General features: G+C 40.7%; 6 protein-coding genes, 1 long non-coding RNA gene, 3 other non-coding genes and 1 pseudogene across 11 annotated transcripts; 4 read left to right on the forward strand and 7 right to left on the reverse strand.

Moving 5' to 3' along the window:
- Positions 1-11626: 11626 nt before the first annotated feature.
- LOC130251304 (trace amine-associated receptor 2-like) lies at positions 11627-13063 on the reverse strand. Its single transcript, XM_056487843.1, has one exon. The coding sequence runs from the start codon at positions 12986-12988 to the stop codon at positions 11951-11953; it is 1038 nt and encodes a 345-aa protein (XP_056343818.1). The 5' UTR covers positions 12989-13063; the 3' UTR covers positions 11627-11950.
- Positions 13064-18500: 5437 nt separating this feature from the next.
- Positions 18501-28190, reverse strand: TAAR1 (trace amine associated receptor 1). 2 transcript variants are annotated; one of them, XM_056488599.1, is made up of 3 exons: positions 26998-28190; positions 23135-23274; positions 18501-20956 (listed from the first exon to the last, which is right to left on the reverse strand). In XM_056488599.1, the coding sequence occupies exon 3, from the start codon at positions 20850-20852 to the stop codon at positions 19851-19853; it is 1002 nt and encodes a 333-aa protein (XP_056344574.1). In that variant the 5' UTR covers positions 20853-20956; positions 23135-23274; positions 26998-28190; the 3' UTR covers positions 18501-19850. The 2 variants fall into 2 exon arrangements, with proteins under 2 accessions (XP_056344574.1, XP_056344575.1); XM_056488600.1 differs by having other exon boundaries at positions 26867-28190.
- Positions 28191-33762: 5572 nt separating this feature from the next.
- On the reverse strand, positions 33763-41503 carry LOC130251849 (pantetheinase-like). Its single transcript, XM_056488828.1, has 8 exons — positions 41400-41503; positions 39326-39557; positions 39092-39222; positions 37851-38043; positions 37094-37385; positions 35825-36198; positions 35497-35667; positions 33763-34176 (listed from the first exon to the last, which is right to left on the reverse strand). Exons 2-8 carry the CDS (start codon positions 39536-39538, stop codon positions 34045-34047), a joined length of 1506 nt encoding a protein of 501 aa, XP_056344803.1. The 5' UTR covers positions 39539-39557; positions 41400-41503; the 3' UTR covers positions 33763-34044.
- Positions 41504-43986: 2483 nt separating this feature from the next.
- LOC130251852 (uncharacterized) lies at positions 43987-46656 on the reverse strand. Its single transcript, XR_008840249.1, has 2 exons — positions 46405-46656; positions 43987-44437 (listed from the first exon to the last, which is right to left on the reverse strand). It is a non-coding gene; the product is annotated as an uncharacterized LOC130251852 (long non-coding RNA).
- Positions 46657-47495: 839 nt separating this feature from the next.
- LOC130251850 (pantetheinase-like) lies at positions 47496-58858 on the reverse strand. Its single transcript, XM_056488830.1, has 8 exons — positions 58013-58858; positions 56109-56350; positions 55875-56005; positions 53960-54152; positions 52238-52529; positions 50731-51104; positions 48309-48479; positions 47496-47937 (listed from the first exon to the last, which is right to left on the reverse strand). Exons 2-8 carry the CDS (start codon positions 56319-56321, stop codon positions 47818-47820), a joined length of 1494 nt encoding a protein of 497 aa, XP_056344805.1. The 5' UTR covers positions 56322-56350; positions 58013-58858; the 3' UTR covers positions 47496-47817.
- A 226-nt stretch (positions 58859-59084) lies between these two features.
- LOC130250849 (pantetheinase-like) lies at positions 59085-63410 on the reverse strand (annotated as a pseudogene).
- Positions 63411-66350: 2940 nt separating this feature from the next.
- SLC18B1 (solute carrier family 18 member B1) lies at positions 66351-83350 on the reverse strand. Its single transcript, XM_056488831.1, has 14 exons — positions 83224-83350; positions 82696-82835; positions 81563-81658; positions 79855-79928; positions 78314-78461; positions 75344-75500; positions 73741-73877; positions 72187-72288; positions 71203-71294; positions 69960-70055; positions 69328-69402; positions 67815-67908; positions 67671-67717; positions 66351-66867 (listed from the first exon to the last, which is right to left on the reverse strand). The coding sequence occupies exons 1-14, from the start codon at positions 83258-83260 to the stop codon at positions 66795-66797; spliced, it is 1368 nt and encodes a 455-aa protein (XP_056344806.1). The 5' UTR covers positions 83261-83350; the 3' UTR covers positions 66351-66794.
- A 6625-nt stretch (positions 83351-89975) lies between these two features.
- On the forward strand, positions 89976-93867 carry RPS12 (ribosomal protein S12). The gene is made up of 6 exons (XM_056488832.1): positions 89976-90037; positions 90177-90228; positions 90651-90767; positions 92464-92566; positions 93029-93130; positions 93773-93867. The coding sequence occupies exons 2-6, from the start codon at positions 90215-90217 to the stop codon at positions 93833-93835; spliced, it is 399 nt and encodes a 132-aa protein (XP_056344807.1). The 5' UTR covers positions 89976-90037; positions 90177-90214; the 3' UTR covers positions 93836-93867.
- On the forward strand, positions 91496-91570 carry LOC130251945 (small nucleolar RNA SNORD101). Its single transcript, XR_008840266.1, has one exon. It is a non-coding gene; the product is annotated as a small nucleolar RNA SNORD101 (small nucleolar RNA).
- Positions 92875-92961, forward strand: LOC130251954 (small nucleolar RNA SNORD100). The gene has a single exon (XR_008840275.1). It is a non-coding gene; the product is annotated as a small nucleolar RNA SNORD100 (small nucleolar RNA).
- LOC130251953 (small nucleolar RNA SNORA33) lies at positions 93317-93451 on the forward strand. Its single transcript, XR_008840274.1, has one exon. It is a non-coding gene; the product is annotated as a small nucleolar RNA SNORA33 (small nucleolar RNA).
- Positions 93868-143035: the final 49168 nt, after the last annotated feature.

Below are 143035 nucleotides of genomic sequence, written 5' to 3' on the forward strand. Positions count from 1 at the left end.
CCATCAGCTTAGGTCTTTTTGTCTCTTAAGGGGATTGGACAATTCAAAGAGAACGAGTGGGAAAGTGTACATCTCTTTAAAGGCGCCTTTGAACGCAGAGATACACAATATACAGCTGGGAGAGGGGCCAAGCGGTGCCACTAGCACGAAAAATTAAGGATACATTCAGATTGTTAGATTAAAGTGTTAGATTAAAGGTTTGAAATAGGCAAGACTACTCTTTACCTTACCTGGGTGGTTCTTGCTGGGTCTCAAAGCATGCTGAAAGGAGAGACAACATAGGCTCTGAGACTTGTATGCCTACATAGAGTTCTTATGTTAATTGATGGTTGGAAGTGACAATTTTCTCACTTTCCTGACTTGAAGTTACTAAGGAAAAAGCCATTCTGATATGCCTTTTTGCTGCAGGAGTGCTGTATACATAGTCAATCTATTTCTACCTGGCTATTTTTATTAGGGATGATTTTAGCATAGCTACATGTGCGAGTGTTTCCCCCATTATCCCACTAGCTGGTGCACTAATGAGAGTATAATGCACATCCCTTCCAAATTAAGGGCCTGCCTTGATCATCTCTGTCATATAAACTCCATTGATTGACCCGATCACTCCTGCTTAATAAAACTAAACTATTTTCCTCCAGAAAATAGTACATCTTTTACCATATGATTTCAAAAATTTATTTCTCCTTAAAAAATGACTGACCAACAGTGAAAATATTTTTCCTGAAGATCAGCACTCAGGTACTTTTTTTTAGGCTTAGAGGCAAGACCCCAGTCATGGTAAATCGATGCTCATTCTCATCCTATGGAAAACAAGGTATCCAAATGTTTTCCTAGGGAAGCTGTATGCTTTATGAAGAAAATCCTGCTTCTCACTTGCTGTTAGCTCACTTTCCATAAGTACCCACCTTTTACTGATAAATATCTCAAAGTCATATGATTACTTTAAGAAACCAGTTGAAGAATAATATAAGCCTGAGAGGGAAAAATGGATTATAAAACAAGCTTTTCAATGAAATGTCTGTACTATAAAAATACCTTAATAGCCTTGTAATAGAATCATAAAATAATTATGGATGTACAGTTACTAGACCATTGATCATATTTATTGATCAGAACTGCTAAGAGCACGGTATGTCCTGAGAATATTTTTAACTCCTATGGAAAAGTTATTGACTGGGAGAACATGCCCTGTTTCCCCCTTTTGAATAAAATAGGAAGATTCCTTCAGTTTCCTATTCTAGCAATGGTGCATGGACATTGTAAAGAAGCCATGTCTAAGTGTTAACAGTGATGCTGATGTATTTGTGCCTCTAAATGCATTTCATTGGCTCCTCCGTAGAGCTCTCACATCAGCATTACCTGAGGATTGAGTTAAGAATCATCATTCACCTATCTTTTCTGTTTCTTGTAGAACATAATCAGATTTCAAATGACTGAATTAAATGTGGAAAGCTCTGGGCAAAGAAAAGGGGGAATGTTCAGCCCCTGCTATGCACAGTCACTGTGTACCATGGAGGATGCTCTGGATTATTTACTGACTGAAGGTCAGAGTGTTTGCCATTTATATTCTTGTCAAGTGTGTAACACTGAAATGAAAGGATTCCCGTTTGTGAATCCATGCCCAGTATGGTGTGTAACATCTAAATGAGATGGAAGTTAAGCCACACCAGCACAGTGTGATTTTGAACAAGCACACGTTCCTCCTAGCCCGGTATCCAAATCAGGACCCACCTTCCTGACTATTTTTGCCTCCCACTTCCTGCTCCTGGTCCTAAAGAGCAGACACACACCCAGCAGCGTGGGTGGCACCAGCTCCAGGGCCCCCAGTGACGCAGAAAGGAGGCACTCACAGACGTGCAGCTCCCTGGGCCAGCTCAGTGCATGATGAAATGAAGGGAGCAGCCCAGCCCTGGCCTCATGCTCCTGATGAGTGTCCTTTTCCAGGGCACGAGCAGCGTGTCAGCGGTAATTTACCTTATGGGCCAATTTCAGTCTCTGCTATCACATCTCACTTGAGCACCTCTAGCTTTACAGAGGAAGAGGAATGTTTTCAGGATTTGGCAGAGTCTGGCAGAGCTTCCCAGGCAGTCATTACTGATGCATTCCACCATCAGCAAGAATTCCTGTTATTATCATTGTCATCTCCGTTTGCTAATTTAATAAAAATATCCACTCCAGAACCTGAAATGAGATTAAGTTCCTATTATACCCAGTCCTGTACATAATTATGATGGATGATGGCTTCCAGCTTGAACAAATTTAGGGGTTAATTATACTGCAGAATGACCTGTAAAACCTCTTTATTAAAAAAAAAAAAAAAAAAAAAAAAAAAAAAAAAAAAAAAAAAGCATTGACCATTTGCATGTTATTTAGGCTGGCACTTACTCTCCAGCAACAGTAATTAACATAGTAGCATATGTTTTAAATAAACAGAAAATTCTATTCCCGATATTGATAATGTTTCCTAAAAAAAGAGAAAAAATTTTACTAGCAACTTATTTTCAAATCTTTCTTTGCCTAACAGTTTATTTTTCAGATGTGTTATACTTTCATCTGCAGTAGTGAAATGAGCTGACATTATTATTTCAGAGCCCAATGTTTAATTAAATAGTATCTGAAGATACATAATTTCTCTAACTTCAGACAGACCACTTTGAAATAATAAACATTTATAAAAGGCATTAAATGAAACAGCATTACTTTGTTCAGCTATAGAAATACAAGCCTACAGAAGAAAAAAATACTAAAAATAAAAGAATCTATGGACTGCAAGTTCAGCAGCTAGCTCTGATAGAATCCAATAGGCCTTCATTTGGAAAATTATGTCATTGCTAAGCAATCAGTGTTCATTATTTGTCAGCTCGTCATCATCTTTATTCTCCTCTTTATTTTCGATTCATAATTACCTTAATTTCTTTCTGAAACCATGCAAAATAAAAGAAGAAACTTACACAAAGCAATCCTGACAGAATTTGTCTAGGTAAACCAAACAGGTATCAAAGGTAAGGGAACACAGGGCAGAGCTATAAAAGTGAGGAAAATGTTGTTTAATGGTATTTCCAAAATGCAGTGTCAGAAAATCAGGAAATCTTGGCTACTCCCAGAATTTTTGCAGTATTTCCTCCTTGCTTACATGCTCTGCCATTGCAACTGTATGCATCAGCACTCTGGGTTCTGCTTTTCCCTTTCTCCACCATTCCAGCCTGCAGTTTAGTCAAAAAGGAGATTCTAGCAACAATCACAAGATATTATGGCACAATTCTCACATAGCAGCATAGATGGTGGTCACCCATGGAGGGACTAAAACTCATTCACTTCCACAGAAGAAACCTATAAAAGCAGATTATGCAAATGGACTCAAAAGCAAGCCACAAAAAAAGACTAATTGACTGCATTCATGGCATATACCCTCTGTAATCTGTTGATGACTGGTATAAAATATCTCAAAAACCAGTTAGCAACTTTTTGGACGTTCCTTTTCTCAATAGCCTTGGCTGCAGTGAGTTCAGAGCAAAAGCTGTCCATGTGAGTTAAAAAATGTGTCAAAGTTGTTAAGCTGCCCCTAGGACATGACTCAGTTTGAGGCTTACAGATTTCTGCACAGCTAAATGTCAAAACTTCTGTTATGTGCCTTTCTTAAGCCTGATGCCCTACAAAGAAACGTTTAGTATCATTTTAGATGCCCAGATGTGTCTCACCTGGCTGGCAGCTACTGTGTAGGCATCTCAGGTTCCCTATTACACCTTAGGTGGCACTTGGCAAATGATTCAAATTTTCTGAATAGCCACTGATCACTGCAGCTGGAACTTTAACAGCATTCCAGCTGTAGCTATAATCAAGACTTAGACACCTGCCAGAATTACAAATGCCTACTTATAAATTTAAGAGTCTTAAGCTCAAAACTCATCCCACAGTCTACGTCTTCCAGTGTGTACCACAATTTTCCTGTGTATTTCTGTGGTAATTTGGCACCAGAACTTTTATAAGAATTCTATTCTGTCCTTTACTCTTCAGCCTGATCCTGTGGGTTTGGTAACCTTATTACAGAAAATCTGCAACTAGATGCAGTATGGGACAGGTTTTTACCTTCTGCTACAGCACAATTAGACAGAGGAATAGTAGAAGCAGCTTTGACTTCTGTTCCAAGAAACAGTGAATATTATTCTAGCAAACTGGGAGGACAGTTCTGGAGAATGAAGAAAGATTGAATTAAACTCCAACTCCAAGAACAAGACTTCCTAAAAGTTGCAGATTAAAACCGCAAAAATTTTATGATCACTCTCTATTCAGGAAATCCCAAAAATATCACATAAGCCCTCTTTCTTGTCTCCTTCCTCCAGATATTTGCTCTAATTTCCAATGTTTTGAATATTATTATTTTTTCTCTGACCAGAGTATTAACCTGATGGACAAAACCAAAAAGGATTTAAAATAAACAGATGTCAGAACAAATTACATCATCTCAAAGTTGTGACTAATTTGTGCTAGGAAAGGAAACCGTTCTTGACATTCAAAAAAATAGTGATAAGATAAAACAATGGGGAAAGAATTTTACCATTTATCTTATTGCATGTATTAAAATGTAGCAGCTACAATTACTGTATTGCATTGATGCCCTACAGTGTCATTCCTTTTTCTGGTTCTTGCACATGTAGGTCCTGATTCAATTTCCTGTTGCATGTGAACAACTTACCATTTTTCAACAGGCTGTCAAGCATCTGCTGGTCTCTTGCTGCTCTTAGCTGCATGCTTCCTACAGCTTTTTTTTCTTCTAGTGTTTGTATTTTTTCCCCTCTCTTCTCATCTGATCATGGAAAAGGAGACCAGTTCACAATTTAAAAAAGGGTCAAATAATGACAATTTACATCTTTCAACTTTGGAGCAAGAAGACATTTTTATAGTTACAATGTTAAGAATGCTATCACAAAATTTTAAAATGCCCATCATACTGTTCCTTCTCTTTACCCCTCCTTCTTCAGATGAAATTGCTGGGTACACTCTCAAACTGAACTTTTGTTGAATGTGCTATGCAGCCTAACAATCCCAAAAATAGGATGTGTGCTATCTGATATGGTTCAATCTGCAGTGAAGTCATGCATAGCCAAAGTCTTTTTTTATTGAAACTACAGCACATAACCTCTAAGATCTAAATACCTCTAAGTAACCTCTGAATCTGAGTTCCTTAAAATAAAACAAGACAATTTCAGAGGATTATTGATTTTTCTAAAAGGGCCATCATCTGTGCCCCTTTGCTGTGAATTTTTTTCCTCACAGCTATTGAAAAAGCCAATCTGGGATCTTTAAATAGGATATAACAGCTTGAGAAGGCTATGGGCTTACTAAAATGACCTACACAGAGCTAGAACACTCCTATCTCAAATCTTCCATCATATGTATTACAGCCCACTGTGCTGGCTTTTGCACTCCCTTAATAGTGAGCAGTGACAACCTCTGAAGAAGTTGGTTGAGTGCTTTGTCATTAATGCAGAGTTTTGGGAATGTTAGTAGAGTAAATACTCTCTCAGCTCTTTTTAAGATCCTGCTAGGTGTAGCACACCCCACCTCACAGACAGGGGGTCTCCATAGGATGTGCTGTGTAATTTTTCTTCATATTTCTTGCACAAATGTAAAGATTTGACCTTATGCTTTGTAGCTGGAAAATTCTAGTCTAAAGCACTTGCAATAAATTCCTCCACCTGCTGCATCTCATTTCTCTGTATCTTTTGCTTTTATGTTTTCCTGCTTTTAGTTACATTGATCTGTTCAGCCACTCATGTAGGACACACATCTATGATCAGCTTTAGAAGTGGTACCTCTGTAGGTTAACTGTTGCAACTTAAACCATGTTAAAAGTGAATATGGAGAGAAAAGAAATCATTGCCTTCTCCAACTGTAGCATCTTTGTCCAAATTAGTCAGCTGAAGAATTAGAGGAGGATTAAAAAAAGGAAAATTTAGTTCAGTCGATAAAAAGAAGAAATTCAGATATTTTGTCTTTTATCTTTGAAATTAACACCTTGTATATTTACTTCACTCTAGGATTGTCTTAATGCAAAAGAAAATGTTCTTTCCTTCAATTGATTTATCTTGTTATCCTTTGTCTCTTTTTTCATTTATGAAAAATTTGAAGATATTAATCTCATAATAAAGTGAAAAATACCAATAGCTCTTCATATTCAAAACATTCTATTTCATGCATTTTTCTGTCCAAACTTTTTTCTGATTGTGATCCCAAAGTACAGGTTTTTAGTGATTATTGATGAAGTAGAGGAATTGCAAAATATTGACAGAAAACATTGAAATGCTCATAGAAAAGAATTGAATATTTGAATGTAACAGTCTTTGGGTCAATAGTTCCCTGCAGAAGAATTAATCAATAAGATGTGTTAAAAATAATCTCTAAACTGCACAAGAGTTCTGCAGGTGCAACCAATACAGCCCATCTCTAGAGTTCCCAATTCCCTTTGCTGTTGTTTGCACTGAGCAAAACACAAGTCAGCCAGGAATAATCTAACCAAAACAAGCAAGGTGTTAACAGGACTTGTTAATTCACATTTCAGAAGAAAAATTAGAAAATTAGGCTATTTTAAGCTGACAGAAAACGAAGGGGAGGGGAAGGTAGAGTGGTGTGCCTCACAGCACTGGCAGAACAAAATAAATGAAGAATTAATATACTGAAATACAAGCCACAAAGTAGTCAAGCCTGTGGAAAGCACCAAATAGCCTTCAGCCACCTGGATATGGCCCATGCAAAGCTGCCTTTTTAACACTGAGCAATGCTATAGTGGTAAAAAAGGGCAGATGTGTGTGAACTGGCATGGACAAGAGGTAGGAGACAGCAAGGCAGGCTGAAGCAGACCTCCCATCTTGTAAATACTGATGGTTCCAGGCACCTGTGCAGCCCTGACCTGCAGCCAGACCACTGGTCCCAGGCTGTGCAGATACCACTCCCTGCTATTTCCAGCAAAGGAAGCTGAAATGGTCAATATAATTGCCTGCAGTTCCCTCCTTGCCTGTCCAGTGGTGAATCTGGGGATTAGAGGTGATGTTCTGGTCCAGGGCAGCTCCAGTGAATTTAAATTTTCAAACTCTGTAGAAACACATTTTCTTCCTCCCAACAGTGAACCATGAACAGTGAACTGCTGGTGCTTGAACGAGATATTGATTTCTGCTAAATTGTCACAGCAAGAAATAAAAATCACTATCACTATTATTATGTGCTGATAAAAAAATTGATCAGCCCATAATATTAGAAAAGCCAGATGCATCAGAAAGTCTTGCATCACCAAATAGGATCATCTTCCTTTTGTACTCACACGCTAAAATATCTGCACAGCAGCACCCAGCCATCATTTTGGTGTCCTGTCTGTGGGAAAGGGGTGCAGTGCAGTAGCCACTGGGGAGACAGAGCTGAACTTTGCCCATGCAACCCTTGACAAATATGATAGAGTTTTTATTTCTATTTCATTTGTTCTCTTTTTGAAAATCTAGCTTCTAATTTCTCTGAGGGAATGTACCCACCTTCCTAAATGATAACTTATTTTCATAAGGAATGCAGTATAGCACATGGAAAGGCAGGCATTTTTTCCAACAGTAGACCATCATACTGTAAATCAACCCACATTTAAAATATTTTTCAGCTACAGAATGAAAAATTACATTTATAAAAGCAGACTGAGTTTGGTTTACCATGTCTGCAGTCCTGTGAGTAGGTAAAGATGATGGGAGTTTTTTCAGTTAGAAAAAGTTTTGGCTCCATTCTCGTCTCCCAGCTCATTTGGAGAGATTGATGTAACTAGGGTCTCTCATACACGTATTTCCCACCATTTTGGATAGGATGGTTCCACATTTGTACGTGCACATAGCACAGAGCCAAAGCCCATGCTTTGCATTTCTAGGCCCTGAAATCTTAACAAAGTCACACCAATACTACACCAGCTGTGAGCTCCAGAGCCTGGATGAAGTCATGATTTGCTAACTTGAGGTATTCAACAAAGTATCACAACACAGTCAGTCCTGAGGAAGAAAACCAGATAAAAAAATTACTTACACGTTGAAGAAGAGGAAGATCGGCTGGGGAAAGGTTTCTAGGGAAAAAGATGTCCTTTAGTACATAATCCCTTGTTTGGGTCTTTTTTCTCCATCCTGCATTTTGGTGAAAGTGGGTGATTAAAAATAAAGTGAAAACATTCCTCCAGGAGACACTAGAATATTCTTGGTTTATATGCAGCTAAAAAAATTCATGGTTATCTTTTGAAAAACTGCACATCCTTTTTAATGTCAGTGTTTGCTGTAATGCTTCATCAATGGTCTGTTGGTGCTGCAGCCAGGAAGGCTGACACACAACTGATCTGGAAGGAAGATAATTTGATTAGGTTCTGTAAACAGAAGAATAAATAAATTACTGTAATATAGTACTGTTATAGCTGTATATGCCCTTTTGTCAGGAATTTCTTGGAACAGTTACTTTCTTTTACTTAATTTTCACTAAAGGTGATTAAAATGTTGTAGGTTTTTTTGTTAAAACACATTGTAGCTGAGAAATGGATGCTATTAAGCACTAATTTACCTGAACTTATCTGACTTCTTTAGCATATTTTAGTTTTGAGTAGAAAACTTAATGCATGTAAACCAAAATTTGTAATTTGAATCTTGAAGAATTAATTTTGAAACTTCATGAAAAATATTTATTAAGTGCTCTGAAGTATTAAGGTGTAAAATAAAAATCAACATAGATCTTGCAGAAGTAAACCAATCTATGTCTCCAAGTTTTCAGATGATGGTTTTGCAACTCAAGGATTTAGGGTTTTTTTTTGGTTTTTTTTACCCCTGTCCTAATATAAGGTGTTGCTGACCCTTTTTGTTAAAGCTGCTTTTGCCTGTGGATTCCACAAGAGGGTAGGAAATCCTTCCACAATGCTTAGACTGTGACAGAAAAGACTCAAAGAATAAAATGGAGTTTAACTATTCCGACCACAAGCAGGCACTGCAGAAATACCTGCGAGTTCCTGAGCTGCAAATCATTTGAGGGTAAAAATATAGCACTTTTTTGAATAAAAATTGCTGTCTTTGAAGAGAACTCTGAATGTTGCTGTTTGAGGCATTGCAAGAGGGAGGCTGAGTGCAGATGTCCTGGGTGGGATACTTTTAACCACATCTAGCTGTCCTGCATGTTCAGACTGGGATGTACCAAAAAGGAAAAGGACCATGGAAGTGCTCTCATTGCCCTTGCCTGAATGTGAAAGCTTGAACTTCCTCCTGAAACCAGAATTGTCCTTCCTCTTTGGGCAACGTCAAGTCTTGCTGGAATCAAGACATCCTAACCCTTCTGGCTGATTCCCTGGGGAATGAGATTTGATATAGACCATGCTAAAACAGTCCACTGTGGAGTGTGGAAAAATAGATTCTTGTACAATAATGTTTTTCAGGAAAAATACCCAACCCCCTCAAAAAATCCACCAAAACAAAACACACAAACAAACAAAAAAATCCCAACACACTCATTTTCTCCTGTGTGCCAGCAGGTGTGGTCTACAGAAAAAAAAATAAAATCTCTTTTATTCTGATGCACTAGGTTTTGTGCCAAGCAGTGGGGTATTTTTTAGCAGCAGGTTTAGCACCAGCATCAAGCTTAACAGCAGGGAGAACAGCATGGCATGTCACAAAGTCACTCAGAAGCCAAATTACACAAGGTGACAGATCTGCAAGAGCCCTTGGCCTGAAGAACTACTAAAGACCTACTGACAGGTTTAGCAAAACTAGCTAAGTAGATACTCATATGACATCCAAGGGCACGCACTGAACACACAGAAGGATGTGACACACTGAGACAAAAGTTGTCACTGTAGGAGATGCAATGTACAGGGTTCACTCTAAATTATTTATGCTGTATGTTAATGAAGTAATTTTATCATTACTTAAATGTCTCCAATTGCATTGTGTGTCACCAGCTAGACATTTAATACTTAGAAGAGCTTTCAGAAATACCTAATGTGTATTTAGAGACTTAGACACCTAATTTTAATGTAGCACATTAGTTTCTTGTGAAACTAACAGAAAGGATTTAAACTCTACAAAATAGTTGAGTACTGTGGAAAATACTGCTGGCAGCAAAGATTGTGAAGACAAAAAGGATCTGCAGTTGTCTCTGTGACTAGTGTTATATATAACTTTTTATGATCCATCATTTGACTCATGGTCTCACTGCTGGGAGAACATCAGGGACTGTGTATAATTTGTTAACTTTCAATAAAAACCCATCACGGACTAGCTTCAACACAAAGACAAATCTGGCATGCAAATTTCTCTGAAGAAGCCAGGTTGAGCTGCATGCAGACAATACCTGGCACAGCTGGCTGCAGCACCATCTCTGCTGCAGAGTTTGCCTTTCCCTGCCGTTGCTGACACACTACAGGCTCTATGTATCACCCCCAAAAATTGTGTGTTTCACATGGCTCAGCTCCAAAAGGAGAAGCAGAAAGTTCCTGGTGGCATCTCAGATGGCACCTTGGCCACTAAGGTGTTGTGTGAAAGGTGTTGTATGCAAAGGTTGCCCTCTGCTTCCACAGAGAGCTGGCGCCCAGGAACACACTGCAGGAACGAAACCAGATTAAGATGAGTTTAGAAAAACTTGAGGCAACAGCACAGGCTCTGAAAGTCAGGGTTAGGCTGTGTTGGAGACCCAGCTTTCCAGAGCTGAGTCACTGCAATCAACCTGCTGCTTAGTCTCCTTGCTCTCCCCAAGTACTGCTCTGGCTGCCCTTCTGTTTAATCCAGGGGTCTCCCTAGGCATGCATGGATAAATGGTATGGGACAACATATTATCTACCTTGCAGGTGCCTAAAGACTTGATTGCATCCAGCTCTGCTCTGTTCCGTGGTCTGGCTGTTCAGCTAGTGACAATTGTTCACAAAGAAAGAATTTGTGTCAAATTAAAGACCTTGGGGTTTATGTTTCTACTGGGAAAAGTGAGAGCCTTGCATAATACTTCAGACAAGTCTGTGACCTTGCAGATCCTTGCTGTCCTAAGTGTTTTAGGGTTGATGTGAAACTGGAATTCTCCAGATCCAAAATAGCATGTGTTCATGTTACCACAGATCCATTAAAAACTTTTCAGCAAACAAAACAAGCAGCCATCACTGGCATGGCATGCTAGTGCAGATGTGATAAACCAAGAAGTAGATAAACACAGATGGCTTTTTGGTAGTCACTCTTTATTAAGGGTAGAGTATACACTGTAGGCATAGTGGAAAAGCTAACTCAGAGGTACAATTCACAGTAAAAACACTGCAGTGCCTGCATTTAGTAAAGACAACTCAATTAAGCTTATTTTAAACATGTAACTGATGTGAATGCTGACAGTGCCTCTTTCTGATTTCAGAGGGAGATCAGCATTAAATTAGAGGTTCCAGTTCAGTGTGCAGGTGCAGTGAGCTGTCAGCAAGCATATTTTATAACATCTGGAGCCTGACATCCAAACAAAGACCAGCCAAGCACAGAGCTGAGTGCAAGCCGTGCTCTGGTTCCTGAGCACTCCTTCCCAAGTACAAAGTACACAGAGGAGAAGAGGAGAAATCCTGATTCTATTGCTTTCAGGGGGAGAGATCAAGCCAAAATTACACTCTTGTTCTATTTACTTGAGAATAGCAAGAGACTATACATCTGCTAATGCCCCCTTCATAAAAGGGTGACAAATTTCTCACTATATGAACCTGGGATATGTTCAGTATAGGGTTATTAAGAGTGAACCCTAAGAAAGACTAGCTGCATAAATACAAGATTAGGTGAAATAATGAGTTTATACGCTGTATGTAAATAGTTTCTGAAATTAAAAAGAATTCTACAGGACTGACTCATACATTTCATATCGCACTCATACTGAAACATAAATATTCAGTAATCCACTGTTTCTTCTTCATTTCTAGAGCTACTCTCACAAGTAGAATCTATTACTGTGACTGATCTTCAGATAAAATTTTTATTGTACGAAAATGTGGATTTAATATTTTGCCTTCTAAGATATATTTAAATGTTTTCCGAAACCATGGATAGAAAAATCCATATATTAATGGATTGCAGAAAGAATTTAGATATCCAAGCCAGTTTAGAGAATCAAACAGAGGCAAAGGACTGGAAAAATTTAAAAACGGATCAATTAAGATTGCAAAAAAACAAGGAAACCAACATATTAAGAAACCCAGCATAACAATACTCAAAGTCTTAGCAGCTTTCCTTTCTTTATTCTTAGAAAGCTCATGTTTCTGATTATTTTTCGAGAGCCTGGGTGCCTGACTCAACTGCAGTGTGTGCCTTTGGGAGACAGTAAAAATTTTAACATAAATCCCTATCATAATGCAAGCAGGACCAAATAAACCAACTGTAAATAAAAAAGCCCCCCACAGTTTGTTGAACACAATCGGGCACAACCCCAAGCATTTAATCAGCATTGCATATCCCTCAATTCCAGAAGCATAAGCTTCTGAGAAAACCACCCCAAAAGCAAAAGCAGCAGGCACTGACCAGCACACAGCCACGATTTGTTTTATGGCTGCTGCAGTCATGGTGCTGGGGTAATGCAGAGGGTGGCAGACTGCATAAAACCGATCCACAGCAATGGAGCAAAGGTGGAAAATGGAAACTAAACTGAGCATCAAGTCAAAACTGTAATGAATCTTGCAGAATATAATCCCAAAAACCCAGCAGTTCTCTACAGACCTCACCATACTGTAGGGCATAACGGCAAAGCCCATCAGAAAATCTGTTACAGACATGGATAAAATGAGGAAATTGGTTGGAGAATGGAGCTGCTTGAAATATGAGATGGAAATGATTATGGCCAGATTTCCAAAGATGGTGAGAATGAAGACTGCTGTTATGGATAAATACATTACTCCTCGTATTCCTGCTGACCTAAAGTTCTCAGGACAGGATCTGTTTCCAAACTCAGAGCAATCAGTCAAATCCTTTGAGATATTTGGAAAAAGCATAATCAATCCTTTATGAGACTTTTCTTTCAGAAGTGCAGTTCCACCAGCAGGTTTAATTTTCACAAGTTTCCAAAATATTCCAAATCCTAACATGAGAATACAAGGTAAAGTAAGACAAGAGCTTGAACTCCATAACTAAATGAAATGCAGCTATTCAGAGGCAAATTTTCTCTTGGTTTAAATAGAGACCAACTACAGCCAATTATTCTTCTGAAATGATACATGAAATTTAGTAACTGAAAGCTATTTTAAAATTAATTGCAAATAATATTTAAAACAAAGCAGTTGAAAGTTGAAAGAGTTAAGTTGAAAACTTATTTACCTCTTAAATTAACTAAATTATATGATAATATACACTTTATTTTGAATCTGGAGCATTTTGTAAAGTATGATTCTTGTATCTTATATATATCATAATAACAGTAAATTTAAAATGTAGAAGAAAAACATGCATAGATAAAGAAACCCCTCAAGTCACTTCAGTCCATATATATTTTAAAGGATTTATGTCTCTCAGAATATTGATATTTTTTCTGTGTGAGAAATGTTATGGGAGCTGGTATACCTCAGCTTTCTTGAAAGCTTCAGTTAATGAGCTACTCACTCAGATGCTCATCTTAAGAGTCACAAATCAGTTGCCAAACACCCACTTCCCAAATTATTTATGCTGCTAAACTCACCTGCTGTGCATCACAAAGTACCAGCAATGAACACATCTGATGGAATTGGGTCATAAAATTGGTTTGATAAGCAATATTCTTTCCTTTCCCTACAAATGCCCCTGTTTTCTGTCATTACAACCCCACAGACTAAAAAGGTGTGGAGACAGGTTGAGGTTTATCTCCTGTAGTAGACTGTGGTCCAGCTGCAGAAGTTATAAATTAATATACTAGTGAATAGTTTCAATGGGCAAAAAATTCCTCTGAATTTTCTGAGGAAAACCAGACCCACTTCTTCTACCTCTTTTCCTGATAACTTATTTTGGACAAGAAGCAAATTTAGAAACAGAAGTAGAAAGAGATACTCTTCTCCACAGCAGTTTAACCCACTTAAAATGAACATGGAAAGCAGCTCAGACCACTGATCTTTTTTTCCAATAAGTATCACCCTGGAATGAAGAAAATACAGAAATTTTGTATCAAAAGATTAAAAACAGACATGGGCAGCCAATTTTATAGGCTAATCTTCCCTGCATCTCTTAATAATACCATAAATAAATTCTCTAAGTAGACATTTTTCTGTTTTGCTATTGTCCTGCAAAACTGCAATGTGGGTAACAGGCAGATCCCCTCTGTAACCTGGCTCAGATTAATGAAAGAGGGTGATTTATTTTTCTTTTATGGCATTACATTTAATTCCCAGTAGATTTTGAGCTAAACATATCTATGCTATTTAGAGATTTACACCAACAGGAGATAAAGTGTCTGTATTCCCAACACCATTATTTTTGTTTGCTGTATTAATTCCTTTACCCTCATGAGCAGGGAGAGCTCTTTTAGTGACTTAAGGTAGACACAAGTAACATTGTGCCTCATTATTTCCATGTTGGACTAAAATGCTGATTGAAGAGAGTTATTTGATTATTTATTACTAAATGTTTTTATTCCTCTGGGCTACCTTCACTAAAGCAACAACAGCAAAAGACAAGCTCAAATTTTGTTGAAGAATTGTTTTCTCCTGTTGGCAACTGAGGAAGTCCAAAGGATATGGGATACACTCTCTTTTCAGTGATTCCTCTCTAACTGACAGATACTTTTTAGATTGTATGCTATGAGCAACCAGTGTTTAAAGAGACTGACTTTTCCTATACCTATGGGAAATAAAAAGTCAAGACCTCTAGGAGCAGGCTGTGGAGTTCCCATTGTCTAAGTTACTTGTGGATCCAGTCTCTTAAGAAATTGATTTGTTTTACAAAGACTGTTGCATAATCATTTCATAGAAACATTTTCAATTACCTATGCAATTACCTATGTAATTTCAATTACCTAGCTGGATTTAAAGTGGCAGCATGAAGGTGAAAAGATTTTATTAAAAAACCTACAAAGTAGGAAATTAAATGTACCTGGTTATGCAAGACCATGTAACATTATGCAAGACTCAGTAAACAGTATGAGAATTGAATTTCATAGAATCACAGTATTGTAGAGGTTGAAAGGGTACATTCTGCCCCATCATCCATATCATCAATGGGGATGTTGAACAGGATTGGACCTAGCATTAACCCTTAGGGTAGGTCACTAGCTGCTGACTTTCAAATAAACTTCATGCCAATGATCAGCCCCCTCTGGGCCTGGCCAGTTTCCAATCCACTTCACTGTCTTCTCATCCAGCCCACACTTTTTTACCTTCTTTGTGAAAATCTTACAAGAGGCAGTGTTGAAAGCCTTCCTGAAGACTAGGTAGATTATAACAACTGCTCTTCCTTTGTCTACCAGGCCAGTAATTTCATCATAGAAATTAATAAACTTTATGTCTAATGAAAACAGATGAGTCAAAAAGTGCTTACAGGTAGACATAGTCTTTGTCTGAATTAAGTCTTCAAGTGCGGTGTGTGGAAGTAGCATCATAGACAATGAGGATGATCAGGAAACCTGCAGAAATAGAAGAATTTCATAGAACTCTGTGTCTAATGTTTGACTGTATCCAGCATTTTCTCCCTTGTTGAATGGATTAGCACATTGCAGAGGACAGAGAGTGCACAGTGTGCACGGCCTAGATGAGTTAATGATTTAAGAAAAGCCATACACTCTGCAATATTTACACATTTTGACTGTTCATTTCTTCTGTTTGAAGACTGCACCAATGTATTTTTTTAATCTAGGAGTTTAAAAACTCCATTTTGGAGTGACTCCTTTCTGAGGTTTCCAGAAGGGTCCTGCTTGGACAGTTGGTGCTCATCCTCTTTTCCCATCCTCCAGCCTCTGGTATCTGAGGGACCATGAGATTTGGACACTGGTGGCAGCACCATGCATGAGGTGCCATGTCAAAACACAAAGCACTTAGGCAGGACACAGGCAGCAGGTCAGGACTTGAAAGTTGCTGTCAGTTTTGTACAAATCATGGGAAGTAGGTGACATTGCAAATGGCCCTCCCTGATAAAAAAGGAACAGACATAAATTTGCTGGTGAAACAGAGCCCTCCATCATGCTAGATTAATTGCTTTGCACAAGTTTTTGGGGAAGTTAAAACATTTGAAATCACCCACAGGGGAATAATTTGTTTTGCAAAAGGTAGCCATCTGTGAAGTGTTTAACAAGGTCACTAATTAAATGTGTTTATAAGGAATTTGACAATACCCTTTGCACTTCATTTGCATTGTGATTCTTTGAGATTGCAGTAAAGTATATTCAGCTCCACCAGACCGAACTCATAATCTGATCGGACAACAGCATGAGACATTTTTCTTATGCTTTCCTAATTTATTCATGTCTTGAGTTCAAATAGGGTCCCTGTGGCCTCATTAACATCTCTCATGTGCACATCACCCTCATGGTGGGAAATAGCCTTATGCTGTCTGTGATTAGAGCTAATGGGAGAAAGGAACCTGGGACTTCATTACAGTCACTGTGCTAGAGAAGGCTCTCTGTAAATAGAAGGCAAGGAGGCTCTTTGGGAAAGTGTCACTTTTAGGTAATAGGACTCCAGAGGAAAAAGTTTTTCTGAAACTTTCTGAGTTGGGCCACACCCAAAGCAGGCTTATATTTTAGTTTATCAAGAACGAGGAGGACAGCCTTCCAGGTGTAGGTGAAGGTCACCAGCAACCTGTGTGTGGAAACTGGAAACAAAATAGACTGTGGTGGTCTTATGCAGGTACAATGTTTGGATCCCCTCTCTACTAGTTTTGGCTGGGAAAGGGTTAATTTTCTCTATAGAATTTTGTGTGGTGTTGTGTTTTGGATTTGTGATGAAAACATTGTTGATAACACACACATTAAGGTCTTCTCTTTGAGTAGCCAGGGGTCCTCAACAGTTTGGAAGAGGACATCTGATCCCAGCTGACCAGAGAGATACTCCACACCATATGATGTTGTGCTCAGCAAAACCTTGAGGGGGAGAAGGAGGAACTGAGGTGATGAGAGTTACAGTGCTTGTTTTCCCAAGAAATCATTGCACGTGGTAGAGCCTGCTTTCCTAGAAATGGCTGAAGATCTGATTTGCAGCTGGGAAGTAGTGATAAATTCCTTAGTCTGCTTTACTTGCATGCATTGCTTAGACTGTCTTTATCAGCAATTTTTTCTCACTTCAGGAGTGTGCCTCTGGTTTCTATGGGTTTATAAGAATTAGCTTTGCAGGAGGGTCTAGGCACTGTATGCAGGGACATGCTCTATTTGAACTCCAGTCTGTCCTGCAAGCAAGTTGGGATCCTACTTGTTCACAAACTCCTCCTGCAACCAGAAAATAATGCCTGAGAGATGCCACAACAAGTTATGGAAAAAAAAATTCCAACTGTAAACTCTGGTAGAGCTGGAATTGTCTAGAAACACAGTAATGTTTCCAGATTTTCAGGGAGATAGGGCTGTAAAAAGTAACACTGAATGTGAGAATACTGGTGGTGAATGGTGCTGCATCCAGCTGAGGATCAGTCATCAGTGGTGTCACTCGGGGGTCTGTACTGGGGCCAGTCTTGTTCAATATTTTTATTGATGACATGGATGAGGGCACTGAGTCTTTCATCAGTAAATTTGCAGATGACACTAAGCTGGGAGTGTGTTTCCATCTATTGGAAGGCAGGATGGCTCTGCAGAGACACCTGGAATGGTTGGATGGATGGGCAGAGTCCATTGGGATGAAGTTTAATAAATCCAAGTGCAGATTCCTGCACTTTGGCCACAATAACCCCCTGCAGTGCTACAGGCTGGGGCTGGTGTGGCTGGACAGTGCCCAGGCAGAAAGGGACCTGGGGGTGCTGGTGCAGCTGACTGAACATGAGCCAGCTGTGCCCTGGTGGCCAAGAAGGACAATGGCCCCTGGCCTGGGTCAGGAATGGTGTGGCCAGCAGGAGCAGGGAGGTCATTCCTCCCCTGGACTCAGCACTGGTGAGGTCACACCTGAGTGCTGTGTCCAGTTCTGTGCCCTCAGTTTGGGAAGGACTTTGAGACACTTGGGCACATCCAGAGGAGACAACGAGGCTGGTGAGGGGCTGGAACACAAACCCTGTGAGGAAGGGCTGGGGGAGCTGGGGGTGTTCAGCCTGGAGAAAAGGAGACCCAGGGGTGACCTCATCACTCTGTACAGCTCCCTGAAAGGTGGTTGTGGTCAGGTGGGGCTTGGTCTCTTTCCCCAGGCAGCAGCTGACAGAACCAGAGGACACAGTCTCAAGCTGTGCCAAAGGAAATACAGGTTGGATCTTCGGAAAAAGTTTTTTACAGAAAGAGTGATCAAGTACTGGGATGGTCTGCCTGGGGAGGTGCTGGAGTCACCATCCCTGGATGTGTTTTAAAAAAGATTGGATGAGGCATTCAATGCCATGGTTTAGTTGAGGTGTTAGGGCATAGGTTGGACTTGATGATCTTGAAGGTCTCGTCCAACCTTGTGATTCTGTGATTCTGTGAATATTAACTACAGCAGGGCCAGACTCACTGGAGATGAAGGAAGAAAATAATTACCCATCATTTATCAGAAAGACTTTTGTAAATCTTGCTTTATTTTTGTGAGATTAAGTATTAAAGTAGTCATATTGTCATTAGCACGGATCCAGGGTAGAAGTGGTGATGTGGAATACTTTCATTGTTCCTTTTTATGTCATTTTTAGGAGGGCAAACTTTACAAGACAGCAATGAAACAGTAAAATACACAATTTCAGATTCTGATATTTTGCCCTGCTGAAATGTATTATCATTCAACTTTTAAGCTTTTCAGCATAGCTTGCTTCAGTGCTCTACAAAGTACAGAAGACAAAGACAACATATAGATACAAAGCACTCTTACAGGGAACACTAGTGGAGGACATACTGCTGAATATAGCTCTTACTTTAGTACAGAGTCATCAATTTCTCTCCATGTTCTCTTCTCAGATACTGATCATTTCCTGCCCACTCCCAGTACTGTTCCTTCATAATCCAGCTGAGTTCAACCAAAGGATTTCTTCACAGTTCTCTGTATGCTTTCCTAGAAAGTTCTTACAGGATTGGCATGAGATGAAATAACATATTCAAGCTGAAAAAAAGTCCTCTAAGATGCAAAGTAGCAAATAATGTTTTACATCTAAACAGATAGACATAATATTTTGGCATTCTCAGGTGCAATGCAGCTTTTTTGCAATTGCTTTTCACTTCATACTTCATATTTTTTTCTTGTCTTTGATCTTGTTAAACATGCTTTTGATCTCATTAAGCAGCAAAGCCTTTAAGTGACAAACTCAGACGTGACAAGTGACTAGTTGAAATGGAAACAGAAAGAGCAGCACAACTTTTCTCTGCCTCACCTTCTCTCCATGGAATGTGCTGGTATGGCTGGTTATTGGCCTATTTTGAGCTCTGCACACATATGGAAGGGGATTGGGTTATTAGCCAAGGATGCCAAGAAATTCAAAGGAAAAGGCTTTTCTGCTCTTTCTAGAGGAGAACACAAATATTGTATCAATAGTTTTTTTATTAAGAATATCAGGGATATAAACTGCTATAAGTTTGAAAATGGAGATCTCGCTCTTTTGTGCATTGCAAATAAATAGATACAATCAAAACACTGCATACAAAACCTAATCTGGAATGAAAGAATATGTAAAGCACAATTGCTTATCTGTTTGAACTAAATTTGGTAAATAGGCAAACAAATAGGTGTTTCTTCCTTCCCAGCTCTTACATCTGGGAGTTCAGCCTCCAGGCAAAAGTTCAAAGCCATGAAACCAACCATTTAAAACATATTAGTCTGAAAACAAATGAGTCCTGGAAGAATCTGGTTGAAAAATTTTTCCAAACAGAATAATCTTCAATGCCCTGCGAAACCACATGTAAAAAAATGCATAAACAATTGGGTTAAGTGTGGAATTTAAATAGCCGAACCAAACCAAAGCATCAATGACAACAGGAGGTATCACATAATTCATAAATGGATTGGTAGCTGTAAAGAAGAAGAATGGAGTCCAGCAGATGAGAAACACTCCCATTATGATGCCTAAAGTCTTAGCAGCTTTTCTTTCTCTGCAGAATGAAATGTGGTGCTTCATTTCAAATTGCATTTTTTTTCTGCTAATTGCATCGATGGATCTTGCCTGCTTCTTGGCTACAGAGTATATTTTCCTATAGATGTACAGCATAACACATCCAGGAATGTAAAAAGACACTGTGGAGGCCACAATACCTGAAGTTTCACTAAAAATGAGAAAGCATCCTCCGGCACAGTGGACATGATTATAAACCTTTTCTGCCCCTCTCATGTTTAGGTCTAGAAAGATCATCCCGAAAGCAAAAGCAGCAGGGACCATCCAGCTTATACACATCATGACCACGATGACAAAAGTGTTTATCTTTGACTTGTATCTTAAAGGGTCACACACAGCGTAGTAACGGTCGACGGAGATGAAGGAAAGATGGAAGATAGAAGCTGTGCTCAGCATAATGTCAGTGCTCGTGTGGATCTTGCAGAAGAGCTCCCCAAAATACCAGCAGTGCTCAACAGAGCGCACCATGCTGCAAGGCATGACGAAGAGCCCCAGCAGGAAGTCTACGGTAGCCATTGAAAGTATCAGGAAATTTGTAGGCGTGTGGAGCTGCTTGAAATGTGATATTGAGATGATAACTGTCAGATTTCCAACCACTGTGGCCAGAATAATGCAAACCATGAAGATGTACATGGAAATGCGGATGTTGTCTGACCAGATGCTCCTTATGCAAGAGCCATTTACGGATTCACACAACAATTGCATCCTTACTAGAGTCTCAAATACACGTAGGTATGCAGCACAGGTACTGTTTTTCCTAATTCTGAGGTATGTTTATGACTGATTTTCCATTTTCTAGATGGGAAGAGCTGCAGAGAGGAAAATAAAAGGGCATTGCAAACACCTCAGTTTGGTTGGATGTGTAGGAAATTCGCATTCCATTATTTATGAAGGATGAAAGTATTTTGTAATTACATTTAGCAGAATAACACTTTTATCATCTGACTTCCCTGGAAATGGGAATCTCCTTTGATGAAATAAACTGCATAATGGGGTGTCCTTGCACCAGGACAGCAGTGACTCTGGGAGGCCTGCACTGGGCAGTGCCTTGTCCAGTGGGAAGATGAGAAACCCTTTTCAGTATTTCCTGTTTCTGTTTTCCATCCTAGTCTTCTTCATCAATATTGGCTGGAGTCCTGTATCTCCACTTTGCTTTTGAAAATCAGTAACTTTAAATTCTGCATCTCCCTCAGCTTCTTTTTGGACACATAAGTCTAAAACTTAAAAGTCTAAAACTGAAGGCTAAAGCTGAGGCATCCATGTGTGACCTCTCCTCCAGCCCCATCCTGATAGTGATGACTGGACAGATCAAGTTTTACAGGAAAATCCTTGCAAGCTCTAGCTGTAAGTAGAGATGCAAGGAAAATATCTAAGAGAAGTAAAAAAACTGTTCTGCCATTTGCTGACAAAATAAAATGGAAGAATCTGACTAATCTGAAATATAATCTGCTGTATAAGCAAATGTGTTTTTTTCTGTCGAGCTCTAGTTTCTGTCAGTGCTAGTAGCTTAGCATTACTATGAGTATTGATTATATTAATCTGTTTTTTAGCTAAGGTACAAACATGGACAGAAACATTTTCAGAATATAGGTTTAGTTTGCATCTAAGGACACAAATATCCCTCTCCTCTTGTGTAGGCAGTTGCATGCCCCTTTTGCAAGTTGCTCTTTTTATGAAAACTTTTAGTGAAAGTACTTAAGCACTTGGCCAGCAATATTTATTTTTGAAAAATCAGTTTTTCTTTTAAATAACAGAAGGATGGTGCTATTGTGAAAAATAGAGATCATTAGTACATGCTGTTCAGTAGCACTATCATTATGGTATAAAACAATTGTCAGAAAAATACTGACATGGCAATTTGGCTAGTACTGATTTAACCCACTTGCTTTGGGATTTAGTTACCTCTGGTTATCCTGGATAGAACACAGTAAAAAAAACCAATTTCTTTCCCATACAAACCCAAATGTTTTAACAAGCACACCACTCCACTGGAAACTGAATGAATATTGACAAAAAAGTATAGCTAGCAAAACCTTGACAGCTACAACTAGCAAACAGCCTGTGTTATACAGAGGGATTTTGCAAGTAGGGCCAGGCAGTGGCACCCAAGTGCCAGGAACAAAGTTCACACAAAGACACTCTCAGGAGTAGGGGACATATGGAGTCTGACTATATTTATGTACTGTTTCGGATGCTTTTCACTTCCCCTTTTTTCTGCCTGCTAATATTTAACACCATCTCTGCTCTTTTTCACCTCATTTTAATTATCACTTCGTGTACCTTTTCCTTCTATTTTTGTCAGTCTTCTCATATTTCTTTTCCTACCTGTCATTCCTTTTTTCAGCATGTTTACACCCAAGGCAGAGAAAGCACAGCCAGATGAATATTTATTAACTCAAATTTTCTATTTTCAAAGTAGAAAGAATTTAACACCAATTTAACTGTATCTACTGGGCATCATTATAAAGATTTTAAGCCCATTAAGATTGTAAATGGATCACATAGATTTTGAACTTCATTTTTTCTGTATAAAAGTATAAATAAATTACACAACTGTGGTAAAGCATTAAGTCTATTAAGTCTATCAAAAAAGAATTAACATGCTATCTCTAGTTTTCCTTAAGATTTAAAAGATTAATAATTTCTCTGTTATTTTCTGATAAACTGTTTAGCCTAAGGAAAGATGATTTGTCCTGAAAACAGGTTTTCTTTAAAAAATAAAAATCAGGAAAGTTTTTTTTTTATTTTATTTTTTTAATAAAAGAAGGTAGAAAACTACAGCCAAAGGATGGAGCAAACTGAGATCAAGTGCATGGCTTTGTGCTACATGGAAACTAAATAAATCAAAACACATGTGGCAAAGTGTTCAAGTGAGCTGAACTCTGAAGAAGATTTCAAGAAGAAAGCAGAATACTTTCCTTCCATATGTAGTTACAAAGGTTAAAATGTAATAAAATGGAATTATGAAGAATCATACTCTTACAAACCTCTTCTCTTAACTTTGTCACTTCATGCTGGGTAGAAGTCTGCTCTTGACACTCATTTGTTTTCTGCTGGTTGAGTGGCACTTCTTCCTTTTAAAGACCATCTCAAAAGGCAGCTGATCCTCTTCACCACCATTACAGTTCTGGGTAACAGAAATTTTGAGAGAACAGGCTTTTAACAAATGGCTAGAGGAGCTTCCAGAAACGCCCATGTATTCCTGGGGGATGCTGGTGTGATGAACAGCATTCCAGGCAGTTGGACTCAGTGGCAGCTGTTGATGTGAATAGCAGCTCAAACTGTTTATTTTGTCACCCACAGGGAGAACAAAATCGTGGCTTTAGCACTCTTTCTTGTTTAATGGGCCTTATGATTTGAAGTACGTTTACTTATTTGGTTAAATGTTACGTTCATACTGTGAGCAGCCCAGTATTATCTAAGCAAGGAACAAAAGACACCATGCAGCCTGCCTCCTGTAAGCTTTTTAAATATAGCAAAATACATAAGCATAGGTTGGTTACAGCGGCATGCAAGATTTCCTTGGAAAGGTATAATGTAGACAGAGTGACACGTTGAGTATTTACCAGCCTAGTTATGATTACTGAACAAACAGGTTTAATCTAGCAGCTCATCAGTTAACAGCTATTTGCAAGATACAGCTATTGAAAATGTGTTTTAAGTAAACACCTATTATTGGCTGTACCAGAGTCACAGATGAGGAGCATCAATTTTTTGTTCCACAAAGGACCATGCAGCCTTTTGAAACAGTGATACTGCTGAATGTAAAGAGCATTATTGTGATAACCATCAGCTGAAGCCCAGCTAAGCTGGGTGCCTCAAGGGCATATGCAATAAAGTGGATTAAGATATTACTTACAAATTCTTCTGATGACAGGGGTTAGCTACTTTATTATGTTATGTGCACAAATATCAAAATGGGTGCATACAACTCAGTTATTTTATTTTTTTGAGTCTGCTCTCATAAACAGACTGGGGTTTTGCACTACAAGCTTCTCTTTGCTATAACAAGAGAGTTTGATAACTAAAAAAACTGCAGAAATAATGATCAGGCTGAGAGAGAAACCACTGGAGAGTGTTGAGAGGATATGTTGAGGAGAGGAGTCAGCTCCAATTTTGGAAAGTGAAGAAGGACATATTAGGTCCTAGATATTGGTCTGTGAAAGTGCCTTCACCCTTCTGACATGCTGTGTGCTTCCTCAGAGCCAGGCATTTCTCTTTGAGGAGTGAAGGTTTAGGGCTTGGTAATTACTGCCTTGAATACACATATACATTTTATAGGAAGGCAAAATCAGGGGGAACAACCCCATGTTACATCACTCTGTACAATTCAATGTTATAAAGAATTCTGGCAGCCAGCTCATTATGGGCACTCAGCCCAGGACCATCCAGTGCTCCCCCACCACTCTCTGTGCTCTCTCCCTTAGTAACACAGGGCCAAAACTCGAGGGCATTTTCAGGAATGGCAGCTCTGCTTCAAGTGTTTGCTCCAGAGGCAGCTCCCTGCACGCCTCTGGGGGAACCCCTGGGGCTGGGGAGCCCTCCCCTGCCCTGAGCAGGTCTGCCCTGCTGCATGGGGCAGCAGCAGCCAGCCATGGAGTGTGGGCTGTGCTTTGCCTCCCCTTGTGCCCAGCTGAGCATCTGGTCAGGGAGCGCTCCCCTGCATCTCATGGCTTGCACTAAAATTGTACAGCAAGACCCACACACATTGGAAAGGAGTGAACCACAGATCTAGGGGGGCTGTGAGCATGGGAACCATGGTATTTAATGGTGTGTTGGCTGAGATGAAATAATGCAGGAGGTTTTGATATACCAAGATAATTAAGCAATTAAGCAGGCCAAATAAACTGATTTAGAGTGAGAAGGAACACTGTAATAGAAAGCGTTCACTCTGTTGGTGCAGATGCTTCAAACAGGCATTTTCTTGTGCCTTAATGCTGATGTGCATCATGAAAATATTCTCAGATTTGCCACTTAAAATATAAAGGAGAAGCATGTCAAACTCTGTTTCTGTGAGAACTCAAGGCACTTACAAACTGTCAGTGTTCAGCAGTCTTTAGAATCCGTACTATAGTAAAGCAGTTATACATCAAAATTCAAAGTAAAAATTTTCTACTTTTCTACTTGTTGTTATGGCTTTTTTTTCCCCAGAAAATTTTATGTTTCTGCAATAAGTAGTTTTCAGAGTTTTGGAAAATCACGAAGGAGAGATGTCACAATGTCTAGACTACTGTGGGTCATCTACCCTCCTTGTTTGTTTGTCTTTAAAACATAAAGTAATTCAAATGGAGAACAGCACAGAAGGGAATGGAAATAGCACTTTTTTCAGACATCAAATCTATTTGAAAAATGTGTTGAAAAGTTATAATGTCATTCTTACACAAAACTGTGGAAGTAACTCTGGAAATGGGGAAGAACAGAAAAGGACTTGAGAATGGGAACTGTTACTGTGAAAAAAATGCCAGGAAATCACTGGTTTCTGTGGTGATTCATTTAGCTTGAATTTCTGTGGGTACTGTTTGGTCAATCAGTAGAAAGTTTCTCATATTCACACAGTTCATTTTATAAACCGTTTCCCTGTTAAGGGAACCATTTATTTATAAATACTGGAGGCTGTAAGGTGACCCAATGGCTGAAGAGGAGTTTTGAAAGTGTATAACTCCACTCACTTTTATGAAGTTCTCAGGGGGGGGGAAAAAACAGAGCAGGATATTAAAAAAATAAAATCCTCCTACGTTTCCACTCATTTGCTTGAAATCAAGGGAGAACTGGCCAAATTCCCAATAAGCTATTAGTACAAAATAATTATTTCTTTATAGGGATTAAACAAGAAGATTTGGCAACTACTGGTCTGAATGCCACTTCTGAAAATCTGGTGCAATTCCATTGAAGACTGTCTGAAATTAGCCCAGATTTGTACCAGAGGAATTTGGAGAATAAGTGAGATGATAGAACTGTAGACCTTTTCTCATGGTTTCTATTCCTAGTTTTCAGTGGAAAACATCCCTTTTCCTTGCCAAGTAAATCCAGCTGTTTATACAGAGTAATGCAATGTTTGTGCTCTTTCTGCAAGTATAGTGCTTAGGATAAGGACTATAAATCTAAACTCCAATGTAAATACAAATCACTGAAATGCACAGCAGAGTAAGAGATTCCAGGAAAACAGTGTCTTAGTAACAAGGCAAAACACATCCATCCAAAGCCAAGAAGCTATACCTGCACAGGGTGAGGGATTCTACATATCTGCTAGTCTTGTAAGTAATGCCATAACATGGTCCATTGCCTTCACTCTGCAGCAAATCTCCTCTCAGGGCTCCCGAGGGCAGGAGCAGCCCCTTGCCTCACTCCAGCAGGGCAAGTGAATCCTTGCAGCTGCTGCACAGAGCAGAGGCACAGTGGGGCAGGTGCCTTGAGCCTTTCCTGCACCCATCAACCCAACAGGAATGAACTGCAGTTACTGACTGTGACTGCTTTGCTATATCTGCTGGCCTCTGAACACCCCCTCCAAAAAGAAGGTAAACACAGGAGGGAGGCACTGAACAGTGGAAAAGTTCAATGCCAGTCTGCATCCTTATGGCCCTCTATTAACTTCACAGAAAGGAAAGAGCCTTACTCTGTATTCATAGCTCTGTGTGAAAAGAGCTTTGCCCCCAGCTATGTTTCTCTTTCAACCATTGGGAATGAATGGCTGCTTAAATCATACTTTAAATCATACTTACTGCTGTTGGTGCTATTGCTGTTCACTCCAGAAAGAACTGTGCAGAATAACAACTATTATCTTCAGTGCTAACCATAGGAGATTCATCTTTGAAAGAAAATTATATCCCAGACCAGCATGTTAGCAGCTCACCGTGTTCTGGACTGCATGACTCGGAGGTGATACAGCACAGGAGCCACTTCCTCATCACCAACAGGAGCAGGCTGCAGACACAGCGTGGTACTGACTCATCCCACACCAATTCTCCCAACTAAGTGGCTGCATGCTTGGTCTGACTGGTTCACAGCCTGCTGGGAAAATCTCTTCAACAGGATGACGTAAATCTTAAATATCCAGAAAACAGAAGCATGTCATAAATCTATTCTGGCACAAGCCACTAGCATATGCAAAGATGAAGCAATTTGAAGTAAGCTAAAGCCAGGCTTCTTGCATAAAAAGAAGGACGCAAAGTGAAGGAAATGTTTATTATGGTCAAGGAACAAATGGAGCTAATAGCACTGAGCTGTTTTTAAGATTACCCACTATTTCACTTCCTCCTTTCAGTTTTGTATAATGTTGTGTAATGTTGTCAACATTACAACACTTTCAGTTATCTTTAAAAATTTGATTTGCCTGTCTCAGACTGTATATTTTCTAAAAACTCTAAGCACGATACTTTGACAGTGTCTGACAACAAGACTGATTAAAAGATACTGTTTCCTTCTAATGAAAAATTATGCTAGTTCTTTATTTATGATGCTCAGGTGTTTATATGACATGCTTTGTAGCAGGGACTTAAGAGCTGTTGTTTTCCTATTTACATACTTTTGCCATACCAGAGAACTATCCATGCAGCTCATTGAGAGCATCCCCTATTTTCAAACAATAATTTTAATATTGTTGTGGAACCCAAGAAGGAGCATCCTTTCAGGCAAAAAGAAACAAAGAACTGACCCACTTTGGATCAGTTTGTGTGTCAGTTGGTGGGTTGCATTGGTGGAGAGCCTTTCAGCTCCTGCTCCCCAGAGGTTTCTCTGAGCCTGTAGCAGGACCTGTGGGGCTCAGGCTGCAACTTCTCCCCTGGATTTTTGGGGCTGGGATAAGCTTTGGATTTAGGAAAGTATGGCATTGGCAAGGTGGCACAAAGGACACGAGGCTGAACAGGAAGGACAACTCATGGTGAAATGAAAGTCTTGAAATGTCACATTCTGGTCTGGAAGTGTGGCTATTCTACTGGAAGGCACTGAGAGCTAAAATTGCTAATAAAGACTTATATGTCAATACATTATGTCCTCTAGCTTGCCTTCTGTTCTCTGTTCCTTTCACAAATGCTGGATTTGATTACAGTAGACACATGCTATTTCCCCAGAAATATTGAATATGACTGTTTCTAGCAGACCATTGCAAGCCCAGCAGGCTGCAGATGCCAGTGCTAATGCACTGTGGGCCATTTTTAAGGGGGAACCTGCCAGGGCCATCTCTGGCTTTTGCAGTCATTTCTTGCTGCAGGAAGCAGCAATACTATGCATGGACATCAGTGGTCTCATGACCCTGCAGATCCAGCAACACAACTAGCACAGAAATTATGAGCCAGAGGCTGTATCTTTCTTGCTGACTCTCTGCTCAGGCAGACATGCCTGGGCAGCCCATTTATTTCCCCTGAAAATCTTTATTTATCTTGTCAGTATGTGCTGTGCATCAATTGAATATTGGGTCACTGAAGAAGTGGTAAGGGTGAAGTCCATTTGAACTTGATTTATGACTTGTTATCAAGTTCTCACTGACTAGCTAGCTCCTGCCAATACCCATGACACTGGGAGGGAACAGATGGCAACAGGAGGTTCAGCTGTTTAAATGTTCCTCTACCATCTTACATAACTTTTTGTTCATGCAGGTGAGGAAGGGTGAAGGGAAAGCATCTCTCCTCCTCCCTCCCTCTTTTACCCTCTGTAGTCCATTTTGTTCTTATCTGCAGCTGTTACCAATTCTCCCTTCCACTTGCAAATGTTTGTGAGTCATCAAGATCTAATGATGAGCTTTGGCAAATCAGGGAGGAATACAGGTCACTTCCTTAGTGACAGAAGGGACAACGATGTATAAGAAAAGGCTCAGCAGAAAACAAGTGGCATTGTAAGACTCTCTTACAATGGCAAAACACAGGTGTGGTTACATTAAGTGTTACACAACCCTTAAGTACAAGAAATTTCTGTTTTTGATAAATCTAATGCTGAATTTGGAAGAATTTCTGCAAACAGAGGTTGATGTCAACATGAATAAACAATTAAAAGGCCTAGCATAACATTAGTCTAATAAACTCTTCAACAGAATTAATGTTTAAGCCTGTTGCTAGGTAATGATGATTGATTAAACTTAGGCTTAAATATATACACAATCCTCATATATACAGCCATCTGATACTCTTAAGGTACAGCTAATTGACACTAGTTATGAAAAGACCACACATAATTTTTTACTCACACCTGCCAAAAGCTGTCTTTCAGCCTAGCTACCAGGAAATACCTCATTATCTATTTATGGCCATGTTTTCACAGTTCACTCTTCCCTCCTGTATCTCAGTGTATTTAATTTCTTCTTAGGCAAGAATAATTCTTCTTTTTTAAAAAATGTTGGCATGAATGAATTAAAATGTGTTTTCACCATTTGTTTATAATAGCTACTGCAGCCAATTTGGCACAAAAACATGTCTGAGAAAATTGGAGGCAACCACTTAACAAGAAGGGAATGGGAAGAAAATAAAGGTTTGTACATATTTTGGATCAATTTTTGTACACTTTGTCAGCTGGGTGACCAACTAAGGTGCTGGGAATTTCACAGGATCAGTGCACCTAACTTTTGTCAGGATGGGAGCTGTATCAGTCACTATCTCTGAGCTCTTTGGGGCAGAGTTGATGGCTTTCAACCACAACTAAACCCAGTCAAGTTGAAACCCTTCATGCAGAGGGAACTGACAAAAATCCACAGATTATGACTGAGCTCAAAGCTAAATGTAGAACAGCTCTGTTTCTGCAGGCACACAATCAGTAGATGCAAACTGATGTAACCACCACTGATTCAGTGGTGGTACAGCAAACTCACTGCCCCCATCTGATTTTATGGGACCTCAATGAAAAGAGCATTAAGTCAAGATTTCTGGCTCCTAATGGAGACAAAATGAAAGAAAGAGAGAGATACAGGTATTATATAGCAGCACTTAGCCAGTATGGGAATAAATACTATATAGAAAACTTAGAAAGGTCTCTAAAAATTATGGGAGAGTGTATCCTAGAGAGTCTGTAAGCAACATGGCAATGGCACAGTCCTAGATTCACTGTACTTTCTTTGCTCAACTTAATGGAAACTGTCAGCATTATATTTTGTCTAAGAATTTCATAAATGTTGCAGAATAAAGTTTTGATTTTCCAAGCTCATCCATAAGTTTGACAAGAAAGTTTTGCCTGAACTACCACTCACCCCCTCAAATTAATTTTTCTTAGAAAGCCCTAAAACTAGAACTGAATAGACCTTCTAAGTGTACAACACTCAATCTCAGCTGGAAAATACATCAAGGTGAATTGCAGAATAGAAAATAAACATCTTATAAAAAACTGACCTTACTGTTTCTATATATTTGACTTGTTAAGTTCAAGTGTGTCTCATACTCCTAATGCTCATTTAGAAGTAAATGCCCAAAATTGCTGTTACAAAAGTCATCACTTGCTCTTGAAGACTATCTCAAAGGTATTCAAATTATTTTTTTAGTTTTATGTTATTATGCTTTTCATTACATAAGCTGGGTGACCAACTGTATGCAAATATTCATTCTGCCTTTTTCTGAAAGGGGATTTCCTAACATTGCCTGTATGTTTGACATTAAAATCTATCCCTACTTTGTATACCCCCTGCTAATCTTGCATCCTGACACTACCATAGCTCCCAGACTATAAGTTCATCAGTTAACTTTAACATTAGAAGCAGCAAATAAAGAAGGACAGACAAAGTTAAAATCATGCAGTTACAATGCATTTCCTATATTATACATATTTGTAGTAGAAACTCCCTGCTGCCATGAGAATATCTGAACAGAAAATTGATTATTTCCCTTGAAACTTTATAGTATTGAGTGGCTACAGGAAGTATTTTAATACTTTCACAGCTGCTAATTTATTTCTTTTTTCCAGGCTGAAAGAGGAAATAACACAGTGTTGTCAGTATGCAAAGTTTCTGATTCACCAATCAACTGTGTCTGATTTTCAGATAGACAACTCTTGGTAATGTTGTCATGCTCATCTGTGGCTTCAGCAGGAGGTGGTGTCCACAGTGCTAAAAGGTCAATTTTTAAGTGTACTACAATTACTTCTCTGTTGGAGCTCCATGACATCTCATGGTCCATCACAAGCCACAGAGAAGCATTCCTGTATTAGCTGTGTTAATTCTTAAAATAACTGCTGCTCTCTTTATTGACCTACACAAGTGATTTCTCTTTTACAGCTTTGTTGCCCTGATGGTGGCCAGTGGCATTGCAAACACTATCTGGAAGAAGTAGGATACTAATTCAATTGTTGGTTAATTAGAAATTTTGCAGCTCAAATTCAGGTCATTGTCATTCTGTCTGTCACTCACTATACCTGCACTGAAGCAGTGTACCCAGGAATGGTGGCCCATAGTGTCAGTAATTCACCCATGATAACATGAGTTGTTCATAAACATTTAGCTTTGAATTACTTGATCTAAAAGTCACACAACCTCTGATTTTACCTCATTATTTAATGCATGACTTGAATATATGTCATAAATATATGTGCAAGGACATGGCTGAAGAGTCCTTCTCTCTTCAGAATTCCAGATTATTAAGATGTTGTTTTTCTGTTTTTTCCCAAGACCTCCTTACTTTGATTCAGTATGTAAAATAAGGTACATTAGATTTTACTCAAAGTTTCCCCAAAATTGTTACTGGTTTTATTTAAGTTAGCTGCAAGGTTTGGATCATATTTGTTTAAACTTATTTTCCTACCTTCATCTGAAGTCTTGCATCAATAAAATCTATTATGAACTTGTTTTTCTTTCTGTGAGGTTAGAAACACTGTGGACAGGTGGGTCTTGTTTGCTTTGGCCAGCATCAAGGTGTAAGAAAGAAATATTGATGTATGAAGAGCACACTTTTCCAGCTCAGAGAGGGATGGTCTCATTATGATACCATCTGTAGTAGCTTTTGGGGTGGGGTCATTGACACGAATTACTTATAAATTAATTTGACTTTTCTACTCTGGCACATCTGTCCCAGAGTCACTAAACGCTGCTGTTAAATGTCATTTGTTGCATCAGGCATTCATGACCTCTCTGCTTCTCTATTCTGAATGTTTCTGTAATTTACATCATTCAAAATTTTCTTTCATTACAAAACCTCGCATTTCTTAAATGAACTTTGTCTAATCACATGTGTCACCAGCCACTGAGGTGAAGATCTGCTTGGTTTTTGCAACCCCCCCAGGGATTCCTCTCCCAAAAGCAGGGTTTGTGGTTCTTGTGTATGGAAATGATAGAGCTATTCTGAGGCTGCTGCAACAGGCCACACAACTTCATCCTCTGCTTGTCCAAATTCTTGCTTTGCCAACAGAAATGGGAAAGGGCTTAATAAACTCCTCAGTGGTTTATTGCATGGCACCCTTGGAACCCTCTCAGGGAGAGGAAAGTTGTGTAGCACATCTCAAAAAGTGCAGGTCAGCCGTTCTTCAAATTTGCCTTTAGTGTAATTTTCAAAGAATCCTGGATTTCTGCACTGGTAATGGATGAGATACAAGAGTCTTTTCTGATATCCTGTATTTAACTAGCAATATTTATTGCACCCTACCTGTGTCCAGCTCTGACAACTCAAGACAGTCAGCTCTGCATGTGCCTGGGAAATACCCACAACTTCAGAAATTCCAGCAAGCAGTATGTGAGAGATTTTTGTGTTCAGTTGGGAGGTGCTGAACAAGGAACCAGCAAGCACGACTTAGAATCCCTGTCTGTTTTGAGTAACTGCTCCCAAGTGTACAGTTTCCTCTTGGAAATAGTTCAGCCATTTTAGTTCCTGGATTAAAAAACTCCCAGAAAGAGTCCCTAAAGAGCTACAGCATGGAGAAAAACAGAAATAATGCAATTTCAACAACTTTTGGATAACATACATAGGTGTGCATGGGGTGGGAAGCCACTGAATGTTTCTTCCATGCCAGATTTAGCACAGCTCAGTGCTAACTTTGGTGCAGGCTGTAAGAAGGGCAATAGATGCAAAATGCAATGGGTTAAGGGTGGAGGCAGGGACAAAGACATATTTGATGCAAACAAAGCTCATTTGCTCCATAACATGATAGACAGAAATGAGGCCCAGGGCTGCCAAGTTTGATATATCATTGCTAGAAATCCAAAATAATGCCCATTTCTCATGCTACAGGGTAAAATGTGTTTCAGGTGCTAAAAGATTGCCTATTTCATATGTCTTAACCATTTTGAAGAAAACATCCACATACCCAGGAGACAGTGTTGGGTACTGTGTTGATATGGTAAGCTGGCTATGAAGTGCACTGGACCAAACACCCATCTGCCATCTACAAAGAGGTGCAAGGTCAGAGGGACTGCAAAACTGGATGTGCTTTATGACCTTAGCCAGACCCAACACCTGGGTGGGCTGTGGAGGGACCACTTTCTCTCTCTAAGATTGCTCCTAAGATAATTTCAAATCTGGTTTTCTCTTTATTTTTCTGTACCTTGGTCAGAATGAGGCCAAAGCTCACTGAGTGTTAAGTAGGCCCAGTTGATTGGGCTATAAGGCTGAAAAATGCAAAAACTTAATGATTATACAGTCTGAAAAACAGGAAGGGGCAAAAGGAACACAAACGCTTTCTTGGAGAGATTAATTCCCCAATAAAATGACAAAACACATTTCATAGATTTTGCTAGCAATCTATATGATATCTTGGGGGAAACAAAATTTCTGAATAAAAGATTCATGTGACAGATCATGCACATTAAAAAACAATTGCAGTGGCTGAAAGTTAAAAAGAAAAGGCATGCACAGCAGAGTGAAGACATCACTTTCTCCCAAACAAGCCCAACTGCCACAGCTGCTAAGCAGAATTGCAATACTGCAGAACAGGAATCATACAGGGTAACTGTGACAGCTCAGGAAGAAATTCCCCTCCTGTCTCTGTGAGTCTGTAACTCCTAAGGAGAGACTTCAGGGGAAATCCTCAGAGGATGTGGCGGGTCCTTCTCATAAAGCCTTCCAAAAAGTGTCGCTGTTACCAGCGGTCTCGAGGTGCCATTCTTGCTTTTCAAACGCCCATCACGTAGCACCTGGTGGAAAAGGGAAAGAGGGGCACTAATAGTCAACTAACAGAGTAGCAATATTGCACAGTACAGAAAGAATAGACCTTAGATGGTGAATATTTTGATGCAACATTTAAAAATAGTCATGATAGCAAAAGAATACAGAATTCTCTCTGGCTTTGCCATAGCTTCCCCAGTATAGCCTTCCCACATTTCCTTGGACCAAGAAGTCCTTAAACCTTCCTCTGTATTTGGAAAAAAAGATAATTTTCTGCACCTCATAAGAGGGTGAGAGTGAAAATAACTATTTTGTTAGGCTCTTTTTAGTTACTCATACGAGGCAATCAAGGTTATGTACACATCTAGGACACAATTGAAACATTTTTTGATTTGTAGACCCCAAAACAATTTTCAGATGGAAATAGAGAATTTCAAGCTACTGGCTATATGTAGCTTTTCTTAGTCACTTTTAACATATCAATTTGAAATCACTGCTCACCAACTGTGAACACCAGCAACAACATTTTTTTTGCCTCTGTGACAAAAGGTAAGCATTTGTTAATATTAAGTAAGTATTAAGTAAGTATTTGTTAATACTTTTAGCATACCAATAAATTCTTTGATGTGCCTACTTTTCAGAAGTCTCATTCAAAAACAAGTATGAAGGGTGAACAATGCTTTTCAATTTCCTACTTTTTAAAAAAAATCACCCTTGTTTCCCCTAAAACTTTTCAGGTCTTTCTCCCTGTCTTCATTGTCTCTTGTAAGCTGTTAAATACTTCTTCCTAACCAATTAGGATTTCATCTAATCTATTTCATAAAACTAATCTAAGGAATAACATAAAATCTAAGAAAATCATAAAATCTGTGAATAAAAGCATCTTTTAGCAAAAATAAAAGATTAACATCCAAATAAAATAAAAAAACCTCACAAACCCCTCAAATATCACTTTTAACATTCCTAACTGCATAGAATCTCTGCTATTACGCATGATACTTCTAAGTAATTTTTCTTGTTCGGACAATTTCTCAGAGTATTTTATTTCATTTTCTCCTAAAATGCCATCATGAGAAAATAGCTCCTTGAAAGCTGTGGTTTATTCATTTGCGATCTGAAGTGGGAAGGCAGATTTGCTAAAGAAAGCACTGAAGAGGTTTTCAGCTCCAGGACTGGTATGTTCTCATCAGTAAGGATTGATTCAATCCACCTGTTTAAATCTGTCCCCTTGGGTAACTGTCTGCAGAACCAAAGAAAGTGGTTCTTGGGTAGGACTTTGCTGCCAGATCAGTTTTCAGTGCTGCAGTGTGAAAAACCTTGCAACAATCATCTCCAGGGTGTCCCATTACCTCGAACTCCCCAGGGGCCAGCTGCACCCCGCTGTACAACACTTCTGGGAAGACGTAGCTGGTGCCAAACGTGCCACTGAGGGAGAACATCTCAAACTTGGTCTGAGCCGTCTCCACAGGCTGCCCACATGTGCTCAGGTTTGTGCTTGGGCACTTGAGCAGACTGCAGATCTGTGGGGAGCAGGGGACAGAAAGGCAAAACACCACTAAGTTTTCAGAAACCATGAGCTGGATTGGACAGCAAGAAAATTTTCCCAGTATGCAGTAATGGAGAAATGTTTTTAGGTGGCTGGCATGTGGCCACACTCACCTCTAAAAATGGAATTACCTGCCAATGGTATTTTATGAGAGAACCGTGAAGCCCGTCTAAGGCCCCCAGGACATAAACTTCATCTTTCCTCTTGTCTGACATCTGGTAGACCAGATGACAGCAAAAGTCTCCTTGGCAAACAGTGTAATTTCCATCCTTGTGCCTGAGTTCACCGAAAGTGAATATATCCCTCCGGACAGCTCCCGAAAAAGTGTCGCTTTCTCCGGGAAATTTCTTGATGCTTGTGGCATACGAACTCCAGTCGATGGCGGGAGGGTAGGTGGGGGAAAGACGGGGGTGTGTGCTCAGCTCTGCCAGCAGGAGACGTCCCTCCTCGGTGGCACTGTCGTAGTGGTAGGCGGCAGGTCCCTGTGGTGCGAACAGCCCGCTGCCTGCCAGGACACCGCCAGCCCTCCGTCAGCCAGCGCCCACGCACGGCTTGGCAGGGCCACCAGCCACCCAGCCACGCTGGCGTCGCTTGTCGGTGACATTCCCTCCATTCAACGCGTTACTACGAGTTTTGGAATGATTTTAAAGCACAGAACAGCTAAAATACCCATCCTAGCGTTAAAACTGAGGTTCGCTGGAAAATGAAGCATAGCTCTCAGAGTGGCATAGTTTACAAAGGAGGCAAATCTTGGGGGTGGTAATGTTTCACTGAAGGAAACACACGGCTGTGGCCTAAACTCAGCTCAGTCTATTTAGGGCAGGCAAAAATGTTCCTTTGTAGTTTTCACTGCTTCAAGGGAGAGCAGAGATGAAGCCACGTCCTTTTCTCAGTTAAGAGAAAAAGGAAATAAATACATATTCAGAGCAAAGCAAAACATAACATCTCTGTATCTTCAGCAATCCCCAAAAAATAGAATGTTTTATTCAGTATACAAATATACTGAATAAAATATACTTTATACAGCATAAAATTTGGTTTTACACTATTAGGTTCTGATTAAAACATTTTCTTCATTTAACTGTTGATTGAATTTTAAACAGAAAATGATGCCTCTAGATGAGAGACTGAAAATTTAAGTTAAACTTTGTGCTATTTTTGAAATAAATATCACTTTTGACTTATCAAAACTTAACAATCTGGGGTTTTCTTTTTTTTTTTTATCTTTTTCAGAACTTCCAACATTTTCTTAGCTGAAGTTGTTTGTTAGATTCAGTGCCAAATCACAAAGATATTTAGTCCAATTAAGACACTGTCTCTCAGAGACTTCACTATGTCTAAAACATTTCTGCCTGCTTCTGAATCTGGGAACAACTTCCCTGTTCCTGAATGCAACTCACCTGTCATTTCCATGCTGGTGTTGTGAGTATTTGCTGAAAGTAAATTGACACGCATGCCCATAGCCCAGGCAGAGTGAAACTGAACTGCAGTCAGAAAGGGCAGGACATTCATCCAAGCTGTTGGGAAGAGCACAGTGTCCACCTGCATCTCGCTCACCAGGACCACGGCAGGCTCATAGAAAAGGATGTCAAAGCAAGTGAAAATGCCAAACTTCCCAAAAGGAGTCTCAAAAGTGACAGCTTCTGGCTCTTTTGGATAATTAAACTGAGTTTCACCTCTAAACAGATTGTACTGCAATTGAAGAAAATGGCATGTTAGAAACTGAAAATAAGGCAAGATTACAAACAGCTTTTGCATCTGAGATCCACCTTAATGCAAAATTGGGAGTTGAGGTACCTGAGCTGGCTGGCACAGCTAATTTGCTGAACCTCTCCTCCAAAAATGGGGTGGCTGTGCCCCATCTACCTTCTGAAAGCAATGCCCATCCAGTATTAGCTGTTAAGCTCCAAGACCAAGGGCCAAATGTTTGGCAGCTGACATGCACTCTGCAGCTGCAGTGCTCCTGGGATTAATTGCCCTGAATGGTCAAGCTATTGCTTGGTTTTCCTTCTGGCCATAAGATCACCAGATCATCTTGGATTGATTGTCACTTTCAAATAGTGTAAAATTACTGTATACACCATCTGAAACTGGTGCCAGAGAGTTAAAAAATTTATTGATAATAAATTAGAGACGGATGCTGAAGCACCTCCTCACCTTGTGGTAGCGAGCCACCAGTTTGCCCTGTGTGTCAAAGACGACATCCGTGTTGTACTGGTAGCGACCGTCCCTGGGGCAGCCGGGATCGCTGGAGTCACACGGCTTCTTGTCCCCGATGTTTGCAACCACATAGATGGAGTTATTTCTGGCCATGCAGCTGAGGCGTTCCTGCACTGGAGCTGGACCAAATCTATTGCATTTTTATTGAAAGAAAAAAAAATCTTGTAGAAGTTTAAGTGCCCATGTAGAAGAAATGCCTTCAGAATTGCTACTCCATTAACTGCATCCCCAGATGCTGAAAAATTAATACATCAAATTATAGCTTCTGTTCATTTTCTTCATAGCATCATTTTAAATTGCCAGTCTCTTTTATCTTTAAAAAATGGTCTTCCTGTGTTTCTGTACCATTTACAATGTAATGTTCTGTGTGGATAGAATTCCCAGCTAACATGCATACAAAGATGTGGAGAGCTTCACAAAGCAAAAAAAAGAATAAATCAGTACAGAGACATAAATCTTAAAAACCTTAAAAGCAAATTATCAAGCAGCTCTAAGCACTGATTCTGAAGACAATTTTAGCCTTTTCTAATAACTGTTGTCTGTAAGCTTTTAGTAAAAAGTGGGCATTTACAGAGCTGAGGACTCCTGAAATCTAGCTTCATAAGGCCTCAGAAGAGAACATAAAAGCTTAGCTTAGAAATGAACTTGGTCTTTTTGGTGTCCCCAGTTGACACACATTGAGACCACCTCTGTGTAACACAGCAGACTGTGCAAGTAGCTGCACTTCCAAATTATATTTCTTTCATATCTAGATTAATGTTTGGTGTAATTTGGTTTACAAATCCCTCAGCCATCTGCACTGAGGACTGAATCAACTTGTCTGATCTATACATGAATAATATTATCTAAAATGATAATAAATTAGCTTCTACTTACAGAAGGTCTTCACAAGTGGTCTGAATCTATAAAGTTGTGCATGTTTTTAAAATAATTATTTTCCCTACAAGTTCGCATTTTTGTCCTTTCGCAAGTAAAGTTGTCTCAAGGCTTTTTATCTTACATATTCCCATTACCATTTAATTAAGAATTCTTTTTAGGCATCTCATTTCTACAGTACTTGTGATTTTTTTTTTTTTATAGATTAAAGAATTAGTAGCTCTTAGTCATTTAATGCAAGTTGCTCAAGACTCCATGCAATAATAGGTTAAAAGCACCTAAGCCCCTGCAGAAGGAATCACCTTGAGGGGTCAGTGCAGGGAATCCAATTCACCACCGGGTCAGGGATATCCTCCAGGTAGGGGTAGATGGATTCTCTTGTGAATCGCCAGCCGTAGATGCCGTCCTCAGGAGTCACAATGATGTGTGCACCCTGTCACAACAGGCTCTGTTTAAAGGTCACCCATCAGCAGAGCAGCAGCAGGGCCAGCAGGAGCAGCAAACACTGAGGCACAGCCCTCACGGGGCCCTCGTACCTGGCGGGCAGCTTCCCTGACGGCCCCTTCCAAGACATCCATGTTCCTGCCCATCAGGGCCAAGGCGTGGCTGGCAGGGACGGGCTGGGCGCTGGCATGGGGCAGGATGACGGCGTGCTCGTACACGGCTGCCAGGAAGGTGTCGGAGGCAAGAGCCTGAAGGGCTGCCAGTGCCAACACCGCAGCGGGCAGCAGGGACTGGGCAGGGAGCATGGCTGCAGCCTCCCTGCTCCTAGACCAGCATGGGGAATATCAACCAGAAAGAGGAGGAGTAAAGACTAATAAGTTTGCTTTGGAAATAATCTTTTGTTGAGTAATCTGAGTAGATTTCTGCCAAAAAAATCAATGAAGCTGTTCTAGGAATTTGATCCTGTTTCAAATATGAATTGTTTTAAATAAAAGTAGAATAAAAGGCTAGGAGAGCTTGTCAGAAGCCTACAAGGGGTCCACTGGAAGGAGCACTTGAACATTTAATTTGCACATTCCTCTCCAGGCTTTTAAACCCATCCTGTGGCAAGCCCAGACTCCCCTGGTTAGGATACACTACCCCATATCACCTTACTTCACAGGCTGCCATCAGTGAAAGTTTCAGCCAGTGCTGAAGACAGACCACCTCTGGGGGGTACAGCCCTCTTGCTCCAGAGTGCAAATAATTCAGCTATGTTTATGAGACATGTGGTCCCACCACATCTCCTGCTTTTGGCCAACAGCTTATTACAGTTCAGACGTGTGCCTTGAGAGTGTCCTCCCCACTGGGCTCACACTGCAATGTAAACTATCCCTTGAATTGTGCTGACCTCTCTGCCTAGCGCTAACAGACTTGCTTGTTCTGTGAAAAAGAATTCAACAACACAATTTTTTATATGATGGTCCTTTCAAAAGGAAGTTTTTGTACAATTTGAAATTACTCATGGAAAGCAGCAGTTTTTTCTCATGGAAAGAAATTTTTAGCATAGTATTTTGTAAATAGAATATTTTTACTTTAGTTTCAGATGATCCCTAGAAAAACCTTAGTCAGGACCTGTGCTGTATCAGTGAGGGTAAACAAACATAACCTGTCTCGTCATTTACCACTTAGCAAAAAATCAAAAAAACCCTTCTTCCTCCTCGCAAAATCTTCATCTTCATTATGTAGCATCACCCAAAAGAATGATTCTTCCCCATCAGCACCAAGGCCTCCTCAGGAGAAGCCAACAATTCATCAAGTCTATGATTCTAAGATGTCATGGTGCTCACAGATGGCTGCTACATCTGTGTCCAGGGCACAGGCCCCCAGAGCAGACAGCACCAAAAGCACAGCAGAGGCACAAGTTTTAGGAAGCCCCATGTCTGGAGCCTGAATCACCCAAGAGGAGGCTGCAGACAAGCAAAGGCAGGGGTCTTTAAAAAGAGGAAATATTGCACAAAACTGGGAATTCCCCAGGGTGGCTGAAAGCTGACACCCGTGTAAACACCCTGTCGGGAAAGACTCAGTATCAAAGCCAAGAGAGCTGCCAGCTTTGAGCAATTCTGCCTCACAGCACCATGGCAAGGAAGTCACTGAGAAGTCACCACTGTGTTGCAGCTGAAGAAACATTTTACTTACCAGATATACAAAAAAATCAAGCATAGTATTGCTGTAATAACACAGTTCAAGGTAAGCCTGGGTCCCAGAAGGAAAACAACTTTGGGAAATCTTAGCAGCGACCAGCACAGACACATTCCTGCCCAACTCAGGGGCATGAGGTACAGGCATGGCTGGGGGAGGCAGGTGGCCAGGCTCCAGCATGGGTAAAGCTCTGCCAGCCCAGCTCTGCTCAGCACAGCACAGCTTGGAGTTACAGTGACTTTGGGGGCTGCTGCACATCCTGGGTGTGTTGTCTGAGCAAAACCATCAGCACACCCACCACTCAATAACCAAGCCCTGAAGATTTCTGGTCCCCAAAGGTCACTGTAGGAAGACCGTCATGAATAGGAGACACAATTTCTAGATTTTGCCTACTTTATTATATCCACAGATCCCTCCAGCAGAAATCTTGAATCTAAAGCTGCATGTGCACAAAAATAACTTGTGTCTGGCACCCAAGTTTCTTACCTTCCTTGGGTCAGAATGACTCAGCAGTCAGGTAACGAACGGGTTTTTTCTACACTGCCCTCGAAGAAGTGTTTATTGTCATCGGTGGTTACACGCAGCTTGTCTTTATACAGACTGAGTTGGTATGTGGGTAATGGGTGGACTTGCATAGGATTACTTTCTGTATGCTTGACTCACTTCTCACAATAACACATTTCACAATGATAAGTGTTACGCAATCTCTGTAGCAACAGGAATTCAGTGTCATTATGGCTTCTGCCATAATGACAGTTCCTCTGTAAGAAAATACTCAACATACAAATATATCTTAACCACACCACAATAGTCTTGAACCAAATCCTGGATTTCAGGGTTGGGATCCTACACTACCTGCACACACATTCATTCCATTATCCAGAGGACTGGTATCAGCAGTGAACAAACCTGAAGAAGCCACCTCTCATCTCTGAGGCTGGCGACACAGTCCTGCTGAATCCTTTCTGCAAGACGAGCCCTTCCCAGGTGCCATAACATCCCTTAAATCCAGATCCTTTCCTTGGGAGACAGTTGTGGTATCACTCACCAGGTTCCCTGGGGACAAGTACGGTGTCTGCACTGAGTTTGTACCCATGGGAAGAGGACAACACTGGATAATCCTAGCAGGACAGAGAGTAACTGACTTAAACAGTGAACAATGTTTTAAGACAGTGTGGCTTTAACAGCAATAATGTTCAACTGTTCAATGAGTCAGAGTACATTGTCTGAGGCTTTTGATAAACATGTCATTATGTGAGACATGTCACTGTTATGTCACATGTGAGTATCTATTTACATTTGGAAACAAAAAAGGTCATATGGCACTCAGCAGTGGTAATCAGTGCTGGAGACTGGAGAGTATTTGCACTCCCAGTGTCTCACCAGCTCCAGGAAAGTCCATGGGATTGAGGACCTTGAGAGCATCATGGTGAGGTGCTGTGTCCTGCACTTGGGCCACAGCAACCCCAGGCAGCGCTACAGGCTGGGGGAGGAGTGGCTCGAGAGCTGTTTGGCAGAGATGGACTTGGGAGTGCTGGCTGACAGCTGGCTTGGTATGAGCCAGCAGTGTGCCCAGGGGGCCAAGAAGGTCAGTGGCACCTGGGCCTGTATCAAGAACAGTGTGGCCAGCAGGACCAGGGAAGTGATCATCCACTACTCAGTACTGGTGAGACTGAACTTTCAATGCTGTGTTCTGTTCTGGAAATCTCACTTTAACAAGGGCATTGAGGTGCTGGAGCCTGCTCAGAGAAGGGCAGCAAGGCTCCTGAAAGGTCTAGAAAACACATGCTATGAGGAACAGCTGAGGGAGCTGGATTTGTTTAGTATGGAGAAGATGAAGCTCATGGGAAATCTCATCACTCTCTACAGCTTCCTGAAAGGAGTTTTCAGTGAGGTAAGGGCTGGTCTCTCCTGCTGTGCTGACTAGAGGTAATGGCCTTAAACTGAGATAGATTAAATTCAGATTAGATATTAGAAAAAATTTTTCACTTTTCAGGTGGTCAGGCATTGGAATGGGTTATGCAGGGAGGTGGTGGGGCCCCAGAGATGTTTAACAGGAGTCTGGATCTGGCACCACATGATGGTTTAGGGGTTTAGGGGTTACAGAGGTAATGCCAAGTTTACAGCTGGACTGGATGATCTGAAAGGTCTCTTCCAGCCTGGAAGATTCTATGGTTCTATGGTGAGACCAGGAATGGTAGCAGTGTGGGAAAAAGGAAGAAGAAATTACATGAACAAAAGTCTCTAACTGCTCTTAAGGACACAGCCACAGAACATGCACATCTTTATACACTGATGTGCTGAAAGAAGGTCACTAAGGTCCAGCAGCATCAACAAAACACAAGTCACTGGGGAGAAGAGAAACAAAAATGTGAACAGTGCCATCTCACCAGGACTAGCTGGTCTGAAACAGAATTCCAAATCCCCAGATTCCTAAAGAAATTAATCTGCAGGGCAACACAACGCAGCATTAGCAAAAAGGAGGAAAGGGCAAGGCTTATTTCACAACCATTGGTGTTCCATGACTAGAAAGAAACAAAGAAGATGAGAGGGAGGAGCTGCTATGAGACACCAAGTCACTCAGTGACTTGTTTACAGGTTGCAGTAAAAATTCTGTCACTGAATAGCATCCAGTGCAGTCAGGAGGTGTCATCAAGGTGTCATCAAGCTGTTTCTCAAGCTGACAACCAGAATAATTTGATATTTTAATTCCAAGTTTTGTTTCAACAGAGGTTTCACATGAATAATGATTCAAATCATGTTCTGACCAAAAAGTGGTGGCACATTTTGTTTCAGGAAGGCTCTTTGCTGGAGTTCTCATTCAGCTTCCATGATGCACTGTGTTGCCATTTCCTACGTTATATGCACCAATGGCATAAAGGATATAAAATCAAAGCAACAGAAATAGATTTAAAAAAGGTCTAATTGTGGTAAAAGAGCAGACTGGCATAGGTCAGCACAACCCATATTCCAGACATAAAGAAATAATGAGCATGTGTATAGACCTTCCACAAATCACATCTTTTACTGCTTTATTTACTGGTCCCACAATAATCTGCAATGAAAAAATATGCAATGCTGTTTTAATAAAAATGTACACTCTGGACTACAATTCAGGTTTTCTGAGCATCAGAAAAATAAAAATCCATCAAACAGAAAAACAACTGCTGTTTTGAACTAATAAAATGTTAGTAATTTTATGACATAGAAACAGATACTTCTCAATAAATTGTAGTAATAATATTTATTTATTTATTTATTTATTAGTAAACCAAACATATTGATGAGATTTTGCAACTGGAAATGAGAGACATAATTGGGATGGTTGTTGTAGATGATGCTGTATCTCATTTGGCCATAACAATAGCAGAGTAGAGCTTCAGTTATAGAAATATCATGGGGAGGGATGTTGGTTGAGGGTCTTGTTTCAGATGATCCCTTTCATACCACCATCCAGAAAGCATCACAGTAATGACAGGTTTCGTTGGTTCTTTCTTACATATCAAGCATCCATCATTCAGGATCTGAGTGAAAAATGTGAAACAAGGAGTTTAATAGAGGAGTACCCCATATGAACACACTAAGAGCTCAGAAAAATGTGACAAAACAGGAAGAAGGTATGTCAGACCATATCTCTCCCTGAAACAAGTGATTTCGTTAAAATGTAATTAATAGGTCTGATTATTCACTATGAGCAGGTTCACTGTAGCTGTTTTGAGACAGTTTATTCCACTGCTATCCTGCAGAGGACATAGCAGGACAGAGCTCCAGGGTGTCTCAGAAACGTCTTTACTCTAGTTGCTTCATATTAATCAATTCCGATGTGTCAGTATGTTCAGCTTGCTTCTGAGTTCCTCTACACCAAAGAAACTGCATTAGCATCTCACTGTACTGAGATGTCATACACCCAACATGCCAGCAACAGAATTGCCCTTTGAGTTTATCCCAGTGTCTCTGCCAGTCACTTCTGTTTCACTGGGCATCACTTTCCAACAGCCTTCCACCAGAAAATATGAATCTGGACAGAATTTTTCCTCTGAAATAAGGCATAACCTCATTGCCTGGCTCTTGCTAGCCTGAAGCAAAAGAGCAGACTATTTCACCAGGTGCAGTGGCATGCCTGCCCCTCTGCACACCTTTCTGTCCCCATGAACATGCTGAGCATTGAGAGCCTTCACTTTTAATCATCAACTCATTTCAAACTCATCTGTTGCTATGACATCCTCCCTTTTTGTATTTTTGTATTTGCAGTATTCTCATTTGGAAAAGGCTATCTGAGCAGTGGGAAGCAGAATAGGCTTTCAGCTACAGCAGACTGTCACTGTTGAGATGGTTCAGAAAAAACAGACCTATGGATGAATGCAGATACCACAGAGTTCTCTCACACAGAGAGTTTCAGTCACTAGGAACATTGATTTTTATCTGGTGATGTTCATCCCCAAGTACTTCTCTACACACATTACTGGATCCAGCATTCAGTAGCCTAAAATACAAGCCATTTTAAAACTATTGTAGAGATTTCAGTGATAGTTGAACTAAGGTAGCTTTGAAGCGTTCCTCCTTTGTGGGACAACAAATGGGAGACAGAACAGAGAGCACAGTTATTGAGAAATTCTGGCCTTGGTTGGATATAGACCATGGAAAAAGCAACCAACTTTGAGGGAAGAGCTGGGAAAGTACAGCATATGTAGCTACCAAGTTTTTTGAAACTATGTGGCTTTGTAAGGCCTCCAAGTAATGCAAACAATAGGCTGCTTCTGTAAATAGGGGTAAATTCTGGCTTGGGGATGTGACTGCTTTAGAGCCGTAAATGCTGCAACAATATATAAGGTTGGATGGTGAGAACAATAAACAACTTCAATGGCTTCAATAACAATAGTGACTTCAATAACTTAAACTCCGACTTCTTTCTGCTTGGGCATTGGCTTCTTGCTTGGATTATTTTTGCAGCTCTCCATTGAAGTCCCGTATCTCAGTCACATGCCACTCCTCCTCTGCCTTGCTTTTTTTAGCAAAAAGTCACGTTAAGCACAATCAGCATCTGCGTGAAGGAGGAAGTAGCAAATGCTCCCTTGTTCAGCAATAGTGAGGACATCAGCCAGAAAGGTGACTGCCCTGCCAGGGCTGAGCAGAAATATTTACAAGCGCAGTGAGAGGGGAATGCCCCGCAGAATTCCAGTGGCCCTGCCGGGACAAGGAGCAGTGGAGTTATCCCTGTTTGCCCCCGTACCAGCAGGCACCGCTCCCTATTTCCTGCGGAGCCGGGAGCTCGCCCAGGAGCGAGGAACTGACACAAACAAATCCACCCAATAAACTGGAGAAAACTGCAGCGGTCCGGCCCATCCGTGCCTGTGGACAATGTAAGGGGACACTCACCCAGAGGTCCGCCTGCTCTGCACATCCCTCTCCTCCCAGTCCCCTCTTCCCACCCCTGTACTGCACCCGCCCCATCTCTGCCACTGCCCGGTGCTGGGGCTGCCTGGGCACTTACTTTGAAAGCGGGATGCAATTTGGCGCTAAATCAGCTTAGCTGTGGGCGGAATGTGTCAGACTGGGGTCCGGCTTCTGTTCCCGAGCCTAGCGAGAGCCCCGTGAGGAACTAGTGCGCGTCCCAAGGGTTAAGCCCGCCTGGAGAAGGCTGTGCGAAAGGTCACTCCGCAGCCACGCAATCCCTGCCCAGCGCCCAGTGCGTGTCAGCAGCGCCAGGAAGTCAGAGGGCGCTCACTTCTGCCAACAGCACGCAGATATGTTACTTATGCCATGACAGGACACCTTTTCACAGGGAGCAGATGGAAATTTAAAGATACGGTGCATTTCCTCCCCAACAGTAGAATGTTTCCCATTATTTCTACTATATGAGCTGTAGAGGGTTTCATTTTGATACTTTCAGAGACTACAATCTTATTTTTAAAACGTGTCCTTTGTTAAAAAAGCCCAATGTGTTTTGCCTCCTCCGAGTCTGTATTTTTTTAATGACGTTGGTCAGATAAAATGTAAACAATGTTTGTGCTTCAAAAGAAACCTGCAGAACGAACAGCAGCATTAGGCACACATAGAAATCTTAGCTGGGAAACACAGAGTAATCCAGTGCACTTGCCTAAGAAGCACAGTCTGCAGGGCCCACATCTGCACAGTGCCAGCGTGTCCCACCTGCTCCAGCTGTGCACTCCCCTCAGCCAACACCTGCTGCACAGTCCCGACTCTCCCTGCACTGGCAGGAGCAACCACTCCATGGGAAGACAGACAAGCTCCTGAGAAACTACTTGTTTTGAGCATTTGTGATACAAACAGTTATCAACAATTCTGTGCTAGGGAGTTTTTCTAAGTCTGAAAAATGTGGGCAGAAAGATTAAAGTAGACTCTTCCAGCTGTGAGTTAGTCCATTATATGATACCACATTGCAGCATGCTGAGTTGAATAAATGTTTTTTGAAGGAAAATGTTTTTAGGGTTTGTTTTCCTTTTCAAAGGAAATTAAAATCTTCAAATGTTCTAGTAATCTCTTGACTACAAAAGTGCCTGTTCAGAAATGGGGTGGGAATAGTGTTGTGGAAATGGCTGCTCATACTCCAAAAATTTCAAATATTTGGAAACTGGCTTTTTTTGGGCACAACTCACCAAATCCTACACCACTAAAATCAGAGAAATATATTTTCTACTGTTCCCAGTGTTAAAGCCAAGCCTTAGCCAACCAAAGTGATCATATAAAAACACATTCACAACAGTCCAGCAGTTTTTTGCTGCAAAACTAAGTCAATACATCAATGTGCAGTGACTATGCTGTTAGATAAATTGAGAAACGTAATGCCATTTTAATAATGAATATTAGTATTAATTACCATTCTTTGTAATTAACTAGTTTTACAGAAACAAGCAGATGGAAGCTTGAAGGATCTGCCATGAAATCATGCTGAAGCTTGATGTGTCTGTGGAGGGTCCTTCTCATACCACCTCCCAAAGAGTGTTACACTCAAAACTGGCTTTGATGTAGTATTCTGACTTGTCAGACGTCCATCACTTAGCACCTGGTTATGAAAAAGTAAAAACAGCAGGAGCATCATCAAAGCAGTACTATTGTATGGCAAACAAAAAAGAATATATTCATTCATGTTGATCTAATTGAGAGAGCTCCAATCTCAAGTGGAGCTAGCAGGAAGTCTGAGAAAAACCACATTTCTGTCTTGAGGGAGATCTTGTTCTAGAGGATTTGGGGGAACAGGGCAGAAGAGAATTGGCAAGGTGGACTTACTATATGAATGCAACCAGGAAAAATAGGCAGAAATGAAGCTGCCTTGAACTCAAGGCAGGGGACAGAGGACACTGCTAGCAACTAAGTGTCTCTTGTAATGGCTTTCTGACCTCTGATGTCTGACAAATCACAAGGGTGTCCCATTACCTTGAACTCCCCAGGGGCCAGCTGCACCCCGCTGTACAACACTTCTGGGAAGACATAGCTGGTGCCAAACGTGCCACTGAGGGAGAACATCTCAAACTTGGTCTGAGCCATCTCCACAGGCTGCCCACATGTGCTCAGGTTTGTGCTTGGGCACTTGAGCAGACTGCAGATCTGTGGGGAAGAGGAGATAACAGTGTATTTAGCAAGATGTTAACACTGATAAGAATTAGCCATCAAAGCTAATGTGTGTCCGAGCAGGTAAGAATCACAGGTTCTTTTTCATAACCCTTGGGCAACTCCTTTTCGTTTGTAACTTATTTTTTCGCCCCTTGATCTGATTGGGAGTATTCTAGACCTGCATTGCCTTAGCATTATAATTTTATAAACAGATTGTCTCTGACATAAATGCAGCCAGACCACCTTATTTCATCTCTGAAGCATGATCCTGTTGCTTCCACTAATTCTTTCAATCAATCACCAGTTGTCCTTATTTGAAGGTTCGTTTCCCACGTCTTAGTAAGATGAGTTTGTAAATGGAAATTTTAGGGAAACGAAGCTATGTCCTCCACAAAGGTACATTGAACAAGTGCACCACCAAGTCCTCTTACTGCTAATTGTACATGTTGCTAATGGTACTTCATTTGATGGCCTAGTAATCCTGGAAGTCTGAATTTGATGTTCCCTACCCAAATCCTAGTTAATTTAGGCCAAGGAGTTGAAATTAGCATCTTTTGTTATAGTTTTGTGTTAGTATTTGCATCACATAGAGGAAAGTAAGAATCACAATATTGTTTCCCTTTTGTCATGAGAGTTAATTTTCCAGCTGATAAATGTTTATGGTCTTCATGAGGAAATATGAAATAGGGCTAGCACTCCTCTGATTCAGAAATTATTTGAAGGATGATGTCTGGTTTCACTGATAGGTGATGGAATTTTTCTACATTTCTGGTATTGGGGGATAGAAGCATATTTGAAAAAAATCAAAAGTATTCATCAGCAAATATGGGTTTGTGCTGAAATGCAAATAAGCAGAGAAATAAGGAATATGTCGTGAGGAAATGAAAAAATACTGAGGGTAAAAGGAAGAGTAGAAATTCCTGTATTCTCTAGAACTTTCAATAATGGCAGAGACCATCTGGCAACTTCCATAACCACTAGAATAAATTTTACAACCAAGCTCACCAAGAACTGAATTTATTCAAGTTACCTTCCTAGAAGTATTAGATGAGCTGTTTGCTGGATAACACCTCTGCTCATATCCCAGAGTCCATACCAGCTGGTACAAAAAGGCCATGCTGACAGACAGAAGTAACTAAAAAGTATCTGCTGGCACAATAACTTAATTATAAAGGCAAAGGATGTTTGCAAATATGGCTTTAAGCAAATTCAAACAGGATGTAACTCACTGTCTTCCCAAATATTTGATTAAAGGAGAAGAAAAGAGAGTATTTCCATTAAAAGTCATGAGCCATTTAAGTGAGCTTCATTGCTACGATTTGAATAATGACAAAAAATTAACATTTCTGTGACCCTAACCTAGCAGAGCATCTCATAAAGATAGCTATGATTAACTGATTTTTAACAGCAACTCTTTGATGAAGATACAGTGAGACCACATCTGGAGTACTGTGCCTGGGCACAGTACTGGGAGCTACTGGAGAGTGTCCAGCTGAGGCCACAAAGATGATGAGGACTCTGGAGCATTTGTCTTATGAGGAGAGACTGTGGGAGCTGGGCCTGTAAAGTCTAGAGAAGGCTGAGCGGGGTCTCATCAACACATACTAATATCTCAAAGGTGTGTGCCAAGAAGATGGTGCCAGACTCTTTTCAGTGGTGCCCAGCAACAGGATCAGAAGCAATGGCCATAAAAAACCAAGAAATTTCACCTCAACATGAGGATGAACTTTTTTACATTTAGGATGGCAGAGCATCAGAACAGGCTGCCCAAGAATGTCTTGGATTCTCCCTCTCTGGAGGCACTCAAAACCCACTCAGATGCATTTCTGTGTAATCTGCTCTAGGTGACCTTGCCTTGGCAGGGGGATTGGACTACGTGATCTTCAGATATCCCTTTCAAACCTATTCAAAACTATTCTGTGATTCTGTAATATGGAGGAGATTCAGAACACTTACTGCAAATATTCACAGAAGAGAACCTAAATTTAGGCAATAATGCACACCACCAAAAATAGTGAGTGCACTCTGGGCATTTAAATGAGGTTTAGAGACCTCTCTACTGCATTTGTTGGATTTGAAGGCAAATAGGCTTGGAAGTTTTAGCAACTCCTTTCCATTATTAACAAACAGGGCACTAGGACTCCAGCATAGATGAGACATTGTCTTCTCTTTTCCCACCACAGAGCTGAAGGTTTCTCCCTGTAAATAAGCTTCCTAAAGTAAGTAATACCCTCCAGAGAATTACCTGCAGATAGTACTGTCCTTCAATAACATGAAGGCCATCAAAAGCACCCAGGACATAAACTTCATCATCTCTTTTCTCTGCCATATTGTATGTCAAGTGACAGCAGAGGTTTTTTTGGCAGACAGTGAGATTCCCCCCAGGCTTAGTGAGCTCCGTGAAAGTAAAGAGGTCTTCAAAGATGATTCCTGTGAATTCATGGTCATTCTGTGAGAATCTTTCAACACTCAAAGCATATGAGTTCCAGCTGACAGCAGGGGGGGCGGCAGGAGAAAGACGAGGGTGTGCATCTAGTTCAGCAATGAGGAGTTGACCATCTTCAGTTTTCATGTTGTAGGAGTATGTTCTGGCTCCAGCTGGTGCATAAATGCCACTCCCTGAGGAGAACACAACAGTCAGTCCAAAGAGGAATTTAAAAAACCATGCTGTCCTTCTAAGTGTCTCTGCTGATAGCTTATCCACTCTTCTACACAGATTAAAGTAATTTTAGTCTCATCAAAGGTGACCATAAGCAATTCAGTACACAGAGCTCATGCTCTGGCAAAGAATAGCATTTATTCCCTTAGATGGGGTCTGCTCAGTGTAGCCAAAGGCAGAGGATGTTTGTTTTTTATGTTATGTTATGATTATATTTATGCCCTCCTCAGTAATCTTTTCTCTTGTATTCAATATTTTTCTCGGCTGATTGATCTGAAAGGACCATATACTGATTGAGATGATCCAAAACACAACACAGGCAAGTATCACAGGCCTGTCCTGGTGAACAGGGGACAGCAATTGTCCAGCCCCCTTTACACCAGCTGAGAACTCCCTTCATGGGTGATTCACATCTGACCAGCACCAAGCAACACAGGGACATCAAAGGTCTGTCATACCCATCACTGCAGAAGCCTGTCAGGCATTTCAAATGAAAAGTCCCAAAACAGTACTGTGGTCACACAGCTCAGTGAAGATACTGGTCTAACAGAAATATACTATTCCATAAGCTGAGCTCTAAAAAATCAATGTTACATTCTAATATTAAGATGTAGATTTCTTAGCAGTGTTACTACAACAGGCCTGAACATGTGTTTTTAATGGTTTTCTGTGACAATGTTAAATACAGCTATACAAATAAGTCTCTCATTTGGCAGAATAAATGTAGCCGCATACATGGTTTACAAGGATATTTACAGCTCAGCATTCAATCATAGACTTAGAAGTGGAGAGGAAAACACCGTAAAAATCTCAAAAATTTCTATTCAGGTATAAGGGCAGTAACCTACTATTTGTTTAGAGCCATTAAAAGAAGAGATAATCCTAATAAGCTGGGGCAAAGAAAACACTACAACTTTTGCTGTGTCTTGTATGAAACCATTAGGAAAAGGATCCATAAGCCTAAAAATTCAGTGACTAGACTCTTAACCTTCCAGATAAATATATTATATTCCTCCTCAAAGCCATTTTGTAGAGCAGGGAATAAGAGATTTGTGGTTATAGAGATTTTTGCACGGAGCGAAAATCAAGTTACCTGTCATTTCCATGCTGGTGTTGTGAGTATTGGCAGCTAAGACATTGACACGCATGCCCATGGCCCAGGCAGAGTGAAACTGAACTGCAGTCAGAAAGGGCAGGACATTCATCCAAGCTGTTGGGAAGAGCACAGTGTCCACCTGCATCTCGCTCACCAGGACTACGGCAGGCTCGTAGAAAAGGATGTCAAAGCAAGTGAAAATGCCAAACTTCCCAAAAGGAGTCTCAAAGGTGACAGCTTCTGGCTCTTTTGGATAATTAAACTGACCTTCTCCTTCAAAGAGATTATACTGTAGGGGAAGAGAAATAGAGAAACCAGTTAGAGGCACTTAGTAACCATATGTCTTGGAGTCATTCCCTAAAGCTGTTCAGAATGACTAGAAGGGAATTTTTGACCTGTGTTGGAAGCCCTCACAGGTAGGAAATCAGGCTAAAATTGCATGATCATTGTACCCAAAATATGGAATACATATTACATATTGTCCTGGCATCTAGCTAGGAAAGCAGCCAGCTGCCTTCAGGTCTGTTGGTGTCATCTGCATGAGAATAATCTTTCCACTCCTCCCCACCTAGTTTATATTTCAGGTGACCCAAATGCAACCAGAACAGACATAGTAATGTAAGGGAAGCAAGGGGGATCTGGTGCCAAGAGACAAAATTGGTGCCCTTGGTGTGGAGATGCCCAGGAGCACTGGAAGTACAGAGAACCAGCATGAAGTACAAGACAGTACGTGGGACACTGCAAAGTAGAAAATAAAGACTGTGCTGATGAGGGAGAGATGATCTCAGCCAACAGAAAACATGAAGTTTGTGAAATTCTCGGCTTTACAACATTTTCCTTCTTTCTTCACATACGTATTTATCAAGAGTCCTTTATTAATGTCCTTGTGATCTGAAAGTAAATATGGACACCAAGCCAGGAAAGAAGTTCTAGTTTACTTAACTTGTAATTCAGCACCTGGGCCATGGCAGGCTGGGGAACAGACTGGCACTATCAGTGTTTCACTCACCCAGTTTGCTCACCAATAGGTATCTTGTCTCTAAACAATCAGATGAAATACTGGGCCCAAAGTGCATTAAATAAACTGAATTCACTCTACCCACATTGGCATGATATCTGGCACGATTCATTAACATGGAACTTGCAGGTAGGCACATAATACTGAAAGAGGAACTTCCATTGGGTACAAATGTTTCAGTATCCTTATCTCTTTTTACACCCATCTTAGACCATCATTTTGTCCAAATAATTCCCATTGTACAAGAAACACGCCAACACAACATCAGAAAAAAAGATCCTGCCTCTCTGATATCAAATTGCTCATCTACAATGAAATAGAGATGAAAATTGAAATCCTGGAACATGAAGTGGTAGTCTGGTGAAAAGCTGGCATTGAAAACTGAAGCTGCTCAAGCAGCAGAATTTACAGTAGTAGCGAGCTAATGAACTGAGGAAGTCAACCAAAACCATATGCCAATAAATTGAATCAGAGCAATAATTTTTCATTCTAGTCTGTTTCAAGGAACATGACAGCAGGTGCAAATTCGGCAGTGGTGCTCCATAGCAAGAGAGATATTCTTTTACATTATAAAGAAAAGCAAAACTCTGCCAGTGGACAATAACTTAATTTAATTTAATTCTCAATTTAATTCTGTGCCCAAATTGAGACATTTTGGAAGTAGTGGAAAATTGGTTGCTGCCTCTCCAAGGCCACCTCACCTTGTGGTAGCGAGCCACCAGTTTGCCCTGTGTGTCAAAGACGACATCCGTGTTGTACTGGTAGCGACCGTCCCTGGGGCAGCCGGGATCGCTGGAGTCACACGGCTTCTTGTCCCCGATGTTTGCAACCACATAGATGGAGTTATTTCTGGCCATGCAGCTGAGGCGTTCCTGCACTGGTGCTGGACCAAATCTAATGTATTTTAGGGAAGGAGAAAAAAAAAAAAAAATTAACAAAACCTGTGCTGTCAGTGGTGTCCATTTCCAGAGTGTCCGAGGTCACACCAGCAGCATCTCCGACCCTGCAGCCATGGCAGGGTAGGCAGATACAGAGTTGCTGCCGTGCTTCCTCAGATTGCTTCCTGCACCTTGGAGGCCCTGGAGACCTCCCATTGGCAGGGACATGCCTGCCAGTCCCCTTCAGCACCTGGAACATGCTCTGCAGTAATCCTTGGGCTGTGAAAGGGCAAGAGAGCCATCTCTGGGCAGAGGAAGACACTAGCTTGGTATCACACAAGTAAATATTTTAGCACCAGGCATACTGGCACCTGAGGACTGCAGCTCTGGGCCCTTAACATGCTAAGCAGAGTTGAGCTGTGGGATAGTGCAGATGACATGGTCAAGGCAATTAAGCAATTCATTTCCTCGCACAGACAGGAGCACAGACCTCTAACCATGGCATGAAGAGCAGTGGGCTATTAATTTCCAGATACGACAAGGGTCCATGTGCCAGAAACTGGCAGCACCTCTGAAACACCCATACCGTGGCCACCCATGGCCACCCAGGCCAAAGCAGTCATCCTCCTTTGTAGTGTGGCAATGCCTACAGCTTTGCAAGGTGTGTGTGGGCCATACAAGGAGGGCCTCCATGCAAGATACACATACAGCACTAGGAATATGGCATGCCAGACACTGATGGCAAATGTTATATTCCCAAAAGCCACTAGTGAAACCCCTGATTTGGAACAGAGAGGAGGCACTCAGATCACCTCTGCTAAACCTGTGTGATGCACTGGAATAAAGACTTGCTTAGACACTCCACCTTCAATGAATGACTGCAATTTTAGCTACTTATATCTCAGCAAAAAGTTACACATCCTGCACTACTCTCCAATGTGACTCTTCTTGGAAGAATTGAGTTATTGTTCACTCACAGATATAATAACCTGCTCCTCATCAAGCAAGTGCAGAAAGCTGTGGCAAAAAGGGAGGACCACCACTGTAATTCCATGGCTGTACACTCACTGCTTGCTGTAGGAGTCTGAAGTCCAGGGCTCAGCTATAGCTTAGTTTGTCATTGCTGGAAAATGCTTCTCGAATGACAGATCATGTTCTACATCACAGAGACTCTAGCAATTCAGACTTTATCCTACCTTAATTGTGGAAAACCAAGATTAAAAGTTCCTGGGTTTTTATAATTTAAAAGTTTGGACTTTAACTACTGACCTCATTACCTCTTATTATCTGCTCAAAGACTATTTCTCGGGTGTCCCCAAAAATGTGTGCTTTTGTTTCAACACATCATTTGTAAAAGACAAACCAAAAAAACAAAGAAATACTAGTGTTCATAATTTACTGTCAATTCTATTTAAAATAGTGTGGAAAAACTGAAAGTAAATGAGAAGCAAAATATTCTGGCCTGAAAAAAAGACAATGCCTCAACTTTTAGTAACCTAAATTCTGTATATTGTTTGAATTTCTCCTTAAAGTGTCTAATTAAAAAAAAAAATTATCGTTTCCCTCATCAATTAGTCATGGACATGCTATATATCTAACCATTTAACTACTTTCATACTCAATTTTAATTAAAACTTATGTCAGAGTCATTAGCAGTTCTTAGTACTTTACTGTGAACTGCTCAAGACTCCATGCAATAATAGGTTAAAAGCACCTAAGCCCCTGCAGAAGGAATCACCTTGAGGGGTCAGTGCAGGGAATCCAATTCACCACCGGGTCAGGGATATCCTCCAGGTAGGGGTAGATGGATTCTCTTGTGAATCGCCAGCCGTAGATGCCGTCCTCAGGAGTCACAATGATGTGTGCACCCTGTCACAACAGGCTCTGTTTAAAGGTCACCCATCAGCAGAGCAGCAGCAGGGCCAGCAGGAGCAGCAAACACTGAGGCACAGCCCTCACGGGGCCCTCGTACCTGGCGGGCAGCTTCCCTGACGGCCCCTTCCAAGACATCCATGTTCCTGCCCATCAGGGCCAAGGCGTGGCTGGCAGGGACGGGCTGGGCGCTGGCATGGGGCAGGATGACGGCGTGCTCGTACACGGCTGCCAGGAAGGTGTCGGAGGCAAGAGCCTGAAGGGCTGCCAGTGCCAACACCGCAGCGGGCAGCAGGGACCGGGCAGGGAGCATGGCTGCAGCCTCCCTGCTCCTAGAGGGCTCTGGACAAACAGTGCAGAGAAAAGAGAAGCAGGACAAAGTTTACTTTGAAAACGGGAGGAATGAACTGCAGGTCTGTTAAAGCATTACCTTGGAAGCAAGTGGGAGATGTATGAAAGTATTGCAGCTCACATTAAACACGTCACAACTGAACAAACCTAAAATGCTCAGCAATGCCAATACTAATGGGCCCAGTAAAAAAAAAATTAATTAAAAACATACCTAGAAAGAACAGTCCAACTATTATTGTAATACATTTCTCTGTCACTGATTACAGCAAGACTTTTCTATCAGCTCTAATACCCAGGTGGATATTGTCACCTGTGGAGCAAGTCTTTGCTGAACTTTGAGTGGCAAAACTCAGGGTGTCTTAAAAACTTTTTGACTCTAGTATCTTCGTACTCCTCAATTCCGATGTGTCAGTATGTGCAGCTTGCTTCTGAGTTTCTCTACACCAAAGAAACTGCATTAGCATCTCACTGTACTGAGATGTCATACACCCAACATGCCAGCAACAGAATTGCCCTTTGAGTTTATCCAAGTGTCTCTGCCAGTCACTTCTGTTTCACTGGGCATCACTTTCCAACAGCCTTCCACCAGAAAATATTAATCTGGACAGAATTTTTCCTCTGAAATAAGGCATAACCTCATTGCCTGACTCTTGCTAGCCTGAAGCAAAAGAGCAGACTATTTCACCAGGTGCAGTGGCATGCCTGCCCCTCTGCACACCTTTCTGTCCCCATGAACATGCTGAGCATTGAGAGCCTTCACTTTTAATCTTCAACTCATTTCAAACTCATCTGTTGCTATGACACCCTCCCTTTTTGGATTTTTGTATTTGCAGTATTCTCATTTGGAAAAGGCTATCTGAGCAGTGGGAAGCAGAATAGGCTTTCAGCTACAGCAGACTGTCACTGTTGAGATGGCTCAAAAAATACAGACCTATGGATGAATGCAGATACCACAGAGTTCTCTCACACAAAGAGTTTCAGTCACTAGGAACATTGATTTTTATCTGGTGATGTTCATCCCCAAGTAATTCTCTACACATTACTGGATTCAGCATGCTCCCTAAAATACAAGTCTTTTAAAAGCTGTTGTAGACATTTCAGCTGATAGGCGAACTCATGTAGCTTTGAAGCTTTTCTCCATCTCTGCCTCACCTTTTTTATCAAATTAAGTACAGGTTGAGTGACATTAAGCACAATCAGCATCTGTGTGAAGGAGGAAGTAGCAAATGCTCCCTTGTTCAGCAATAGTGAGGACATCAGCCAGAAAGGTGACTGCCCTGCCAGGGCTGAGCAGAAATATTTACAAGCGCAGTGCGAGGGGAATGCCCCGCAGAATTCCAGTGGCCCTGCCGGGACAAGGAGCAGTGGAGTTATCCCTGTTTGCCCCCGTACCAGCAGGCACCGCTCCCTATTTCCTGCGGAGCCGGGAGCTCGCCCAGGAGCGAGGAACTGACACAAACAAATCCGCCCAATAAACTGGAGAAAACTGCAGCGGTCCGGCCCATCCGTGCCTGTGGACAATGTAAGGGGACACTCACCCAGAGGTCCGCCTGCTCTGCACATCCCTCTCCTCCCAGTCCCCTCTTCCCACCCCTGTACTGCACCCGCCCCATCTCTGCCACTGCCCGGTGCTGGGGCTGCCTGGGCACTTACTTTGAAAGCGGGATGCAATTTGGCGCTAAATCAGCTTAGCTGTGGGCGGAATGTGTCAGACTGGGGTCCGGCTTCTGTTCCCGAGCCTAGCGAGAGCCCCGTGAGGAACTAGTGCGCGTCCCAAGGGTTAAGCCCGCCTGGAGAAGGCTGTGCGAAAGGTCACTCCGCAGCCACGCAATCCCTGCCCAGCGCCCAGTGCGTGTCAGCAGCGCCAGGAAGTCAGAGGGCGCTCACTTCTGCCAACAGCACGCAGATATGTGACTTATGCCATGACAGGACACCTTTTCACAGGGAGCAGATGGAAATTTAAAGATACGGTGCATTTCCTCCCCAATAGTAGAATGTTTCCCATTATTTCTACTATATGAGCTGTAGAGGGTTTCAGTTTGATAATTTCACAGACTACAATCTTATTTTTAAAACGTTTCCTTTGTTAAAAAAACCCAATGTGTTTTGCCTCCTCCGAGTCTGTATTTTTTTAATGACGTTGGTCAGATAAAATGTAAACAATGTTTGTGCTTCAAAAGAAACCTGCAGAACGAACAGCAGCATTAGGCACACATAGAAATCTTAGCTGGGAAACACAGAGTAATCCAGTGCACTTGCCTAAGAAGCACAGTCTGCAGGGCCCACATCTGCACAGTGCCAGCGTGTCCCACCTGCTCCAGCTGTGCACTCCCCTCAGCCAACACCTGCTGCACAGTCCCGACTCTCCTCGCACTGGCAGGAGCAACCACTCCATGGGAAGACAGACAAGCTCCTGAGAAACTGTTTCTTTTACGCATTTGAGATACAAACCATTTAGTGCTAGGGAAATTTTCTAAGTCTGAAAAATGTGGGCAGAAAGATTAAAGTAGACTCCACCCTCAGGAAGCATCTACTAATGTATGATAACATTAAAATATGTTGAGCTGAATAACTGTTTTTTTATGGTACATAGTTTTGAAGCTTGTTTTCCTTTTCAAAAGAAATTAGAATCTCCAAAAGTTCTGGTGATCTCTTGTTTACAAAAGTGGCTGTTCAGAAATGGGGTGGGAATAATGTTCTATGGCTGCTCATACTCCAACAAAAATTTCAAATAATTAAAAACTGGCTTTTATTGGGGCACAACTCATTGAATCCTACACCACTAAAATAAGAGGAATTTATTTTCTATTGTTCTCAGTGTTAAGGCCAAGCCTAAGCCAACCAAAGTTATCATATAAAAACACATACCCAACACTCCAGCAGAGTATTGATTTTTGCTGCAAAACTAAGTCACATCAATGTGCAGTGACTATGCTGTTAGATAAGGCAAATTGAAAAACGTAATACCATTTTAATTATGAATATTAGTATTAATTACCATTTTTTGTAATTAAGTAGTATTACTGAAACAAGCAGATGAAAGCTTGAAGGATCTGCTGTGAAATCATGCTGAAGCTTGATGTGTCTGTGGAGGGTCCTCCTCATACCACCTCCCAAAGAGTGTTACACTCAAAACTGGCTTTGATGTAGTATTCTGACTTGTCAGACGTCCATCACTTAGCACCTGGTTATGAAAAAGTAAAAACAGCAGAAGCATCTTCATAGCAGTACAATTGCACAGCACACATAAAAGAATATATTCATTAATTTTGACCTAGTTGAGAGAGCTCCAATCTCAAGTGGAGCTAGCAGGAATTCAGAGAAAAACTACGTTTCTGTCTTGAGGGAGATCTTGTTCTAGAGGATTTGGGGGAACTGGCAAGCTGAATTACTGTATGAATCCAACCAGGAAAATCAGGCAGAAATAAAGGCAGAGAACAGAGTATGCTGATAACAACTAATTGTCTTTTGTAGGGCCTTTCTGACCTCTGATGTCTGACAAGTCACAAGGGTGTCCCATTACCTTGAACTCCCCAGGGGCCAGCTGCACCCCGCTGTACAACACTTCTGGGAAGACGTAGCTGGTGCCAAACGTGCCACTGAGGGAGAACATCTCAAACTTGGTCTGAGCTGTCTCCACAGGCTGCCCACATGTGCTCTGCTGGGCAGAGTGCAGATCTGTGGGGAAGAGGAGACAGAAAGGCAAAACACCACTAAGCTTTCAGCAGCTGTGAGCTGGATTTGACAGCAACAAAAGCTGTCATGATGAAAAAGGATCCAGTACATCTATGCATTTATTTATTATACACTCTGTACAATCCTCTATATATTTCTAAGTATATAGAAATTATTTGTAGCACACTAAAAAAAAAGCCTAGCAGCATAATTTTGAAGAATCAATACATTGACAAGCTAAATGAATACAAATGTTATATCCATATTTAGGTTCCTTACTTTGTTAGATAATCAGATGGTATATAATCACATCAGCACTATGGTACAAACCACTGGGCAGAAATGCTCTCGTGACAAGAGCATTCCTATAAAGACAGGGAGAAATGTACATTCTTCTGTCCTTTTCATATACATACACAAAAACCTACTTAGAATCATGAAATCATTTAGGTTAGACCTTTAAGATCATCAAGTCCAACCATTACCCAGCACTGCTAAACCAACCACTAAACCATGTCCCTAAGCATCACATCCACACATTCTTTAAATATCTTCAGGGATGGTAACTGAACCACTTCCCTGGGCAGCCTGTTCCAATTCTTGATATTGATTATTTTTCCTAATAACAATATAAACCTCCTCCAGAACAACCTGAGGCCATTTCCTCAAGTCCTGTCACTTGGAAGAAGTGATCCACCCGACCTCCACCTCACCACAACCTCCTTTCAGGTAGTTGCAGGGAGAAATGAGGTCTCCCCTCAGCAATAAATCCTGACAAACCTACAACCTGCAAAACCTGTAGAGAACTTCTGCAAGATGTATTGCAGATGTGCAATCAGAACAGAGCATACATACTTAATTGTCCTGTCCTTGCTGAAACTGCTGGGTGACCTCACCTTCAAGGGTGTTACACCATAGGGTCAACCCAAGGTCTACTCTTCCATCATTTATAACATAGAAAAGGAGATTAACACCCCTAATGAAGTCAAAATGAATCATGAAGAAAACAAAAGTTTGGGGGGCTGGGCCCAATTAAAAAAAAAAAAAAAAGCAAACAGACTGTAAAGAGAGTATTCAAATAAGAGGAGAAAACTCTTACCTGCAAGTAACACTGTCCTTCAACAACATGCAACCCATCAAAGGCACCTAGGATATAATTTTCATCTTGCTGCTTCTCTACCATCTTGTAAGTGAGATGATAATAGAGGTCTTGCTGATAAATGTCTCAATTTCCCTCAGATTCAGTAAGTTACATGAAGGAGAAGAGATCATGGTAAACAGCCCCACTGAAAGAGAGTTTGTTTGATGGAAGCTGTTTGATCTGGCTGGCATACCAGTTAGCAGCAGCAGGATATTCAGGAGAGCTGTGGCCATGAACTCAGTTCTGTCACCAAAAGGTGGCCATTATCCATTTCAGTATTGTAGTAACATGCTCTTGGACCATCTGAGGCATAAATACACTCTCTGCAAACACTTAACACCAGAAATTTTCTAATCTGAAAGCAAATATATGGGACAGGTAAGCAGTAGTCACTAATTACATATTTGCATTTTTTTTTTTTTTTTTAATTCTAACATTTACCAGACTGTTTTGAAACTAAATTGAGCCTTCAGAGACTGCAATCTTAATGGTTTTTTGCCTTCAATGGAAAGTAGATCAAAGTCTGATGTTTCATGTGTTGTAAATGACAAGATTAGTGTCCTGATTATATATGATTTAAGTGGCTGAAGTTTTGCGTTCTTCTTTAACTGAATTAGAAACCAGTAATTCTGATTAAAATGGGTGCTAACACAGTCCAATCAAAAAGTTCTGTAAAGAAAAGATATTACCAAAATTCACATCTATATGCAAGTGCTTCACATAAATAGAGAAATCCTTAAAGCCCAGAGTAAAACCTAGTCATAAAGAATATGAGATTTATGACATAGGGTCATCAACAACTGAGAACTAAAGGAATGGCTCACATCTGCTTTTATTTGAGTGGCAAAGTTTAGAGCTACATTTTAGCAATAAATTTCTCTCAATTCTGCAAACACATGCACATAAAATTTGTGCTTGACTTCTAGCATCTGCTCAGGAAAAATATCCAGTGGGAACAAAGCCTGCAAAGAAAATCTGACACACAAGGTCTCCAGCCCAGAAGAACTATTTGCAGAACTCACTCACATTTCTCAGAGTTAGGGTTCCATCTAGTGGAGAAAATGAATTTTGGTTCTTTACATGGCCAAAACACCAATAAAACACCAGGGTCAGAAGATGAAGAAAAATGCTCATAAACTCCCAGGACTGATTATTTAACAATGACTAGAGGTTTTGTAGTCAACTTAAGAATTTCCAAGTTCTTGAATAGCACATTTTTATTTCCTTTATATCAAGAACATTACAAGTTCTCATGTCCTAAACTGGATGGCTGACAACCAATGGAAGGGTGTTCACTCAAACAGTTGGGAACAGAATGGTGTCAACCTAAAATCTGCTTGCCAAGACCACAGCTGGGTCATGGTAAAGTATGTCTGCACAAGTGAAAGTGCCAAAGTATCCAAAGGATGTATTGTAAGTCACAAATCCTGGATCCTTGGGGTAATGAAACTGTTCCTCTGTCACAAAAAGGTTGTACTGCTCATGGAAAAGAAAAAAAATAATGGAGAAAATAAAATATTAGAAAATAAATCAAACCATTCGAGTTAAATGAATGTTGAATCATTCACATAAATACAAGTAATGGAGAATATGTTTTGTGAATGTGCTATATGTTAATTTCAAATAGAACTCATACCACTGCAAGAGAAGTCAACCACAAATATCTGTTGCTTCTGATTTGTATCAGTAAAAGGGATTAGTATTTAGTTGTGAAGAGTTTATTTAGGATGTTAATGTTTAAATATCTTATGTGTCACTTCCTATTGAGATGCAGTAAAAATAGAGGGTTTATTGAGCTTTACTTCTCATTTAATTACTTGCTTTTAAATTTAGAATAGTGGCAGTAGTTTCCACCTGCCCTCTGACAATTGGTCTATTATGACTTTATGTAGAAATACATTCAAGCCCAGGAAGCAGCTTCTGTTTCACATCTTTAATCTCCTGAGAATCGTGCACTTCCTGAACATTGTAAAATTCTCTCACCTTGTAATAACAAGCCACCAGTTTCCCTTCTGAGTCAAAGACTACATTGGCATTGTACTGATAGTGGCCATCACTTGGGCACCTCGGGTCACTGGGATTACATGGTTTCTTGTCTCCCATATTAGCAACCACATAGATGGAGTTATTCCTTGCCAGACAGCTCAGTCTTTCAAGCACAGGTGAGGGAGCAAACCTAATCAGGAGGGAAGAAAGAAAGAAAGAAAACATCAAAACCATTTAATCAAAAAAATTTCCAGTGTTAAGATTACAGATCATCAGTCTGACAGATCTAAGTTAGTCATCTACAAGGAGACTGTTGCTTTCTGTTACTTGACAGAAGATGGCAGATTTGTGCTTCAGAGCTTAGCTGAAATGCTCCCATCACTTCTCATTAACTGAGGAATGCAGGGGCTTCCTTGCAGTGGAAGCAAACCTTCACACCTTCAAGTCTCCATTCTGCTGCCAGCCTGTGGCACAGCACTGAAATTACACCCACACATGAGCTAATCTCTGCCGTTCTGCTCCAGCTCTCCGTGTGGCTGGTGTGCTGAGCTAGGCTAGGATTTGTTTCTTATGAGTGTTTTCTTACCTGCCTGCTTACTGCAGCTTCAAAAAATGGTGCAATTTATTAAGCAAAATAACAGAATAAAAAGGCTACCATATCATGATTCAAAAATCTAAGTTCTATATTGTGCAGTATATTCTTTCAGTAGTAGTTGTTATTTTATTCACAAATATTCCTAATAATTCTGTATCAAACATTTTCTACAACATGCATAGAATTCCTTACTGAAACACAGATTCTGTGTATTTGTTTTTCTATTAAATAAATCTCAACTTTCCTGGTATACTAACTAAATTAGGAAAAACTTAAACTGAGAAAAAATAGCAGAGAAAAATTATGAAGAAAGTTGTCTGAAGCTATTTATGGCAACTGCATGATGTCTTAACTTGGCTTCATTACACAGAACTTGTTCCAAGACATTCAAAACTATCAACAACCACCCCTAGCTGTCTTTCCCTTCAGACTACTCCCCCATGTATAACAGGGATGATATCTTCCAGGATGAGCACACAAAATCCAGTCCACCTGTGGGTCTGGGATATCCTCAAGATAAGGGTACACTGTTTCCCTTGTGAAGACCCATCTGTAAACGCCATCTTCAGGAATCACAATGATATGGGCACCCTGGTATCAGCATACAAACACCATTAAGACAATAAAAAATGGTCAGTGTTTATTCAAACAAATGTCTCTAATGACTTTATGACTCTCATGACCTGTCTAGCTGCTTCCTTGATGGCTGCTTCCAAAATTGCATTATTTTTCTCCATCAGCATCAAGACCTCCTCAAAAGAAACTGGCACTTCAGTATCCTCTGACAAGACCACATTGTGCTCATAGAGAGCTGCTAGTCAGCTGCTACATCTGTGTCCAGGACACAGGCCCCCAGAGCAGACAGCGCCAGCACAGCAGAGGCACAAGTTTTAGGAAGCCCCATGTCTGGAGCTTGAAGTCACCAAGACAAGGCCACAGGCAAGCAAAGGCAGGGGACTTTAAAAAGAGAAAGTATTGCACAAAACCTGGGAATTCATTCCCCAGGGTGGCTGAAAGCTGACACCCGGAGATGCAATGACCCTGCCTGGAAAGTCTCACAATATCAAAGCCCAGAATGCTGCCAGCATTGAGCAATCTGCCTTACACCATGGCAGGGAAGTCAGCACTGTGCTGCAGCCAAAGAAATGCATCAGCTGCCAGACCTGTGAGTCAGCCAGGCTGTAGTGACAGAGCTTGAGGCAAGCCTGGGTCCCAGCAGGAAAACAACATTGGAAAATCCCAGCAGAGACCAGCACTGCCCAAACCTAAGGGTGCAGGCAGGGCTGTGGAAGGCAGACAGGCAGATGATCCTGAGCTCAGTGCTGCCACACTGGGCTCCTCCTGCTCAGGACTGCCCTGGTCCAGTCAATTGTAGTCTTGCTACACCTGGCACAGTCTCAGCCCATCACAGCTTCTACAGCTGTGTCAGTAGTGGCAGGGTGATATTCAGACCTGCCACTGCATGATTCAAGCACAGCACTAACCAGGGGGGTGGCTTAGCTTCCCACAGAAGCCCTCACTACTCTGTTAGAGGGGCTGGTTAAGCCTGTCTAGTTTCTACTAGTGGTCTGGTGAAGTTCACACATTGTAGGGCAGCTCACTAATTTCAGTGACATTTGTGCTCTTTTTGGTCTTCTGGTTCCTCTCAAGTCTTAACAGCACACATCAGGTCAGTGAACAAATTGCACATGTCTACGTGTCTACAGAATGCATCATGTCTACAGATCTGTATCTTGCATCCAACTCTAGTCCTCTCAGCTCCTTCTTACCTGGCTCATCACCAGCACTGGCATGGTCAGCACTTCCTAATAAGATGAGGTGCACATTCCCAGTTTCAGTAAAGTCTAACATCTGATGCAAAAGGGAAAGAAATCTATTAACAAGATGTTCCATGGGGAAGCCTGCCCTTTGGTACTCTGAAGTTTCACATCTCATTTGGGTACCACAGCAGTTATTCTTTCTAGTCCAAAAGAGTTCTACAGAGAAAAAAGTATTTCTTATGTAAAATCGAGGAACTGTTCACAAAAGAAACTGACTGGAAGTCGCTAGGACAGATCACTTTTCTTATTTACTGGAAAACAGCCACCACATAGAACCCCTTCTAAAAGCCAGCTATGGGCTCAATGATAAATTAAAAGACTTTTGCCACAACCAATGTCAAGAAATCTAGCATGAGTTTGACAGCAGTGTCCTTCTCTCAGTTCCTCTTGAATATCTTTAGATAAGCAACTGGAAGAGGTGAGGAAATGTTTTTTTTTTCTCCCCGTAGTAGCCCTAGACTCCTGATAGGTTTGCTGTTGCAGAAGCAATTAGTACAAATATTCCAGCTAGTATTTATTAGCAAAATCAATCCTCACAATCACCAAGCTGAGTCTTCAAATATAACACAAACATGCATTTATCTTTCATGTATGTATATCAATGTATACACCAGATTCCAAGTCTTCCCCAGGACTCAAGATCAGTTTTTTCTGGGTAGACATAGCAAATGTTCATTATTTTTGCATCTCATTTTCAGGCGTTCTCAAGATAACACAAGTGCTGGTAGACAATAATTATTTTAGACTCTTGTTGTCTAAGAAAATTTACAAAACTTAGGAAAAAAATTGCTTTATTGAAAATAATATTGTTTAGCCCTTTATAATTTCAAATTCTGTTTTTACAAGATAATGAACTTCCTTTAAAAAAGTACAGCAAATCATGGTAGCAAAATATTACCCAAGAATAATGCACAGCATACAGAAGTATGGAAACCAGATATTTGAAAACATCATTTTCACATACAGTGTTGAACTGTACATGGAACACAATTAAACAGGCTGACAGCTGAGGGTTACTCATCATTCAGGAGAACTTCCAAAAGAAAGGCAGTCAGTGTTTAGTGTTTCAAAACAGTAATGCCTCTACAATTAAACCACAACTGGTTGTTCACTAAGAGATCATGTCCGAGCTCCAGAATAATGAATCACTGTTAAGGGCAGTCACCTCAACAGTAGGTTAAACCACAATAGCCAAGAGAGAACTGAAAGTATGTCTGGCTACATCTCATTGCCCATCAGACGAGTCCTTTCTTCATTATCACCAGGAGGATTTTGCAGGTTGGAACTGGAACTGTTTGCATAAGGAAAAGAACAGGAGAGAAAACACAGATTTTATATTCTCTAGATACTTGTATGTGAGGCCAACATAATAGGCAAAAAAGCACATTACACGCAAAGAGCTACATGGATCACTGGATTTGGTTCCCTACTCCTGCACAGAACCATGTACTGTTCATTTCCATACATACAATGGTTCAGACTGAAAGGAACCTTTAAAGGTCAGCTACCCTGCCATGAGTAGGAGCATCTTAAACTAGATCAAGTTGCTCAGAACCATGTCCACTCTGGACCTGAATGTTTCCAGGGATGAGGCATCCACTACCTCTTTGGGCAACCTGGTCCAGTGTTTCACTACCCTCACTGAAAATTTTTTTCCCTATATCTAGTCTGAATCTACCTTCTTTTAGTTGTTGGTGAGGATACTAAACAGTACTGGTCCCAAGGCAGACCCCTGAGGGACACCAGCTGTCACTAATCTGTGTCTGGACATTGAGCTGTTGACCACTGCTGTCTGCTGTGACCATCCAACCAATTCCAGCTCACAGACATCCTCCTGGAGGAACTGTCCATAGGGTTTGCTCATTAATGCCACAGTCCTGCTGCTTGTATAGAATAGACATTGCCTGGTTTAGCTGTCCGTTTAGGCCAGTAGGGATTCAGGAAACCATACAGACAAATTATTTAAGCAATGTTTTTATTGCTTATCTTATCATTCATTATTAGGTTGGTAGTGAGGAAAAAACGCAAGCACAGATTTCAAAGGTTTGCTTTATAGGATTGCAAGAAAAATAAAGAATAAATATCTTAGCATACCTTTTCCTTGTTGCCTCAATGATATAAAATATTCCAGTTGCAAGACCCTTTGAGGAAACAGCGAGTTACAATTGTAGTATTCATAACAACCTTATGCAATAGCTCATAACTGCAATAGATATTTAAAAATGTGTAATTACTTACACTTAAAAGTGGCCATCCTCCTTGGATGGCTGCAGCCCACTCAAAACCCAGCTCTTCATATAGAAATCCTCCCAGAATTGGACCTACAAATGCCCTGCATCAAATCAAAAACAGGTATTGGCATCCCAAGCATAAAGGATTGCATATTCTCAGAGAACTGTTTTATTGGGTTTTGTGGCCTTCCTTCATAGACTCTCACCTTTGACAACAAAGAGATTTTCTTCCACAGACCTAACTTTCATAAAATCCACAGTAAGTATGAACTTGTTGTTTTCCAAGGCCCCAATAAATCTAATTATCTCCTCATCTGGAAATAGGATCCACATTAGAAAACTGAATGCAGACTTTTTCAGTAGACCCCATTAAGGACCACGTTCTAAGAAAACACCTATACTGATCAATTCTATAATAAGAGAAATTCAAAGTCACGTTCCTCAAAACACAAAGTTTCTAAACTTCAAGACAAACGTCTGATGAATATAAGCAGGTGGGGAGACACAATGTGACAGCCACAGTCATTGCAAGGTTGAGCTGTGTGTAACTGCCCTACACCTTCATGCCTGTCTCAAACTGCAGGTTATAAAGGTTATACAGCTGCTGTCTCATTATGAAAGGTATTACATTATGTGTTCTCTCATGACAGAAAGGGAAAAAACTGTAAAACTAGAGAGACATCCTGGAAGCAAGCTGCATTATAAAACCAGGCAAGATAGCAGCATAAACTTTATACTACCTGTGTCTGTACTGAACCCAAATAAACAGGACTGCTAGACAGCTGTATCTTGGAAAAAAGATGGTGCAAATCTGTGCCACTGAAACATACCTGCAGCCACGTAAGACTAAAAGGACAGAAAAAAATATTCTGTAACTGGCTGGCAATAGGGACACTGTCACTTCCCACTGAGTGACAGCTCTGAAGGGTCATTCACTCAGTAGAACCTTTCACTTATATCTGGGATGATGAACCTGAGTTATAAAAACACTGTACAGAGTTACAAACACACTCTGCTAAGCTATACAAACATAGACCTTAAAGAATTGCTATGGCTTAAGAAGAAGATTCTATGCTAAGCTATCCCAGACAAAAGAAGGCAACGTAGAAAATGGAAAAAGGAGAACAGAGTAAGCCAGGAGCAGACATCTAGCTCAACCCATCTGGGTGGACTTAGTTTTGTAAAAAATTAAGGTCCACATCTCTTTATATTGAGCATTAGATATTTTAGTGAAAAGAAAAATGACTACATGGAAGTGCAAGCAAATATCCACTTTAATCACTGCAGGTTTTTGATATGCAGAGCAGTATGTTTCAAGAAAGACAAGTTCAGAGCATTGTCAAAACAGAAGTTCAGAAGTTTTACCTTTTGTTGGGTAAAAAGTTTTGTTTTAACATGCCTACCAGGCACCTGTCAAGCAAGAACTTTTGAATCAAGATCAAGACAGTGACAGCCAGGTTTCCACGTGGCAATAGTGTGGAACAGTTGAACTCATAGCTTACAAAAAGGGGTACACTTACCCAAGGGACCACATGGCATTGAAGAGACCAGACACTAGTCCCAGGAGACTCAGACCTTCTTCAAATCCATTCTCACTGCAGAAAGATAGACCAGTTGAAGTAGTACAAGAAATACTGTGTCTCAATCTGTAGCCTTTCCCTATGGACTTTTCCCCATCCTTTTAATTTGCACACCACATAAATAGTTAAAAAGCAAAAGTGTAGAATGTCTGTTTACCCAATACTTTCTTCTTTGCTGCCTCTCTGGAAGATTGCAGTGCTACTCCTCATCTCTGATTTCTCCCAAGTAAGATCACACCATTGCACCAATTCCCCATGTTTCATATGGCAAGTGTGAAACTGTGACAGGTGGCTTTTTAGAAGCAAAGACCTTGTTCCAAAAGGAGCATACTAATAAGAGTAAATCAAGACCCTTCTACGTTGTTACTGAGGTACACATTTACAAAGTTATACTGGGAGGATAATGACTGGGGTGCTCAGTCAGAAAGAACTAAGATAACAGAGTAGTGTGTTCAAGTGTTACTACTGCCTTTGCCTCAAAAAGGGGCAAAAAAGTCACACTTCACATTCACCCCTGAAAAACAGTTCCTAGTGTCAGTAACATGAAAGAAGGGATGGACTGAGTTACTTACTATGCACATTGCAGAATCTCTGGAAACACTGGAATAGCACTCATGCCAAGGGAAAAGCCAATCAAAACCAACACTAGCACAAATATCCACAGCTGACTGAAAGAGAGACATTTACAAGAAGTTAGCTACTGAAGACTCTTTCCAGTAAGGACTCCATTTGACTGAAGGCTGTTACATCAGATCTCCCTGACTTGATCAGTAAACGATGTATCTTTAAGCCATACTAATACTTGAAAAATCCAGTTCTATGCTTTAGAAAAAAGACTTTGTAAAAGAATATGAAAAACCCGTGCTCAAATGATATATTTTCTTATCAAATGCAGTTCATTTTATGAGCTGCATATAGGGAAGATGTAGATACATGAGGTTAACTGAGCAATGTCTATGTGCAAGCACCAGACTTGGTTTGTTGCAAAAGTCAAGAATTTTGAAGTTAAAATTTTGTAGCCTAATATATTACAACCAATTAGACTTAGCTAAAGAATTTTGAAGACTTTACTAATTTATTTTTCTCCCCAGCTCAAATCTATTATCTAAATTTGAAACCGCACCAAAAATCTATGATCTTTAAAAATTAGCAACCTAGGAGGAGTTCTGTGCATCAACAAGTCTATTACTTTAACAGAGTATCTAACCTAGGACAAAAGGATTGTGTAATTGTTTTGTGAATGTAGCAGAGTGTTCTGCTGCGAATTAACTTGAGAAATATGACATTGCAGCATTCAGGTGCAACAATGTCTTTGCTTTGCTAGTGAAAACAAAACTATAATCTGTCATTTTTCTCAGTAGGCTATATACAAAGAGAAATAAAATCAGTACTGCTGCACGGCCATGCAAATAAATCCCATAGTTTAAGAACACTGATGAAATAGAAAAATTTGGAAAATAAGACAAAATGAGAACTTTATTTTGGTGCACTGCAAATGCCACAAAACTGTGAGGGAAGGAAAATAAAAAGCAACATTCTTCCTACCATACACATTAACATGAACAAAGTAACAGTAAAAATGAAAGAAAAGCATCTATTTTATGAAGCTGTAAAATCTCCATTTTCAGATGCTTTCACTGCTCCAAATTCACAGTCTCATGCTACACATCAAAAAACCACATTTTTGATGGTCAAAGGTAGAAGTTAAAAACCAAGTCTATTTCATGGTCAGAGCTGCTAATTATAGACTTACGGACATACATGATTATGGCTGAAAACATCATATAACAGGACAGGCTCAGGTAGAGGCAGTACCTTTCAATGTGCAGAACAGGAGCAGGTCCTAGCATGAACAGGCACGCTGCTGTCATTAAATCTCCAAATATCAGCAGCCACTTCCTGATGTACTGTGCAAGAAAAGGAAAAGCTACACCATTTAAAATCAGGAATTTGTCATGTGCATCAAGAAAATTCTTGTTTCCTCACCCCAGATGAAATCACTGGCAGCAGAAGCTTAGTAGAGATTCCAAGATACTAAGCAATGGTCCTTCTCAGTTAGCAAAGTATTTTAGGTCTTAATCTTCTTTAATATTAGAAACACCCTGTAGCATTTCACGATGATCTTTAAGCTCCTTCCAACCCAGGCCATGCTATGATTCTACGTAATTTTCATGTACAAAGGGCATTACTAGTTTGTGTCAGGAAAAAGTGTCAGAAAACCGTTACTGTCCTTCAGGCACTGCATTCAAAGTGTAGGTTTCCTTGATCAATTAGCAGTGGTTGTTGAACAGGCAGTTTTAGGTGTACCACTGTCAAAGTCTCTTTCTACGGTGCTGTTAAGAACTAAAGGACCAGGCTAAAGGATAGGCAGCCCACTGAGCTGATCTGATTTGGATATTACACTTTTTAAGATATAAAGTCAATACAGCTAACCAGAACTCTTTACTCCTCTTCTCAAAAGCTAATAAAAGTAGATGTAGTTAAAAGCATGGATAACTGGGGCATATTTTCCCACTCTCTACTCCATATTGCTTGGAAAAAGATTGTGCTTAGTCCACTAGAAAAATTCAGCACACTTCAGCTGCTTGTCTGATTTCCTTTCCTGACTTAGACATTATTAAATTACCCTGGATCTTGCAAAAGAGATCTCCCATGTAATGGATGCATACCAAGATCTTGAAAGGCAGATCCCTTTACAAGACCAACCCTGCATCCCGTGTTTCATGCATTGTCCCCCATCTTTAAACAAATGCACAGAGTGCTTTAGTAACCCTGCACACACAGCAGGGCGGGACTCACCGGCAGTTTGTCACTTAAGAGTCCAAGGAGGGGAGAAGACAGGGAGTATGAGAGTGCCAAACCAAGGAACACCAAGCCCACATAACCAGCTGGGAGTTTGAACTATGGAAAGGAAGACAAATAAAAGAATAATCAAGACAAACTACATATGCTACGCTCATTGAAAGACAATCCAAGAATTATATATTAAGTCAAAATACTGAAATGCTCAATTTAAAGTATTTTACTGATACCATACAGAGGTTTTTTTCAAGTACTTAAAATCATCCATGGAGCTTCAGTTTCACTGCTTTCATCAACACTTTTTAAGCTTGGAGTGATGGAACACCTGACACAACTGTACTCATACAAAGCCTAAATAATGTCAGGAAGAAACATTATGCTATGTCCCCTACACTGGTACCCTGAACTCTAGCATTACAATCTGACACACTTGAAACAGACACTTCAGACACTGAAATTTCAATGGATTTAGTCTCTACCTCTCCAATCTTCAGTTTTATTTGCATTAGAAAAGCCTAAGTACTGTATTCATCCATTGTTAATCAGTACATCTTAAAAGTAAGTAGTGCCATAAAACTCAATTCTAACTTTTCAACATAAGAATGATTTTTATGAGAATGAATAAGAGGTTTTTTTTGCTAACACCTTGAGGCCCATATTTTCCTAATAGAGAGACATATTTCTGCATTGAAACAAAATGTGAAATGAATCAAAAGCATCTTAGTTTCTCAAATAAGTGTGTTAACTAGGAGGTAGAATGTATTCCAAGATGTTTCATGTGGTATAGACTACATAAATATTCACTATTTCCTTACCATGCAAATACATTATAATAGCTCTAATTTAGTGGCTAGAATAGCTGCCAACAGGGTCACAGCCCTTTCACAGCAAGTATCTCTCAGCACAGAGCACAGGGAAAGCAGAAGAGCCATAGAAGAACAAATTCTACAGTGGGATAATTTCAGATCCCTCCTGGGAGATGGAAGATGTACATTCACATCTCCACTGATGAAAGAGGTCAAGTCCCCTTCACCCTGGACAGGAGCTCAAAGTACAAACTAGGCAGACAAAAAGTAGCACAGCCATCTGTGAAATATTACCCCTTGGAAAAACAATTAATAAAAAAAGCCCTCGAAGACCATTGCTTAATTTCACCTAGGAACAAAATCTTAAAGGGGTTCACATCAAGAGATATAACACTGTCAGTGACTGTAGCAGCTTCCAAGAATTTTATTTCAGTAAGGAAGAAAAAGTCCCTTTTTTACAAAAGCAGTTTCTATGCCCTTTTCAGAGACAGTACTTTGCAGCTGAAAGACATTAAAGTGGAGAAAGCCCATTTTAAAAGGCCTTACATTTCTTCATTCTCAAAGTTATCAAGACCCAGCAGGAAGAGGTGGTGCAATGGATATTACCAGTACTGTGGAAATCAAGTTATTTGGAATTCATACAACAGTTAACTAAAGCAGTGTTAATTGGATGAAACTCAATTTTGTTAAGGATATTTACATTTATAACCAGTTACTTACTTCACTGGATGCTATCAGGACTTACCTTCTTTAGAATAAATAGAGACATTGTGGGATCCATAAAACCCAAGCATGCACTGAGAGAAAATATAGTAAGACAGAGTATTAAGACTTTTGGCAGAAGAATGAGCTTCCAAAAGGATTCCTTCCTAGGAGTCGAATCTGTTTCAATAGAAGAGGGTGGGAAACTGCATTATTTTCAGCAGCATAAGCTCATGACTGATCTCCTTGCTTTAGAAAATAAAAAGTATTTCCCTTTTTCTAGTCCTCTTACTCCTGTTGTACAACAGATGAAAGCAAATAGTTGATTATTATGTGCTCTACTATTTTTATAGTAAAAACCAAAATTTGGTAAGTGAAGAAGAAAAATATACAATTTAGATTCCTGCAAATCCCCAGCCTGAAAAGAATTAAAGCACGTATTATGTGAAAAAAGTATTTGCTTCTCTGCTAGCAGTCATACAATTAAATCCTCATGGATATGTCTCAGCTTGATACATGAACACATATATGAACAATTCATAGCTAATAAAAGAAACATGCTTTGAGAGTAAGATAAAAAGATTGCTATTTATCAATTGAGATCTATCCAAGTTTTCTTAGCAACTAATTGTACTTCAACATATTCAATTTGTACTCCAGAAAACATCTTTCAGATGTTATAATTATGTGGGAATTTTAAGTTAGGCCTCTTCCAGATGGTGTTTCTCCTGTAATACTTGAATGTGGTCTCAAAGTATACAAAGAACTAAAAGTTCAAGCATTAGCATCCACCAGCTCAGAGCTAACATTTATGTAACATACTTCCAAATTGGCAGCGATATCATGACAGTTTCAGAGCTTGGGGAGGTCAGGGGGGAAAGTCAGCAGTAGCAATACATGGTAAGTTTCTTCTAAAGGCCAATACACTTGAAGTTATTTTCCATGGTTTTCATATTGAAGGATAAAAAAACTAAAGAAGCATTTCAAAGTTGCTAGCTTTTTTTTTTCTCTAGAAAAGAATAACAGAACTGTAACCTTACAATTACAGTCTTGTGTGAAGACTTATCTTTAAGCTAGTTTTCTGTCCAAGCAGAATTATCTAAAATTTAACAAATTTATATTACCTCCATCACTTCAATAAACCCCTCCTTTATTAACTTCAACAGTTTTTCATGTTAATCAGATCCTGCATTGCTCAGTACAAATAAATGCTTCTTTTTCTCCTTATAATTAGTTTTCCCCTCCACTGTTAACTCCTCAAACATGTTGAGTTTTCCCATTTTAGGCAAAATCTGTCTCCAGCTTTTCTTCAAATAGCTGCAATGACAAACCTACAGGAAGCAGACACAACTGGTCCTTTAAAAGCCCTAAATCTAAGATAGAAGAAAACAAAATTGTATTTTAGTTCACTTCCATACAAAGTTCCTAGTGTTTGCAGAAATAGGCATGAGAAGCTGTACTAATTTCAGGCCATCTCATGAATTTAAGTTAGCATTAAATATGGGCATGATCAAGATGATCAGCTAAATCAGCTGGAGTTTTGCCCTCTGACTTGGACCAGACTCCAGAAGCTGACACTTTTTTAAAGACACTGAAGTACATGAGAAGTTAAGGTGAGTGAAGGAAGCAGGTAGAAGGATACTCACCATATTTTGGCAATATACACATATTCACAGGCACCAAAGCCAACACTACACATCCCAGCGTGATAAAAGGGATCTCATAACCAAATGATTGATACAAAAAGCCACCCAAAGGTGGGCCCAGCACCAGTCCAAGTCCTGAAAAAATTTCAAGGCTGCCCTAAAGGATGAAAAAGCAAGCAGAAACAAAGTAAGTATGTTGAGAAAATACAATGCAACAATACAAAGCAAGCTATGTGTCTGAGGAGCAGCACAACACATCCAGGGTAATGAAAGGCAAGACACTGCACCACTAGGACAAGAGCCAGCAGTGACCTTCACAGGGTGGGATATTCCACAGTTATGTGTGTGACAGCCATAACCTCTTTTGGTTCCCTACAGGGAACCACCTGTACTGCAGCACTCACAACTCTGCTGTCACCTAACAGATCTCAGTCTTGAGACAAATGCTCCAGTGGCAGAAAGCATCCACATGCTACTCAGACTGAAGGGATCACCTCTCCCACCTGCCATTACATCCCAGCTTGAGGGAAGGGATCTAAACAAATCTACTCAGATGGGACATTCTCTCATGGGATTAAGTACATGTGCCAAGTTAAAGCTTTCTCTCCACAAACACCTGTTTGGACTCACTCTCTAGTGGTAGAAAAAAATAGTGGAACTGCAATGGGGACAACTCAGATTGTTTTGGATATAGTTTAATAATCTGGTATGTTTTATAAAATACTAATTTGTAAAAGGACAGTAATACAGATACATCTTGTGCAAAACATCATAGTCACCACTATCAACATCTGCCTCAACACTTGATTAATCAATACTTAGACCACCAATAAGAGCTGGTGGTAATAACTGCTTATAGATGAAAGTTTTGATAACTTCCACAACCCAGAAAGATACTCCAGGGAATCATCCTCATCTTTAATTTTACTGATACAAGTCAGAGTAGTCAAATGCCCTGAAAACGGCAGAGTCAGCAAAAGCCAAGTTCTTTACACTAGATCAGTCTAGGGTTGCAACCTTTTTCTTTCCTAGCAAAAAAAATAAAAAAACTAGTAACAACATATGACTAGTAAGTTACAAGATTTTCAGATATATTTGAGATTCTGAAAAACTATGACTATGTAGGCCATTAACATCACAGCATCCAGATGACACTTTCACTTTTGTTGCTCAAAAGCCATAAAAAATACTTGATTTGTGAGACTTTGGTTCAAGTAGTTTACATAATTTGGGGCTGTATATCATTTAGCCTTCTAAGTTAATGGAGTGGGGAGGGTATGACTGGGTATGACAGTATGAGACAAACCTGATACTGAGAAGTGAGATTGCTTTATGTTCTGCAGTCAATACCTCCTCCCACAGAGGAATCACATGACAGATGCTCAACTTCCCACTCCAACAAGGCTAATGTGCCTGTATTTAATAACTTCCCCATATACTCTGTAGGGTACCCAGCAGGTGAAAGGAAGGCTGAAAACTGGTACCAAAATGAGGGAGAGGAAAGGTGCTTTTCAGCATCTAGCACTATCAAGAAGGATAATAGAGAGCCAGGCTAAAAAAACCTCATCCAGTTCTTCAGGCTTCAATTTTAAACTAGGATGCACCTTGCTCAAGCAATCACCTCTTTCTTCTGCCTCCTGTCTCAGAGCCCACAGTAACAAGAACTCTCCATCATGTCCACCATTAAGGACACTAAATACACATGAATAAATATGGAGAGGTTTTATTCCATAGCAGAACAAGACACTAGAGTATACAATATGGTAAAAAGACAAACATTTAGAAGTCATCTGGCTTTTCACAGCACCTTTTCTAGATTTTAAACAAAGGTAGGTACCAAGCCACAGCTGTGTATAATTTCTGATTCTGGTCTTGAGATGACCTTCACCACCATATACTGTTTTCAGCCATGCATCATGGTTACTGTGCTGCCATAACAGAATTTCTTTTTAACTCTGATTAAAAAAATCAGTAACTAAGTCCCTTTAAGTCAATGTTTCTTTACTTACTTATTTAAATTATGTTTTAAAATTTGCAAATAGGAAACCTTAACCTTATTGACTGAATAAATCCAAAACATTATTATAATATATAAATTGCTCTCCAATGAGAAGGTCAGCTAATCACTGCTGATACAACTTAGTAGTTTTTTCTAGTTAGAAAGATGTATTCTTATAGATATATATTTATTTATAGAAGTAATTAGCTTAACAATATTAATAAAAGCAGCAAGTTTTCCAATTTTATTTAATGTTCTTAAGTATGTTCTAAACATTTGTTCACTCATTAAAATTTCACCCAGTTATTTCTGACAGAACATATTTGAACTGAAAACCAGAATGTATTGAAAAATAGACAGAAAAAGCAGCATTTTTACTAAACACAAAACTTTTCTTCAACACCTTAAAATCTCAACTGAAAAAGGGCAATATCTCTGGCTGAAATGAATTGTTGATGATCAGAAACACTGCTCTCCGGATTTCAAGAAATTCTAGCTCTTGTCTTTTCATACATAACTTTCATCACCAGATTAGAAAAATTAAGCCAAAATTGTTTCAGTTTTACATCTTTCACTTAAATCAACACCATTTCAATTAATTTACCATTCATTTTAATCAATTTACATGGATCCTTTGCATCCAGGTAAAAGTAGTCACTAAAAGCTGTACTAATATTTTATTAGTATTTTGTCTTGACTTTCACTGAAGAGATAACTACTGCCACTAATGGTCAGTTTTCTTCAAAGCACAAGCAACTAATATATACTGCTTAATTTATATCTAACCAGAGTTATGCTAAGGTCTAAACTCATTCTATGACTGTGATTCTAGATTTCAAACAAAACATTCCAAGATTATTTCAAATAAGCCTGCATAGAGACAACAGACTTTCTGCTTTTGATTTTAGGTTGTCCACTAGCAATTTGTCATACTGCTGGTACTCAGCTGTAGCACTGCTTTCTGAACTTACCAGGACAGTAGCTATATTAGTGGGAAATGCCTTTGCAAGGATGGAGAACGATGCTGTAATTGCTGCTGCAAAGCTTATTGCATCCATTGCTCTTACTAAAAAGCAGAAACTGATGAACATTGGTCCACTTGGCACCTTGTCAAGCATTCTGGAAAAGAAAAATCCCAACAGTAAAAACAGGACCTCTCTCAGGATGGAAGAAGCCATCTACTAAAGGCCCTAGACCACAATTTCTTGCTCATTAAAAGACACAGTTACAAGACACTCAATGCTTTCTATTACCACTGTTCTGGTTTAGAGCAAATTTGGGAGGAAAATTCTAAAGGGGTTTTCTTAGAAAGCAGATTCAAGTGGCCCTTTCCCCTACTGGTTTGAGAAGATTTCCCTGGAGAAAAGTGGAAAAAAACCTGTGTATTTAACAAGCAAAGGATTCACAAGCATAAAAGAAAATGAGTAATATTAAATAATAAAAGTTCTTGCTGTTCTGAAGCAATGGCAAACTCAGAAAGTCCTTGTTGTGGAGTGTAGCTTGGCTCACTCAGTCTCTTAGCAGTCTCTCCTTTGCTGGAAAAATGCTGTGTCCTGGTGTGAGCTCCCGGTATTCTTCTGGGTTTTCAGTCCAAAGCAGGGCCGATGAGTTCCAAGAAAAAGAAAAGTCACAGTCTGGGGAACTCTTTTACTTTAGCTAGCTAAAAACTAATTAAAATAAAAAGAGAGCTCTTTTGTGCTGTCTGTGCTGCAGACAACAGAGTCTATGAGAAGGAATGCGTGGGAGGAAGTCCAGTTCTCTGAAAACAAACTGCACGTTTTTTCTTTCCTCTCTTTGCTCTCAGAACCAGTCTTGAAGGTGCAGAACTTAATATTTGGTATGAACAGAACAGATGACTGGGGATACAAGCATGATAAAATCACTCTAGGACAACCACTTATCTTTGAACCACATCCATGAAATCATTCAAACTCTACCAAACTATTTCTGGCAGCTTTCTCCTTTTCCCCTTTGCTTGGCAATGAAAAAAACATGAAAACCGTAACCTGTGAAGAACTCCAGTCTCACCTTTGCTGTATTTTATAGCTTTTCCAAGCACCTCTGCAGGAAGTCTGATGTGATGTGTTTGAACCAACTAATAAGAGATACCTTCATTGTTAAAAAAGCATTTATTTTGCTAAAATTAATCTCTACCAGCCAGGCAAAGCTTCACATTTAAGCAAATTATTTTTAAGAAAAGAATAATTAAAACATTATGCAGAAATAGTTTTCTTATTGCTGCACTTCGAATGCTTCTCACCATCTGTAAACTACTACTGAAGTAGACAGAATCTACCTCCTCTGCTTTCAAAGTGGTAAACAGACTCTGAAACCTAGTGAAAGGTTCATTCTGCTTTCCAAGAGGCAGATAAAGATGCAAGAAGTTAGATGACCTAACCAACACATAAAAGATGCCCAAGAGATTCTACTTTTGTTTTGTGTCCATCTTTTCATATGGATGAAAATGATCAGAAGACAAATGCAAAAAAACCAAGCAACAGAAATTACTTACCCAAACAGAATGGTCACACATCCTGAAACAAACATCCCTGCAACAAACATGAATTTTGCTCCAATTTGTGAAAGCTGTAAAATAAATACCATTTTTACATGTTAGTACTTCAAGGAAAGATCAAAAATTTTCAACATAAGTTACTGTAAAGAAATAAAAATATTATGGGAACTTTATAGCACCTGTAGCTAAAAAATTGGGAAACACTGCTTCTGCTGGTGTGCCTTCATTCAATAATGAACCTAAAGATACTCTGAACAGTTAAGTGACTTAACCCAGTTTTAAAAAGGTAAGACAATGCTGCAGTTTCTGCAGAGCAGCAGGTTACAGCAGCATTTCTCATTATAAACAAGCAGTAAGTTTGTTTCCAAAGCTCCCCTCCAGCACTGAGGCAAGGCCAGCAATACCCATCACATATCTGGCTAGTAAGAGTCAATGCAAGCTCATTTTCAAGCAAATTTATGACAACCCTTAACAGCACAAAGCTTTGGCATAGAAACACAGCACATTCAGGCCTCCTCACTCATTACCAGGGAAGGATCCCACCTTCCTTCATTTCAGACTCTCTCACAAGAGTTAAGGATGACAGGAGGCATGCCATAAAGCAAATTCAATCCTGCAACAAAGTACAGCTGAGCTCCTGATTCTATGCTGCAACTTCCCCTAAAGACAATAGGTATTTCAGCTCCTTTTTTGTTCAGGCCTGAACAAAGTCCCTGCCTTTCAGCCATTATTACTAAAGCCCACATTTTGCTGAGTTTCACTGAAACCCTCATGATTTCTGATTGCTGCACTGTCCAGGTCTATTGATGCTCACTTCAGCTGTCTGCAGTGAGAATGGCAGACTCACTCTCCCCCCTGTAAAGTGCTTGGTGAGGCTTGTGCCATAGCTGAATGCCACTACAGGCACCAAGACTTGGACTTAGAAATGGCACTTATGTGACACTTTATGAGCCACCTTAGCACCAGAGAAAAGCACTCACCACAGGGTTAGCAAAGAGGCTGCTCAGCCACATCTCAGACAGAGATGATTTTGACTATGCAGAAGTCCCAGCTTAGGGAGCAGCCCTAGCAAATAATGCATAGACAGCAGTGCTCCAGCACATAGACAAACATTTATATAATTTATTTGTGATTTCTTCAAAGTGAGAAAAATCCTTAATCTGTTGGAAAGCTCAAGTTACAAGAACTGGAGACGTTTCTCCCATATTACTACAGAATGAAGTTGAAGGGGAAACTGAATTAAGCAGCAGAGAATCATAATAGGGGCAAATGTTTAAAAAAAAAAATAGAAAACAACATACCAGAAAAGAAGAAGAGGTGCAGCTAACTCAAGAAAAAACAAAACACCTTAAGAATGTTGCCAAAAGTGAACCGAATATACAAGTAAGTGCAACAAATAAAATGAGGTGGCGGGAGAAAGGAGGCCATAGAAAGAATTGATCATCAGATTACTCTAAAGCAAACAACAGTTAACCAGAGAAACAAAACAGTTACATATCGGTTGCCCTATGCTACTCTTAGGAACAACAGAAGAGCACTGACAAGACTTAGATTACATTCAGACTGACTGATCAGACTCCAGTTACTGCAGACAAAAAACTGCAGGAGCTCTACTCAAGAGACATCTCTTTTCTCAGGCTTGCAGAACTATCTTCATGTACCAACCTGTGTCATAACAGAAAAAAGTTGCTTCAATTATACTTACATAATTTCCCAATATTAAAGCAGCCAAGAAATTGAACAAAGCAAAACATCCAAAAATCAGGCCAACAATTGTGTTACTGGCACCTTTTTTTTCTGCCTGCAAAAAAGATCACAACCTTGTAAAGACATAGTCAAATTCTTGAGGTGAATAACATTCATGTCTTGTACATTTTATTGTCTATTAATGCAGTTAGAAAGCAATTTCTTTTCTCAAAGGCAGTAGGGGCTCATAAGGTAACAACACAATTTAAATACATGTTGCACTTCTAATACGTCATCAAGGGAAAAGTATTGTTAATTTGTCAGTGAATAGAAATTTGTGTTATTTGCTGAAGAGGCAGCCAGACTACATAAAGGGGACTTCAACTGGTGTGCAAGGCCACTAGCTACAAAACTTTGATCCCTTGCACAGTGAGGGGGCAGTAAACAGAGATACCTGTTATCTTCACTATGATACGCCACCCCATAATAAGCACCAGACAATTTTTTACTTATCTAGCTGGCCAAATAAACTCACTCGGGCACAAGTAGTACATAGCAATATTTAGACAAAAATAATATCTCTTTGTAAATACTTGGTAACAATTTGGTCATGGGAGAAATAGATTCCTGCTGCAAAGGCACCATGATCATCTTTTTCATCCTATATTTAAATACCTTATTCATTCAACATAAGCAGAGATTTTATTTTTTTTCCCCCCTTCCTAGGTCAGGAAGCTAAAACAGTTCATGATGGCCCAGAATGAGTTAGAGGAAGCTAAAAGTCACTGAGTGACTAGGGCACAGAAATGCAAGTCTGGACATTGGCAGTTTAATCTCAACTCTACAAAACTACTATGCAACACTGAGCAAAAAGTTATTTCACTTCTCCAAGAATCCTCTTTGACTTTTATCTCATCTCATTAGTTTGCTGCCTCCTCTGCTGTCATAAGGAAGATTAGCCCATGGACAGTGGGACAGGTCACCATTTTATGCACTGTAGCTACACCAGCCTCATGCTATCACTGAATTCCCACAACTGCAAAGCCTTAACAGCTTACAGCTAGCCATGAATGTCCCATGGAGTTCAAGATATTTCTGGAAGTTTCAACATGCAAAAAGGAAATTAAGAGAGTAGCTAAGTTGTTTGTTTACCTCTGAAGGAAAAAAGGGTCCCAGGATTGAGTAGCATATCATTGAACTGAAATTTATAGAAGCTGCTGCAATTAATGTAAAAAGCTGATCTCTGGTAAACCGCCTTGATTCCTCACCAGCTGCTTCTGACACGCCATCATCTAAAATTACAAAAAACAAATATTAATAGAGTATTACAAGCTGCCAGAGGGGAACAGCTTACAGACCAGGCTGGAAAATTAAAACCCTCTGAGAACGGAGCCGAGCCGTGCTGCCTTTTGCCCCGCGCAGGAGCGCAGACCTGGCGCGGTGCAGGTGCGGTGCCGCTGCCGGCAGCCGCCCCTCAGCGCGGCCGGAGGCGCTGGGCCGCAGCCGGAGCTCCCCGCTGCACCTCAGAGCGCAGCCCCGGCCAGAGACCCGGCACAGCCCCGGCACGACAGCCGGCCCGCTCCCTGCGCTCCCGCTCCCGGCCCGGCCGCAGCCCGCGGGGAGCCGCTGCCCCGGGCCCGGCCGTGCGGGCGGAGGAACGCGGGGCGCCCCGGCTCGCACCTGGGGGCTGCTCGCCGCCCGCCGCCCGGCTGCCCATGGGCCCGCAGCGGCGCTCCCGCCGCCCGTGTGGCAGCGGCCGCGGGCTCAGCGAGCGCCGGGAGCGGCGCCAGCCCGGCCGCCGGCACTGAGCATGCCCGGCCGGCGGGAGCGGCCGCCGCGCCCCGCGCCCGGAGCCGCCGGGACAGCGCCGGGCCCGCCGCAGGGCTGCGGCTGCCGGGGGCTGCGCACATGGCCCGGGGCGTGCACACCTGGCCGGGACATGCACACCTGCCCGGGGCATGCACACCTGGCCGGGACATGCACACCTGGCCGGGACATGCACAACTGCACAGGACATGCACACCTGCCCGGGGCATGCACATCTGGCCGGGACGTGCACACCTGGCCGGGACATGCACATCTGGCCGGGACGTGCACACCTGGCCGGGACATGCAGAACTGCCAGGGGCGTGCACAACTGCCCACGGCATGCACAACTGCACAGGACATGCACACCTGCACAGGACATGCACACCTGGCCTGGGGCATGCACACCTGCACAGGACATGCACATCTGCCCGGGGCATGCACAACTGCCAGGGGCGTGCACAACTGCCCAGGACATGCACACCTGGCCGGGACGTGCACACCTGGCCGGGACGTGCACACCTGGCCCACGGCATGCACATCTGGCCGGGACGTGCACACCTGGCCGGGACGTGCACACCTGGCCCGGGGTGTGCACAACTGGCCCGGGGCATGCACACCTGGCCCACGGCATGCACACCTGGCCTGGGGCATGCACAACTGCCCACGGCATGCACAACTGCACAGGGCATTCAAGATACAGTGTTAAGATTCGTAGACCAAGCAAGATCGCCGGTTGTTACACAGCCTCCAGCAAGTTGCTGGATTCATGATACAAGGGTTTAATGAAAATACTGCCGCAAGAATTAATAGCTGTAAACGGGCCAGGAGTAAATTCATGCTGGAGATGAGGAAGAGGTGGTATAATCAGTGCATTTGACACAAGGTCTTGTCCGGAGGGTGGGAAAGTGAGGAAGATGAGGTGTGAGCTGAGGATAACTTCCCAATATAGTAAGAGACAGAGCACCTGTTACTTGAAGAGAAAAAACACTATTTTTAAAAGTACTATTTTAACTAGCTATCAGTATTCCATCTAGCCACCAGTTAAGATGCTTAAAAAGGACATTTCAGAACAAATGTTGTCATGTACCTAACTTTAGAATCTCACATTCTACATAACAGGAAAAAGCAGAACCACATGATTAGGAAACTTAAAAGCTATTAAGCAGCCACAAAGAAAAATAGCAACATGTTCTTTTGCTGAAGCCTACTTTGAGAAGATATTTTGTGTGGTATATGTTATGGCTGTTGCAAAGTCCCTAAAAACTACCTTGAACTTTTCCTATCTGCCTCCAGAAAAAGACATAAACACAAATACTTTCTGTAGATATTGCTTCTTGAGTAGCCCTATCCCCTTCAGAAAAAAAAAGAAAAAAAAAAAAGAAAAGAAAAAAAAAAAACGAAAAAAAGAAAATAAGAAAAAAAGAGGAAGAGCACTTGCAAGTCATCATGAATTCACAAAAGGAAAATAACAAAAGATAACAAAAGATAAAAGCATGGTATATTCAAAGTATGACACACAAATAGAGTGAATAGAGTGAAACAGAAACTTATAGAGAAAGAATAAAACTGTGGCAAGAGAATAAAGCATTAGTTTTTGTGGCTGGAGATGCAGTCAATTATCTTCAGGAGATAAAATAGTTCTTATTCCAACTACTTGCTCTTTCCAGTCTAGACTCTTAACTCCACAGCTTCCAACTACTTTCAAACCCCAATCCTCCTTTCATTAATAATTACATACAAGTAACTCAACAGAACCTATAGAGTCAGATTTCCACAGTCAGTGTGCACAGAAGGCTGAAGTGTCAGAAATAGAAGTGATACATGGCTCCAATAATGATACATGGCTATGATCGTCCTTGCCTACTGCTCATTATTGCCAGAAGAAACTTGTTGATAGAACATGTTGGTTAATTCTTCACATATTCCTAATAAGTTATTATTGTGGTTTAACAGCAAACGTCCTCTCATTCACTCCCTCCCAGTGGGTTTGGGCAAAGAATCAGAAGAGCAAAAGTTAGAAAACCTATGCATAAAGACAGCGTAACTGGTGAAGGAAGAGCCATGCATGCAAGCAAAGCAAAACAAGGAATTTCTTCACCAGTTCCCATGGGCAGCAATCTCCAGGAAAGCAGGGCTCCATCACATGTAACCATTACTTGGGAAGGCAAATGCCATCACCCTAGAGGTCCCCCACTTTCTTCTTCTTCCCCCAGCTCTACATCTGGTGAGCATACCAAGCAGTATGGGATATCCCTGTGGTCAGTTGGGGTCAGCTGTCCCAGCTGAATCCTCTCCCAGCTCCTTGTGCATCCCCAGCTTCCTCAATATTGCAGTGGGCTGAGAAGCAGAAAAGGCCTTGGCTCTTTGCAAGCACTGCCAAGCAGAAACAAACATCCCTGTGTTATCAACACTGTTTACAGCACAAATCCAAAACACAGCCCCATACCAGCTACTGTGAGGACAAATAACACTACCCCAGCCAAAACCAGTACAGCTACAGCTTTGAGCCAGGACCTGTTACCAGCCTATTACAATAGTTTATCAAGTCTAATAAAAATATATATATTTTAAAAGCATACAGGCCTTTCTTGCTTATGTCACACCTGCAACAACTTCAATAACATGTATTTTTTCTTTCAGGTTCCAAATTGTACGTAGAATTCTAGGCTTAGAGCACTAGTTCTCTATAAATACTAGGCACAGAGTCAAATTCATGACTTGTGTCCATAAGGTAAAAATATATGAAGGATAATTGCAGGACATTATGAAATGCTCAGCACATGTGAGCTGAGCATTTAAGTTCCTTATTATTGCTCTGTATAGTTGGAGAGATCTTAGAAAGACTTGCATTGCTGTCAAGAAAATCCTTAGTGTATATTTACATCTTTTTTTTTTTTCTCAGCAGCTGCACAATACTATTGAGAAATAGTTTAAAATTACTCTAATGTGACCACATGATAACCACATCTTTTAGCATCTTATGCAAAATCTGTGGAAGGCAACAGAAACTAGAAAACTCTTTTGTTCAGTTATCATGAATCAAGGCCTTAGTTAATTTCAAATTGCTATTGAAATACCATAGCTTTTCCTCTCTCTGAAAGTCCAGAATAATCTCTCCATAATTTCTCCAAGCACTTGAAATTTGACACAGACATCTCTTACGTAGGTGGCTGTTCTTTTCTACATCTTTAGGCACTTGGAAATACACATCTCTCCCCTCTGGGCTGGTAAGCAGAACTTCTTGTGGATATAGAACAAGAAGGCTTCCAGCTTGATTTTCCACAAGACTGAGAAATAATTTCTGTTTTTCAAGGAAAATGAGATAACTATCCTATGACATTTATTGCACGTGCCCTTGGTTTTGTATTTCTAGAGACAGATGTGAGATAAAAGTAAGTTTTTACAAGGATTGTTCAGAACTGAAATTCAGAACTTATTGTTCAGAGTTTAGCAGTGCCATGGACCTCTCTTGGGAGTTTGCACGACTTGATACTTTCACCTGCCTATGTGGCTGCCTCACCACACTGTGCCACTGTCTAAACTGCTCATTACTCCTTTCTTGAGTCTCCACAGGTTACAATATGGCACTTAAACTACCCATGATATTTTGAAGAAAATATGGCTTGTGGTTGCCAGGGTGAGTACAAGGGGAAGTTAAATGTTACCAGAGCAAGAGACAGGGAGAGATAATGGGGAAAAGGAGCAGGAAGAGGATGGCTGAGACAAGAGTGAACCATTATAGCCTCATGCAGTACTGCTCTTCTGAAAAAGTTCCTAATTTCAGTTCCCATTTTGATCAGAGTGGAAAAAGAAAGGAAGGCTGCCAGCCTGGAAAGGGAGACAGAGTCAAGGAACAGGATGGCAAGCACAAAGGGTAGTAGCTATAACCAAAGGATTTTTAAATATACGCAGCAAGATGGCGAGTCCAAATGCATCACTCAGCACAGCAGGCTGGAGAGAATCAAAATTCTTGAATATCATGTGACAACAGCTTGTATACCTCTCCCCAAATCCAAGTTCATAGGTAGCATGTTATGCTGTTTGTAATATAACCAAATTCTGAGAGGACTGAGCTCCTCTGCTGGAGCTGGCTGCTCAGTGAAGCTGCAGGTCAGCGTCTGCACTGACACCACCTCAGCCTTTTGGAACCCAGGCAGGCACTTGCCCTGCATCTGGCAGCTCCTCATTTCCCAGCACTCTTGTTACACCACTCACTCAGCCTCAAGTGCACTAGAAGTACTTTTAGCACAGGACTGCAATCCTTGTCTTAAATATGTCATTCCCTATGGCTGTATGCCAGGGTGCTCAATGAACATAACACCAAAGGAAAATGCAGAGCTTAAGAAATTAGTTACTGCTTCTAGGAATATGGACAGACAGGTGGAACGGGTGTAGTAGTACCAACAGCATGCAGAATGCCCACATGAACGCTGAGCTCACACTGTGCAATGAAGCAGACAGGATCATACACTTTCATTCATTATTAGACAAAAATAACAGACTCCTACAAGGCTATACCAACATTTCCACACAGAGTTCAGTGCCAATTAAAACCTTCTCTCTACAGGTACATAACTTTTATCTCAGCACAGCTTTGTTTTCTTGCAACTCTTCTGGGAAAACTGCTTTTTAGAGTTCTGCTGGTAGCATATTAGACTATACTTTGACTGTTATTATCCTTTTCACCATAATACAGAGCTTTTAGATGTGCATACTTCCACCTCCTGGGCTGAACGGATATATCACTTCCTGGAGATACTGAGGAGTGTCAGGCTGCATACAGACTTCTTACCCTTTCAAGACCTTTAGGGGAGATAATGGTATATTGTTCCACTCAGTACAAAAACTACTCTATAGATTAGGTGCCTTTGGAGCTTTTCAAGGGCAGAAGAAGATTAAGTGATGGGTGGATATAGGGAAAAACATTCTCCCCCGAAAAGATGGGGAAAAAATGGGCAGTATTATTTGTGTGTGCTTGCACACTTTCTGAGCAGTACAAAGGAAATTACATGTTCCCACTTCTTGTGGAGGAAGGAGGGAAGAAGCCATGTCTCACAGGAGCTGTTAAATTAGCATATCTGTGTTGGGACTGCAGTGGTTGCAAAAAAGGGATATTGCAACAGGAGTTGCAGTTCAGAATTTCAAGCAATATATGGCAGCATTGGAGGTGCTAAATTCTGCCAATCTCAGAGGCTGCTCGTGTTAGTAGTGGGCAGTGTCATTCCTACCCGCTTTGTCCTTGGTAGCTCAGCTTGCAAGGAGAGGACAGCCCCCATATTGTGCTTCTCTCTCCATGACTTGCTCAGATGTTGGCTTCTGCCCTTTTCTAGATCTCTTTAGTGTAAATGTACGTGTCTGCCTCAGAGACGACAGAAGCTGTGTCTCACAGCTGGAGCCTGGAAGTGCTGCAGCCCCCAGCCAGGCCTTTCCCCTGAGAGGGGTACGTGGGGTGGCACTGAGACAGTCGAGCAGGTTCCACTTTCCCCTCTGCCCTCCTCTGCCCTGAAAAGCTCCAGTGAGTGGCTTTGTGCACAGTGTCTCTTCCCTGGCTGTATTTAGCCTACATCCTGCTGCTTGGCAACACCAGGAAAACCAAGGAAGAACATATGGTGGAAAAGGTGACTGGCAATGCCAGTGACCGATGTGTTTGATTACACTAAACACAAAGCATGGCTCTCAGTACTTGTCACCTATTTCTCTTATATTTTGTCCCTATTTTACAAAGATGGTGATGTGTGGAGTACCAAGAGCCAAGTCATCCAGCCTGGAGCAGCTGGGATGGACAAAGCCCTGTGTCAGACTGGCAGCACCCGAGCAAGGAACACGTTGCAGTGCGGTGGCCGCGCTGCACTCGCCATCAGCTGAATCCTGTGCGTGTGTGACAGGAACAGGGGTGAGCAGCCGCACTTAGGAGGATTCCAATCGACAGCTCGGTGGTGTGCCCCGCTGGCAGAGGGGATTCAGGGTGTTTTCCCCATGCTCCCATCTCTTGGCCATCAGAGACAGGGACGGTGCCGGGTGAGGCCAGACTGCTTTGGCAGCACCAGGTGCACTTCCCGCCCTAGGGAAGCAGCCCAGGTGACCCCTGGCTGGTGATCCACCCCAAGGTGGCTCCTCTCCAGCTGTCACAGCTGGTTTTCTCCCCAGAGGCTGCTCCCCCAAACCAAATGGACACTTTAAGCACTTAAAAGTATTGGGGTTTTTTTTTTCATTCAAAGAATGGTGTTCCTTTTAATGGAACCTCTTGGGTGATAGTTTACTTCGAAGTTTTAATTTGCATCATTCTTTCCCTGGAAAATAGCAAATCGACTTTCTTGTGAGGCTTTATTTAATCCTCATTGAGGAAGGGCCTCTGCTGTGACTGCTGGGGTCAGCCACTGATAACAGCAGCGGTATCTCCTATAAAGTATTTGTTTGACAAAGCCAGTTTGCAGTTATTGCTTACAGCTATTCAGTTTCATCCTTTAATTTCTGTTTCAAACCACTTCCCAGCTCTCGGTTCCAAACCTACACAGATCTCCCAGCCCTGTGGACACGCGGCGGGCGAGCCGAACATCAGGCACCGCGGCGGGCAGCCCCGGCGGGCGGGCGCACGCACGCGCGCGGGCCGGGGTCCTGCGGCGCTATAAGAGCGCGCGTTGGCGGGCCCGCCCCCTCTCTGTGCAGCGGCGCGCGGCGGTGCCGGGTGAGTGTCCGCGATGGCGCCGGGGCCCGGCCTGGCGGGATCCCCCCGGCCCTCGGGGCATCGCGGCGGGAGCGGGCCGGGCGGGGGCCCCGGGGCGGCCGGCGCCGCTCACCGGGGCGGCCTGTGTCTGTATTTGCAGTAGGAACCCAGGCGGGGACCGCACCCACCGAGAGCGCCATGGCCGAGGAAGGGTGAGCAGGGCCGGGGCCGTCGGGGGCGGCGGGCGGAGGGGCCGGGTCGCTCCGCTGCGCGTCAGGCTGGGGAGCTCTGTGTGTGCCGTGCGTGCAGGCCCCGGCGCGGTGCTGCTGCGTGCTTCTGCAGGCCGCAGGCCGGGAGATGGGCGCGGGGTCCGCCTGGCAGCGCCGCTGTGTGCATGGCGTGCTCTCCTCCCGAAGGAGCATGGTAACAGCATGGCCCGGTGGCTCGCCAGGAGGATTTGATGCCTTATCTTCTTTCAAGTTCGTCCTTCGTCAGTTCTTCGTTTAGCTTTGTTATTTTAACTTGCTTTTCTTCTGTACCTTTTTTAATGGCCGGATGCTTGCAGGTGAACGGGAAGCTTTTGCTTTTAGTCGAGTTGTTGGCACGATCAGAACATTGTGTGTCTTCTCTTTAGCATTACTGCTGGAGGTGTAATGGATGTTAACACCGCTCTGCAAGAAGTGCTGAAGACCGCACTTATCCACGATGGCCTTGCTCGCGGTATCCGTGAGGCAGCCAAAGCCTTGGACAAGTAAGTGTGGTGTCACCAGTTTTTCTGCTGTGACTAGTAAAACTGGGTGAGACCTTGTGGTGAGGTGTGCTGGACACGTGCAGTGGCCATTTTGTCTAGGTGTTCAGTTTAAAAATTACGCAAGACTATAGTTTTCTGCCACTAATTTTTGGTTTTTTTAGCTTCTGGTTTGGGCCCTTAAAATAGAGTCTTAAAATACAGAAGCTAAACTTGATGATTCAAGAGCAGCTGGATCTGGTGTATTATGTTCTGTCATTTTGAGGCCCCGTTCCCATCAAATGCTCGTGTGGGTGTATGGGTTTTGTGAAGAAAATGAAATTATGCTTCCTGTATGTAGCTATGAAAATGAAAATCTGGGTCTCAAGAACCTTACGTTTTAAGAAGTAATAAAATACTCTCAAAATTTTGATATTTTAATCAGGTTAATACATATTTCAGACATTTCCTGGAAGATTTTATTTTTATGAACAGTATTTAAATACTTGGCTTTCTTAGACTTTTTTTGTACGTTGCAACAGTAAATAAATTGTCAAGGTGCAGTATTGGAACAATATTGAACTTATGGCCCAGTCATTGGGTAATTAGTTATGGTCTTCTGTAGGGCCAAGTAGCTATACATGTATATATTTATATATGTAAAGGTATACATACACACCTGTATGTGTGTTTGTATGCAAATCCATATTTGCCTTGCCAGAAAAATATCTGCTTAAATGTAAAGCTGCAGCGTTTGGGTGATGACTTCACAGTTAGTCGGATACCCCTACACTCGTTCTGTGAGTGATAACTGCTGTCTGACAAACCTGTATGCGCAAACCTCTGGGACAAGGCACTGAACAAGGGCAGAGAAATGCAACTTGGGTGACTGACAGCCAGTTTAGGTGAGTTTTTCTGGGTTCAGCAACAGCTTTAGAAGCTGTGTGTTAAAAGGATGATGTGTGTGTGAGGTTTGTACACATTTGTGTGTGATGGTTCCTGCTTGAAAACGTTTCTGGCATTCTGGTGACACTCCTGATGAAGGTCTTTTTAGGGAAAACTGACTGCTTGCAGAGGTCACATTGCATTAGGTTAAGCATAGAAGACCTACTCAGCTCTCTCTGTTGTCAGGTATCCCTTTGGTATCTTAACATTGTACCACAATATACAAAGATCCTAATTAGAATTGGGGCCCTGTCATAACAGCTTCTGTGAACGTAAGTAGAAAAGATTGCTCTAAAGAACTTGTAACACCTTGAGAACTTGTAACGACATGAGAATAAAAGCTTCTAGTAATTGCAGTTCCAATGTTAAATTACTGTAATCTGTGATAAATAAGAAAAAGTGACTTAGTTACTTTGTAATTATGACAGTTCTATAGGGCACCTGGTGTTTATCCAGTCATCAGACATTTTTCCATTGGCTGAGAATTTACTTAGTGCGATTTTTAGAAGCTTTCGAAACAGGAATAAAATCTGAGGTTAAAGCTAACAATATATGAATAGTCTGTAATGTATATATGAGAAACATTAAAAGTGACAAATCACATCAAAAGTATTCTTAGTATTTCAGAAGCTTGTGGTGTCTCATAACCAAAAGTTATAAGTTACAAAGTGGTTCTCTAGAAATGCATGTGTTGAATTCAATAATTTTTGGTTTTGATTATCAAGAAACTTAAGTTAGTGTCTGAAGTAACATCTGGTCTCATTTGTTTTTTTAGACGCCAAGCCCATCTCTGTGTTCTGGCTTCAAACTGTGATGAACCCACATATGTAAAATTAGTTGAAGCACTCTGTGCAGAACATCAGATCAACTTAATAAAGGTGAGTGTCAAGTTGAGACAAAAGTGTGGAACAGTTATGCTGCTTGTTTCAGCATGTGGAGTGCTGAACCTTTAGAACACTGCTGTAATTCTGTGTACCTGGGCAGAACTTCCCTTAGCAGCAGATTGTTCTAGTTCTGTGTTGTTGCTGTTTTCCCACAGTACAAAACCTGTGGATGTAAGTCGCAGGGGATGCGGACCAGTTATTTTGCACAGTTAAAGTGAATTCTGGTGTCCTGTATAATAAATGCAATTACTGCTGGGAGTGGGAGGCAGGAGGGGCATTCTGTTGGCTCCAGGGAAGCTCAGGCTGTACGATGATGATACTTTGGCTCCCTCTGCTGATGCCTGTGAGGAAAGCAGCCATCCGTTACCCAATGCTTCTGACAGTACAGCAGCTTCTGGGCTGGAGCCAGGTGTGCCAGAAATGGCAAGTTCTAATGTGCTGTGATGCTCTGCACAGGTTGATGACAACAAGAAGCTGGGCGAATGGGTGGGTCTCTGCAAGATCGACAGAGAAGGAAAACCTCGCAAAGTGGTGGGCTGCAGTTGTGTGGTTGTCAAAGTAAGATTTCTAATTATGTCTTATTTCTTGACTTCTAAAATATGTTTCATAGTCCCTGTCATGTTTATTTATTCACCTACATTTTGTGAGTTGATGGTTGTGTCCTCGAAGTATCTGTGCTTACCTGCCAATAATCATTAAAAGGAAAGGCTGCCTAGAAGATAGGAAGCTTTGCTTCAGAAAAAAATGCCAGTTTAGTGTGTCTGCTCAACTTAAAAATGTTTTGCAGAGCTTATTTCACAATAACACTGGCAAAGTAAAGCCACAGTACGAGCCTTGAAGACTTTGTGGTCTCTGAGGTCCCAAGAGATGGCTACATCTTCACAATCAAGATTAGTGCCTTCTGCATGCATCTTCATAGTTTCACTACGTTTCTGCATATTTTACTTGAGTTTCTTTAAGCAGAAAATATTTTGTTTGCGTCCCTGTCAATGGGTGTTATATTTGACTGAAATAGAATAGTACTTTATTATAACAATCTTATAAAGGAACAAGGGAAAAGCTGGCAAATTGCTTGAGCTTACTTGTGTGGAATTTTGAGAATTGTGAAAAAGTGCCAGAATCTCACTTGTGCATGTGAAAAACAGTTTGTAAAATTTAGGGTGGGTCTGTATGTTAATAATGGGTTGTTTTCTCTTACAGGACTATGGCAAGGAATCTCAGGCCAAAGATGTCATCGAAGAATACTTCAAGTGCAAGAAATGAATGACAAATAAATTTTGAACCAGTCTAGTGTACGTGTGATTAATGATCTGGTGTCTGTGGAATAGTTATTTGAGTTGCAAAGGATAACGTCAGAAGATGAAAAACTTGGCAAATGTTGGTGTAGTTAATTAGTATTTTCATTGTGTCAGTTTACTGAAAAGATCATGGAAATCCCTGCCATTCCTGTTTTAGGTAATTCTGTTTCCTATTCCTACCCCAGAAGTTGCCAACTAGAACATGGCATGAATTCAAGTTGCAGTAATGCAGACAGTTAAATAGTATCCTTGCTTAGTAGTGCTTTGGTCTGTATTTCTAGGATTCTGAGTAACTTGTGTGAAGTGTTGCTGCCTCTGTGATAAAAATTTGGGTCCCTCTGCTGATAAAAATAAGGAGAATAGACTTAACTGTTTCCCAGGTCTTCAGAGATGTTGCAAGATTTCCATAAATCCTTTCTTAATTTATCCAGGGAACTTAGTGGACATGAGATGTCCTCTGCCTCAAATTGTGGGTGATAGTGTCTTCTGACTAGTATTGTCAGGCATTTGTAGATCTGATTCTCCAGTTCTCAGTAGGTAGGGTAGCCAAATAGTTGAATTCTCGCTCAGATGAGACAGTTAAACTGCTGACTTGCCCAGTGTTTTGGTTCCTGTAGTAGTTAATTGGTCAGAACTTGTGTTTTTGTCTGGTTTTTGGAAGCAAGGGATTCAGACTATGATTTGTTCTCCTGCAAGTTGTTTCAGGTGCAGAGTAGCTCTTGAGTGAGTCATGTGGAATTGCACTATTAGGCTGATGTGTAAGGTATGAATGTGACTATGTGGGCCTGAGCACCTGTCTGAGGAGATGGTAATGTTTATCTTTTCAGGCTCTTCAACTTAAATTATCATTTTGGTTTGTAACCCCTCTTTTGATATCTCTAGTCATAAGTGTAATAGCAAAGGCAGGCATGTTCTCCAGCTGGGCTCAGATGCACTTTATTTACAACTCTTCTTTTGGCTCTTAGTTTTGGCCCTGTTCAGGTTTTGTAGTAGCTAGATCTGGGTGAATTGGGTTGTTAAAAAATTTTCTGTAGTAATATTTTCAGGTTTACTCAAAGTTACCTGTTCAAATCGGTGAGGTATGTATCCTTTTGCTAAGCTTAGTGCACGTTCTCAGAAAACAGACCTTAAGGTACTGGAGTTTGTCCAAAGGAGGATGGTTAATCTCGTGAAGGGTCTGGAGGCAGTTAGGAAGCTGGGGTTATTTAGCTTGAAGGAGATCATGCCACTCTGCAACCATTTGAAAGGAGGTTGTAATGAAGTGTGGGTGTCTCTTCTCCAAAGTAGCAAGTTAGAGGTTAAGAGAAAATGGTGTGGGATGGTTTATTAGGAAATATGGTCAGGCATTGGAGCAGGCAGCCCAGAGAATTGGTGGAATCAGCAGTCCTGGAGGCAGTCAAAAGACGTGGGATACTTAGGAACATGGTTTAGTGGTGGGCTTGGCAGTGTTTGGTTTGCAGTTGGACTCCATTATATTTTCCAAGCTAATTTATTCCATTATTTAGTTCTGTGTGTGAATCCTGCAACCCAGTTGAGAAGAGTCCAGCTTGCACAAACTAGGTCTACAAAATATTAATTTAACACATTTTAACTTGGTGTGAGGAAAAAAAATCAAAATGTTTTTTGTGCTTGATTTATACTAGTGCAATGGCAGCATTAGCAGTAGCTGAATTGTTACATTTCCTCCAAATCCCTGTGGAGGGATTCAAGTAAGGGGAGCTGTAGTTTACAAGCAAGTTAAGCAGTGTTTCTTTTGCTGCAGTGGAATGACACCTCACTAAACTTAGGGAATTTTTTTTTTTTTTTTGTGTCACCATTTTCCATAGCAATGAATGCTAATACTAGGGAATTACATCTTTTCATGCCAAGTTTTTTTCATTGAAATAGAACCAACTATTCCTGAATCTTCTTTGAAAGAAGGAATTTGGTTGAAATCTAAATTTTCTTATCAAAATGCTTTGGTGTCAAATTAGGGCTTTTCCAGGAACTGAAATGTTATAAAAAGTGACCTTGGAGCCTATGCAGGGTAAGTGTCGGAGAACCAATAAAGTTTCCTTTGTTTTTTTACTTAATATTGTCCATAGGGTTTGGTTTATTTTCAAAAATTTCCTGAGAACCAAATTCCACCCAAGGCTTTTGATTCACTTTGATGTTTTGGTAAAAGTTTATTTTTCTAAATTGGCTGAGGCAGAGAAGTGATTACTGGTCCTTCATACTGCATCACTTAGTAAATGCTTCTCTGAGGCTTCTGCTTTGTAGACTAAAGAGCCAGTATCTCCATGCTTTCTTGATCAAGGGTATATTTTGTTTACCTGTAGAAGATGTACTGATTTTCATATGTCCTGCAAGACTTCAGATAAGCTTTTGGAGGAGTAGGCTTTGGGATTCTACTTGAGGTTGCAGCCCCTCTGCCCAATGGAATGCATTGCCGGTCTCCAGGATGGGTGTGGTTAGACAGCACTAAACACGGGAATGGAAATTAAGGACTTGAGAGTTAAGATTCCAGGACTGACCCTGACTCTACCTCTCTGACTTTGTTCCTTGTTTGTTTTGGTAAACCTGTTATGCCAGCTTCAAGCCAGTGCTCCTTATGTGTCTGTGTTCCTGAAGCTGATGCAAGCATTGTCCCTGAAACCTGCTTCCTTTCCTAGAGACTTTGCAAAGGTCTCTCATCCAAGGATGTGAAGGAACTTTGAACATACATCTACTTTTCAGCCTCAGAGATCTCCTGGAGTTAGGTCTGGGATGTGAAGCCTTAGTAGGATTTGTAATTTGTGCTAGACTGTTGCCTGGAAAATAGAACAGGTCTTCCCTAGCAATGTTGGAGTGGTAACATAAAAGCAAACCTTTACTTGAAAGCTTTTCAGGTACACAATATGGCAAAAACTGCATGTGGTATAGTAATTCTACAATTTTTATAAGGTTAATGGATTAGTATACCTATCACATATTGTCCAATTAAAAGGTTGGTTGGTTGGTTGGGTAATAATTCCCAGGGTCATGCCCCACTGGAAGCAGCCCAGGGGCTTCTTTGCCTCAATTCTGTTATCTCTAGTCCAGATTCTGGTTGGAAAACAGAACATTCTTGTAGTTGGTTCTCTTCTTGGAATAAGACTAAATATTTTAGGAATATATTTAGGAGGTTACCTTATTGTTCCTAAATGTGGGGAAAGAAGACAGGAATATTACTAGGAGCGACAGCCATGCCTCAGCAATCTACAAACTACAAATATATGAAAAATATGAAAAGCTAAAAATCTTAGGCATCAAGACCATTGAACAAGATAGCAGATGTTAGGTGAGCACAGATGTGTTATATATTTTTCAGCCTTAAGGAAAGCAGAAATAATGACACTTTTTCAATGGGTTTAGACATTTAAGTAAATCCACAGAAATGTTTTCAGCCATTGGCAACAAGCAAATGTTTGTTTTGAGATTCTCTTTAATAAATTGAGCAGATGGAGTGGTTAGTATATGTGTTGTATGTTATGATCCCACATGCATTTATAATTTCTTGGTGCACCGGTATTATTCTTGTACAAAAGTCCACCACAAAAAGCCCTAAGTGCACATCAACTGCTTCATGTTCCTGATCTAATCTAAATTGATACAATCTTTCACAGAAGTAAATCACTATACAAATATCTGAACTTTCTGCCATTTGTTATCATGCTTACTACCTTTCATTCTGAAAGTGTCCAAGTTTTGTTATATTAAATGAACTAATGGAAACTAATCTGAAAATCACTTTGTCTCAAGGAGCTTTTCCCCTCCTCTCCAACTCAAAAGCAATTAGGGGGAACTTTTTGTAGTTCATAAGTAAAAGTATTTAAAATATTTTCACTGAGACATCTGATCACAGTATTACACAAAATGGGGATAGTTTAACAAATACACTTTTTGAAAAGATTTACAGACACAATTTGGATTGTACACAATGGGTTTGTTTAAAAAAATTGCTATCTAATATTTCTTATTGCTGAAAGATTAATAGGCACAAAAGTTATATAGAAATATATCTACATGGGAGAAAATGTTGAGGTACAAATCAACTTAGCTTGTTCTATAGCTCAGTCAGTGTTTGCTGTAGTCTGACTAAGGTCTAAGGTAAGTTTTACACTTTGAAGCAGGACAGTAGAGTTATTATGTTGATGTTCTAAAATATACTAATGTGTAAGCAGACAGATACTATTTTCCAAATGTGATGAAAAAGGCATTTATGTCAGTACCTGGCATGCCAGGTTCCTGCCCTATAAAGTTTACAATCAAGCTGTGGAACTGAAAAAAATGTGTTTTATGTGGATTTGCAGAAAAATGTTTTTTAAATTACTGGGTTTTATATTTTAAAAAATCGTACTTCCGGTATGTTTTTTTTTTTTTTCCTTCTCACCTGAGTGGTTCTAAGACATTTTCTGCAGTGAAAGAGTTCAAATCCCTATTATAACAAGCTTTGTATTTTGAGGATAGAAAAAAAGCCATGACCTCTAAGTAACCTTATGTATTGATTGTATTGTTAGCAGCCAGTGTGTTGGATAACATAATACAGATGCTTAGGACAGGTTTAGGAAGGCAAATGGGGGAAAAAACCAAAAGGTTTCTAGTTTTAAGACTATGTGTTTAAGGGAATTGAGGTCATGCTTTGTAGAACCCCTCCACAAAAAAATGAAACACCCTTAGATATCCATATATATAAAAGTGTTCATATGTCAATAGAGCTATGGTATATATTCCTTTTCATCCATTTATTTGAATGGACAAATTTCAAGCAACACCCTTCAGCTTTGCTGTTTTCAGAGCAGCAAAATAGAGTATTTATCAGCATGTGTACAAGAAGTGCCTTTACAAGCACAGAACTTAGCAAGCTATTGTACTTGAAAAAAAAATGTAAATTCAAATCCTGTTTCTACAGAGGCTGACTTCCATCCCTCCAAATAAAAATCTCAGCTGATTCTGACTCTCCTCTCATGATTATTTACCAGTTGTTTTTCAGCGTGACAGCTTTTACACTTTCTTGTAAAACCAGTATGTCTTCATCCTTTCTTGATCATTGTGAACATCATCATTCAGTCTGACCCTGAAGCCCATATGCATGTCCTTTTCAGATGAAAATTATTTGAAATGTATGTGTCTTCTACTTTTGATTGTGTGAAAACACCCCTAAAGCTACTGTTTGGACGTGAATCTTGAGTGTTTTTTTCTTAGATTAAGAAGGTAAGAGGCAGACTGGTCATCATGGTTAGTAGCAGGTGGAGGGCAGAGCACCAATTGCAGGAGGTTGAGTCAATGGGACAAGCTGGCAGTGGGCCTCGAGGTGACCCCCTCTCACCCTTGATTTCTTGCCCATAAAAATCCATAAAATGAGTGGCAAAGCATAGGGACAGCAACTGTCAAGGGACAGAAGAGAGGAAGAACAGAGATGCATGTGTGCAGACCCATGTATGTGCCATTTTAAAGTTAGATTACAAAGTTCAAACTAGTATTAGGTAGGAGAGAAAGGCTGTGTGTGCCATCCTCTTCAACTCTCTTGGCATGTATGTTGTATTTAAACATAGAGTCTTGAGCTATTGTTTCTACAATTTTCTTGGGAAATTCGAAGGCAAACCAGCAGACCCTAGGAATGATCCAATGTTGGGATGAAGTATAAAATAAACCAAACTACCAACCCCTCCACTCAAAATGGGCCCTAGCAAACCAAAATGAAGTCTGTGGTTTTATGGTTAAAAATAGAGATGAATATTGGTCTGTGCCACCAAGCTCCTGTGTGAAGGTGGTAAATCCCACGGAAGTGTTTCATTGACCATGTGTTTTCAGTCCTTGGATGTACCAGCTTGCTAGTGCTTTGTTCTTTAGGAATGAATAATGCTCACACATATGGACATTTTGTTGTAAGCACAGAAAGTATGCTTTATTCCTGAGAAATAGAGTTTAGAAGAGTCAGACTGGGAGGTCTGCTCGGGCGGGTGCCCGTATCTTATAAGCTGTCATTTCCCAAGTGTACAATGGGGACGTAGTCCCGTTTGGGAGGTCGGGAACCCCCAAACCCCGTTCTGCTTGTCCCGAGTGCCCGTGCCGGGGCTGGCTGTGGCCCATTCCCCGTGCGGGAACATTCCCAGGGAGCGCGTTCCCGGTGCAGGCACATTCCGGGTGCGGTCACATTTCCCAGGGAGCGCATTCCCAGTGCGGGCACGTCCCCAGGGAGAACATTCCCTGTGCGGGCGCATTCCCAGGGAGCGCATTCCCGGTGTGGGCACATTACCGGGGCGGGCGCTTTCCCAGGGAGCGCATTCCCGGTGTGGGCCCATTTCTAGTGCGGGCACGTCCCCAGGGAGCACATTCCCTGTGCGGGCGCTTTCCCGGTGCGGGCACATTCCCAGTGCGGGCGCATTCCCGGTGTGGGCACATTACCGGGGCGGGCGCTTCCCAGGGAGCGCATTCCCAGGGGGCGCATTCCCAGTGCGGGCGCATTCCCGGTGTGGGCACATTACCGGGGCGGGCGCTTTCCCAGGGAGCGCATTCCCGGTGCGGGCACATTCCCTGTGCGGGCGCATTCCCGGTGCGGGCGCATTCCCTGGGAGCGCATTCCCGGTGTGGGCACATTCCCGGTGCGGGCGCTTTCCCAGGGAGTGCATTCCCTGTGTGGGCACATTCCCAGGGAGCGCATTCCCGGTGCGGGTGCATTCCCAGGGAGTGCATTCCCTGTGTGGGCACATTCCCAGGGAGCGCATTCCCTATCCGTGCGCATTCCCAGGGAGCGGTTCCCCGGCGCGGCGGGAGGTGGCGGCCGAGCCCCGGCCGGGAAGGAGCCCGGGGCGGTGGGAGCAGGTGCCGGCCGCCCTCATCCCGGCGGAGGAAGCAAACCTGGAACGCGAGTCTTTAATGCCTTCGGATGCTGTCGGTTTCTGTGCCCGATTTCCAGCGTTGCAGCCCTGTAAAACCCCAGCACGTCAGATGTTGGGGCTTTTACGGTGTGTAGAAATGTGTTTGCTAAACCCAAGGACTTTGTTGTACAGCTGCGACACCTTAACTCTGTTTTTGTGGGAGCTGTACCACACAGGGCAAGCACTCTTATCTGCTTCCCTTCACAGAGCTACTTACTGAACAAGCTAACAGGTTTGGGAGATGTCTTCAAGGATCCAGTTGTTTGGAAGTTCACTTCATACGTTGTATGTAAGTAGTGCCATCCATCAGACCAAAGAACACCGTTGTCAAACACGTAAAGGAGCAGCACAGACTGGAGAGAAGAGCCAAAATAGGTGAAGGCTTTTTTTTTTCTTTTTTTTCCCGTCCCTGACTCAAATGTCTGATGTATTACAGTGTTCAAAGCATTTCAGTATGCTTATATTGTATTCACACATATGCAATGTATTTGAAACATTCCTACCAAGGAGTTTGTGGTAAAAACTGTAATGTGTAGCTTGCTGGGTTTCATTGTAAAGTAATATAATCTCCACATGTGCGAAGGCCAATGCAATATTTTATTTTTTACTTACCCCGGGGAATATGATATTAAATTTATCAGCTGAAGTATTTGAATGAGAACTCATAAATATTTTCTGAGGTGCATCAGTGGCATACATAGGGAGGGAGAAGACGTGCAGCACTGGGTGAAGAGGAAGTTGTTCATACTTTCCATCCTCCACTGTCCTTGCCCTTCAGATGGAATACTGGTAAAGTTTTTGGTGACTGAAAACAAGTCTTAAATTGTGGAGAATTTGTTAGTCAGTGATTTTTTTCTGGTAATTATTAACTCTGTAGTACATGGACTACAGATGTTGTTCACATTGGATGCAGAGCTTGAGGAGAGAGGAGAGGGCTCCCAAAAAGAAAGGCACTGTTGTGACAACATTTCAAACACACAGCAGGGCTGTTGCATGCCTGCTTCATCTGAGGCACTGTGACTGTAGGGATCCTGGATGGACAAGCTGCTACCAATTCTAGGAAGGGTGTGCACACTGCCTTTGTGTAGCTGTAAATCTTCCAGGGCTTAAGCAAGCATCTCTGCATGGCATTATCCTGTGCTGCTGTGTGATCTAGCCTCTTGTTTGGAGTTAATTTAAGCATCTCCAAAACAATTCTGTGGTGCTTTAGAGCAGTCCAAACCATGCTAAGTTAACAGTTCTCTTGTCAGCATTGACTCCATGTGTACCTGCAGTTAAAAAAAAAAAAAAAAGGAAAAGGACATCTAAATTTGCCGCAAAAAATGTAATAGCAGGCTTATGGTTTCACTTCAGTTTGGATAGAAAGCTGAAGAGGGATGAAGCTGATTTATGGCAGCAAGAAGGCAGTGCAGAAGATGAGTGCTAAGCTTGTTTACCAAATCCTACAGTACTGGCTCAGAGAACATGTATTGAAACCGATCAGATGTAATTTAAAACAGGTTTTTAGAAGTGCCTTTCTTCAAAGCCTGTAATAAACTTCTAAAACTGGCTGTTGCAAGAAAGTGTGAAGTCAGAACACATCAAGAGTTTCAAAATAGATTAGACAAATTAATGGATAAAAGGTGCAAACCAGATCCTATTGGGAAGGCAGTGATATTCCCTCTAACATCTGAAATCTAACAGCAGGATGCAGAAGGAGCATGAGGATAAGATTTCAGATAGTGGCTTGTTTCATGTGCTCTCCTTAAGGCACCTCTGCAACAGCCACTGTGGGAGACAGAAGCCTGGGTGATGGACATTGGTCTCACCACATGGGGCATTCCTGATAGAAAAAGATTAGATGGGCATGCCCTCAGGAGTGCTAAAAGAGCTCAAATTGCTGCCTAAAGCCCCTTGTTTCAAGGTCACAGACTTAAAAGGTACAAAAGAAATCAGCAAAGTAAGTCAAGAGGAGGTAGCTGCTACAATCCTTTGGAAGTCAGGAAGCAAGACTCTCTAGGAATCTGGTTGATTAGCAGCCAGATCGAAGGTGCAGACTACCAGACTGAGGATGGCCCAGAAGTGAAAGAAGTAAATAACCTTTTTTTTTGTCATCATTTGAGTTGAGAATATGATAATAATGAATATACTTATCCAGTCAGCTTTCTAGCTTTACTTGTGGGAAATTGTATTAAAAAGTTCTTGAGGGTCTTTCTTTCTGAGCTTGCTTTGGTTTTGCTGTGGATGTACTTTCTGTGCCAATGTTGTCCTGGGAATTACATTGCTCTTGGATCTACTTATCTACTACTGGCTGAAGTTGGTCCAGAGCTGAAGCAGGGATGTGCTCTCTATTGCCTTCCAAGTGTCACCTTTGTGAACCAGGACAGGATATTTCCAAAAGGAGTTGAAAGTTGTCTTTGTCCAGCCCTTAATGTCTTTAGTCACCCAGCTCTGCCCTTATTAGATACAATCTCTCTCCATAATATTTAATCCCTCAGAAAAGATGAACTGGCACTATTTTTTGGTATAAATGCGAGGAAGCTCTTGGCACTTCAGAAGGCATTTCTACCTTTGATCTAAAATAGCCTGTGTGCACTGACTTCTCTGGCACACTGCAACGTTCACCAGCTCTCTTAAGTTTTCCTGAGAGGAACAGAATTTTGAAGGTGGTGAAAGGGTGAATGGGGCAAGAATTTATTTGGTTTTTTTCTTTTAGCTGTTGTTGGCCTGAGATCTGAGGAATGAAGCTAAATTTGTAAGGACCATATTTTAAAATATTTGCCAGTTGTTCCAGATAATAAAATAGGGATTTTTGTCCAGAGGAGAAGAAATGAAAATAAATAAACATGGATCTTTTTCACCTAATTTATGACCTGCAAATAGGGTTCCTCCTCAGCCTAGATGATTAAATCTCTCCAGTCAAAAGGGACCATTTTGATTACATCTTCTATCAATAAAAAGTCATGAAAACTTTCTTTTTCTTTTTTATAAGAGAAAAGAAATCCAACAATATCAGGTGGCTGCGGTTTAAATTGTTTTGCCATTTCCACCTGGAATTTGACCTTATTACAGGCAATATATAAATTATAGTTCCTCACCTTTAACATCGCTGTCAAATTTAGTTTAATGGACATTGCCTTTACTCATACCAACTTTATACATGGTAGAGATGGAAAAGTTTTTTTGTATAGGTGTGATATTACTTGCTCTCACAGATGCTGGTTATGGCACAGCTTTGGTTTCTGACCTTGTAGATGCGTCAGGAGGGATTAAAAAGATTTGTTTAAAATGTTGCATTTGATTAACATTTTTGAAGCCCAATCTTCTTTTAGAAATACTTTGTGGCATAAGTGCTTTTGGAGAATAGTTGATTCCCAAAGGAAAAGGTGCAGCAGTTCTGTGTTAAGATCACTGTTCAAACTTATTGTCCCAGCCCCAGAAATGTGTTTTCACTAACCTAAGAGTGTGATAAGCTGAAGGAGAAGGTGCACAGCTTAGGCATTTGGCAGTGCTTCCACTGGAGCTGCTGTGCAGGGGTAGTGATGGAGGATCGTGAAGTGAGGTGTTCTTTCAGGTCTTATCATGTCTCAGCTACTTTACAATCTCTGGAGGGTCCCAGGCAGAGTTTCTACAAGCTGTGCCTTAGTGTTCACCAAATAGTACATGTGCTGCAGATGTTCCAGGCTATCACCTGAAGTTTGTGATAACTACAGCACATGCTGTTTTGGATGATCTCAATAGGGCATCTAGTATCTTATTTCTGAGGCATTTTTGCTGCAAGAAGCAATAAATTCAGTTCTGTCATCATTAGGCAGGTGTTTATAAGTACTGCAAGACTTTAATCTCTCTCCAGGGAGAAAAATACTTCAGGGGCCCATTCTACAACTTGGCATTTGCTTTGCATCTCTGGCATGTTCCCATTTCTGTCTATGCCAAGAGGGCAAACATGGTTTTATGGCTAGGATACAGGTCTTGAATAATTTCCCAGCTTTGCCAGTGACTACTATGAAGTGTAGAGCAAATCTGTCCCTCAAATCACCAGCTACAAAAATGTGAGGGTAGTGTGGCTTTTTATTTCTGTGGTGTTTCTTCTGCACAGCTTTAGGACACAGACTATATTGAGTTAGATTTGTGTATCACGGATCCAAAACCTGTACAAAAAGTCACCATAGACTAATAATAGAGCAGAAGTTTGATCTAATTTAATCAGAGTATTTGATGAATCAACCTCCAAATGACCTTGCCTGCCATCATGCTGTACTTTGGCAGTCATATGGTGTGCCAACCAGAGATTCATGGTTGTGATGTGACTGCTGCAGTGCTTGGGTTTGGGAGAGTGTCAGCATGTACCAACTCTGGTTTCCTAAAACAGCTTTATGCAGATGGTGAGCAAATTGATAACTGGATCATGAATTAGTTTTCTTCAGACCTACAAAAGTTTATCCATGCAATAGGATATTGTCCCTGTAGGAAGCCCTGTGGTCTCTCATGTCCATCTCCAAGGAGCCTGTTTTTTCTGGCTGCAATAGTTACTGGATCTGAGGGCAGTTTGCATCATCTGAATTCCTGGAAAACCTGATGTCCACTCACTCACTCATAGTTGTTGAGCAGTCACTAGTGAAACTTTGTCCTGAAACCTTTTGAAAATTATTTGGGTAACTGAGAAAACTCATAAAACAAAGAACACAGTGAAAGAAAATGCCTTGAAGAAGCTTTGAGTAGATTGCATAGAAGCCCAGTAGCTCTCATTGCTGGAAAATTACTTCAGGGAAGAAAAGAACAGCATTTTTAAAGTTTTGGGCCCTGGGAGAAAAGTCACAAAGAAATTCAACACATACTCTCAAGAAAATTTTGATGTAACACATTGACTTGGAGCAGCCCACTCATAAAGGCAATGTTAAAACAATCATCTCAAGAAACTGTGGTGAACTGAAAAAATAAATAAACATTTCCAAGTAAACTTCCCATATGAAGAATATGGTAGAATAGCATTAAGGCAAACAGGAAGACTGTGAGAAGCACAAACAAATCCCTAAAGCTTTAAGTATGAGCTAACTTGATGTATGCATAAATTCATGACAACTGCTGCCATTTGCATCAAGCAGTTAATATTTGCTTTTGGCTGTAAATTTTTTTCCATTAAATTAATATTCATTTTGCCCATGAAAACATTTACAAATTCATCATATTATAAACTATAGTCTGTAGTTAGCCTTCAGAAATCTGTGCTGATGGAAAGAAAAAAATTTCTATATTGTTATTTTACAGCTTTTAATTTGTTTATTTCAGGAAAAATACACCATAACCTATTTTTCTTTTTTTCTGATGAGTCTCAGAAAATTAAATTGTTTCCTTTCCTAGCTCCCCCACTGCATGTTTTTGCACACATGTAAGTGCAGATGTGCATACACATTTCCCTCTCACAAGAAGGCAATGTACTTGCAAACATTCATGTTATCTCTATCCAGTTCTTTCTTGACTTCAATAATAATGATAACAATGTTTCACACTTCCTTGTACTTAAAACATTGAAGTCCTTAACTACTTTTAAATGTGCAGTACAGTACCTTAATTTGGTATATTTTTACACCAGCAAACAAATATCCATTCTACTTTTTTCCTGTTGTGAGTAGGAAGTTTCTGCTACATTGTAGCTGCCCCTACTTTTATGGGAAGAACTAACAAGTACACACTTGGTCCCTTTTTTCTTATTGGCTTCAGTGGAAGGTGATATGGAAACTCTTAAATCAGGTCTGGAGATTATTAAGTCCTAGAAATGAAATTATTTGAAATGGAAACATCTAACACAAGAGGAGATCCTTGCCATCTTTTCCACAGCATGTCTATTTAGAATAGTATATTTTAAAAAGTTATTGTCAAGGTGTTTCCTTCTCTCTAAATAACTCTGAAAGACATAGAGGCACTTGTTTCTTCCTCCTTCATAATAAGGAATCAGAATCACATACCCAGCCTTTGTACATGCCAGCTGCTGGGACTTGACATTGTATCTAGCCATAGCAATATATAATATGGGCAAAACCACAAATGTGTCTAACCCTACGAAAGATGCAAAATTTTCCTTTCACAAAATGTAGGAAACCTATCTGCAGTGGAGTCTGAAACTGCATGAAATGAGGATAAACAGGCAAATGTACCCAAGTATCTCCTAATAATTTAAACAGTAGTTTGGCCTTTTGAGCAGATGCTTTGTGAATATTGCCTCTGCCTGAAGGCTTCTTATCACCTGCAGAGCCTCCAGACAATGATCCAGTGTGCAGGCCTCAGCAGAATAACTTCCACTGAGTCTTTGGCAGTTTTATCCTTTAGTTTCTTTCCCTAATTTAGCTGCCTGGAAATGGTTTGAGTGCATCTGCTCTCTTGCAGTGTTTGGGAGCTCCTGTGTGTGAACAGAGGGAATGTCTGGGAGCAGCAGCAAGGTACTTGAGGCTGATGTGTGGGTGCTGGTGAGCAGCAGCTCAGTAAGCCAGCAGAAGGAAGGGGAAGAACTATGGAATAGCTTGTGTTGGAAGGGACTTTTAAAGTTCATCTAAGCCCAATAAACGTAGCTGCATTCTATCCTGTGTGCCCCGTGCCTGTGGGCTACTGTGACCCGTCCCTGTGATCTTCCTGCTGGTGGTGCTTGGTGCAAAAAGCAAAATCTGAAAATCTAGTGCACGGTGTTACAGATAATAACTTTTCCATAGAGAGCAGTGGGCAGAAACAGCAGGACATCAGATATGACCACGCCTCCAGTCATCTGTCAGGCAGTGTTGGCCATTCCAGTGGTTTGTATAAGTGGAAGAGTTCATATCAGAAATATTTCCCTTCCATCCAGCCTAGAACATCTGGGCTTTGCTGGAGTCATTAGGTGCAGTTATTTAATTGTAAATTAAATGCCAATTAGCAGAGTGAAGCCATGCTAGAAACAGGCTGCACGACTGAAATTTTTAAAACCCATGGTGATCCAGACAAACTGGGAGTAAAGTGCAGAAGAATGAAAGCACCTGTTCACACAGGTTTAACCCATTTACTGAGGACAAGAGGGAGATGTCTTAACATAAGCTTCATTTTCAGGGAAATGCATACATGGATTGGCTGATCTATTAATTACACTAGAATTGAAGGAAAATGTTACTTTTCCCAGGATTTTTAAACCACCCTTAGCACTGCAACTGCTATCACTGCTAGTGACTGGGAATTATAGAAAAAATGGTAAACCTGAAGTTTTCCCTATTTGTATCTGTTTGGCTCAGTTTAGGCTATGAAATTACTAGACTTGTCTGGTTCACTTTTCTTCATGGGCAGTGCAATGTTCTGGCTTTCATATCCTATAAAAGTAGTGATGCCACAAAATTGCAAGGGAAATGCTTTGGTCCCGCAGCATAGATATAATTAAATCCAACTAAAGTATTTTCATTGCCTGAGATGAGGAATCTTGAAAAAAAAACCAAGACCAGCCACTCAGGTAATAACAGGAATATAATTTTCAATGCCGTATTATCAGACCATTGATGAGAATTTTCAATTGAATTTTCAAATACTTTCTTTAATAAAACAATCATTATCATATGGTATAATGCCTATAACCAGCTATACCTAACAGGTTTGTAATCCTGTTGAGCTGCTGTAATGGCATGAACCACAAAAGCAAAACCCAAGTGGTTTATCAATGTCAACAAACTCCCAGATGGAATTACAGTCTTATATGCACCATTTAGCTGTATGCTATTCATTACAACATATGACAAAAATTATACTTCTATTAAAAATGCACAGATGAGAATATGTGTTGTTGAAGAGGGATTGTTTAAAGAGCAGAAGGCATCTTTTGCTGCAAAGCAGTCTCATTTTCCATACAATGCCTTTTCAGGCATATTTGCAGCATGATGGGGAATTAGATTCAAAGAAAGGATTGAGGTGCCTTAGGCTCAGTGGAATATTTCTGGTTTTGTCTTTTCATATGCACTGTTCTTGTGCTGTCTATGTTTGGTGAAATGTGGCCACCCTCAGAGAAAGCATGAGCTGGAGTGTGGCAATGAGAATCTTTGAGAAATAAACCACAAGGGGCTGGCTTTGGAAATCCTTTGGAACCCACTGGGACTTCGTAACTGAATGGAGGCAGTCCTTGGATGTTGTAAGGATCATTATTTTGTAAAATTTCAGAACTAGTCAAATAGCATGGATTCCAAAGTTCAATGTGTGGTTTGTGCAGTCATGTTTGTCATTTTTGTAGAAAAACTCCAGTATAAAACAAAAATATTCCCAGCTTAAATTAAATTGCAGTGGAAAGCAGTGCCATGAGACCAACATGAAGCTAAATTGTACCAAGTGAAAGTGTTTTCTAGCTTGGAGCTATCTGGGGAACCCCCATAGTGTTTGAAGAGATCCTCAGTGCTTCAAGCAGCACTCATCTTTTTTTGAAGTAGATGGACTCTCCAGTACTCACCACTATAATTGCTGCATGGGCAAAGAGAGGTAAAAGCAGAAAAGGTTGAACAGGGGCAGTGGTTTGCTATGCCCTAGGACCCTCTAGAGAGATGTCAGTTCTGTGGATGACCGATCACCAAGAGGGACAGCAGCTTGGGGCTGACCAGGAGAGTTCAGCAGTCACTCCAGGGAAGCAGTAAGGCAGGCTCTGTGAGAACAGTCTACTCCTATAGGTTTAATTCCCTGCTGCAATATCAGAAGTAGAGCTTTGTAGGATAGTTCTTTCAGTAGCTCTGAGTTATTTAATTCCCCCATCCTAGGGAACCAAGGCATGCCTGCATGGAGCTGGCTTCTCCAGGTGTGCTTTATGCAGGAAAGACAGTGGTGGAAGCAAACAGGATACATGTGCAGGCTGAAGAAGGAAAACACTGCTTTAAATTCCATGCCTCAGCTAGCAGATGCTTGGTGCAGATCTCTGCAGCATGCTCAGTGTGAAAGATGTGTGTCTGGGGACAAAAATCCTGTCCCCATGGCCCATGTGACATAAGCATGCTGTGGTTTAAACCCAGATGACAACTAGACATCACTCAGCTGCTCACTCAGTGAGCAGAATGGGGGAGAGTAAAAGTGGGAAAACTCATGGGTTGAGATAAAGAGAGTTTAATAAGAGAAAAAAAGGAAGGAAATAATAACAATAATAAAAAATATACAAAGCAAGTGATGCACAATGCAATTGCTTGTCATTCAATCAATAGATGCCCAGCCAGTCCCTGAGCAGCAGCCCCTGTCCAGTTTATGTACCAAGCATGATGCCATATGGTATGGGATACCCCTTTGGCCAGTTGGGGTCAGCTGTCCTGTCTGTATCCCTTCACACCTTCAGCACCTCCAGCATTCTTGCTGGCAGAGCATAGGATGCTGAAATAACTTAGTATAAATGGTACTTAGAAACAACTGAAAATATTAGTGTATTATCAACATTATTCTCATGCTAAGTCCATAACACATCACTGTACCAGCTACTGGGAAAAAAAAATCTCTATCCAGCCAAAACCAGGATAATGCACATCCCCAGCCAGCCACAAATGCATGTCCACAAATGCAAGGAGTTGCCATCATTGGCCAGGGCAGCTTCTCTGAATTGTTGACAGAGCATCAGTCTCATAATTTACTTTTCTACTGAGTTGGGCATGCATGGAGGTTTCTTTCAAACATATTGAATCTAGTTTAGCAGAGAGGAAGCAGGGAATGCCTCAGGTTGTCACTGATGGGTGAGAGTAGCTGGGTAGCATCAACTGCATGAAGGACAATCTCCAGTTGCCTACAAATGGACAGGGTGGAAATTAGGTTCATTTGCAAGACAGCAAGAGATTTTAAGGGCAAAGACTAAGATATTAGATTGAGCTGGGCAGAAATATTTTCTTTTGGTTAATCTTGGGTATTCTCTGTTTTAGTAAAGCAGATTTCATTCCAGTGTCTCTTCAGGCATAGACCCCTCTACCCTTCAAGTTTTCCTCATGTACAAATCCAAATTCAAAGCTTTGTTTTCAGAAAAAAAAAAAAAAGATGGGAGGAAGTTTTCCTGTAAGATTTGTGTTTGGAATTTTTCATTGTTCTTTGTATTGTGTAATTCCATGAGATGTCAGTAGTAACATGTTTCAAGATAGTAGAAATACCACCATAACATGTAATTGTTAGAATATTTCACACTCTCTTTTTATAATAGAAAGACCCTGCTTTTTACAGGAACAAGCATGGAAATATAAAGCCACAAATGAAATTTAAAATGAAATCTCAATTTTTTGAGCAACATTGCCTGTTTTTCAAGAGAAATGCCAGAAAAGCAGAGCATTTTTACAAAATTTTTACAGAAAACAATTGGTTGAAAAAAGAGAACCTTAATATCTTTTTGCTGTCCTCAGCAATTTTCACACGAGGAGTAAAAGGCACGACATTATCCCCTGACCCCTTCCCAAATCTCTGGGTGGTGGGGATTCCTGAGTGAGCTAGAAGTAGCAGGTAAGAGGGTTAAATAAGCTCCTTAAACTATTTCCATCCTGGCAGTGCTCTGTCTTAAAATCTCTGAATTACTCACCAGCACAACTGTTTATTTCATTATTAAAATTAGGCTGCAGAACTCTCCCTTGTCCCACCCAGGCATGATGTTCACGGAAGGAGAACTACTCCCACACGATTACAATGTCTACTATTAAGTGTGAACTTCATATTTAATTGTAATTGCTAGCAAAATATAATTTAACAGCAAAGTATGCTGAATTTGTAACAAAGTACCCCTTTTATTTGAGCAGGAATATGGATGCTGCCCAAATGTGTCCGCATGGTTCCAATTAAGTTGAGGAATGTTTAATGTAAAACTCAACTTGATGAAAATAACTAAAGTTTCTGACAAACCAATAAATTTGAGTCCAGAAAGCTCTGCATATACAGTTCAGTCAGGGAGGGGCAACACCCACTGGGTCATCAATTTTGGTGCAGTCTTCCTGTTCGTTTATGCTAAAATAATACTATGTAGTTAATTCAATTTCTTCCCAGCTGTAAACATAGAGAGGAATGCTGGATGCAGATCTAGCTGAGGATGAAGGGGGGCCTGGGCTGATTCATTAAAGTCTGTGCAATTTCCAGGCTGAAATGCTAAGAAATTTAAACCCAGCATTGCTTTGCTTCTTTTCCTTCTTTTCTCCCTTTCCTCTCTTTCTTCCTTCTTCTTTCTTCTTTCTTCTTTCTTCTTTCTTCTTTCTTCTTTCTTCTTTCTTCTTTCTTCTTTCTTCTTTCTTCTTTCTTCTTTCTTCTTTCTTCTTTCCTCTTTCTTCTTTCCTCTTTCTTCTTTCCTCTTCCTTCTTTCTCCTTTCTCCTTTCTTCTTTCTTCTCCTTGTTCCTCTTTCTTTTCCTCTTCTTCTTCTTATTTTTTGGTGGCCCCACCAACAGTTTAGAAAATATCCAGTGGAGTGTCCAGTGATGGAGACCTGAACAGATGATTACCTGTAGGAGCTATACCCAAGGATGTTGGGTATGCTGCAGGGAGATTTTTCAGCAGAGCTCTCAGTGAGTTCTATTCTTTTCATCCCTCTTGTGACTGCCAGGTCCCACCTCAAGGTTTTGTTGAAGCTCATAGTAATATTGTCCAAGTTTGATCTTGGACACAGATATGTAAAATCAGCTGAGCCCAGAGTGTGACCTTCTACCTAATATAGGTTTTGGGTTGGGTTGGTGGTTTGTTCTTTTATCAGTAGAATTTCTGAATTATAAAAATAAAGCTGTTATGGTTAGTAAGCTTGTATATGAACAGGAGGAAATTGATGGTGGCCTGTTTGATCAATGTTGATGTGAACAAATTATGCAGTTCTTGGGAGTCCTGCCTTCTGAAAGGGGAGAGCTTCAGGGCTATAAAAGCAGCAAAAATCCCCAGAGAACTGGAGTCAAGGAATGCTGGTTATACTCCTGCAATGAGAGCTGCTCTGTGTGGTAAACAAAATAATCATCAATTTTTTAGCTATCACATAAAATCTTCCTCAAGAATCGGGAAAGATCATTTAGCTGGGGTGAACCCAAAAAGAAGGCAATAGGTAAGAAGTATTTACCTTTTCAGTGTTGCTCTTACCAGGCTGTACCTCACTCTTCTCCACAGGTGCATGTGCAGACAGCCCAGCCTCAGTTTTCCAGAGGTGGCTTCATGTCCAAAAGGTTTCACCAGTGACTAGAACAGGGACTGTAAAAGGGACCAGCTCTGGGCTACCCCAGGTGACCCCACTGTGCCCAAACTGTGCAAGAGGAGAACATGCTGGGAAACCACCTCTGCTGGTGGGGGTTTCCTCATCATCTTCATCTAAACCACTCATCTCTGTTCTGCCTAATACACTACCTTTCACTGCAAAATTCATCTTATATACTCATTTCCCTCCTCACTCTCTTTCTACTGAAACCCTGACCTCCTCAACAGTGTTTTCCACACTTACCAGGATAATGACTGTTCCATGTTCTAAGCCAGGCCAAGACATGCTTCTCTGAAATGCATTAAAAATTACCTCAGTTAACATGAATTGCTCTCTAATTCTGCTCACTGTTTTTGTGCAGACTACACCTCTGAATTCATTTGGCAAATTTTCTTATTCAGGTGTATTTCTAATGGATCTTTATGCAAGGGGAGTTTTGCTTCTCCAGCCCTTTCCTCCTCCCTACCACCTTTGTAAAACAAACAGAAAAAAAGCTGGGTAATTAATTTGCACTTTCCTCTTTACCTCTGAGAGATCTGTTTACACTCTCAAAGGGATGGGCCAAGTTGCTCTTGCCCTCCCAAGGCCAAAATAAGAGCAGACTTTAAAAGAAGACTTTGCAAGTACCTGTGTTTGCTAGAAATATTTAGCTTCTGAGTCTTGTGACCAAAGCAAATCGTTCATTTGAGCAGAATACAATGGACTTTTATTTCTCATTATGGGAAATACAATCTCTGAGATTCTGAGAGCATCACGTGGTAGCTGAGGCTTGAGGGTCAGTTCAAAGTTATTGCTAGCTGCCTCCTACTTCTGCTTTCCCTTTTCTGCCTCGCCTCCTGACCAGAGACTGCTTCAGTCAGCATTTAAGTACCCCTTTTAAAGGCTAAGAAAGTTATTTTTTCCAATTTTCCTCCTAACTTCACAAATTCGAATGTTCCCTCTAAGGTAATTTTGAAACACAGTGACAGAAATATGGTCTAAATGATCAGCAGCGACTCAGAGGATCTAATATGTATTTAAAACTATCAAGATATATTGTTCTATTTTCCCAGAAGTGTAATAATGAATAACCATAAACCTGGCATGCTTATATTAATCTCTATAGGATATTACAGTTTGCACTCAAGACCTGAAGTACTTTTTCAGTGACAGCACTAGTTGGTTTGCATCTTTTCCATTTCTTCTATGTTAGAAGCCATGAATAAGCCATGTGCTATTTTCTTATTGTACAAAGACACGAACTAGACAATAATGCAGAGGGAGAATAAACTGCATTTTTATTTTCTACTTTTCAAATACTATAAAAAAATTCTATTTGTATAAGACATTTCTACACTTTGGAAGATGCTTTTAGTTGATATGGCAGAATTTTGACTTGATACTTAAGGAATAGCTTGATATTTTTATCTGTCTTTATCTCAGAATATAAATTTGCTCTTGGCACTGGTGAAAGAGGATTTGATAACCAGGAGCAACTTCACACTTCAGCATCTGTGCTTAGACACATCTGTAAAGATACTGAAGGGGAATGGCTGTGTTTGGGACTCATGGGTCTTTAACTTGTGGGACAGGGACTTTAACTCCTTGTAGGTGTCCTTCATTGTGGGTACCAGATCCAGGTTATGACTATCATTTATGTGTCTGTGACAAGCTGGCAGGGTTTTGTGCTCTTCAGGGTTTCCAAATATCTGTAATATTGGAGAAGGAGAAACCAAGAGCTTATTGTTATGGAATGTATTATGAAAAGGGATGCTTAGGAAATGGCGAGTCACCAGTATGCTTATTAAAACGACCTTAAGGTCAGATTCTGCCACTGTTAATCAGAAGAGTTGTACCTTTTTCCTTGAGCTTCCCTATTGGATTCCATGGGATTACTTATGGAATTCAGGTACTACCTGATGGGACCAAAGTGGCAGAGAGGCTGGCTCCTAATAAGCAAGCAGCTGTAATGCAACATGTCTTCATTTTTACCTTCTATTTTAGCTAGGTAAAACACATTTCATATGCTAGTTATTTTCCTTTGAAAATCCCTATTTAACAGAGATGAAGTTTTATGTAGCAATTATTTACATATTTCTGATCAATATTTTACTGTATTTATTTTTGTAACGTGAAGTTATCTTTTTTGAAAATGTACATCTAGATTAGAAGATCTTCAGCTTTTTATTTTCAAAAAGTCTGCAATAGAAAGAAAATAATTTTGTTGTGACACCTCCTTGAAATCCTGCAAGTTTCACAAAGATATTTTCCAGGATTTGTCAAAACCTGAAGATCACAGGCTGAGAGAACAATTTACTGGAAACAGCAATGAGATAAGAAAACGAACAGTAACAACAACAATGCTAATGACAGACGGTGCAAGAAACAGAAGAATTATTCACAGAGGAAACCCCTGACAATACCTGGCTGCTCCCTCCCACATGCTATGCCAGCTTGGAAGAGAACCCTTCCCCCAGCACCAAAAAATGACATGAAGAAGCAAAGAATAACTTCTGAGTCCTGGCCATGTCCCCTGCTGCAAAAACTACCCCAGTTCTGGCCCCAGCCTGGACAGGCTTCTGTACAATTCTGAACATAAATGGGAAACTCACCTATGGAGAGTTATTTGTACTTCTGCAAAATAAAGTGATGAGAAATTATTTACACATTTTTATACACTGGGAAAAATGAACCCCAGAATTAATTTTTTCTTCTCCTTGCTGGAGAAGAAAACAAATCTGGCTAAGGTTTCACTCTAATAAATAGGTTCTTTTCAGTCAGACACAAACCACTTCTTTGGGCATTTGCAAGAACATTCTTAGCTTTGAGTGTTAGTTCAGGTTGTTGGACTTGAACTCAAGGACTGGAGCACTACAAGAAGGTATTTTACTAATAAAAGCTTTCATTTTTCAAAGTAATAAAGGGTTGTTGTTTGTGGGGCTTTGGGGTTTTTTTGGTTGGTTTTTTGTTTTGTTGTTGTTTTCGTTTTAATAAGCCAGCAAATTTAAAAATGGTCAGATATGAAGAAATTCTGTGATACACAGCTTGCATTGCAGATGTGTAACCCTTTCAGAGTTTTTCAGAGCCTGGAAAGCATTTATGCCCTGTGTTAGTCCTGTGCTCACAGGCAAGCATAATGCTGTGTAGTCTAATGATGAAATTGTTCACTTGAAACACCAAAACTAGATTTTAAAAAGAGCTTAATAATGACTTAACTGCATTGAGGTGTGCACTATGCAAGTATAATTCAGAGGAATCAAACATCAGTATTTAAGTCAGAAAATACATAATTCAATGTATTTTCCCGTGTCCTGTTTTTCTATGATCTGTTGTGACTGCAGTTATTGAGGTGTTTCTTCTTAACTTCTCTGTGATGAAATCAATCATGATGATAGAAAATAAAACTTAGAAATTAAAATAAATGTAGGTCTGAATGATGTCTTAAGAAAAGACAATATTTTTGCTCCTTTCCTTGGGCCAAATTGTGCCCTTAAGATTATGAATGCAAATGCAAGTGATTTTTGAAAGTTTTCTGGGTTAAAAAATCTGGTGGACTGTTTAGGTAGCCAAGAATAATTATTTCTTATTAAAGAATAAATATTATTTGTTTTCTTTAACTAAATGCAAAATATTTCCCTCAAATATAAGTAGAGACAAGGAAATTTCTTGTTAGGTTTATGAGCATAGTCAATGTGAGCCATTAACATGGCAACTTTAATGCTGAAAATATGTCCAGACTCCTTAGACAATATTTCTGAATAATTAGTACCTTCAAAGGAGGATGAGATTCATAACATGTTGTGTATAAAAGGAAAAAAATTTAGCTGTTTGCATTTAAGAAATCCTGAGGAGGAAAATTCTATATCATCTATTATTTTTTTTGACAGTACAAAATTGTTTGTGATTGTGCATGTAGAAATAGTTTTGTCCAATGAAAGTTGAACATATTAGTGAAGACAATATTATTTCCCTAGAAAATATTTGTTTACATTAAAAAGCCTCTTGAGATGTGTTTTTTCTCCAATTATAACTTTTGATGTTTCACTTTCTGATTCACTGGTATAATGTCATGTATCTTTTATGTAACTTCTTTCTATTGCAAGCATAGAAGATCTTTTATGTGCTTATAATCTATGTTTTCCTCTGAAATAGCCAGTGTTCGAGTTGTACTGATTTTGTCCTTTATGTTCCTTGCTAAACATGATGACAACAATTCTACACCTGCAGACTTTACTTTGCAAGCTTGAGAGATTGGATCTGAGACCAGGCTCACAGGTCCTGAAGCGCCAGTGCGATGCCAACATAAACCAAGGATTTGTGGAGACTGCAGACAGAGCCCAGAATGGTGAGACAGACACGAATGGAGGCAGTATCAGCAGTGCAGGAGAAATGCTGATCATCTCTCAGGGTTAAAAACTGAGGGCTTAGGGAAGGCTCCCCCTGGGCCAAGCATTGAGCAGCAGTTTTCTGGCTTGTTGAGGGTGTGCTTTCCTTCACTTGGGTCATCTGTGATGATTCTGAACAAGGGTCCAGAGAATGATTGCTTTGAACCAATAGCAAAAGCTTTTCCTGGTGTAAGGGGTTAAGCCTCAAGACATTCCCCAGAATGGAGAAATCCCTTACCTTCCATTTTGTCTAAGTGCATATAATCTCTTTTTCCTCAGACAGACTGTCCCCAAGTGTCTCTTTTCATAGTTTGTGTTGGCTGGAAGCAAGAGGAATCTGTTATATAAAAATTTATTTACATTATACTTGTGACTATTATATTTCTTAATTTTAAAAACGTCATAAACAAATTTCCAGTGCTGAGGGCACATGAGCACACAAGTCCACACCAGCCCAATGTCCTGGTGAGACATGGTCACACTTTGGGACTGTCTTCTGCTCCCTGTCCCCTTGTACCTCCTGCCTTGGTGGCTTCACACTCATTTGCTTTTTAATTGCCATGTTGTACTTCACCTCCATATTCACCCCTTTTGCTATAAAATCAGCCTGAGCCCTCATGCTGTGTCTCCAAGGGCCACACAGAGTTGTGTTCAGAGTTGCAATTACACTGGAAAGAGTAACATCTTTTTAAAATACAGAAGAAAATTATTTATTTTGCTTTTTCAGCACTTTTTTTTTGTATATTCTAAGCTCTGTCATCTCATTCTACCTTATGTTTTGCCTTTGTGCTTATTATGGCTTTTTTTATTGCTAGCCAAATCAGGTGAACATCTTTGGCTTTATCACTTTTCTGCACTTCGTTGTGTGAATTGCTTCTTGTCTCTCTGTCTTGGACTTGTTACTTGTGACTCTATTTTTGTGGTTTTCATGTTCTTTTTGCTATAGAGTAAAAATGCATTTGCAGCCTTGTTTTCATCCTTGGTTGTAAAATGGTTACCTGAGCCTTTTTTTTATATTATAATAAATTATTTTTAAGAAGCACTTCCAGGTTTTATGATCTAATCTTTTTCTCACAATTTTTCTTACAGCATTTCTTACTTGTGATAACTTTTTTTTTTTTCTCATTGATCAACCCTATTCGTGAAACGTAAACTTATTTTAAGACAGCTTCTTGTTTTTAGTTCAGTAATCAATATATTCACCAGAACCCAACTTAAAATTGAGGTTTGTTTATATTATTGGTGAACTTTAAGGCTCTAGAAAAACTTTAAAATAACCCTACAGCTTCACAGAAAAATTTTCTTACATGGGAAAGAAAGAAAGACAAATTTTGCACTTTGGGTTTCCAGAACAATTCAGATAGATACTGATTTTCCTTTTTAGGTCTGTTAGCAGGTGCAATGGTTCTTTCTCCTCACCAACCAAGAGACTGATGCTTCTGGAGAGGAATTCAAACCCCTGATTCATTGAAATTTAACAAGCTTTGGTGTGGGTTTGGATGAGTCCATATTTCAAGGAATGTGTATGAAGTTTGATGAGCACATCATCTGTCACTGAAATCCATTGTTTTGCTCACATTTTTTCTACCCATTGCTGAAAGAATGAAGACAAGGGTGATGTTAGGTTCATGGCAAATCCCTACTGCAGATATCCTGCCTTTGGCTTCTAGTCTCCTAACAATTGATACCAATCAAATATGGTTTTTTAAAAGATATAATTACCTGTACAGTATTAAACAATAAGTCACTGTGAGGATTACAACTTTAATAAACTAGGAGCAGAAGAGGTCGTGAATTTGTTTTTCTGTCTGGTAACTGGGTGCTTAAGCTCAAATTCAGGAAAGAATTTCTATGGAAAAGTAAGCTTAGAGCATGCTTAATGTCAGTCACAGGTCTGCACCACATTAAGGCATGTTTCAAAGAAAAAAATTACACATGGCCATAGGTGTTTTTAAAAATGGGGACTTCAAACATAAATATGAGAGGAGGATTTTGCAAGAGATCCAGAAAAGATCTGTGTGCTGGTGTAGGACTGTACCCAGGATATGTCTTCAGTGAAGGGGATCTCCTTTGTTTTCCTAGGATTTTCACTGTGCAGTCCCATAGGTACCACTCAGGCAGCACCATCATGAGAAAGTCAACCAGGAATGTGGCAAGCAAAAGGGAAAAAACATAAAGCAAAAATTTTCCTTACCAGTCAGCTGGGGAACACTTGACAGAATGTAACACAGTTGTTCTGCTGACTGGGCAGTCAAGTTAGAGATGCAGTCTGTGATACCTTGTTTTATAACAAGTGTTTTCACTATTTTTTTTCTTCAGTTGAGTTGCCATTGAGAACATTTTGATTAGTTTGTCCTCAAACTTATTTACAGTATTCTATGTCTGTAGTTAATTTATGAGCAGCTCTTGGCACACTTCAAACAGATGTAATGGCTGTGCAGTGTGCATGGTGTATTTCTGTTTCCTGACTGAATGAGAGGAATGAGATTTCCACTGCAAATATTTTTTGTAGAGCTTCAAAATTTGCTTTTCCTGAGTATCTAAAAATATTTTGAATACTGTTTCCATGAGCATTCCTGTTTCTGTGAACACAAAGTCAACATGGTTGAAATGAAGAGTTTAAAATTTTAAAGGAAAAATAAAGCACTTTTCTTTTAGTGCAATCATTCAGCTTGACCTGAAAGTCACTTTAATCCTAGTTCTAAGGTTTCATAGGGAAGTACACAGCCACAGGCACGTTCACACATTACTTGTGTTCATGGAAGCATTAAGTGAATTTCCAAAGTCCTGTCTCAGCACTTGCTACATGCAGTGGGAAGAATTCTCTAAAAGTCTCTCTCACTGTTGGATCCCTGGTCCTTGTGGCTTCACGTCAAGACTCATGCAGGAAAAGGGAGTACCTAAATTTCAGGTGGATAAGCAGTTATAGCACTGACACTGTGGTGCAAGAATTAGCTCATCAGACTGGAGGAAACAAAGCAGTGTTGGGGCCGGCTGCAAAATTGCAGTTTTTCAAATTGTGGGAAGAAGAACTAAATAATGGTTGTCAAATTTCTGAAAGTGTTTCCTATACCATAAACAATGCTACCAACAAGAGATAGCCCATAACATTTCTGATTGACATAAAAACAGGACCAACAACTTCACCTTCACCTCTTAAAAGTGTGTAGGAAAACACCACCCGACAGCTCTTTAATGGAAGATAGCTTTTCTAAAATGCCTCTGACACAGATATCCCCACCCAGCCCAGCCCAGCCTGCCCCTGCAGCAGAATGGGGTGGATATGCTGGATGGAGAGCAGGTCAGATCAGTTCTTTGTCGTGCTCCTGTCAGTCACTGTGTGTCCTGAGACAGAAAGAAACCTGCAGCAGGGGAGTGCAGCATTTCAGGGAATTAACCAGCATCCCCCCTGGCTGCTTGCTAGCAGTGGTTCTCTTGGGCCAGTTTATTTGGATCTTGGCATCTGTCTGGCTCTGTAAGTGATGAACTAGACCAAAAGGATCTAAAGTACAGGCCCAGCCTTGGTTTCTAGGGATTTTACAACTGATTTTTTTTTGTTTTACTTGTGCAACATTTCCAAGAAATTCTTTACTACATATATATGTATATATATTTATTTAGCATAGCTGTCTGTCAATTTTCATGGCAAAAAAGTATTTGGAAACTGGAGAATGGTAATAGTAGAGTTGTTTTTAAAGGAATCACCCTACACCATTCTAGGCCAAACTCTTTTATTAAAGTTTTATGAAAATCCTCCCTCTTTTTTACATTCCAGTTGAGTCTATTAGCTTTTCAGGTTTTGATGATCTAGCAGGTATAAGCACTTCTCACATTAAATGCAGTGTTGACAAAGGAAATTCACTAGCAAAGGTTTCATTAACTGGGGATTATACTGAAACCTTTTCCCAGAATTGCCAATAAATGGAGCCGTAATCAAAATTTTGGCTTTAAATTCAAGTGCAACTAATATAATTTTGTGTTTGGTTTAAAACTACCTGTGGTTATTTTCTCATTCTTGCAAAATTCAGCATTATGCCATCTGAACTCTCTGACAACATTGTTCCTATGGTGAGAAAGCAAACTTAAATCTCATGTATGAATAAAGCCTGAGTTTAACTTCTGCTCTCCAATGAGTGCTGTGGAAAAAGAGCCCATTCCTGCAAAGAGGGAGAATTAACAAGTTCCCTCAACTGACTCTGTAGGTGTTGGACACACTGCTCAGCCAGGGCTTGCTCCTGGAGTGAAGGTCCTGAGCTGGCACATCTCCAGTGTTCAGCACAGCCCAGGGGTGAGGAGGTGCTTTCCCTGCCAGGGTTTATGGTGGGGCACAGCTCAGAGGGTGCCCTTGGTGCCTGGGGGTGTGCAGGTCCCCACAGCACCCAGATATGCTGGCCTGGGACAATCCAGCACCATGGCAGGCAGTAGTTTTGCCATTGATGTAAGCATCTTAGCAGCCTTGCTGACTTCAGTATAAAATAATGCAATACCCTCCCCTGGGTCTGTTCCAGCATCAAAGTTATCTGTTTTGTCTCTCCAGGTATGTGAAGAGGCTACAGCATCTGCTGGTTTCATCAATCAAGGAAATCTGCAAAAAGCCCCCTTAGGTAGGTGCTGGAGTGTTTCTAAACTTGCTTGTGCACTAAAGTGACCTTTTTCACTATGTTTCTATGAAGAAAAAGTTCTGGTGACTGAACAGGGGATTGAAGGGAGGCATTTGGAGTGCTGTCACAGTGCTGCAGACCCTGATGCCTGCCCAAGGTGGAGAACCATGTTCTGGAAAGGCAATAAGAACATGATCTAACTCTCCTAAACTCAGTGGGAATCTCTCCAAGGATCTAATAGTTTTAGGGTTTACAACACAGTCTGTTAAGATGAAGTTTTTGAAACTACCTGAGGGAGCTGAGTATAGTTTTCTACTCAAATTAATAGAAACTGGATATTTAAATTCCTTAGATGTCTTTGAAAGCCTTACCTCTAAGTAGCATATAAAGATCTACTGTAACCTCCATTGCACCTAATTTACACTTTATAGTTAAGATGATGTAAACTCTGGAGTTTGTTTCAGAATGCAGTTCATTTATTTACAGCTCCCTAAGCTAAGCCACTGTTTAGTGTTCTATAAGAAGAAACCAAATATTTTGTAGTAGTCACAATTGGTGCTTAATCCAAGTTAAGAAGAATATCATATCTCATGAGGAGAGCTGAGACAGAACCATAAATCTGAAGTTGTTTCGGTCATGTTTTTGAAAAAGAGTTTGAACTCATATCACCCCAGCCTCCTTAATGGTTTTACATAAACAATGAAGTGCCTCAAGAAAATCACCAGTGGCTCTTCTGTCAACAGAGAGCTTCATTTTCTCCCACAGATTAGGGTGGTCTGAAGCTATCAGCAGCTGATCTGACAGAGTAAATCTGAAACAAATTGCTGTTGCTATAATCTTTCCTGGACATGAGGTGCTGCAGAGGAGAGAAACCAAGTATTGTTGCATGACTAGACTGGCTTGGCTGGTGATTCCTTACACTGTATTGAAAAGTATTAGGTTCTCTGTAATTCCTGTCTTATCTATCTATTATATCTATCTATCTATCTATCTATCTATCTATCTATCTATCTATCTATCAAAAATTTTGATTGGGGTATATTTCTTCACCCACAGAATAATGCAAAAGAAACCATCTCTGTGCCTTCTGATTTTAAGTTTGATCCACAGGAGTAAAATGAAGTCATTTGAAGAGTAGGTTTTTGTTTAATTTGAGAAATGTGACAAACCATGTGGGGTTGGTTGGGTTTTTTTCCTAGGGTTACCACTTTGATTGAACTTAAACGAGGGAGTGGTACCCTCCACTGCACAAGAGTACCCTGCAGGCGGTATCATCCTTGAAGTGCTTTTCTTCTCATCTTGGTACCTGTTCTCTTCTCTGTCCCCTTTGTGTGCACACTTACCTCTGTGGCTGACAAGCTAGTTGAATTGGTTTGGATTTTTTCATTTGGAGGAAATGCCACCAGTGGGAGAGAGGGTTCCCCTCTTAGATCTTGTGTGATATCAAAAGGACCGGTGTGAATTCGATTGATGGCTTTTCTCTTAGCAAAACAAAAGAGTTGAAATATTTTAAAGCCTAATTGCATTGAAGGATGAAAATTAAAATATCTTTACAGGAATTCAGGTTGCTGAAAAAGTCAAGTCCAGCTCAGATGCAAGTAAGTTTTGCATTAAAAGTTAAGCAACCAGCCAGTATAATATTTAATATAGTTTCACCTATCATGCTACTGGTTTCTGCAGGGAGAGAAACATAACCTTCCCTTGCTATGTGTCAGGAAAAGTAAATAGTATTGTTAAGAAGCTTGTCATATCCAAGTTCCTAATTAGAGAGGCTTGAGAAGCTGGCAAGTTTGCAGACTTCATTAAATATGCTGTGAAGCCCCAAAGAAGAAAAATGTTGAGGGAAATCTGCAAATTATGTCGATGCAAACTGTCCTGCATCCTTGGACTGTGGAATGGCATCTGAAGGTGGGCAGAGCAGGGAGCACAGGCTGCATGGACTGAGCCCCAGGAGTGTGGCTGAAGGAGCTGCAGCATGGCTCGAGGTTCACTCTCCTGCTTGCAGAAGGTCTCAAAAAGCAGGAGAATTGTTTATCAGTAGGTAAACCTGCTGGATCTGGGAAAACAAAGTGGTGGTGTGTGGTGAGAGCAGCCTCACTGCACAGGGAGTGGGGCTGGGGCTCCACCAGGAGAGAATGAGTGGAATGTGTTCTTTGTGAAGGGATTTCCCCTCTCAAGGGCTTTTGTCCTCTCTGCTGGGCCATGTATCTGCCTCTGCTCCTGGCTTGAGGGTATCAGCTGGTCACTGGGACATAATGACACAAAGGGAAGGAGAATCCCCTCCATCCTAGCCCTCAGTTGGCAGAGGAGTACATGTAAACAGGAGTTTCTCTCCACCTTGACAAATTCTCCAAATGGCACACCTTTGATTTGACATTTTCATTGGGATCTCTTTGAATTGCTCCCGTTGAAGCTGCTGTGCTTGTAATGCAATAATTACACCACTAGTGGTGGTGATCATCACTCAGGTCAAGTCACTAGAGGTCTCCCCTTTCCCAGATGTGTGTCCCAACATCTGACCTTGAAGCTAGGGCTGTGATGGTCCCTTTCTTCCATGGCCAATTAATTACTTCATGCAATGAAAATATCAAGTGCAGCTTGAGGAGGACAGACAGGAAGGACCATAACCCTGGATAATGTAGAGCCTGGTAGAAACAGAGCCAGAAAAGCTTTCCCATACCACACACTTTTTTTTACCAGAGTGATGAGAGGTGAGGCAGCAGCTGTGCAGGTTAGCTGTGCTGTGCAGGGACTAACTTGAGGTGTGCTCTGAGACCTTTGGTTGGTCAGATCCTGCAGAGTGGTCCAGCCAGGGATTAGTCATGTTCAGGAGTGAAACTACCCAGACTTAGATTAGGGACTGAATGCCATTTTGACTATAACAAGAGAAAACAGAAGTCTGGCTATTAGTTAGACAAACTATTGCTTTATATTAATTTTATTTTGTTAAAGTACTAGAAAGGACTACATTTTCAGTTGAAAAACATGACCTGAAACTGAGCTAATCCAGTTAACACCTATTTCACAGAAATGCCACCCATTGAGAGTTTTACTGAACAAGATCAAGAATAATTTTTTCAGTGCACACATTAACTATAATGGCAGGTTCTTAGCAATTTTATTCTTTTTCAGTGATTACTTAACTTTGATCGTGTACTGAATGCCCTGAAAATCTCAGATGTGGCTCAACCATCTGGCATTATATTATACATTTTAAAAGGTGTATTTAAGACCTTCTGTGGCTGGAATAACACTTCTGTGGAGCTAGTGCTCTCATCTGTGTTCCAAATCCATCACATTATTTTCTTATGAGGCCAGAGCTACCATCACTAATTAGGCCTTTTATTTTGTTTTACTAGATTATCTGGTTTTTAACTTTAAGATCTCCTTGGCCAAAAAACAACTTGGATGAAGTTATCTGAGTAAATCCATGCCAGCTTTCAGACAAAACTAGCAGAGTTTATTTAAAACTACCACCTTTCCAAAACGTCAAAAGCAAAGTTTTCCTTCTTTCCCAAGAGCCATGAACACCAGTTTAAATGCTGAAAACCAGACCTCATCATGACTGTTTTGCTCTTTTGCCAGTTTTTTTTGTGTTACTGCAAAAGGAGACTGTTACATTATGAATGTTTGATTACATGCAATTTCTAGACTTTGACATTGTGTTAGGATGATGTGATCTTGCAGGAAGCACATGGAGAACATGATTCTCAGTTTCCTCCTCTTCTATATGAGTGGAAAGGCAGGTATTAGTCTGAATCAATGTCTTTACATTCTCATATCCTTATATTTTAGGGAAATAGATATTTTTCTTGGTGCATTCTGTGAAGGACGCAAGTGAAAATAAAAATGTAAATGTGAAAATAATGAATTAGAAGAACACATATACTTGAGGAAGATAATAGGATGAGAACAAGTACACAATGAGTTAGAAAACATTTTTTTTCTATCCTGGATATTTTTAACAGTAGCAGATGAAGTTCAAGAGGTTTGGGAATTACATTTGGCTCATCTGGTTTGGATTTCCCTGCAATCTCCTTAAAAAAACGAAGAGAATCTTTATGTTGTGTTGCTTGTATATCCACCTTACCTGTGGTGGGGAAGATGGGGCACCCACTGAGCTTGCCTGTTGCTCTGTCTGGGATTCTTTCTGCTTTGAAACCATTCTGGAAGCAACAGAGAAGGTACAGATCTAGTTCTTCTCTCTGAGTGTCCTGGGTTTGAGGACCCTTTTCTTTGCCAGCATTTATCTTGGACTGATATTCCCCACCAATGCTGAGCACTGACTGGAACATAAGGGGGCTTTTAAATTACAATTTCTACGATATTTTAAAATTCTTGGCATGGATTAGAACTGTTAATATTTTTTTTGTGATTTTGAACAAAAGAAACAATACTTGCTTTGCTTTGTACTGCACTTCTTGCTGTTCAAGTACAGGAGCTTTGCCCAAGGCCACCTACCAAGTAGTCAGGATAAGCCTGAGTTGAGACCCCAGCTCAGACTCAAGCAGTAATGCTGCTTACAAGAAGCCAAGCTTTCTATGTTTTCCATTGAAAAGGGCTTTTGTACATGCCTGGGACCTTGATTGCAGCCACCACAAACTGTGCTCAAAAATGAGCTACATATTTTTAGTGTTGGTACCCCTGTCCTAGAGAGCTGTTGGAGCCTATTGAAGCATTCTCTCAGATTTTGGAAGGTTTAAAATTTTTTTGGTCCTGACTTGCACACTGTAGGAAACAGTCTGAATCCTCTTCATGCTTTCCTCAAACTCTAGCTTGTGAATTTACAAGCTTGAGCATGGCAGAGAAATAAAAATAAATTCTTTGAAAGTTTTTTCTATGGGCAGTGTAGCTGAACTGTATCATGAACCATAGCTCAACCACCACATCTCCAAAACAATGATATTGTTAGTTTTCCTTTACAGCAGTGGTTTGGCCTTCAAATTTTGGATGACCTCTAGGATATTATTGAAATCTCTCATTTTTTACCACTGAAGCAAAAAGGAGAGAAGGCAAGTCTGTGTCTGTGCTGAGATAAAAATACTACTCTGAGAATATGTTAACTGTATTTTTTTCTTTACCAGATGCATGTTTTGTTTTGCTAGAAGCAGCATGGGGTCTTATGCTGCATTTTTTTAGTAAGCAAATTCTCTTTTTTTTTTTTTTACAGAATAGGGTATCTCCTAGTAAATTATTCATTTGCCATTCCTGCTCAGCATTACATAATTATCCTCTTAAATAAAAACCTGTCTGTGACTGAACCTGTATATATCCTTAAAAAAAAATTGCATTTCAGAACCACATTTGCTTCAGCATCCAAAAGTACCCTAGATAAAGATGGTTGATCTCAAAAAAATAAAAAGAGAGAGCAGACCTCTGCCAAATACTTCTCTATCATGCAAAAAGCCTTCAAAAGAAAGAAAGAGAAGCCAGGATGTTGCACTTGCTCCAGTAAGAAAGCTGAAAAACCAAAGAAACTTGCAGTTATGGCACAGTTTTTAGTAACAAAGATCCCTTGTATGAAGTATGGGCAAGAATTCTTTTCCACATAAAGCTGTCCAGGTCTGAAGCAGCTTTATTGATTTCAGTAGTTTTCACAGACCTGGATCAGTTCTTTGTCCCATGGGAGCTACAGGTATTGGTCATATTATTAGTATGTCAATGCTAAAGGTTAGAAAAGGACTAAATTGTAATGGCTAAATGCACTCCCATTAAAGTGAAGCTGGTGACTGCAGCAAGATTCATGCTGTGAGAAAGGTCTGCTTTCACCTGGCCATGGAAAGCCTCGCTTCAACATGTTCAATAATTTTGCATATCTTGGTTCTTGATTTAAGGTCTTTGGAGCCCGACAGACCAGGCCTGAAGAGCTCTTAGAAGAGTGTCAGAAAGGGCTCATCTCTCAGAGGGACTTTGGGCTCCTTTCCAGGAGGGGAGGGTGAGCTACCTGGGAGCTGAGGCTCCAGGGCACTGAGCTGGTCCTGCTTCTCCATTAAGGCATGGCAGGCAGAAACTGGCAGCAGGAAGGAGTGATGGTGCCATAAGATATCTCTCCTAATTGCCTCTGAAGCCAATGGGCATTTTGGATGCAAATCTCAAGGAAAATCCACTTGGGGCTATATAGAAGGATTTATGTTTTTGTGTCATAGAAAACTTACGAGTTATCTTTAACATTTGTGCAAGATGTTTGTAATTTGCTAAGCTAAAAACCTGACAAACATTTTAAACAAGTCTTTAAAACTTTCCTAATCTTTTTTTTAACATTCTATCAGATATAAATAAATAAGCAGACTTCTTTAAAAATTAAATAAAACTCATACCAAGAGCTTAAGTACTACAAAACACAGAATTAAAGCCAGGTAGCAAATTATAATAATAAAGCTGTGTCAAATGCAAAGTAAAATCCTCTTTAAAAATGCCTATGTCACAGAAGACTGCAGTGTTTTAAACAAGGTTCATTTCCCGTCAATTTTTGCAATTGTAATATTGTTAAGGGCTTATGTTAAGGTTCATTAGATTCTATTTCTTTAATTAGGCAAAGCATCTACTAAAGATATGCATAAAAAAAATTTCGGTTGTGAAATTTGAATCACCATATCTTGTTGCTTAGACTTTTCTGTTATTTTAATATACAGATAAAAAACATAGAAGATCTTTTTATCTAGAGAATATTATATTGCATTGCAGCAGGCAGTTTTCCCTACTTTGGGAGTAAAATGACCATGGCTTTAGTTGTTCCTCAAAGCAAAATCTATGAAATATAAGTTCTTTATCCTTTTAAGTATGTTTGCCTGTTCCCTGAAATATTTTTGTCAATATTTTCACTGAAGATATTAATCACAACAAAATATTTACACATTTTAATGTAAATGTACCAGCCAGCTACTCTTCTAACTAGCTGTATTAAGCAGCTAGGAAAAGTGAAGCAGGAGTTGTATGAGGACTGAGCTACTGGTGAGTCTGATTACTGAATCTGAGTAGAAGAACTTTTTGTGTCCCAACAGTTGACAATACTGGAGCTGATGGATATTTTTCCCACTGACTTTTACCTTAGAGGGTCCAAGTGTATTTACAAAAGTAAGTAATGGAAGACATTTGAAGTGCTGTAACTTGTGTTACAGTCTCAACTTCAGACTTTTACATTTATAACATGGATTTCAACAATAAAGGCGGGGGGAATTATTTAATGTGGGAGAGCCATTAAATGTGGAATTATGAGAATGGCATCCACTGACTGCCTTTTTTTACCTCTATTACTGTTTTGTTTTGCAGTTTTTTTCCCATGTAAGAAATATTTAAAAAAGTCTAGAGAGAGGCAGCTGCATCATTATGGAAACAGCCTCATGGAAGAAGGTTATCACAGATTGATATGCAGTAATCTTCATCTTCTGCTCTTTTTTTTTTCCCATTTCCTTCTTCTTCCTCAAATGAGGAACTGTAATCGAGTCATTGCCTGACCAGCATGGGAATGTGTAGATTTGAAATTAATGAATAAGACCCTTAATCTTTAAATGGGGTTATTATGCACTAACTCTGAGATTTAGTCTATGAATAATCAGACTTTGGTCTTCACCAACACACACCATGTCATGCTCATGGCAGAGCAATCTAAGAGCCTTTCCTCAGCAAAAGGAGAGAGAACTCAACTCATAGCTGCCTTTGCAGCTAAAAATACTGTGCTGTCACATGACATTTTTTGGCAGGGAGCTGGAAAATTTTATTTTGCAAGGCAAGCTAGTGGCACTGTATTTACATGGCTCAAAACCACTTTGCAGAGACCACCCTCTCTTTCTCTCCACAGGCTCCCTCTCTACACCAGCCTTTGCCAAGGAATCTGGATTTCTTCCCCAGAGAGTCTTTGAGCAGAGATTTCTTGTAGTGGCACCACCAGCCCTTCCCATAAGGATAAGCTAGCTGAAATTTTCCTCAAAGGGTGGCTTCCAATGGAGGAAGCCTTTCCAAGAACAGTAAACACACCAAATTCTTGCCCATTGCATCAAAAATCCCGTTTCAGAAAACACTGGGACAGTAAGGCTGATTTCAGTGTGTCACATGTGATTGCACAACATAAGACAGTGCAAAAATGTGAGACAACTAGACAACAAAATGCTGGCTCTGAATTAAACATGTAAAGCACCTATTTTCAGCTCCACCATCTGCTATTGGTTTGCACAGTGTCTTTCCCAGCTGAAAACACAAGGCAGTTTGGCACAAAAGGAGAATTCCTCTGGCTGGTCACACACTGAAAGATATACATTATTTTTCCTCTTGTGACTAGCCCATCTCTCTCTTTTTTTATTTATTTTTTTTTTTTTCATAATGAAATAGGCAGGTTTTTTCAAGTAAATCATGATAAGCTAAAAACCAATTCTTTAGGAAAAATATTCTCTGGCATCCTAGCAGGCAAAATAATGGTATTGCACTCTCTCCTTCAAAACAAGAATGCAAAAATTTGCAACTGAATTACATAGATTAGCTGAAACTTTTCTGCTGAAAATTTTTTAGTCATGACCCATTTTCAGTTGCTAGATAATCTCTGAGATCATTAACTCTACTGTCATTAACTGGTAAACAGCAAAATGTCAGAATAAGTAAGAAATTATTTTAGTTGGTACATAAATATGAAAAAAATAGTCACTTTGGGTTATTTAATGTGCAAAACAGCAAAGGAAAACAAAACAAAACAAATAACCTCTAAGTTTTTCTGTGGAGGCAATGTGTCCCCCAACCATTTGCTATTTGATGTTCATATCACTCTTTGGAATAAATGGATTGTTTCGTTAGAGCCCTGATTTGGAGAGAGGGAACGAATCTGAAATTCTTTCCTTTTTAATAAAGATCAAAACCACTTGGGCATTTTCTGCTTTCTTCCCTGAATAAGATGTTTTTCAGTTAAAACCCTATCTCCCTTGCCTTCACTGGGGCCATGCTTTCACCCCAGCAATTATTCTAGAGGCATTACTCATTTAATAAGCATACCACACTAATTCTCTTCTGTTTCCGTATGAGCATCTCCCAGTGCCAATGTAAACCCACTGCACAAAGCTACATTAAAGCAATATTTATGGCTGAGATCTTAACACAAAAGTCAGGAAACTCAGAGTTATGGTTCCCCCAGCCAACCATAACCAGGGGTAGCTTTAGTGTTTTGCATTACTCTGTCTATCCTCCACAATGTATGTCCAAACACCGTGACTGAGTTATAGCTGCTGTGGGAACTATAGCTTTGGGTTTCAGCATATTTTTGCATTTAAATTCTCGACCCAGGTTGTGAGCAATTGGGAAAATTATGGTTGCAGCACAGGTTAGTGTCTCCAGTTTGCTGTTCTTGGTTACTGCTGAGGCTGCCAGGGGAGAATGGTGAGCTCTCCTCATGGTGTGGGTGATGGGAAGCCTGACCGTCCCTTTGACAAACAAAATAGTTGGGCTGCACTCATAAAGTATATAAGGATTAGCTTTTCTGTAAGCTTTGTATCATTCAGCAGATACTCTGGAAGAGAGCAAGGAAGCTAATAGGATTTGACAGAGATTACTTAATATGATTCTAATGCTAATATCCAATTAACTTGGTCAGAGACAGGGAATAATAAGCTGCTTTTCTGTACATTTTATACTGTGTTAGGAAAATGCTGTATCATCACTTCAAGGGAACTGGGACTGTTTTCACCAACTGTCCTCAGCAACAAACAGACTGAGATGTGAAAAAAAGAAAGTTTGTACAGCAGGAAGCTCTAACCAAAATTACTGACAGTGGTGTGAGATACTCTGCCCTATGCAACAAAACTTCTCTAGGCTCACATCTGCTGCTGTTCTAGGGCAACTTCCCCTGTAACCTACTGCATAGTTAGTGTGCAGTTTATTTAAATAATTCCTTTGGACATAAATTTTCTGCAATAAGGACTAAATATAGATTTAATAGGTTGACAATAATTGGAATTTGATGGAGAAGTTTGCAGTAAATTGCAGGTAATTTTTATACTGTTTCTCAAAGAACATAGAATTGAACTCTGAGTTTAGAAAGCCAGCTGACTCAGGAGTGGGTCATGGCTTGAATCTCAAAGAGGAGCAGAGGAAGCCAGAAGACCCTCACACTGCCAGTGATGGGCTGGAGCTCACTAGTCCAGACAGACAGAGAACCAAACAGCTGAAGGCTGCTGGCATTTGTCTATCACAAACCCTGGAGGAGCAGTAATTACTTAGGCATGTGTTTCGTCAGGTGAGAAGCCCACGGACAGAACCATGCCAGGCTGTATTTCTTGGGGTGTTGCAGCCTCATCTACATTTGGACTGTGACCACAATTTGTAATTCTTAGTGAACACGGCCACTTTTCTAAGGCAAGCTATAATCTTGTCTGCTGGGAAACATCCAACCAAAGCAGAGCATAAGATAAGTGGAAAGAGAACTGCGTGCCTACTAGCAGCCACTCCAAATCATCACCTTTGTTTGCTTTCAGATGTTATCAGCATCCAACTGCAAGGATGAATGAAGTGATACATCTGGCTCACTGACCAAAACATGAGGAGTGTTTTCCCCTGCTCTTAACAGATGCCAGCAGCAGCACACAGCTGAACTGGCCCTTCCATAACCTAATCCCTTTCGAACATGGCTGCTGATATGTTCATACCTCATGCTTATATGTCTTGGCTTTTCATTTTATGTATGGAATTGTTTGGATAAGGTCAATGTATACAGCAGTAACATTCCCTCTGACTACACAAGCCCAGCTGCTCCTATCCCATATTTCAACCAGCTTCCCACTCCATCTAAATATAGCAATGATATAATTGGATAGCACAGGAGCAAAACTGATCATTTTGAGGTCAGAGAATAGACATTATTTGCTTTGTGAATGTATATTTCTTCAGTGTATTTTGCAGCAATTCTAAGCAGGTTTCAGGCCAAGTCTCTTCACAGAGGGCTTTTGCATGGCCAGAAGAGCAGTACATTACTGCAGACAAGTTTACCAGAGTTGTTCCCCTGTACACCTCCCTGCAGTGTGTGTGCAGTGCAATGTCTCAAGGAGCATGCATGGGGACAAATCTTTTGTTTGCATGTAGCCAATAGCTTGGAAAAAAAAACCCTGCCAGAACTAAGCAAAGCTTATTAAAAATCTGAAGAAAGGGAAAAACCTCAAAGAAAGCTATTTTTAGCTCTGCATAAGCAACATTTTAATTGTTCTAAAAATATCTATTGGAAAGAGGTTGAAATATAAACATATGGACACTACAGTATTTTGCAAAAGGTCTGCTGAACTGTTGCATAAGCTGAGAAACAATGATTTTGGACTTTTAAGAATAATGAAAATGAATTCAAATTTCCTACCAACTATACATTGATGCAGAAGTATAACTCTTGCAAAGGTCTTGTTATCTCATTCTTTCCTGTTCACAAGTATGCTAGTTTGCAAAGCCAAAATTCTAGTATGCATCACAGAACTTATAGAGCAAGTTGGAATTATGTGTAAACACATTTTTCAGTGTTCTGTTGCTCAAAAGAGATGTTTTTTTGTTGCTATGGGAGCATGTTACTGGGCTTTGGGGTAAAATTGAGTTACCTAGCACACCGCTTATTTAGGTTACAGCTTTAAAGTAATTTCCTACAGATCCTTTGAATTCTGGGTATCTCCCTGTGCTAGTTTATGTAAGCCACTGATTTTGGTTTTGGATTTTTAAGAAAAAGGCACTGTTTCTGGTTGTATCAATCATAAAACGGGGTTCTGTGATGGGGACTAAAATTAGGACTAAGAAAGGCATGGATCAGCAGTACATAATACTTAGCTTGATGTAACTAAGAGCAAGACACAAGCCTCTGCCCCACCATTTTCCATGATTTTCATTTACATGTATGGAGTGTTTTGCATACTGTGACCTCTCAATTAACATTATTTATATCTCAGTAAACTACCATGCTACTTTTCCAGATGTCCTAACCCTTTATGTAAATGCACTTATTAAACCCAGCCACCAGGCTCAGTGAAACCTGCCAAATCCACTGTGTCTGGACTCACACACTCCATAGACTAAGCTTTATTTGCATAAATTTGTTCTGTAAGTGTAATCTTACTTATCATCTGAAGAGTTAAAGTTTCACTAATGTAAATCCCTGACAAATCAAGCACAGATGTAACTTTGCCCCCAGGCTCAGCCAGTCGATTCACTGCCACCCTTGTATCTTTTCCCTGCTCCTTCCTCCAACCCCTCCACCATTCTCCCCACTCTGCAAGTGGTTTTTTTCAGTACTAGTAGTCATTTAGAACTGTTTATGGAGATACATTGCAGGTACTAAACAGGACACTGGAAATTAGTCATTTGGGCTTTTCCCCTCAGATGAAACTGTCTCACAAAATAGTGTTGGCCTGTAATTCTGGGTGTGTGTTTTTACCACCTGGAAAAATGTGCTCTGTCAGTCCCCAGGTGCCAGACAGATCAGTGCAGTTTGCCAGGAAATGCTCCAGATAAGGAGCTGAGCTCAATAAATGCTTTATGTAAGCTGGCAAATTCCACAAAGCATCCAAGGAAAATTCAATCAGATGGCAGCAGGGAGGTGGTGGTGGGGAAACTCCCAAAAAACACCAGAAGGAAGTAGATGATGGGGTGAGAAGATGATTCTTCATATTCCTTTGTCTGTGAGAAATGAAAGTTCCCTTCCAGTCATAAAATCAGCAGATTGGAAACCAAAATAAAATCTGCTAGCCTTCAAACCTTTTATGAAAATGAGGAAAATGTTATTTTTGAATCCAGAGGGTGTTGGCATACACTGGGTTTGTTTCTGATTACTTTAAGTTCTGAATATGTTTCCTTTGCTGGTACCCAGTTGCTATTTATTTGGCTTTAGTCTTTGATCTCCCTCATGCTGGCACATCATAAAAAACATATTCCTGTTTGAATTCTATATTATGCAGTTAGTCTTTGCTCGTTATGTTCGCCCGGCTGGTTGTACATATAGAATAAGACTCTCTTTGTTTCTGATAGACTCCAGGTGTTTATCACTCTAACTTACTAATGGATTTGACTACAGAATATGCATGCAAGAAGAAAACTGAAAAACTAATGGCACATTACTGGTTTGATAATTCAATGGCCTCCTATACCATAACCACAGGAACCACACACATGCATGTGTGCACACACACAGGGTGAGGTTTGTAAAAGCAAGGACCCTTCACTTAATTGGTTTCCTTGAGGTGAGTTTCCATTCTGGAAATTAGGTTTTGTTGCAGATTTATTTGCCACCCTGAGTTTCCTTTGAAAGCTTTTTGAATTTTGGCCCTGCTTATTCAATTCCACATGATAGTGCATTTGAGGAATGTCCCGTATCTGGCTGAGGTGCTGCAATTCCTACAACTTTCCTACTCTTCCCTTGTAATTCCAAGGAATTGAGCATTCCTATCAGCCTGTCAGCCACTGACAGCTCCAGTTAACTTGTTTAATCTGCACTGCAATAACTTGAGAACTGCAGATATTAACTTAGCATCTCAGGTGAGGAGCCAAAGCTTTCTATCACTTATTAACCATGCTGCTTTACAGTAGCCAAAAATTACTCCTTTTCTTCCCCCCCATTTCTGGTTAATCCAAATTTTATAGTGGGAAATTATAAAAATTCCAATTAAAAAAACCCCTTACTCCTGTACATACCATCAAATTATAATAACCTGTTTAAGTGCAAAGGTCTGTGAAGGAACTTGGCTTTAACTCTTACCTGAGGCCTGTTACAACTGCTGCAAAGTACACTGCAATGAAAGCTGATTTGAATTTATCCTTCAAAGAGGTTGCACACAAATCACATCCCTTTAGTGCTCAGAATCTTTCCCTTGTATGAATTATTTGATTATTTGAAATTGTAAAAGTAAATCTCAGATTAGCTCATTAAGTTTAATGTCCCTTAAGACATAAATTTATCTTGGTTTCACTTAAACACAGATAGTTTAAAACAGTGAAGTTGCACAGGTATATTCTGTATGTGCCTAAACACACAGGTGAAATCACATCCATGTGAACCTTGTTTTAGTTAGAATTTTAGGTGGATCATAGCAATAGTAAGTGATTTCACTGTGATATAGGAGGTAACCCAAGCATTCCTCACAGTTTAATTTCCCTGTTTTGTTATATTGTTTGTTGACTTCCATACTTTAAAAAGTAGGGATGCCTTTTCAGTCTAAATGTGATGCTGTAGTTACCAGCTTCATTTAAAGAAATCCCCACTTTTACAGTACATACCTAAGTAATTTGAATTTTGCATTGAACTTAAGATAGTTTTCTAAGAGCCATAGCAGCCCTGAAGTTTGGAAGCATAGAGAGAATAATCTGAGAATAGATTTATCACAGTGAGGTTCAGAATTACCCTGTTTACACCTGCTAAATATTAAACACTGATGTTTTTGTTGATTTTATCTTTGGCTGCAGGAGAGGTTTCTCTCAGAGGTCAAACATGCTTGCTGTGTTGGGTGCTTGCTCTGTCTCCATGCTAATGCAGGGGTTTAGCTAAAATCCATGGGTTTGTCAAGCTTTTTATTGGGAGAAGGAGCTGATGCAGTAATTCAGCATATTAACAAGGAATGCGTGCAAGCCTTGTGTTGAGGAGGGTAAGGAAAATAACTGGCAACAGTCTTCTTGCAAATAGTTTGTAGGATCTCTTCACTGGATCCCAAGTGTTTGACTGTGACAGATGCCTTGTGCCTCCCAAAACAGCCATTTTGCTGCAAAGTAGACTCTTGCTTCCCAAATTACCATCTGATTCCAAGTCTGAGTCCAAGTCCCAGGTCCCTCCTGGGGTACTGCTTTGGTTTTGGACAGGTCTTGGTGATCTTCTCTCAAACAGTGACTGCCATTATTTCCAGCAACTCATATAGCAAAGGAGTTTCATTCCCTGGCCATGAAAGAAGTCAGATTACCCCCTGGCTCTTCTGCTAGCTGTGGATCAGGTACAGCTGAAGGCAGCTATTGTCATTTGCAAAAGAGTGGAAAAGGGAGAACCAGTAAAGGAAAAGGCAATGAGAAGATATAGCAGCTTGAGGGATGGAGCAGTGACAACAGCTCTTAAGTCCATGTGATCCAAAATCAAATAATGCACAGAAGAAGGCAGAGCTATGAGGCATAAAAGGAAAATAAAAAGGACTTACCTCTCTGGTTTTACATTGCTTCAAAACACTTTTTTTGTTTCTTGTGGGAAGAAATGAAAAAGCAACAATAGCAGTTGCTTTTATACAATGCACTACAGAGCACTATCAATTCCTGCTTATTTTCCCCCCTACCATGACAGTTTAATTTAAAGGGGAAAATCTAATTTCCTGTGCCGATTATATATCCAGTTAATTCCAAATTCTCATGTAACGGTTAAAATTCCTGACAATTAATAGAGGAGGCATGGCTCTGCTGATATAACTTAGACACATTCTCATTGAATTTCTGAATAATTTAGGTTGGAAGGGACCTACAGAGATCTCCTGGTCCAGATCTCCACCTCAAAGCAAGGCCAACTTAGATTGTGTTGCTCAGAATTTTATCCAGTCAAGCTTTGGTATCTCCAGGATCCCAAATCCCATACTTTCTCTGGGCCTCTGTTTCAGTGTTTAATCACCCTCATGGCAAAGCTATTTTCCTAATATCGAATCAGATTTTTTTTTCATGTGACAAGTGCTGTTTGTCCCCTGCCTTACTGATGAGCACCAGCCAATTTCCACGGGAAGGAAACTGAGGGCTTAGAGGTTTTATGGATCTGTGGATCATTTTTATAGGTATATCATCTGCTGGTGTTTAACCTGGGCAGTGCTTCCTCATATCAGAGTGGGCCAGCAAAGAATCTAGTCTCCTTATGGGTATGCATGTCATAAATATCAATGAGGACAGTTTTTGAAAATGCACTGCTAGGTCTCATTAAGGTAGGCATCAGCTAGTCTCTATTAAAGACTTAATAGGTATTCCCCTGAAAAAAATCTCATTTTAAGTTCTGTTATCTTCCCTATGAGAGTGGTTAATAACTGGAACAGCTTGCACAAAGAAGCAATGGTTCCCTGTTACTGAAGGTGTTCAAGGCCAGGCTGGAGGGCTTTGAACAACCTGGTCTAGTGGAAGGTGTCCCTACCCATGGCAGGAAAGTTGGAACTAGACAGTTTTTAGGCAGGCTCTTTCCAACCCAAACCATTCTATGATTCTTCAGATCAGAGAAAGCATCAGCTCTAAATATTATTGCAATAACAATTTAAATGAAAAAAACCCAAACCTTCTTCTTCGTTTGAAAGGAAGAAAAAATGCTATATATGTCCAGATTGACATATAACAGGCATCACTTACAAGGGAGTATTTGCTGCCAGCTATCAGATACACTTAGACACTTCCCTAAAGCTGTGTGACCCTGGCTGTATTTACACTGTTAAGTGGTGTGTGCCCTGTGTCATCTGATACATGCTGGGGTTTCCAGCAGTGTCAGGTGCTCATCACCCTTGTTCCTCCTGTCATTTGGAGAGATGATTATGGAGAACCTGGAGGCAAATCAGAAAACAGCAGATTAATGCTTACATCAGTGGTGTAAAGTGAATGTTTTATGTGTCTTGAAAAAGTTAGAGCCCACCCAGCTCCATATGCAGCAATGATAGAAAAATGTATTTTAGTCATGAACTTTAAGACATAAAAGTTTTTTGGATAGTCTCTTCAAGAGCAAAATCTCAGTAGTTCAAGACTGTGTCAAAGCCATATGATCAAGCATGAATTGTTGTTTTTAAATTCCAGTAGTTATGCAGCATTGCCACTTGTCTATCTTCAGAGTCAACTTTTTAAAGTATCATTGAAATGGGACTTCAGAAGAAGTCTTTATAATATTTTAGCTGCAAGATCTCATGGAGTAGAAATCCAACCTGTGAATAGAAGTACAGCATTTATGAACTCCAGTGGTCTAATTTGGCTAAACACTGACTTTTGGGTATCTTTTGGTTTTAAATTGTGACTCTAGGAATGGACCCCTTGTACCCCCACTGCTGGTGGGTGGCTCAGGAGCTGAACCTGGATTACAATAGGCAGGCTTTGCTCATGTCTCTTGCAGAGGTCTCCCACAGTTTGGTTTGACTTTACTGTTTCTATATCTAACCTTTACACTTCAAAGCACTTCTAAGACTGATAATTAAATTAAATGTACACGTGAGCAACTCAGTTATTGGGCTGAAAATGGCATCTTGGTATGGATGGCAAGTGTGACATGCAAACCTGAAATACCTCAAGAAGTGTAAAAGCCAAGGGAATAGTTTTGATGAGTGTTACTAGTGGACTGGCTGCTGTTCTTGCTTGCTGAGCTAGACAAAAGGGTGTGAAGTTCTTATTTCACAGAACTGGAAGCTTGTGTGGTCATGGAAAGCAAACAGCAGAAAACCAAGATATTTTTAAGGGGGGCAGGAAGCTCATTAGTTAGTTGTGAGCCTAACCCTGGTGACCCAGACTGCCTGGTGGCTGTCAGTCCTGTCTGTCTCACCCCTTCCCAGCAGAAACTGCTCCCAGCTGCAGCATCAAAGCACCCTTGGAATCACTGTCCCTCCCTGCTGCCCACTGCTCCTCTTACTGCTGGCCAGAAGAGTGCTCAAGAGCTCTGGGGTCTCTGGTCCCAGGAAATCCTACCCCTAAGGGTGGCCCTTGGGACTGGTGGGAGCCCTGTGCTACACCCCAGGTACCCCAGGTATGCCAATTTCAAGAACATTTCAGCCTTCTGTAGGTCCCCCTCTGAAAAAACAGAAAAGCCTCTGCTGTGCTGGCTGTCAAATATCTGCAAAGTATCCTGGCCTCGTCTGTAGGGTCTTCTGAGCAGCAAGGGGGGAGCAGTGAGAGGATGTTTGTTTTGAAAAGAGAAGGGGAAGCAGTATTTGGCTGTAAGCATATCTGGGGTGGGCAGAGTGGTAAAGCATGCAGGTTGTATTTCTCAGGGTTGAATGGTAACAAGACAGCAGTAGAAACAAGGCATTCTTTAAGGAAATAAAGAGAGAAGTAAAACTGAAAGGGTCCTTAGTGTAACATTTTGAGTTTATGAGGCATTTCCTCTTCCTGATGAATATGGATAATTTAACTTTTCTGCACATTGTTGTTAAAAATGACTGGAGCACGACTACAAATAGATGGCTGTTCTCCTGTCTGCAAATTCTAAACACAAAAATGCAAAATCTGGCATTGGGTTCAGTGTCAGATCCCCTGTGCAGGCAATGGGAACGGTATAGTTTACATGGACATAAAATGTTACCCACAGTCTGGATTGCTAAACCACTAGGATAAGCAGTGAGAAAACTTATTTATAGACATTTCAATGACATCTAGAAACCTTTTCCCGTGGCTGCATTTCCAAGCATCTTCATTTGCTTACTGTGCACTTTATTGCAAATGTAAATTATAATTGCACAAATCTTTTGGAAGGTCAGCTGTAGAAGAGTTGCAAATCAGTTTCTTTTGCAAAGCAACATATATTTGTCAACTAAATGAAAATATTTCATGAAAAAAAAGATTAAGAATGATTAAGTCCCCTAATCCAAGAACTGGGGCAGCACAGTGGAACTGGAGTGACCAGTTGTTCTCCTGAAATCACAAGTTCATGATCACTGAATAAACCTTTGACTGTGTGCCAAGAATAAAACTTATTAAATTTTTTAGCTGAGCTGTTCAATACCAATCACCAAAATAAGCTTGGCAATAGTAACATTTGATCTACACAAAGTCAGGATTAATTTGAGAGGTAATTTGGTTGAGGAGAATTATCACAAAAAAACCTCACAGAATATTCTAAGCTGGAAGGGACCCAGAAGGATCCCTGTGTCTAATTCCTGAGTGAATGGCCCATTTAGGGGATTGGACCAACAACCTTGGCATTATTAACACCATGCCCTAACCAAGTGAGCTAATCTTAGGGCTTCCAGGCAAGCTCATCTAAAAATCTGTTCTGTCTTCAACTCCCACATCAGTGCATCAGCTTACAAGACTCACCCTTAATATTCTTTTTGATGACAATAAAATCTCTTCTCTGTGTATTGTATTTTAAAGCATTCTTTTTGGTCCTTCTGCTGTTTGTATGGATCCTTTCCCAAATTACTTAGGAGAGGCAGATAATAGGGTGATGAGGTGCAGGGGCTGCTTCAGTGCTGCCTCAGATGATCTGAGCTGCCAGGACTGGCTCTTTCTACCTCTGTTAGGCTCTAGTGGGTTTAAGCAAACAGAGGAAAAAGCCCCTGAGCATCCCATGCTTGGAGGGCTCCCCAGGCAGACTTGCCCACTTTTTGAACAGGCCCAGTTTAGGGTCAGTCATTCAGATCCTCTTCAGCTTAGGGAAAAATACTTTTTAACCTTAAAATTTGTTTTACAATATGAACATGTGCTCAGAAAGCCAAGGGAGCAGAGGCAAGATGCAAGCTGGAAATATCAGAGTGCCTGCATTGTTGGATCACTTGGCTATTTAATCCCCAGTTATGGGGCAAGAAATCCCTATGCAACATGCAGGAGGGTTTGACAGGAAGTGAGACAGGAGAAAATGAATTGTTGTGTCTTGTGATATGCTGTATGCAAAAGTGAGCCAGGGGTGAAAGGGTATGATGACAAAGCTGTTGGCAATTTAAATCTTGGCTCAGGGATAAAATAAATACATTATTCCTGATGGTGAAATTGGATGGTGCTGTCATGGATTCATTTTGTCTTCCTGGTGTTTTCCTAGCCCCTTCTCTTTCATCTGACCTATGGCGTTCATATCTGCACGCCAATGTGTCAAAATATTCTTTGAATGTGTCAGGTTTGAGTGCACTTTAATTGCAACTCAGGCTGCATGCATTTTATCTGAACTCCACATCCAGATACCATTGCAATCTGTGCATTTTGGAGGGTTGCACCAGTCCTCCTAAAGATGGCACTGACTGGGGCAGGTCTGCCTTGGAGCATGGTACCACTCTTGCCCCAGCTTTTACCCTGCCTTTGAGGGTGCAGGGCTGACCAGCATTGCCAGGAGGCTGGTACACGATTTTCATCCAGCTGGGAACAGGGTCCTTAAAGTTAGAGAGGCAGCATGAGCTCGTAGAGTTAAAACTAAACCAAACCAAGGCAAACCAGAAATATTGTGGCAGTAACTGGGTGTGCTGAGAACATTAACTTTCCATTTGTGTCCCCTGCGTTTTTCACTTTCATGATTTTCTTTTTCATGTGGTTTGCTTTCTCCTCTTTTTCCCTTATGGTTTTTACATCTTCTGAGCATGACACCTTTTGCCATGCTGTAGATATTAGTGCAGGGGGTCTCTGACTGCTGGTTCTGGCTGCTACTGCAGTGATGGAGATGGGGATTTCCTCTGGGTGCAGGAGGGATAACCAACCTCTGTTTGCATGTGGCTGACTCCTCTTGCTCCTAGCAACCTCCCTGCTTTTTCCAGGATGTTTCCTTTTTCAGTTTGCACCAGCGGATAGGCACAGAATAAAAGGAGCAGGTTGATACTTTTGTTTGGATAACTTCCTCCTGCTGCCCCCATTTACTTATCTAAATCTTATCTGAAACTTTATTGGCCGGAAAGTCACAAAATCAGAGGTTCTTGGGAGTGCTTTCCTGCTTTCTAGGCTTGGTGTGGGTGGACATACTGCAGGCACAGCTTGTCACGCAGTGTTTTGGTAGCTCTAGCTCCTCACAGCTGCCTAGAGCTTGGCTGCATATGAAAAATTAAACAAATGAAATATTGGTGGAATTTGGTAAGCAGTCTGGAGCACAGCCTGCAGCTTTGTGCTTGGCTCACTGCTGCTTTTCCAGGGGAAGGCCAGCCACCCTTTCCCAGTGACTTGGACCCTCACAGCTGCTCCCAGGACCTGTGCTCTGAACCCACCATTTTGAAGCCCAAGTGTAAAACAATTTCAAACCCATGCCTTATTTGTGTTTGAATTCCTTAGAGAATATTTGGTGCCAGGATTGTGGTTGTGTCTTGGTTTTCCATGGATCTTAATGGGGAGAAAAAAACCCTTTCAGCCATTTAACTAAATATATGTGAAATAGGAAAAGCCTGTACCTTGTAAATTTTTATTTTAAGCAACTAAGGCCCTGATCCAATCACAATGAGGTCAGTGGGACACTTTCCACTGATTCAGTGGGTCTTGGATATGGTCCTAAGACATTATTTTCAGAAACAAGGACTGTGAGAAATGTATCTAATATTAGAAATTTATTGTTTATAGTCTTTCTATAATTAAAATGGCCAGCTGCT

Source organism: Oenanthe melanoleuca, chromosome 3, assembly GCF_029582105.1.
Source record: "Oenanthe melanoleuca isolate GR-GAL-2019-014 chromosome 3, OMel1.0, whole genome shotgun sequence".
Taxonomy (NCBI): Eukaryota; Metazoa; Chordata; class Aves; order Passeriformes; family Muscicapidae; genus Oenanthe; species Oenanthe melanoleuca.

Coding starts and splice junctions, on each gene's coding strand:
- RPS12 (XM_056488832.1), top strand. Junction 90,768..92,463: donor GCAGCCAAAGCCTTGGACAA/GTAAGTGTGGTG, acceptor TTGTTTTTTTAG/ACGCCAAGCCCATCTCTGTG. Junction 93,131..93,772: donor GCAGTTGTGTGGTTGTCAAA/GTAAGATTTCTA, acceptor TTTCTCTTACAG/GACTATGGCAAGGAATCTCA.
- LOC130251850 (XM_056488830.1), bottom strand. CDS start 56,321: ATGCTCCCTGCCCGGTCCCTGCTGCCCGCTGCGGTGTTGGCACTGGCA. Junction 51,105..52,237: donor CACCAGCATGGAAATGACAG/GTAACTTGATTT, acceptor TGTTCTCCTCAG/GGAGTGGCATTTATGCACCA. Junction 48,480..50,730: donor AAGGACAGTACTATCTGCAG/GTAATTCTCTGG, acceptor TCTTCCCCACAG/ATCTGCAGTCTGCTCAAGTG.
- LOC130251304 (XM_056487843.1), bottom strand. CDS start 12,988: ATGCTTTTTCCAAATATCTCAAAGGATTTGACTGATTGCTCTGAGTTT.
- SLC18B1 (XM_056488831.1), bottom strand. CDS start 83,260: ATGGGCAGCCGGGCGGCGGGCGGCGAGCAGCCCCCAG. Junction 82,836..83,223: donor GGGCGGCGAGCAGCCCCCAG/GTGCGAGCCGGG, acceptor TTGTAATTTTAG/ATGATGGCGTGTCAGAAGCA. Junction 70,056..71,202: donor CCTGTTCTGCACATTGAAAG/GTACTGCCTCTA, acceptor TCTCTCTTTCAG/TCAGCTGTGGATATTTGTGC.
- LOC130251849 (XM_056488828.1), bottom strand. CDS start 39,538: ATGCTCCCTGCCCAGTCCCTGCTGCCCGCTGCGGTGTTGGCACTGGCA. Junction 35,668..35,824: donor TCATAAAATACCATTGGCAG/GTAATTCCATTT, acceptor TGCTCCCCACAG/ATCTGCAGTCTGCTCAAGTG. Junction 34,177..35,496: donor TGGCCCCTGGGGAGTTCGAG/GTAATGGGACAC, acceptor CTTTTCCACCAG/GTGCTACGTGATGGGCGTTT.
- TAAR1 (XM_056488599.1), bottom strand. CDS start 20,852: ATGCAATTGTTGTGTGAATCCGTAAATGGCTCTTGCATAAGGAGCATC.